The following is a 107,636-nucleotide window of genomic DNA, read 5'->3' as shown; positions in this document are numbered from 1 at the left end:
TTGTTTAGTGTCACTTGCATTTGTTTATTCATGTTTGGTCTCATGTCATTAGTTCAAAGGCGCAAGTTGATATGTTTAGCTGTGCATGGTAACCTCCCTCAATGGGATTCGTGAGATTAAGAAACAGGTCGTAAGTGTCGAGATTCGAAACCTTCAGCCTTGTGATTGTACTAATCGATTAGGCAAAGAGTCCCCACCAAGCACTTGTGCCTATCATATAGTACACGATGAGTTACGGACATCACGGCACGGTCTTTCCCTCAATGGTTATGTTCTGTTCTTTCGTTTTCTTGTAGTCGTTTTCGTGTGAACATTTTGCAGTAGCGAAGGGACCATCATGAGCGATCGGTTGTGTTGAAGATGCTATGCCATACAACAATATCTAGTTATAGATGTTGTTGGTAAACGTGGAAGATACAAAAAGATCTTTTCGAGAATCAAATTAGCTTTTCGGCAAACAATGGTGACCGTTCAAAATTGCTTAGGGTATTTGACATCGAATATTCTTCTTCTACTATATTGAATGTCTATCCTTTCCGCTTAAGGGACGAACTTATAAATTTTAGGAGAGTTGAAAATAGATTATTAACAAAAAATATATAAAAGAAAAATTAAAATATTACGATCCGCCCTCTAATTTTTGAAGATGTAAATTGGAGTACATGTATTCACACACCCCATTTTTGTTGGTTGAGATAAGTAATTATGTTTTAAAACAAATGGACAGAGATCTATGTATTGGTTTTAGACATTTATCCAAAATATCATTGAGAAAGTTTTACAGCCATGATCTCAAACCCATGCAAGTACGAAGGCTTGATACAGGCTTACTAAATAGGCTCATTATAATCTCCCAAAGAAACCTCAATAATGTTAGGTCGTAGGCCTAGAGCCCACCAAACAAACACTGTAAAAGGCACAATGTGGCATCAAGACCAACACTTGTAAACACATAATTTCAGCAAATTTTCTTTAGATATTACAGCAGGAAAAAAAATGTACTTTGATAGGATGTTAGAAAATTTATTTTTACAAACCACAGTGTAAGTAGGAAGACGTGGACAGTACTTTGTGTCCTTGGAAGACATAATGTGTATGGCGGAAAATACATGAAAGATATTATATATTTCATGCTTAAATGCAGATTACCTCCTAAACTATATCATTTATATCGAATTGTCTCTTAAAATATTTGTGAATAACACCATCCCCAACTCCTTTGTTTTCCCTTCTCTAGCTTCTTTTATTCTCTCCACAAATCTTCGAGATCGGTTCGTATTTTTGTGAAATTGATTATCAAGGAAACGGAGTTAGCTAATTGGGAACTCGATATAGCTGTCAAAGCCATTGAACCGGGTGTTGTTTTTGCTAAACAAAATCTTAGGTCCTTCTCGTTTGAATCTTGTGTGTAGAACAATGCTTGAAGGCTTCAATCTCCGTGCTTTTGGCCTTGGCAAAGAGGTTAAACCCAGAAGAATAGACTCGAGAAAGCATTTCAATGAATTCAAGTCCCCGAAATCAGCAAATCCAAAGCTGTTTTTAGCTCGAAATCTATGTTCTTCTTTCAGGGAATTCATTAGGACCAAGTATCTCAACCTTGTTTGTTCATGCAAAAATGGAGTGCTCGTTCTTCGGGAGTGCAAATGTCCGGTCACACAACTATAATAAAAAAAAAATTAAACCATTTTTTTCTTTGAACAAAAAGGGGAAATATGGTTGCACGCCTACCTTCTCGATATTCATTTGTCAATTTCTTTTTTTTCCTTAATAATTGTACGGAAATATAAAAGTAAAGGTGAGTTGAAATGGGATGTGACGTGATGTCCTAATGGCAAAACATGAGTGAAGGAACGCTTTGGCAACGCGTTAGTCAAATATAGAATTTCATGTCACAATTATAAGATTAAGAAAGCATATTATATATATTAAAGATAAGGGTAGACTAAGCATAATACATAAATTATCAGTATTGATCCTTTTTGTAATTAAACTTTTATTTTTTTTTAAAGTACACCTAAAGTTTAGTTTTTATTTCATTTTAGTATATCGTCCGTTAAAATATTTAACGTGTTTAGTATCTAAACTATCATTTTGATTCATTTTAGTATCTAAATTTTCAATTTTTTTTAAAAATTTAACGTTAAATTTGTACTAAAATGAAACAAAAAGTAAAGTTTTTAATGGTGAGATACTAAAATATAACAAAAACTAAACTCTTGGTGTGATTTTGAAAAAAATTAAAAGTTTATGTGCTAAAACAGATTAAAACCAATAGTTTAGGTATTAAACATCTAATTTAACCTAAAGATAGATTTTTTTTCATTATTAATAATACGGGTAAGAACAAGGTAAGGGTGAGCAAAATTCGACTTGACTCGAAAAATTTAATTTTTTTCAATTTCGAGTTATTCGATTCGAGTTATTTGAGTAAACTCAAATTATAAATTCGGTTTTCGAGTTCGAGTTGAGTTGTAATTTTGAATTTTTAAGTTAGAAAAACCAAAAAATTGACCCAGTACTTTGACAGTTTTACGATTTAATTCATGATTTCATTATTTCTTCAAGTTATCTTTCATTTTAAGTATATTTTTTTTATCAAATTTGAACTGCATGCTCTTAAACCATAGTAGAATACATGTGTACTTTCAATTCCTATTTTTTATAACAATTTTTTTATCTTTCAATTTTTCATAATCACCTTATTTCTTCAATTCTTCATTTATTTTAAGTCTGTTTTTTTACAAAATTTGAGCTACATGCTCCTAAACTATAATAAAATACATGTGTACTTGCAATTCCTCTTTTTTATAATAAATTTTTTATTTTTCAATTTAGTCCTTTAATTTTTCATAATCTCCTTATTCCTTCAATTTGTGATTTATTTTAAGTCATTTTTTTATCAAATTTGAATCACATGCTCATATACCACAATAGAATACATAGATAACTTTAATTGTTATTTTTTTTTACTAAAGATATACTATCTTTTTTGTTTTGTCCCTTAATTTTACATTTTACTCAATTTGGTTTTTTTATTACAATTGTTTACAAAAAAAAATTTCTTCTCATCATTTCCTTGACTTATTTATACCCTCATCAATATTTTATCCTCAAAATATTTTCTTTAAGATATTATATTATGAATATATTTCATAAGTTTATATTGTATTTGATATATTAAATAACGTTATAATAAGAAAGAATATATATATATATATATATATATATATATTATGGTTAGGTAAAGTCAAAAAAATTGGAATAAATCATTGTCATAATATTATAAATAATTATAATAAAATTAGTACAGAAACTCGAATAACTCAACTCGAATTTCTTAAACTCGACTCGAAAAAAATTCAAGTTAAGTTCGAGTTGTAAAATACGACTCTTCAACTCGAATTACTCAAAAAAATTTGACTCGACTCGATTGAATGTTTACCCCTAGTACAAGGTAATATCTGTTCAAAGATAAACCTCAACCTTTTGATATTGACGCTCACACCCCTGATATTTATGGTACTCGAACTCGGATCCTTGAGAAATAACAACAATTCTTTTATCAAGGAGGTCACTTGGTTTGTGCTTAAAGATAAATATTTAAATACGAATCGTTACTGCTTTTAACTTTATGATCAGATTTTGTAGATAGTTATTGATTTTTAACGATTTTAAATTTTTTGAATTACAAAAAATGTATTGGATAATGATCCGTGTATAAATGATCATGTTGTCATAACCATTTTTTTATAAAACAATCTAATATTATTTTTAAAAAAACAATTATGACTTTAAATTGGAAAAAATGGGTGATTTTGAATTGATTTGAATAAAATTAAAAAGAGTCGCCATCAACCTTTGGGTTAGGTAGGTCGAGTACCTAAAAACGTCTTTTAAAACAATTTTAAGAAAAATCATTTTTTAAGACAAGATTCGGTCTGCGTTACAAAAGATTCATTTAAATGGATTCGGGAGTCGATTACGTGCGGGGAAGGGTAAACACCCCCGCAACGCCCAAAATTGGTACTGTGTCGCTTACACATCGTTGTAAATGGTGGAATTTATGAGTCGAATATAAAGTTAAAATGTGATCTATTTATCGAACGTTGATTAATTTGCTTCGAATTAAATAATTAGAGAAAATTCTTTAACTCGAAAAGAAATCTCGAAATTAGCAATCCTCCATCGGGAAAGCTAACTCGACTATTTTCTCATCTATAAAGAATATTTCCCTCTTGATAAAATGTGAATCGAATATAAATAAAATTGATGTTTGCATACATCAAAATAAATTGATTAACTAAAACGTGAATTGAATACAAATGCAAACTTTGAAATTGACATTTACATAAAATAAAATAAATTACTATTTAAAATAACACACATTGCATCATTTGCACAAATTAATTAGTGAAATAAATATTTACAACAAATAAAATTAAGCATATTTAATTACATATGGCACAAATAAATACATAACATGAAAAATGTACATACATAGTGAAATAAATACAAATGAATATTACAACCCAAAATAAAATAGTCATAAAGTAAGTGTTTAATAATTACAATGATTAATATGGTAATAACAACTTAAAGGGCAAAACAGTAAAATAGAAAATTGAAATACTAAAATGCCAAAAACAGAAATGTAAGAACTTAAAATAGTAATTAGACCGAATGCAAACTAGTGACTAAAATAAAAAGATTTACAAATCTTAAAGTCAAAATCGAAAATCAGCCAATATATGACATACAAAATCAGTGACTAAAATGAAACTAACACAAACATTGTGGCCAAAGTAAAATATGATTATAATAACATTACATTTAATAATAGGACTAAAATAAAATATATATAACTGCATAATACAATGTACAAATTTATAAAAATATTAGCAGCAGAAGATCTAGTGACCAAAAGACAAACTATACGAACATGGTATACAAAATACAAAATACATAAACTGTAAGAGTGACCAAAATGTAACATGCATAAATATTAAGGCCAAATTAAAATATCAACAGAAACATAAAGGGCCGAACAGTAATTAAATAAAATAATAAACAGTGACTAAAATGAATAATCATAAATTCATGGGCCAAATTTGAATATCAAAGAAACATGCATGAAATATTAAATCAGTGGCTAAGATGTAACATTTAAAAATAATGGAACCAGAACCAAATATAAACAAAAAAATGATATAACCCAGGATAGTGACTAAAATATAAAAGTGAAAAGATAAAGGCTCAAATTGAAATAATGTAAACTTCATTCCATGGCTAAATAACACGGTTACAAAGGATCAGGGACCAAAAGCGTGGTTTACCCCTTAATATGAAAACACGGAAACCCCTTGACCCCTCTAAACGGCGTCGTTTTTGAAACTGGGATATAATCCCATTTTAGGGTTATTAACCGAACCCTAAATCACTTTCAAACCCCTCTCTCAGCCTCCTTTCCTTTCCCTTTCTCTACTCTCCCTTTTCCCTAGCCGCAACAACCAAACAGAGGCTCCCCGGCCACCGCATCGGTGGCCATGGGGAGCAAACCGACCCTCAATCCTCTTTCTTCCTCATTTCCTTTGAAAACCCAACCCTTCACCCAAAAAAAAACCGAGAACCCCTTTTAATCCAAACCTAGATTCAAGAAAAAAAGAACGTTTTACCTTCGATTCAGGGTTTTTCAAGCTCTGATGAGATTGACAAGGGATAGATCTACAAGGGTAAGACTTTTTTCTTCTCTCTATGTTATTTTTTCGAATGCTCTCTATTTTTTTTTTGGTTATCACCGAATGCCCCCTGTTCTCTTTGCTTCCTTTTATTTATGTGGGATATTTGGTGATGATGATGAAGCCTCTACATAGGTGAAATGATTTTCCAGATTTTGCTATGTTAAATCCCGAAAAATCGGGATTTAACTTATTTTAAAATGGGGTTTTAAATAGGTTACTGTAAATGATAACTTGGGACTGATTTGGGGATGTTTTGCACTGTAGATGACGCTGGTGACGTGGGAACGGCGGCTGGACCATCGGAGTGGGCCGGAACAGTGACGGCGGCGCGGCTGTCCATGTGTTGTTGCTGGCGGCGGCTGGATGATTTAGGGTTTTGAAACCCTAATTACTTGGGCCAAATCCAGGCCTGGTTTGAGTATTGGGCCTGAACCGGGTCTTGTTGGGCCTTGTTGTATTGGGCTTTGGCCTGCAAAATATGTAAAATGTAATATTAATAATATAATAATAAATAATAATAATAAAATAACGATAAAAAAAACCGGACAAAAACGGGTGTCTACAGCTGCCCCTCTTTGCACATTCTTGTGTTAACAAGAATAGGGCAAAGATGATAAGACAACACGTTTTTGTCTGGTTCTCTTCCATTTATACATAGAAATTGGATAATATTGGTTGTTGGGGACGACACTGCTCATACATGATGAAGAGTTCTGGTCGTCTAAAAGTGACAAGGTTCCTACATAATGAGGAAATCTGATCGAGGGATGACACTTCTCCTACGTGATGAAGAGTTCTTGGCCATCTTTAGGTGATAACACGGTTCCTACGTGATGAGGACGGCTGGTTATCTATGGTTGACACGGCTCCTACGTGATGAGGAGATCTGGTCTGGGGAATGGCACGGCTCATACGTGATGAAGAGTTCTGGCCATCTAAAGGTGATAACACGGTTCCTACGTGATGAGGACGGCTGGTTATCCATGGTTGACACGACTCCTACGTGATGAGGAGATCTGGTCTGGGGATGACACGGTTCCTATGTGATGAGGACTACTGGCCATCTTAGGAATAATGGTTTCAAGGGAGACCAACTCAAAGATGTGTTTCAGTAGAAACAAACTCAAAAATTGAATTTTGATAAAAATTATCTCAAGGGAGACAAAATTCGTTTCAAGAGAAACGATCTCAAAGAATTTGCTTTGTTTCAAGTGAAATAAACTCAAAGATAAGTTTTTCAAAAGCAACTGTCTCGAAAGAGACAAAATTCGTTTCAAAGGAAACAACCCAAAGATGGCATTTAAAGGGAATTGTCTCAAATGAGACAAAATTTGTTTTTAAGGGAAACGTTCTCAAAGATGTTTATTTTGTTTCAAGGGAAACAGATTCAAAGATGGTAATTTTTGTTTCCAAAGAAACAAACTCAAAGATTTTTCTCAAAGAAACTGTCTCGAGAGACATAAAATTTTGTTTCCAAAGAAAGAGATTCAATGATTTTTTTTTTTTTTTTTTTTTTTTTTGAAAAGACATTGTCATAAGAGACAAAACTTTGTTTTTCAGAAAATGGTATCTTAGTGAGACAAAATTTTGTTTCCAGAGAAATAGACTCAAAGATTTTTCTTCAAAAGAAATTGTTTTAAGGTATAAAACATTGTTTCCAGAGAAACAAACTCAAAGATGATCTTGTTTTAAGAGAAAATGTTTCAAGAGAAAATGTTTCAAGTGAAACGACTCAAAAATGGTTTTATTTTAAGTGAAACAAACTCAAAGATTTTGTATTTCTAGAGAAACTGCCTCAAGGGAGTCAAAATTTGTTTTAATAAAAACAATCTCCAAGGTGGGTAGTTTTAAAAGAAGTTGTCTCGAAATTTTTTTTTTTTTTTTTTTTTTTTTTAAAGGAAACAAACTCAAAGATTTTTTTCAAAAGAAATTGTCTTTAAGAGATAAAATTTTGTTTCAAAAGAAACAGATTCAAAGATGGATTACATCTTAAGTAAGACCAAATTTGTTTCAAATGAAACAATCTCAAAAGTTAGTTTTTAATTAGAAACTGTCTCAAGAGAGACAACATTTGTTTTTAAAGAAATAGACTCAAAGATGATTTTGTTAAGAGAAACAAACTCAAAGATTTTCAAAATGAACATATTCAAAGATTTACTTCAAGAGAAACTGTCTCAAGAAATACAAAATTCATTTTAAGAGAAACAGATTCAAAGATTTTTTTCAAAAGAAATTATCTTAAGAGAGACAAAATTTTGTTTCAAAAGAAACAAACTCAAAGATTTTTGTTTCAAAAAAAATTGTCTCAAGAGAGACAAAACTTTGTTTCAGACTCAGAGATTTTTCACGAAATCGTCTCAAGAGAGACAAAACTTTGTTTCAAAATAAATAGACTCAAAGATTTTTTTCAAAAGAAACAACTCAAAGATATTTATTCAAAAGGAACAAACTCCAAGATTTTTATTCAAAAGGAACAAACTCAAAGATTTTTTTCAAGAGAAACTGTCTCAAGAGAGACAAAAATCGTTTTAAAAGATTCAAATATTGTCGATTTTGGAAATAATCTCAAAGGTGTTTTCAAAAGTGTTTATTTTGTTTCAAATGAAACAATTTCAGGATTTGTTAAAAGGGGAAACTGTCTCGTGCGAGACAAATCAGCTTTGAAAATCTCAAGTGATATTAATTTTGCTTTAAGTACAACAACCTTGAAATTTGTATTATGAGAGAAAATGATGTCTCAAGCGAGACGAAATTTGCTTTAAGATATAGTCTCAAATGAGACAAAATTTGTTTTTAGAGAAATTGTCTCAAGCGAGACAAAGTTTGTTTTTGAGAAAACGATCTCAAAGTGAGATCAACTTTGTTTAATGTGAAACAAATTCGAAATTTGGATCTCAAAGGGAAAAGGTCTCAAGCGAGACGAAATTTGTTTTGAAAGAAACAACAATCTAAGGTGAGATTAATTTTGTTTTAAGTGAATCAAATTCAAAATTTGTATCTCAAAGGAAAAATGTCTCAAGCGAGACGCAATTTGTTTTAAAATTCTCAAAATTTATGGAAAATGTCTCAAGCGAGACATAATTTGTTTTAAAGAGAAAGTTGTCTCAAGCGAGACCAAATAAAATTTGTTTTTAAGAAAACTATCTCTAGTGAGACGACACTTTGTTTTTTTTAAAGAAAATAATCTCAATAGCTCAAAGTTTGTCTATTGATTCCTGCATGTTGAGGAAACGTCTTCAGAAGATCTGATTGTTGACTTCAGGAAGCCAAATATGTGGATTGCATTGTTCTTTCAGGTTGAAAACATCTGGTTATTTCCGAGCTCTTATTTCCTGAAAAGATCAGAATGATGCACTTTTGACTAACTATCTTGGATGTTATGATAGATGTCAATATGAAATTTATTTGATTTTTTTTTGTCCTCAAGTGAGGAGAAAAATGTCTTTAATACACATGATGATAAATGTTTGATACAAATTTTATGTATCATGTATGTATATGTATGTATGTATGTATGTATATACTTTTCTCGATCTAAAAGGAGAATGATCGCGAGAGCAGTCTTCACTCTATCATTGATTCAACTTGTCCGTATTTCCACCAATGTGTACTCTTACAAACCTTGACCTGAGACCATTTGTTTATTCCATCCAATTTTGCCCTAAAATTTAGCTTCTTTTGCCCCAGCTTCGATCTTGAGCTTCAGATAGATATTATTTGTTGAATTCCAAGATATTTCCACCAGAGAGATTATCTTGTTTGAAAATGTTTTTCTTCTTCTTGAATTTTCAAAATTTTGAAAAATATTGCCTCCTTCTAAGTTTCACAATTGAAGCCAATCATAAAACATGAATTCATTGGATATCAAAAGAATCAAATGCTCTTTTAATCATTGATAGTTACAAATCTTTGACAAATATCAAGATCGACATGTGGGTTTAGAGGTTGGCTACCTAAATTCTAAGGTGTGTTTCATCCATTGGTCCTCATGAAGGTAATGACATACCCCTTTTTCTTGATTTGGCATTTTAATCGAAGGCGAACAAAATGACACCACTAGCATAGTCACTTGCTAAACTCTTTAGAACACTTTTGTTTCAGTTCTCTGAAATCTTCAATTTGTTCAAGTTTCGTAGACTTACCTAGTCAAGGTAGTGCAGAAATATCGGTCTAAAAATGAGAATTCTGAGTGCTCGTGTGAAGTCGACTATAACAGGCGTTCCTCAACTCCCTTAGTCCATATTCACCGAAACTCCTTATTTAGTAAATTTGATTTAATTTGCCATTGTTTGGCTAGCTGAATTCAGCTTTATTGTACATATATTTTATAATTGCCTTTATCAGGCTAGCTGAAGGATTCATGTCGTCACAAAGTCTTCGACTTGACAACCACAGTGGAGCATACACCGGATTGCCAAATACCCGATCAATGTCATGGTTTGAATGTACTCTATTCATAAAGCCAGGGCTTTCGAGTTTCCTCTATTACCAATTGCTTTAGCGGAATAGCTCAGCCTTATTGTATACATATATGTTTTTGTTTGTTTGTTTACGGATTCCATTTCTTAAGCTCGCTGAGGACAACCTGTTATAGTCTCGGTGTTTGTTGAAGGTCAGAAAATCTCATCGTTAGAGTTCAATTCCCAAGCAACTGACCTAAACTAGATTCATCTACTTGACCATTCCATCTGAGAAGATTATGATCATCATTGAACGTCATAAACAGAAATAATAACCAATTAGTTTTGCAATCTCATGTGCTAGTTGCCCCATTTTATCCGCTCCTAACACATACCTGAATGCCAAACCCTTTGATTGACTCTTTATGTGAACAGAAAACTAGCTCGGTCCCTGCAAGAAAATGGTATGTATTCTGGTGTACCTCTGGATTAGGATCAAGGGGTCATTGTTTTGCAGGGTTCAATCTTGTCATTTGTCAAAGATTTACAACCTCAATTATTAAAATGCTTTTAATTAAAATGATATTCAAAGAATTCAAGATTAAAATTTGCTCATTGTCATTTTTTCAAAAGGAAGTATTTTATTTACAATGTTCGAACATCAAGTGACTTACAAAAATTTAAACATAAGAAGAACAAAAGAAAAACAAACTCAAACAAGATGTCATGCATGAGAATGCAACAAAATCTCCTGATGGGTGCCCCGACCGACTTCCGATCAGAATGCCCCATTACACATTGAACGTTAATGTCCTTGAATCGATCAGATCTTGGACCTTGCACTTTAATGCCCTACAATTCTCAGTGGTATGCCCTGAGATCCCAATATGATAGCTGCATATGGCATTAATATCATGGCCTTCAGGATATGGGTCAGTTCTTGGTTTGGATTGAACTGGAATCACCAGGTTGTTCTCAATTAGAGCTGGGAGCAATTCCTCATATGTCATCGGAATTGGATTGATGCATGTCTTTTTACGAAAAACATTATGAGACACGGTCCCCATATTAGTTAAATCCACTAGACTGACCTCAGCTCTTTCCTCAATGTCAGCATGGCTAGTACCACATATCTGGCCATTATTAATAGCTCTTTCAATCATTTCTCCACACATGACAATGTCAGAGAAACTCTTAGTGGCAACCCCTATCATGTAGTCGATATAAGGAGACTGTAATGTATCTATGAATAGAGTGATGAACTCTCTTTCAATCATTGGTGGATGTACTTGAGATGCAATATCCCTCCATCGTTGTGCGTACTGTCGAAAACTCTCATAATTCTTCATCCCCATATTCTGAAGCATTGTTCGATCGGGGGCCATATCAATCATGTGCTTGTATTGGCCCAGAAAAGCACTAGCCAAATCCCTCCAGGAGCGGACTTGAGAACGACTCAGTTGGTGGTACCACCTTGAAGCGGGTCCAATCAAACTGTCTTGAAAGCAGTGGATCAACATCTGATCATTGTTAGTATATCCAGTCATTCTTCGAATAAACATCGTGAGGTGGGCATTGGGGCAACTGGTTCCCCTGTACTTTTCAAACTCGGGCATCTTGAATTTGGGCGGGAGCACCAAGTCGGGAACTAGTACTAGTTCTGTTGCATCCATCCCGTTGTGAGAGGTTTGTCCTCTCATTCCCTGAAATGTCTCTCTGCACCACTGTTTCAAATTCTCTGGGATCTCGTTCTTGGCTCTTCTCGTCGCTTGGTGACTAGGAATCCTGTTGGACGAGATAAGTGGTTGTGAATTAGCCTGTGCCTTCACACATTCAACTGTTTCACGGGTCAAGGAAATTTTCTCTCTGCCTTTTCCTTGGTTAAGCTCAGCCATTTTTGCTACCATTTGGCCAACTATGTCCTTTTGGTTTTGCAAGATACGATCCACGGTGGTCTTTTGCATCTGCTCCATTTTAACCTCCCACTCAGCTTGCATCTTTTGTAAACTCTCTTCTAGTTCTTTCTTCAGTTGCTCGAATTTTGCATCCATTCTCAATACTGTGTGAATGCAGTTGCACAGTTAGAAGTGTTTCCTTAAAGTTTCCCGCAAGGTATGATTAATGCATGTAACAATGCTTAAATGAATGTTGTGCAAAATGTAATGATGAAAATGCAGATGCAAAAATATTGATCCCAACGACGAATATTTTAGAACAAATTTTCACCAGAGACAAAAGTTTTCACATTACAAGACAGTCCCCTTTACAGACTTGACTTCGCTTAGATGGTGAGCCTGGAATGGATCACTGCTTCATATCGAATCTTCATCCTCAATAATGATGCCCCTCAAGCGCTCTGTAATCTGACTCCGTTAATACCTCGGCGATGCTGAAGTCAGTGCATCACTCTTCGATGAATAACGTCGGAACGATCATAAATAATAATCTACTGCTGAATTAATCCCCAGTCTTCAGTCTTAAATGTTGCACGATCTTCGAGCTCACTGCTTTGTCTCGGATCTTTGTATTTGGAACTGATGCCCCTAAAACATTCTGTAACCTAACTCTGTTAATACCCCAGTGGTGCGGAAGTCAGTGTGTCGCTCCTTGATAAATAGCGATGAAATGATCGTAGATAAAAATCGACTGCTGGATCACTCATCGGATCAGTGGCTCATCATTTTATTCTCGAACGTTGCACGATCGTCTTGAGCAAGTCTCCTTCTCGTACTCTGTGCATTTCTTTTTTAGCCTTCGGTGCATGTCTGTGTACGCGACTGCTTGGTTGAAAACTTTTATCTCTTCTTGTGAAAATTTTCTCTCGAATATCCCCTTGCTGATCAACATTTTCGCATTATGTTATGATGATGCAATGTAAAGAAGAATGAAAAAAACAAAAACAACAGAAAATAAATAAGTTAGTGCACACAAAGAAAATAAAAGAAATTAGTTAGTACAGGTAACACAATCGATATAGATAAAAGTGTTATTAAAAGATGAATATAACACCTACCCATCATGATATCTACCCGAGCATGCTTTCAATAGATAACAATCCTACCCGGACATGTTATCTACCCAAAATGAATAATTTCAAAAAATTGGTCCTAACCGCATGGTATCTAGTTCGCATGCTTTTATTCAAAAGAAAACAAATTCTACGAAATTAAAACAAAAGATAAGGGTTTAGAAACACTCCTCCTTTGTGTACACCTAGTTTGGGCACCTACTGACGGACAGAGATTCGATATAACTATACCTAGGGTGGTCGTTCGACGGTTCACTATATGCTTGGTTTCGACTCTAACGGAAAAAGGGACTCGAATTGTCCTTGATGTCGGTGCCCCCTTGGGCTGCCAGACCCTCAATCCTTACCCATTACAAGTTTCAAACGGACCGAGTTCAGTTCGAGGGGATTCACTGCCTTATACCCATACGAGGAATAAATTCCTACGAAGGTATAAGGTATGTATCCCATGGGTTATTTGCTAAAACTCATACGAAGAATAAATTCTTACGAGAGTAAAGCATTCACCCCGACTAACTTGGATCGAAGCTCGTGTCTAGAGCTCATGTTATGTGAATGCACGTGATGTGTGTGAGGAGGAACGTACCTACCTTCGACCCAAAAGGAAAACAAAACAAGGAAAAAAAAATGATAAAATCTTGATAAAGCTGAAAGCCAAAAATAAAATGTTAGTATGACAAAAACGAAGCAATTAAAAATTTCACTAAACGGATCATAAGTTAACTATGTACTCAAACTTATAATTTCCACTAAGACGACAATGTGTAAGCGACCTACAGCTTGACTCTCTAAAAAAGGTCCCCAGCAGAGTCGCCAAGCTGTCATAACCATTTTTTTATAAAACAATCTAATATTATTTTTAAAAAAACAATTATGACTTTAAATTGGAAAAAATGGGTGATTTTGAATTGATTTGAATAAAATTAAAAAGAGTCGCCATCAACCTTTGGGTTAGGTAGGTCGAGTACCTAAAAACGTCTTTTAAAACAATTTTAAGAAAAATCATTTTTTAAGACAAGATTCGGTCTGCGTTACAAAAGATTCATTTAAATGGATTCGGGAGTCGGTTACGTGCGGGGAAGGGTAAACACCCCCGCAACGCCCAAAATTGGTACTGTGTCGCTTACACATCGTTGTAAATGGTGGAATTTATGAGTCGAATATAAAGTTAAAATGTGATCTATTTATCGAACGTTGATTAATTTGCTTCGAATTAAATAATTAGAGAAAATTCTTTAACTCGAAAAGAAATCTCGAAATTAGCAATCCTCCATCGGGAAAGCTAACTCGACTATTTCTCATCTATAAAGAATATTTCCCTCTTGATAAAATGTGAATCGAATATAAATAAAATTGATGTTTGCATACAACAAAATAAATTGATTAACTAAAACGTGAATTGAATACAAATGCAAACTTTGAAATTGACATTTACATAAAATAAAATAAATTACTATTTAAAATAACACACATTGCATCATTTGCACAAATTAATTAGTGAAATAAATATTTACAACAAATAAAATTAAGCATATTTAATTACATATGGCACAAATAAATACACAACATGAAAAATGTACATACATAGTGAAATAAATACAAATGAATATTACAACCCAGAATAAAATAGTCATAAAGTAAGTGTTTAATAATTACAATGATTAATATGGTAATAACAACTTAAAGGGCAAAACAGTAAAATAGAAAATTGAAATACAAAAATGCCAAAAACAGAAGGGTAAGAACTTAAAATAGTAATTAGACCGAATGCAAACTAGTGACTAAAATAAAAAGATTTACAAATCTTAAAGTCAAAATCGAAAATCAGCCAATATATATGACATACAAAATCAGTGACTAAAATGAAACTAACACAAACATTGTGGCCAAAGTAAAATATGACTATAATAACATTACATTTAATAATAGGACTAAAATAAAATATATATAACTGCATAATACAATGTACAAATTTATAAAAATATTAGCAGCAGAAGATCTAGTGACCAAAAGACAAACTATACGAACATGGTATACAAAAATACAAAATACATAAACTGTAAGAGTGACCAAAATGTAACATGCATAAATATTAAGGCCAAATTAAAAAATCAACAGAAACATAAAGGGCCGAACAGTAATTAAATAAAATAATAAACAGTGACTAAAATGAATAATCATAAATTCATGGGCCAAATTTGAATATCAAAGAAACATGCATGAAATATTAAATCAGTGGCTAAGATGTAACATTTAAAAATAATGGAACCAGAACCAAATATAAACAAAAAAATGATATAACCCAGGATAGTGACTAAAATATAAAAAGTGAAAAGATAAAGGCTCAAATTGAAATAATGTAAACTTCATTCCATGGCTAAATAACACGGTTACAAAGGATCAGGGACCAAAAGCGTGGTTTACCCCTTAATATGAAAACACGGAAACCCCTTTGACCCCTCTAAACGGCGTCGTTTTTGAAACTGGGATATAATCCCATTTTAGGGTTATTAACCGAACCCTAAATCACTTTCAAACCCCTCTCTCAGCCTCCTTTCCTTTCCCTTTCTCTACTCTCCCTTTTCCCTAGCCGCAACAACCAAACAGAGGCTCCTCGGCCACCGCATCGGTGGCCATGGGGAGCAAACCGACCCTCAATCCTCTTTCTTCCTCATTTCCTTTGAAAACCCAACCCTTCACCCAAAAAAAAAACCGAGAACCCCTTTTAATCCAAACCTAGATTCAAGAAAAAAAGAACGTTTTACCTTCGATTCAGGGTTTTTCAAGCTCTGATGAGATTGACAAGGGATAGATCTACAAGGGTAAGACTTTTTTCTTCTCTCTATGTTATTTTTTTCGAATGCTCTCTATTTTTTTTTTTGGTTATCACCGAATGCCCCCTGTTCTCTTTGCTTCCTTTTATTTATGTGGGATATTTGGTGATGATGATGAAGCCTCTACATAGGTGAAATGATTTTCCAGATTTTGCTATGTTAAATCCCGAAAAATCGGGATTTAACTTATTTTAAAATGGGGTTTTAAATAGGTTACTGTAAATGATAACTTGGGACTGATTTGGGGATGTTTTGCACTGTAGATGACGCTGGTGACGTGGGAACGGCGGCTGGACCATCGGAGTGGGCCGGAACAGTGACGGCGGCGCGGCTGTCCATGTGTTGTTGCTGGCGGCGGCTGGATGATTTAGGGTTTTGAAACCCTAATTACTTGGGCCAAATCCAGGCCTGGTTTGAGTATTGGGCCTGAACCGGGTCTTGTTGGGCCTTGTTGTATTGGGCTTTGGCCTGCAAAATATGTAAAATGTAATATTAATAATATAATAATAAATAATAATAATAAAATAACGATAAAAAAAACCGGACAAAAACGGGTGTCTACACATGTCATTCCTTATTATTTGGTATAAACTTAACTAAAAATAAGTTTATATTAGTGTAATGTAAGCCGTCCCAAATAAGTATGCGAGTTTAGGGTTATTTAACGTGCCATGCCATGCCATGTCAACTTTTTTTTTAACGAGAGCGATCGTAATGAAAGCGAGTCAAAAATTTAATAATCGTAATACAAGTTTTACACACCTGATGATCAAAGTGAACGTAACCTAAAAATTTTGACCGTTAGTGCAATTTATCATTTTTTTAGCCTATTTAACAAGTGGGTTTCTTCTATATCTAGCAATTAAAACAACCCTAAATCTAACAAATGTCGTGAAGGTTTAACGAGAGGTGGGAGTGGACATTAGGTATATGATTGTACACGTTCGGAAAAGGCAAAAATAAGTTAACAATTAATAAAGATGTTACGCCAAATGAAGAGTGCTGGGAATTGAATTCCATTTCATTTCATTCTCATGAGGTTGCTTTGCATCGACCAAAAAGGAACCTGTTAGAGAACAAGTGCCTAAAACCCATGAAAGATGGTGACTCCTCCTTTCATGATCCAACAAGGTAGTGGGCGATTAGATCCCTACAAGGATGTTGACACCATGACATGGCATCACAATGCCATTGGGGTTTGCCTTCCCACTCCCATCATGGACATTTAGTCTAATTTAAAAATTGAGATGATTGCCACGAATCAAAATATCTATGTAGTTAAAGGAATAGTTCTTATTTATAGAAGTCTCAAGTTCGAGCACCAACGACTGTAACAGAGTGATTGAGCGTTCATTGTTAAATGATTGAGAGAATTTAGATTATATGTTACTTCATAACCACCTTAGCTTAATTAAAAAAATAGAGATAATTACATTGTGTTTTAAAACTAAAATTTAATGTTAAACCTTACGTTAAATCGATAAAAAATTAATTATAGGATGCTCGTGATGGAAAGATATTGATTGTGAAGGGTGTAAGCTTTTAACCGGTTTATTTCTTCTGGTTTGAAGAGTCATGACCTATGGTTCTATAAGGATGAGAAAGATGAGAAGTTAGAGAAGAAGAATAGAAAAGATTAAGATCTTAAGAGAGAAGGAGAGAGAAACTCTTTCATTTTATGTAAGGTTTATAAATAAATCTTGAGTGCTAGTGTCGAACATATGATGATGCTAGTGTAGGTTAACAAGGTGAGAGTATACCTAGTTGTCATATAATAAATTTAGTCCATGATAAATTTGACAGCGATAAAATCACAGGATTATAACTTTTCTTGAGATATGATTTATTGAGGAGACTCATCAGAGATGCAACAATGATAATACTTTTAAGAAAAAAAATCTTTTAAAATTTAATCATTTAGTATTTCATTTGCAACTTGCCAAAGTTTAACAAGAAGATTTTTAGTTTAAGACAAGACCCAAATATCTTATATGGTTGGAAACTCAGTCCTTCAATTATTAAGAATAACTGACAAATCTTATAGAATAGATTATCATCATATAAAGATAGATTATAATAGCCAAATTTTGGTTAGTGACCAAAATGTAAATTTTGAAAGTTAAGTGGTTAAAGTATACAATTTGAAAAAATTAAGGGTTAAAGGGTAATTTTCCAAAAAGTTAGGACCAAAAGTGTAATTTTCAAAATTTAGGTGTTTTGACTCCATAAATGAATAGTTAAACCCCAAGAATGACGTTTTGGTGGGAATCAGATTTTTGGTATAAAATTTATGTTAAAAGCTATAAAGTGTTAAAATCAAGTAAAAATTTAGTAAATTGGATCGAATAGAAATTTTGAGAAAATTTGAAGGATATTAAATTAAGCTTAGAAATATTATTTTTATATTTTAAAATGATGGAAAATAATATGGACAATTGGATTTGAAAATTTATTTCCATGATCAATTTAGATCATTGGATGAAAATTGTAAGATTGAAATTCTTGGAAAATTGCATGGATAAAGTTGTTAAGTGTATAATATTTTGTTCATCTTTAACTTTGGAAGATGATAATTTACATGTGATTTGGTATGAATGTAATTATCAAGTTTTATTAATGGTAAAATTGTCATTTTCTAATTAAATGAATTTTAAATTAATTTAAGCTTAATAAATGATAAATTAACATGAAATTAACTAGAAATTTCATAAAAATAAGGCTTTCTTCAACCTCCATTTCATGCTCCTCATAACCTAGGTAAGAGAAATTTTATTTTTCATTTTTGAGTAATTTCCTTTGGATTTTGGATCGAACCATGAAATAGAAAACTATTCTATTTGAAGAGCTTTATCATTTGGTATCATTATTGCATGCTAATATTGATTGAATGTTAAGTTCCCAAATTTTAATTTTTGTGTTCATGTTAGGGTTTTGTGAATTGATGATGAATTTTAATGATTTTGAGGTCGTGGAATCATATCCAAGCTTGTTTAATGATCAAATCCACCTAGAAATGTTATATTTATTTTTGGCCTAAACCCTAAATCAGGGAAGGTTTGTGATTTGATGAAATTGAGTTAGGGGTTTGATTGCATAGGTTTTAAAATGTTGAATAGAGGTTGATTTCATGCTCGAATCAAATTGAAATCAACTGAAATCATGAAACATTACCCCCCTTAACATTCGGCCTAAGCTTTTAGAAGTGAGAAAAATTATGGAAAATTTATGCAAGGGTGGAAATGATGTAAGAATGATCATACAAGCCTTTAAAAGATATTTAGACCAATTTGTAATTTTGAAAAAGTTAGGGGACCTATTCAACAATTTTTGAAAAGTTATGGGGTTGATGTGTAATTATTCAATAGATTAATTACTATGCTAGAAATTGATGTTAGAGTGATGAATTTGGTGTTAGAATGTGAAATTTGACTATTTTGGGAAGTTGTCAAAGTTTGAGTAATAAATGGAAAATATTGAGAAAGTTAGTGACTAAAGTGGTAATAATAGAATTTTTGAGGTATTGGGTTGGAAATTAGATGCTGAAAATTTAATTAAGTTGTTTGAGACTTGTATTGAAATAAAAGGGCAAAGGACTATTTAGAATAAAATGGAAAAGTTGAGATGAATTATAAAAGAATTCATAAATAGTAGTTAAAATGGAAAGTTGAAAAAGTTTATGTGAAGTTTGGGTGAATTTAGATAAAAAGGGACTTGAATGGTCAACTTGAAAGTGTTAAAGTCAACATTTATGTTGTGACATGGAATTAGTATCGAAGAAGCATCGAAATATCTTAAGGAATTTGTTTTCTTTTGTGTGGCTATGTTAGTGAGATTCTAACATGTGGTTAGAAATGAACATGTTTTGTAAATGATGTTCATTTAGATTGTGAGCTTGAAATCAAGATCAAGCAATGTTAAAGCTAAGGAGAGCTTAAGGATTAAATGTGAATTTCTAAGGAAAGTTGCAAGTTAAGGACTTCAGGTGTGTGCATATTTAATTTGTATTTATGATATCGTGCAAATATTAGCTTGCAATGAGCCAGTGAAGAAGTTGCTATGGTAAGAAGTGACTCCTAAATGTTATGAAAATTTCAAAGTCGGTCATTGTGGTATGTATGGCAATTTTCAAAGTCGGCTATTATCCCATGATTTAGTATGTGCACTACTTTACACCAACTTGGTAGTTCATTGTAAGATGAATCCCACTCATTGTGAAGTTTTTTAATGGCATTATATTTTGTCTTCTATGTTTTCCCGTAGGAGATGGTGTACCGCAATAGATATATGGGAGTTTGCTTTGATCATAGGCATGATGGCTTGACAGATAATATCATATTCCAAGTTAGGATGGTCCTAGTTGGTCCCTCTAGCACAATACGTATGAGGACTGTCGTATATTGTTAGTTCTCATATGTTGTTTTTCATCTTCCTCTTCGATACATGAACCATCCAGTTGCATTCATTATCATGTTGGACACAGTGGAAAACATACATTTCGGTGGTGGATCGGTCAACTATGGAGTGAGCAGAATTACAAATGTTGTAATTCTTTATTTCAATCATCGCTTCTTCTTTCGATGGAAACACTATTCCGATATATAACTCACAATCATTAACTGATGAGTTAAATATATAGTCACCAACATCAGACATATCTGTAAATTCTGACCCGTACATTATATCATAGTCAACTTCATACATGTGTGTTGGAGGTTCGGTGTGTACTGTATTCGTAGGAACTTCATCTACATCATCATCATCGGAGTCCATGTTGAACTGAGGTGATTCTGGTTCAACAAATAGTCCAATCTCATAATCATCTGCACCAGGCTCACGAAGAGATTCTTCTAGTGGAGATGAGGGTTTATATGTGATACCGATATTTAGGTGTAACAAGTTGGTAGTTGAATGCCTTCCCCTTGAACTTGAAGGCATAGTGTCATACGGGTTTTCAACTTAGTGTTGTGTCTCATGCATCTCCACATTGAGGTCGAGGCATCTCGCAGTTAAATGTCTTCCCCTGGAACTTGAAGGCACCGTGTCAAATGGGTATTGAACAAATTGTTGTGTCGAGGGCATCTCCATATTAATGTCAAAGAAATTGGCAGATGAATGTCTTCCCCTTGAACTGGAAGCGATGTTGCCATACGGATTGTTCATGAAGCCACTTCGGTAGAGATTGTAACAAGTTGTTGATGAAGGCCTCCCCATTGAACTTGATGGGATGGTACCAGGATGTGGATTTCCCATTAACGAGTTAAAATCATTACACGTTACTTGAGTTGGGTTGTCAACTTGAGTAGCTTGTTGAGCTAGCCCGTAGTGGGAGCATAATGACATACCACAAACTACATATACTTCAACAAATATGGCATACATTTGTGTAACAACGTCTGAATTTTTATTCTGAGCATCAACCATCATAGGCACATCGTCATCGTTGGAGAGTTCGAATGTTGTACAAGTTAATGAAAATAGTGTAGTTGGAAATTTTTACTAAAGTGATGACAATATTCTACTACTTTCAACATGAATCTTCCTTGAAATTTTAGTGATCAACTCCTCAAGAGTGATGTTTCTCTTAAAGGATAAGGTGACAGAATAATTTGATGCGAAGATAACGTCGGTTTCATCTTCCTGAATTTCTCCATCATAGTAAACAATAGATGAAATACGCTTCATTTTGAGAGTTTGAAAGATTGAAAGTATTATATCTACAAAAACGAATAATTGTTTTTAATATACAATCATTTTTCTAATTAAATAAATAGTATACACATTAAAATATAAACTAATACTAAAAATTAAAAAATATTCACAATAATTTAAATAACCCAATTTAATATTGTTATCGTATCAACAAAATGTCTCGAGATATAATATTGCCTTCTATTTTACAACCGCAAATAGTAATAAAAAATTAGTACAATAAAATTTAGTCAAATAAATTAAATATAAAATAAATATAATATAATAAAAATAATTTTACCTTCTAAAAACTGTAATAAAATTTACTTGATAGAATGAATTTATAGAATGAAGAATGTGAATGTAATTTTGGTGTGGTTTGATATTTGGATTTGGGGTATTTATAGGGGAAGGGGAGGAGTCGTCCGAGATTTAAGGGAGCTACGATAATAATAGAACGAGCAATAATTGAGGAAAATAGTCGAATGCACACTTCATGATCCGCGTCTTTCGTCTACGTTTACAAGGCATGTATCCTAAAATGCGATTTATTATCAATTATGGGTGCTAGCTCGATAATATTTGGAGAAAGGGTGTCCCAGAGGTAATTATTTATTATTTGAGTGATTTTTGGGTAAAAACGAATACTGCTTCATTATCAATTATGTGTTAGATGGGTAATATTTGAGTGTTGACAGATAATTATTAATTATTTGGGTGATTTTTTTTTTGTTGTAAAAACGCCTGACATTTAAGTGAAGTGAGCATTTCTTTTCACTTGTGAGTGTGTTCATCAGCTGACATTAAAAATTACAGACGGGGTTCGATAAATAGTTGTTTCCTGGTAACGTAATAGTCTCTTATTCGGCAATAATGCAAACAAAATAGCTCGCAGCTAATGCTTTCGTTGTTGTAGCCAATGTGTTTGATTAAATGCCTGAAAGAAGAGTATATCACAGAATTGGTAATTCCTCAGCGCCTGCCATTATTGCACCCAGGAAGCTTGGGGTATTTGCAGTCGGATATTTTGTGAACTGCAGGGTTTTCAACTAAACTTCTGCAACTACTTTACTTCATTTATTACCAGCAAAAGCTATATATTATATAATAAATACATTAACCCATTTTCGACTTCACCCTGAAAATTACAAAAATATTTCTCAAAATATGAACTTGAAAGAAAATTAACCTAAGCAGAAAAATAGAAAAATGATGATAATAAAGGGGTAGGAAACCGGGAAAGGCAGCCAGTTCTGAGACCAACATTGACAGATAATTAAAGACAAGGGTTCCGTACTAGGGACCAGACATTGAGTTCGGATGACTCGTTGAGTCGACTCGGTTGGTCTTCAGTTGGTAATGGTGGAAGTTGCGGTGGTTTCGATGGCGGGCTTCCAAGCTGAGGTTGTTATGAGTGGGCGATTATGCCATCCCAGCATCAAACACCCGTTGTTCTCCTCGACACCGTACCCTTCCCCTCCGTTGAACAGGGCGAGGAGCATGCTGGCTTGCTTGAACGCGTTGGAACCCAGGTGAACAGGTGAGAACCCGGCGGAACCGAATCGGTTTCTCCACTGAGTCAACGACTCGTGCCTCTCGACTCTGTCCGCGCCTTCGCAGGCCACCACATTACAAATCTGTTTCCCCAGATACACCTCCGACATGACCTTGTCCTGACAACTCACCGACCCTTCCAACGAATCGAACAGCGTCGAGTAATAATGCAATGCCTCGGTGAACCGGTCTAGGAAAACCAGGCCATTATGGTTCGCTTCTTGCTCGACGATGGTAACAATTTCGGGTTTCATTTGTTTCACCACGGAGAAGACTTTGTCAATGGCACCGGGCCAAGCCAACAATTTATGTAACTCGAAAACCGAGTTAACGGCAACCGCTTCAACTTCACTCGGCCTGAGATCAAGCATTGAAGCATCCAAATCGGCCAAAGAATTAGCGACGAACCCACGATACTCGAACTCAACGTGAATCTTTTCAGCTAACTGAGCCAACTTCCAGCCAACTTCCTGCAAATGATCCGAGTTGTCGTGGCTAGGAGGCCCGATCCCAGTTAACCTAAAAGCCGGCGGACCACCGGCTCTTAACGCTAAAGCTTGCATCAAAGCAGGCCATTGCATGCCTTGGTTCATCGAAAAATCGATAACATGGACGCGTTTTTTACCTTCAAAAGCCTCGAGAATCGCTTGGTTAGCTGTGAAATGAGCGAACTTGAGATAAGGGCAAGCCTCGTAAAAGTGCATGTGAAGAACGTCTGATAAAGAGTGGTCGAGTGGATTTTGAGTATATAGTCTGTAAATCCTTCGAGCTAATGCTTCGGCGAAATACGTAGCCACTTTCCTCATAGCCCCAGCTTGAGAGATCGCTAAGAACCCAATTTGTTTCACCAAAGCTTCGGCCAGATTTAGATTGTTTTGCTGCACAGCTTCTGCACATGCCATCAAAGCATGAACGAGTCGGATTCCATTTTCTTGTGAGTCGACAAGGACAACGGGACGAACTGAATCAGTCGGAATTCCAGAGGAAACAGCAGCAGGCGGAGGAGGAGAGAAGATACCCGAGTGCGACCCGGATGTGGATTTCAAACGTTTTTCGGATTTAACGTTGTTGTTGTGGGTTGAAGACGACGACGAATCGTGAGTCTGGGGTTGAGTTTGGGTGTCTTGAGAATAAATAGCCTTACCGGGAATGGCTTTGAGATCATAATCCGAGCAGGAAGCTTCATCTAAGATATGTGGCCCACGTTTCTGATGTTTCCGATTGTTGTTCTCAATATCCAACGTAGTTAAAGTAGACGACTCAGCCGGGCCACCGACGAAAGGATCATCTAAAGTACCCATCACACCCGCCGTCGTTCCAGCAGCACCAAAAGGGTCAAAACTAGATGGAGGGTTAAATTCCGAAAGCATACTTTCGAGCCAAGTCGAAAGATCGGAAGGATTAAAATGAACAGTTTCAGAAGCAAGATGCGAAATCCCATCATCCTGAGCAATACACATAACTTCCTCCAACTGCTCAAGCTTCTGGGCCACTTCGGCCATGTCCGAAGTCTTGACCTTGTAACCCAGAACCGCCAAGAGCTCATCCATTCCGCAGTCTTGTTGGGCGGCTTCTTCCTCCCAGAGCTTCGCCTTTCCGGCCGAAGAACCACCGCAGAGGGAAGAGGATGGGTTGTGTTGCAGATGATTATTGTCTCTCTTCATGGTTGATTATTCTCTGGGTATCTATGGATTTGTGTGGCGATTGCTCAAAAACCAAAGTAAAAAGATGAATGGGCGAAGAATCTGAGCATTGGGGATTGGGGGCGTTTTGCTTGGTTTTTCACTACTACTCCTACTTCATCATCAGAGCAAAAAGATTAACAATTTAATATAAAAAACTACATTTTTAAAAAGGAATCAAATAGAAAAAAAAAACGCTGTGATGGGCGCGGCAACCAATGAACCACAGAGGCTAACTACAACAACTACAGCTCAAACGAATAAGATGGAATATACGTTTCTACCCTCACTTGTTTAAAAAAATATTTTTTGAGATGTTTTAATTTTTTAAAAAATGTTTTTTTTTTGCTAAAAATGCAGTACAACTATTGTGGGGCCTGTTCAATGTCATCCCCACTTCAATTAATTCTTTATACCTTTTATAGACAGCCTTTTTAAAGAGTGTAATTATTTTTATTTTACAGCTGAATTTCTATTTGGTTACTATGTTTTAACCACTCACCTCCCCCCCCCCCCACTGTCATTTGATCAGTAAAGTTACTGACTCTTACTAAGGGCCTCCCTACCCTATCCTCCTACGTCATATTTAAATATAAAAAAATGTTCTATTACTTTTTATTTATGATGGTCGAATGAGTTAATATCGTACAAATATTAATGGATTAAAATTAAATAAGAATTCACGTGACCTCTTATCTATAATCCTGTTTTTTAACCCAAGGACTTGGAACTGGTTTTGGTAATTAATGGGTGCTACGGCCTTATTGTTAGATTAAGGGGAAGAATCTAAGCTTTGATCAATAAAAGATAATAACTTCAATTTACAGCTTAGGACCAGTTTAGTAGCGTAAGCTTGTAATTTAATTAAAGTGTTACTATTAGAGTAAAGGTTACGAAATTAGGGAAGAGCTTAAATTTTTAAGAACTTTATTCAAGTGGGAGATGCCGTATTATGATTCATGGTTAAAATTTAGGGTACAATATACAAATGGTCCAACTATATGATACTATTTTATTAAGTTTTTTAATTATTAAAAGTTATAAAATAGTCTCTTAATTATAGGGTGTTGTTTTGTTGAGTCTATCAACTATTAAAAGTTACAAAATAATCATTTGACTTTTCATTATGTTCCAAACTCATCATTTTTTATTAAAAATTAGTAGCGGTCTGAGATATGATAGTCGTTTGAAATTTTGTAATCAGATTTTATCATATTTTAGATAGTAAACTAACATTCAACTCGGACTACTATCAATTTTTTTTAATGAAAATTACACGATTGAAATATAATAAATAGTCGAGTGATTATTTTATAACTTTTAATAGTAGAGAGACTTGATGAAGCACCATCTCATAGTCGAAAATTATTTTATAATTTATATACTTAACCCTAAAATTTAACTATTCATTATAAAAAAAACTGCTGTAAAAAAGTTAATATTTTATATGCTTCAAATAATATCATATTATTAAAAATGAACTTTTAGCATTTCAAATTTAATATTCTATTTAAAGTCAAGCTTATCTTAATAAATTTAGCTTTGATTTCAAATGATTTTATAGTTATGTGTTGAAAAAAAGATTGTGCTTCAAGTCAAATACCCTTTTTTGGTAAAATTTATAAGGCACGTAATGCACAATTACTGGGTTCGAAATGAAGGGTGTAAATCACATTTGACAAATTTAACACGTGCCTTTAATCTACTTCAAATTCGTACTCGATTATACGAGATAAATAACATATTAAGTATTTTTATTCATTAAAATATATTTCAAATATAAGAAAGAATAAGAGAGGGAACACGTGTACCCTAATTGAGGATTGAGTCAGTCTGTCATGCAAAACATGTGGTTTAAGAGTGATGTTTTAGTTCAGTGGTTAATTTAGTTGAGTGGTCGAATTAACCCATGAAGCAATCATGCGGCTGCCGTGCCATGCTACATTCAATGAAATTATTTTTTATTTTGGCGAAAACATAAAAACACGTTTTTGGTTGGTTCATGCATGATGGCCGCAACGTGAGGGGTTATGCTGCCAACTTGTCTCTTACCCGACATATAATTCGAAAAATTATGTTTTATATTTGAGTTAAATTAAGACCATATATAGTTGAGAATAGGTTTTGTTGATGGTAAAATATAGGTTAGGATGATTGAGGTAGGTTGATTTTTTCTTATTTGGACGAGAGATTTCAGCGCGATAGAGAGTAGGATGAAAATTTAACTCAAAATCGATGGATTTTGATTCGATTGAGCTTGATGAGATCGGAATTTAAAAAAAATATTAGATCTAGGTCGGGTCAGGTTTAGGTAGAGTGTGAAAAAAATTTTGTCCGACTAGGGGATAATAATGTAATTTATTTAAAATGTTTTATTTTTTTTAATTAAGTTCTTATTGTATATAGGGTCAGGACAAGACAGTTCAGATTTATACTCTAAAAATTCATGTCAAATAAGAGTCGGATAGAGGAAATATATTTTTTCGGGTCGAGTCGAGTTCAGGGGTAGGATACATATTCTTCAAGTTAGGTCGAATTTACCAAAAAACTGACCTAATTCGTCCCGTTGTCATCCCTAATAGGAAGAGTAAGTGTAATTATCTCCCTTAAAATTATTATATATTTTAAATTTTTTATATATTTTTTAAAAAAAAAATCTATTTTTGACCTTTGAAATTATAGAAGTTCATCCATTCCTAATACATAAAAAAATCACTCTAACATACATTTATGTATTTATCTCCGAATTTCAAGTCTAACATAAATTTATGTATTTATCTCCGAATTTCAAGTCTCTATTTAATTTAATATGAGAATTTGTATATTAATCTTAAATTATAATTGATTGGAGGATTAGAATCTCCAAAAAAAATTATTAATGAACAAAAATTTCCAAAAAATTGTTGTGGAATTATGTCTTGTGGAAGAGTACCTCGACTCGGTATCAAACTTTATTTATATAATGACATAATTTTACCTATAAATTATCTCCAATACTCATCCACTTGATTTGCCTTTTTTATTTACTTTATTGGTTAATAAGAAAGAGATTGGTTTTATTTAAATCTCCAACACGTGGAAGTCAAATAGCACACGGTTAACACACGTACCGGAATTGAGATATACTTATCCGAAGATAAAAATTAAATTCCCCCTTCATAAAAAGGGAAATATTAAAATAAATTGATAAATTGTAATAAGGCGTCAACGGACTCAGAGGTTCACATGAATGATCAAATATCTGTTTTATGCCTGCCCTACAGGACGGAGACTACTCGACAAAGACGGCCCCGCCGTCAGCGTCAGCCGGCCTCGCACTCCGTTTTAGTTAACGGAAAGGGGATCTACCAATCTCCGTCCCGATCTTAACGCCGTTAGATAGGTAGCCCCATTAAATAATTTATTTTCCTTCTCAGCTCTAAAAATCTGAAACACTGTAGTTTTTTCAGAGGGGAAAAGTTTAAAGGAAGGAAAAAGGGGTCTGTGAAGATAACCCTGACAATAGCACGGAACAACGTGGATCTTACACGTGTGAAAATAACGTGTTTTGGTGAGAGAATCAGTACTTGGGTATACTATTCCTGATTGGTGGGCAGACACCATTCGATGCTTACACGTGTTGAGATTCCCCGTCCGGTGAGTGGGATCCACCTCTCGAACCACCGTTTGGTGGAGGAGGAGGAGGAGGCCGTTCGCCTCATTGTCCCGGAGGAGGGTCAATCGTTCGATTCACTGACACCTGTTTCTTTTCATTTTCCATTATACTTTAGTTGGCATAAGCTTTATGTAATAAAATTATCTTAAAGCGATTGAATACTGTTAATAAAAAGAAATATAACTATTTATATATCGATCACGTATATCACCATTAAATAATATAATATTATTATATTAAAAATTAAATAAATTTAATTTTAAAATTTTATACATTATAATGATATATCATTATTTGTTTATTAATGACACATGAAATTATACAAAATTTATTTATTTAAATAATAAAAAGCCGCCTGCAAATAAAACCTAACCCATCCTCCATATATTGTTTAAACAAAATAATAATAATTGAGAAATAAAATAAACCGGGGGATTCGGGTTTTCAGCCAACTTAAAGGTCTAGGCTTCCACGATCATGCCAACTTTACTTAATCTTAATTAAAGATAAATTAATCTATATGTTAAACTAATTGTTTTTTATTAATTCGAGGTATATACAAAGTAATATTTATTTAAAGATAATTTTTAAATCTCAACCATTTAATATCGAACATTCATACTTCATACTTATAATATTCATGATACTCGAATCAAAATCTTAAAAAATAATAAATCTCTTTTATTATTGAGATCGTTCATTTCATACTTAAACTAATTGTTTAAACCTAAGTTAACATCAATAATGTATATTATAATGTCATGATCTAATGCTTAAAATATTGTAGCAGTCAATCTCGTTGCATGAGGTGTATTTTGAGTAAAATAATGGAAGACGACTGTAATACAAATTAAATTAATAGGACGATAATTAAGGTGATTTATATAGGGAGAATATATTAAAATCTTCCTAAAAGAACGTCGTTTTCAGAATAATTATATTTTTATTACGTATTTTATACGTGGTTTTAAAATTTTCATCCTATAATTTGAATACGTCTTGCACTGGCAGTATATGTAACGTACAATACATAATTTTGCATAACTTATACGAAATCTTTGACTTTTTAATGTGGTATACATTTAATGAAATCATTTATTTATTTAAGGTTCTTTTACAAAAAATGGCCATTAAGTTATTAAATCCTTTTTTTTTTGGAAATTGGATAATTTAAAACCTGGAAAACCTTAATTTAAAACTTAATTAAGAAAAATCATTTTTATCTTTTTTTTTGGGTTATAATCATTTTTATCTTTTAAGAAATCTAAGAACTCGAACACTAAAAATCATGGTCAATTCATGGGAATGATACATTTTTTCATTTGTTTTACTAAAATATACCCAAACAACATTATTAACTAAAATTACATCTTAATCTACGTTGAGTAGTTTGATATACCAAAAATGAATATTTTTGAAGAAATTTTAAGATTATTTTCGATTCGATTTTGAAGTTTATATTTGATTAAATCATTCAAATATTGATTTTTTTTCAAGGTTAAAAACTTAATTTTTACTCCTTATTTTGAAAATTAAAGTGATATATTGGAAATAATTTTCAAACAATTTTACAAAGGATTTCGAATCTCAATCGAGTCAAAAATTGATTTTAAACCCTGCAGTACCGACACTACAAGAACAATATCGATAATGTTCATACATTACCAATACTCTAGATGGGAGTATCGATATTCCCTTTGTGTTTTTGACAAAATCTGACTCCAGTATACCATTTTAGTACCGATACTCTCAGAGTATCGATACCAGTACCGATACTTTTACCAGAGTACTGATACTCCTCTTTTCCTATGATCAAAATTTTTGTAATTAATGCAGACAATATGATTACTCAAAGCCCAAGTATCGATACTCAAGGCTTCTTAGTAGCATTTACTGTGAGAAACTTTATCCCAGCAACTCTATTAACTCCTACAACAACTCAAACGGCTAGAATTCAATGAGATGATATAAAAACAAGATTTCATACCATATGTTAAGACAAAAAACCAAAAAAAAAAAGCCAAAGCAATCACATTGAGTCAAAATCAAGTCAACATTCTGTAATATTCTTTTTGCTTTCAAATAACAATATTGTACTCATTTGTATTACTTGTTTAGTGTTCTTTTTTGTTATTGAATCGTGTAAACACATTCTTAGTGAGGTTTTCTAAATTATCAAATTTGAAAATTTTTCTTTGAGAGAGTGTTCTCAATAATTTGGGATATAATTCTTAAGAGAGTTGTAAGGTTACACATTGTCCTCAAAGGTTAATGCAAATTAATGAATTTGTGAAAAATTTTCTTGTGTTCAATTTCTTTTTCTTTTCTATCAAGCTTCTACCAAAATTTTTAATTGTCAATTCATTCTTCTGGAGTATTTTCATCCTATTGACTCAACAGGGTATATGCTTGTCTATATGACATTTTTTTTGGCCAATTCACTTGAACTTAAAATGAATTCGTATATAATTTTATATAAGACGAATTATTTTATTTTATTTTATTGTTTAAAATAGTTTATGAAAGATAAATTTCACTATTCAACAAGTGATGGATGCGGTGTTAAAATATACTATTACTTCTAAAGAAAAAATCTCAAATTCATATGACAAAAATTATCATTAACTAAAATAATCCTAACAATTTACTATAAAACGAGCATAAAAATTAGGATAAACTACATGTTTAGTATCTAAACTATTAGTTTTGGTTCGTTTTAATAGCTAAACCTTTATTTTTTTTCAAAAATATACCTAAAATTTTATTTTTATTTCATTTTAGTATACCACTGTTAAAAATTTTAGTTTTTATTTCATTTTAGTTCATCCGTTCAAAATTTAATGTTAAGTTTTGGAAAAAAAAATGAAAGTTTAGATATTAAAATGGACCAAAACTAATAATTTAGGTATTAAACTTCAGGGGCGAAACTAGGAATTTATTATAGCGGGGTTAATTTTTTTTTCTTCCAAAAATTCAATTTTTTAATTGCAGTGGCCTGATAAAAATTATTTATTTTTCGAATATATATATATATATATATAATATTAATTATTACTTGAAAAAATAATTGACGGGCCTTGGCCCGCATGAACTTTCGCCTATGTTAAATGTGTTAAGTTTTTAAATGCAGGACAATAAAATGAAATGAAAACTAAACTATTAAGTATGTTTTTTAAAAAATTGAAAACTTAGGTACTGAAATGCACCAAAACTAATAGTTTAGATATTAAATACGTAATTTACCCTAAAAGTTTTTTATTTTATTTTATATAAAATAACATTGTTGAGGGAGTTTCGAGAGTCAAAGCTTGTTGATTTGTTAATAAATTCAAGGATGAAATCTATATTTATAGGTACTAAAGTGTGGTTACTAGTGATGGTGGAGCATTATGAAATAGAATACTTATGTGAGAAATGGTATACAATATGATTTAAGTGGCAGGGGGAGTTATGAACAAGTGTTAGGATATTTTTTTGAAATCTTATATTCTTATATAATTTAGATATTTTATTTTTTATCAACGATTTAAGTATCTTATTCTTTAATTTTTTTTTATGATTTATACTTCTAACATAAAATTATAAAGTCAATTTTTAATGATAAATTGATTTTTTGAAGTCAATTTTTTTAAAATTGATCTTTGTTATACTTTTGGAATCTGTCAACTTTTCGTCAGTCGAGATTTCTAAATAAATCTATCTACTTACCAGAGTTTTCAAGGAACTCATGCCCTCTAGACAGATCAATATCGTAGTCACTGAACCAACTACAATACATGAACAAGCTAATATCTCTGAAAAATTCATGTAATCTATTAGAGTGAAATCCAATATTTAAAGGTAAAATTCATTTAGTCTAGTGACATATAAATAACAACAATTACCTTATGAGACACTACCAACTATAATCATTATAAATATCTCTAAACTACAATAGAAAAAAAAAGAAAATTCTTATTATTCCCTTCTCATCCATCCATATATCTCCCCTTATGTCTTTACCTTTTCAATATATAAACATCGACCACCGATTGTAATCTTATAATTGAGATTCTCTACCTAAATCGGAAAGATTGAAGATAAATTGATTTCGCCGTCGAATTCTATTTTTCTAAGAGGAGTGTTGAAGTAAGAGTGAAACAGTGGTAGATGCACTAAGCTTTTATAATTAAGTGTATCCCATTATTTTTAAAAAATGATTAAATTTAATTTAATGTATTAAGATAAAAAAAATAAATTTCTCGTATATTCATTATTTAAAAAAATTAAAAATTAAAAATTAAAATTTCATTTTTAAATTTTTGGATCAATCGCCGAAATGAGTGAATTATAGCAAAGTTGAGGCATGAAAGTTAGGGACCCGTGCGAACAAGTGCGGGCTGTACGATGGTTCAGAGAGGTGGGCGGGAGAGTGGAAGCCACGCGTAAACATGATCCGAACCTGTCGTCCTAAACAGAGGGTGGTCCATCCTCTCTGCTCGCCATTCCTATGCATCATTTTACCCGCATACATAAAATCGAATACGTGTATCTATACAATATTTACTGCTTGTGTGAGTCAGGGTAAAGGGGCGGTTGCCTCTGTCTTCTGCTTTGCTTTTTTGTTGTTGTTTATTTATCCACCAAAATCCCCCACGTGTCTTTTTATGTGACTATTGGGAAGCATTACCTAGCTTAGGTGGATTATAACACTAAAAATATATTCGATTGAAATTATTAAAATCACTTCGAAGGCAATTTCACAAGTGGGGGGCATTAGATTTATTATTTCGTCCATCTATAAAATTCAAATTTTGAAAGTAATTATTGGGTAAATTAAGCATTTAGTATATGTATTATCCGTTTTAGTACCTAAATTATATGTTTTTAATGGTTAGGCACAAAACGAAATAAAACTAAGCGTTAGATATTATATTAAAAAAATTAAAAATTTAAATACTAAAACGGATAAAAAATGATAGTTTAAATATTTTATGCATAATTTACCCTAAATTATTATTAAATGGGGGATTGTTTGAAAGATAGAGAAGCATCCGGGAAAGTGCAAGGTAAAAAGCTGAGCTAGTAAAGGAAGTGGTGGTTTAAACTTAAGAAACAAACTGAGAAATCTGACATTAATGGCATATCTGAGCTCTGAAAATAATGAATCTGAAATTCCATTTAAAAAAAAAACAGATCTTTGCAAGTGGATGACATTATTGAAAAAAAAGCAGCATGAAACATGGTGAGGGGGCATCACATGGATTGGAAGCTCCAAAAATAACGTAAAAATGTCAGCCACTTCCGTCGACCGTCTCCGACTTGTTCCACAATCAACAGCAGCCCGCGCATACCCCCTTCATTGCATTAATGCCTACCATTCCTGCATGCCCTTTTAGGGTGTTCAATCGATTAATCCGATTAATAAGTAAATTAATCTATCGAAATTTTAATCGAATTATAAACACCCGAAATTTTAACAGAATTATAAACACCCTTATGACTTCGCAGAGATTTTAAGTTATTCGTTTCACATTGCATAAAAGTCACGTGTATAAATTTCACTTAGGCGACCTCTATCCATATATCAAATATTTTTTATGATTATAAGATAATCCTTGTTTTGAATTTTCTTAGTATATTGAGAAACATTGACAGAACCACGTGGGAGCGAAGGGGACGTTACCCACCCCAACTTTTATAGTTTGATTGCATTTTAAGCACTTAAAAATTTAAAACCATTAAAATTAAGTCTAGACCCCTCCTAAATTTTTATGTTTAATTATTTTTAGGATAAATTAAGTGTTTAGTACCTAAACTATTAGTTTTGATTTGTTTGAATATCTAAACTTTTGATTTTTTTAAAGACATACCTAAAGTTTAATTTTTGTTTCATTTTAGTACCGACCGTCAAAAACGTCAGTTTTTTTTTTCCATTTTAGTACCAACATTCAAAAACTTTAGACTTTGTTTCATTTTAGTATCACGTTCAAAATTTAGCGTTGAATTTTGAAAAAAATTGAAAGTTTAGGTACTAAAACAGATAAAAACTGATAGTTTAGGTACTAAACGAATCAAATTTTTAATGACGAGATAGTAAAATGAAATGAAAACTAAACACTAGGTGTGATTTTTTAAAAAATAAACGTTTAGGTAATAAAACGGACCAAAACTAATAGTTTAAGTATTAAATGCATAGTTTACCCCTATTTTTAAGACAAGTTAAATGAAGTTAAGTCTTGCTCCTAACTTTCCTAGTTTAATTACTTTTTAGGACATGACAGATTTGAAATTATAAGTACCGACTCTCTATATTTTGTGGTTTAATTAACTTTTAAAACCTTGTTAGTATTGAAGATAAGCAACTTGACCTCTCTCATAATTTCATTAAAGTTCCGCTCTTGTTGAGAACATGTACTCACATGACAGAAGTAATTGCTCGAAGCTGGATACCTAAAGAAAAATGATATCTCTTTTTACTATTGAAGTCATTTAATGAGTTCAATATATATATATATATATATATATATATATATATTAGATTGAAAGGTAGAAAATTTGATATTTTAAAATAAGATGCCATACTTAATTTTATGATTAAAATTGGAAGAGTTTTGTTACCTTAGATTCAACTAAATTCTCGACATTGGACATTAAAAATCTCATAAAAATAGATTAACTTATATTTTGATACATGGGTTTAATCTAAAGATTGAATTTTGATATTGTAATCTTAGGGCAAATTATTACATGAACTTGATCTTTTGGGTCCAATTAGTTAAAAAACATATGTGTTAATCGGAACCAAGAAGTCATGCTCATATTCCAATTGGTCAGGATGAAAATTCAGAGGCTCAAACATAAACAATAATAAAAAAGAGGCAAGTATCTAATTGTTAAAAATCATCGATTTAAAAAAAAATAAAATTAGAAAAATAGGATATAGTTTACTTATTTTTGAAATTAATAGAGATTTAACAAGTGAAATTGAAAACCAAGACAGTTCAAGGCTTAATTTGCATAGTTCCAAAACAAACATAGACCTAAAAGTGAATTTAACCTAAAAATTTAATAAAATATAATGAAACTTAGTAGCGTTGTGCATTCTGAACTGAATTTAGGGCCAAAGAAGAATGTGGGCCTCTATTTCCAGGTTTCATGTTGGGTTTGGCAAAATTGGCCCAATACCATAAGGCATGCTAATTATTTAGGCTAATACGACACTAGATTTTTTATTTTGAAAATTATGACATTTGCTACAGTGATTTGGAACTCGTCATATCGGTATGACGAGTTCCAATAAAATATATTTTTTATTGAAATTTGTCACTCGACGTCACAAAATATAATAAAAAATTATATTTTGTTGGAACTCGTCACTTCGATGTGACGAGTTTAAATAAAAAATATTATTTGGACAAACCCGTCAAAACAAATAAGTAAGTCCATTAACAAGTGTTTTAGTAGAGATAATACATAGACATTCATGCTAAAAGTTGTTCGATTAATCCCTCCCAACAAATAATTGTTTGATTAATGGTTCCATTCATTGAATGTAGTATCTTGATGTTGGAAGGAATTCACAGTTGGTCTAACTCATCACATCCGTATTTCATTATCCCAATAACGGCTATTAATGTTGAGTGTCTAATTTGTTATATATCGCTAATTTAAATGATCAAATCATTATTTTTGAAATAATAATTATACAAAAAGAAATTTGTTCAAACATAAGTGACCATTTATATAATTTAACCAATACTTAAATATTCCTGGGCAAAAGCCTAGTAAGTTCTATTATCCGACTAGTGGAACAATATAAAACCCCAAAATCCCAGCTTCTATTCTCACCGTTTTAGGCCAAAAATGTTAGCCTCAACAACTCTCCCGATTTGCTTCAACTTCAAGCTGCTCAATCCCCACCAAGTAATTGAAACTACTTTTCAATGGGGCCCAATGAAACATGCTCATTTCAAATGCAGGCAAAGCTCTTAAAAACCGACTTGGAAGAATTTAAAGTGATTCTTATTGGAACTTGTTAAGGATCAATATTATAAAATTCTTGTCTTAGAGGAAGGTCTGATTCCTGTGCCCATGGTTGGTTCAGCTGCTTACAAGTCTTTCAGGCCAGGATTATATTCGTGGCCATCTATGCCAGATGGTACAGAGATCGAGCAGACTTCAAAAGGTCCTTCGAGGTTTGGTGCCTCTGAATTACTCCCCGGGTTAAATGTTGGCGAGAATGCCGAGATAGAGGAAGCTAAGCAGAATGCAATAGTTGGACGGACACAACAACAATTTCTTGCTCGTATAGGGGCAATAGAGTTGGATGGCAAAAAAGAATCTCAATTTGATACCCCCACTGATAATCGACTTACTCTTCTCCCATGGATTGAAGGTGTAGCTCGATTAGTTTTGATACTTGAGCTTGATGATGAGGTTGCCATATCGAGGGCTGCCGAGTCAATTGCTGACTCATCTATCAACGAACATATGCGGATTTCATTCAAGGAAGCAGGAGCCATCAAGCATTTGATTCTGCTTTTAGATCACAATAGTTATGCTGTCAGATCAGCGGTGACTCATTCTTCGGCTCTAAATAGGGGGAAATTTACCAAGTATTTTGGTATTGGAGGAAGCTTACATTTTGTCTCTTTACTTGCTCGTATTCTCATTCGTTGTCCATATTTTCATTTTCTTTATTTTATTGATAGTTTCAGAGTTAACTAACAAAACATGTGCACGATATCTCAATTTTTTGATAGGATAGAATGTTCACTGAAGTTTCTTGTTTGCTGCAGCCCTGTTGTTTATCCGGGACTTGAAGCTGAAGGAATTTTACACCCTTAGTTTGTCCTCTGAAACAGTCGGAGACCTCTGGAAAGTTGATGGAAAAGGTAAAAGCTATGTTTGTTTTCTCATGATAGAATTTGTAATGATCCTAGTTTGATATTAGTGACATGGATTCTTGCTGCATTTGCAGACTTTAGATATACTTGCTAGGATTTTAGACCCCAGTAAAGAAATGAAGTCAAAGGTTCTTACAGCATAGTGTAAATGATAGAATACATTTTTATCTGTTGGTTTTTTGACAATTAAAACACTTTCAATTATTCAGAGTTTTCGAAACACAATCACCCCCACGCACGCACGCACTCAGAGTGATATGGACCCTGTATTTTTCTATCGACTTACCCTAGTATATTGTTGTATCTAGTTCTACAATGGACCAGTAAATGGTTCAAAAACAAGTATAGGTGCTGCAAGCAGCGTTGATGCTTCGGGTGATAGGCCCTATTTTGCAGACATGGAAGATGATGTAGAAGGTCAGGAACCAGACAAATACGCTCTCCAACTTGAAGAAGCTGCTCAAGCAGTCTCTGCAGCTTCAAGGCTACTTACGAAACTTGTCGACTCGGAACAGTTTTCCCGGAAAATAGACACTACCCTTTTCACTAAATTACTCCGCGAAATCCTAAGGTCCGCCATACCTCTTCAAAACAAAGATTGGGTTGCCGCTTGCCTTGTTAAACTGAGCTATTTATCCGGTCCTTATGTAGACTACGAGAATCCGATCAACATGGAGGTTACCCTTTATGAGGCAATACCAAGACTTGTAGAGCAGATACAATCATCTTTTTCTCCAGAAACGCAGGAAGCTGCTGCTGTTGAACTTAGCAGAATAATTTCCGAAGGGGTCGTTGATTCCACCTGAGCTGTCGCGTCTTGGGGCAGTATATTTCCACTGGTGAAGCTTATCAAAGAAGGGAGTGACAGGGCGATCGAAGTGGCCTTATCGATACTGTATAATCTTGAGTATGGACAGTGAGAACCATTCAGCAATCATAGCTGCCGGGGCAGTGCCGGCATTGAGGAAGATTGTTTTATCGCAAAGATCACATTGGACACGAGCACTTTGTCTGCTGAGGAATCTACCCGTGTGACGGCAACACGAAAACTAGATTTTCGGAGGCGTTGTACAGATACTGTAAATCATTTTTGTTATATTCAGGAACCATTTTTATGTAGTAATCATATCGCTATAATTTCTCCGGAAAGTCCATGTTTTTGTGATAAGTATTTCTTCATGATATTCTTGTATTATCCAAGGTCTCAAATTAAAAAGAAGCATAGGTGTTGAAATGGAACAATTTAGAGTATGGGGTCTATTTTCTTGAGTTATGCATAATACATGGAATGCTGATAAATTTGATCATTAACAAAACAGGGCCTCATCTCTTCTAATCTAATCTAACCTTGTCCCCTAGTTATCTTGTGAAGATATTTCTGCTTGATTTTTTCAAGTTATCATTGGACAGTCGACAAAGAGCACAGAGGAAGCCAAAGAAGCATTGCAATGGCTTGCTTATCCTGCTGCTCAATTTCCATGGCCAGAGCTGTGGTTCTTCCCGTTGCTTCTCTTACAGATAAACCCTCTCCTCAAGAAACTCAGACAAATTCGAAACCCAAAACAGCAAGAAGAAGGAGACAACGTTTGCGTCAACAAAAGCCAAACCCTCCTTCTATCGTCCAGATTGAACGCGCCATTGGTGCCGGCTCCTTCCGTGACGCTGACTCCAGGCATATCTTCTTCAACCCCAGTTCTTCCTTTCTTTGATGTCCTTCAAAGTTTCTTCCTTTAAGATTGGATTTTAGCTGGTTTGTGAGTAGTGTCTGAATCTTTGTTTGGTTAAACGTTGGTCAGTGAGTTGGAGGAGGACAGCAGGAAGACGATATTTGATGGGCTGTTGCCTGTTGGTGGTGGTAAATTTGAAGGAGAAATCGAGAAGAAGCTCCGGGAGACGGGGGAGTGGATCGGTTCCACAACTGAAGCAACCTTCCGTTCCTCCGGTATTTCATCTTAAACTCAGGCCAAAATCAGCCCTTCAAGTGCTCTTTTCAAGCCACTTCCTTGGCCAAACTGCAGAAAAGATGTGAACTTTGACTTGTAAATCCCATTTTTCTTTTGATTGCCAATTGTTTTCGTGCAGGAAAGACAATTCTGTTGGTTGTGCTTCAGTGGATCCTACCGATTTGGACCATTTCTCTGCTAGTGGCTTCTGGGGTCATCAAGCTCCCATTCACCACACCTCTCATCGACGACCTCATCATGTGAAACCACCGGCTTCAAGTCCTAGTTTCCTTTCATTATTTTGGACATCATATCAGTGTATATTTGTCGATGAGCATCGAACTTATAATATCAAATGTAAGATTTAAGAGTTCATGAAGCCTTCAAACAAACAAAAAAAGCAATTAATTTTTTGAATTTTTTTCCACTTAAGTGAACCTTGAAATCAATAAATTAAATTACCTAAACACAATTCAATGGTGGTGGAAGAAGCAATATATTCTGTTCACTGAAATACCTATTGATTTAGACAGTTCAACAATGGCAGATTATTATCTCAACTGTAAACTACAATCCATCGTAACTAATATTGCTTTTAGGCCATGCATTTACACCATCCTTTTATTTAATATGCTCAATTTCCCCCTTTAAATAACAATTTCAACATTCTAATCCCATTTAAAGGAAAACCAAATTAACATCTGCATCTATTTCCCCCCTACGATTGATGGTTGTGATTAGGTTAAGAATGAAAGAAGACCCTCCACTTAAAAATAGTTAATAACTTAAATTTAATAGTACTTTATTTAATTAATCTAAATCAAAATAATTATTAAAGAAAATATTTTTAATTAGACTTCATATGCTTTGTTGTATAAGGAATCCAAAGCCAGAAACTGAATTTCAAAAAAGTCGTCTCTTTTCTTACACAGAGAATAAGTTTGTCACAGTTAAAGGATGAAAAGTTTGCATGGAAAAAGAGCAGAGTTAAATGAAGCAGGCACATGAACCAGCAACCTGTAATAAAAATGGATCCACTCATCCACAATCTTACCTTTGAGAGTGGTCCCCAACAACTCCATTTGTAAGGTTGGTGGGACCTTTTCATTTTGTTTGTCCCAAAAAACCAGACTGTATGTACTCTATGGGTGGGGGTTTGGCTTCCATGGCTGTCTCACCTTTAACCTTCAGCTTATGATAAAAGAAAAAGTTAACCATTTCTGCTCATCATAACATCAGTATTTCTTCCTTTGTTAAATCTTAATTCGATTGATATTGTGATAAAAGGAATCCCTTTAATTTGCTCAGACTCAAAGCTCCTTTTCTATTTTCCAATGTTTATGAATTATTTTTCCTCAGTTTTCCAGTCTTCTTTGGCAGTCATTTTCCTGTTCAAACAGCCTTTTATGATTTTCTAAGTCTAAAATATAATACCCATTTTTTAAGCTTTATGATTCTCCTCTCTCTTTCTCATTGAAAGCTAACTCTCTTCCATACTATTCTCATGTTTTGCTTTGTCCCTTTTGATAACTTCTAAAATCTCTGTAAAAAACAGAGCTTCATTAATGGCTGCCAACAAATTCGCAACCATGTTGCATAAGAACACTAACAGAATCACTCTTGTTCTTGTCTATGTTTTACTAGAATGGATTCTGATCGCTCTTCTCCTTTTGAATTCCCTGTTTTCTTATCTGGTTATCAAGTTTGCTGATTACTTTGGTCTTAAAAGGCCCTGCCTTTGGTGTTCTAGGATTGATCATGTTTTTGAGCCATCAAAGCACCGGAGTTCTTATAGAGATCTTGTGTGTGACGAGCATGCCAATGAGATTTCTAAACTGGGTTTTTGCTCTAATCACCGGAGACTATCTGAATCTCGAGATATGTGCGCGGCTTGCTTGTCCTCGTCGCCGCCGGAAGTGGAAAATGGTGATGAGAATTTGAAGTGTTCTTGTTGCGCCATCGTTTTGGAGAAAAAGCGGAATCTTCCTTACGTAATTGCTGAAGCAGGAGAAAAAGTCGATGCTTCGGATGGAATCAGATCAAATTTTGTGGCTGCTGATCAAGAACATGAACAGAGGATTGAAGAAAACAAGGGCGTATGCATCACTTCAGATGGTGATGAAGAGATAAAACTGGAAAGAGATGATTTTTCATGTTTTATTTCCTGTTTTGAATGCAGCCAAGTGGCTGCTAATGGAGGCGATGTGGTTTTGGAGGAAGATCAACAAGTATCAGTTGAAGAAGGAGACTTGGTTTTGTCAATGGATGACCATGAGTTGACTCAAGTGAGTCAACTCGCTTGCACCAAAGAGGAATCTCCTGAGATTCTAGGCAAGCATCTGGAGTTCTACATAGAAGGGGATGACTGTCATTTGATTCCAGTTGAATCAATGGAGTCCAATCAGAAGGAAGAAGAAGATGGTGTTCAATCAAATGCAGCAACAATAGAAGGGGAAATCAATGTAGATGTTAATCAAGGTACTTTTTTAATCCAATTCAATATAATTTTTTTTTACATTGTTGAGTTTGTCAATTTTGTGCAATTTCTGCAGCAAATGAACCAGTTGAAGATATTGAACCCTCCAAGGATGCTGAGGAAGATAAAGTTCCCGATATACTGACTTCCGTCGACGGTTTCCACTCGTTGCAAAATAAATTGCTGTTGCTTGACAGAAGAGAGTCCGGAACCGAAGATTCGTTGGACGGAAGTGTTTTCGGTGACATTGAGACTGTTGATGTGGTACCAACTGTTGACAAGTTGAAATCGGCTTTGAAAACCAAACGGAAGGCCTTAAATGCTTTGTATAGGGAGCTCGAGGAAGAGCGGAGTGCTTCTGCAGTGGCTGCGAGCCAGACGATGGCGATGATAAATAGGCTTCAAGAAGAGAAAGCAGCAATGCAGATGGAAGCGTTGCAGTATCAGAGGATGATGGAAGAACAATCCGAGTATGACCAGGAAGCCTTGCAGATTCTCAATAAGCTTGTGGTCAAGCGGGAGAGGGAGAAGGTGGAGCTCGAAAAGCAACTCGACGTATATCGAAGGAAGGTGTTCGATTACGAGGCTAAAGGGAGAATGATAATGTCGAGAAGAAGGAAAGATGACAGCATTCGGAGTGCAAGTTCTGCGTCTTGCAGCAATGCTGAGGACAGTGATGGTGTATCGGTCGATTTAAATAATGTATCGAAGGAAGAAGATAGCTCCGAAAACCGTCAAATTCGAGAGGATGTTAACCCGAATACCCCTGCTGATGCAGTCTTGTACTTGGAGGAGTCATTGGCTAGCTTCGAGGAAGAGAGGCTATCCATTCTAGAGCAGCTCAAGGTCTTGGAAGAAAGATTGATCTCATTGAATGATGAAGAGGCTGAACAACATTTCGAGTACTTGTACGAAGAGAATGGCAATGGCTTCCACGAGACTCCCCATTTTGGCCACGGAACGGATGGTGTTACGGATGTTCATTTCGAGGGAGTGAACGGGAAACATCACCAAGACAAAACAAATCCCATGGCTACAATGGCAAAGAGCCTTCTCCCGCTTTTTGATGCCACTGATGCGGACATCAAAGATTCGATATCGAATGGACACGAAAACGGCTTCCATTCTGCAGCCTTTAGACAGTCCTTGCCTGAACTCGAGAGCAAAAAGCTCGCAATCGAGGAAGAAGTGGATCACGTTTACGAGAGACTACAAGCACTTGAGGCAGATAGAGAGTTCATAAAACATTGCATCAGCTCATCGAGGAAAGGAGATAAAGGTGTCCATCTTCTTCAAGAGATTCTACAACATCTCCGCGATTTGAGGAGTGTCGAACTTCGAGCAAGGAGTATCGAAAATGTCACCACATAGCTCGCATCATCGGAACACACTCAGAAAAACCAATCGGTAAACCATAATCCACATTTCTACTTATTCATAGTTTCACATCATAGATGCTGCCCTATTGATTTCATGTTCTTGATTATTGCAGAATGTTCAATTGGAGTTCCTTAACCACTCCAAATCTAGTACTATGAAAAGGAAGGGAACCAAAAACACCGACTCCGGCAATGAATCGACAATATCTTCAACGATCGGTAAGTCTTGAAGTGGTAGACCGGAATTCAAAAGCGTCACTTTCCCATTGCACCATTTTCATCGTCTTTTGGGGGTGGGGGGGGGGCAAATTTGAGTTAGTTGTCAATTCACTTCACGTGTGTTCATTAATGGACGGCTTTTCCCTTCGCTTTTGTAGCAGAAGAAAGCAACTATGATCTCTAATGATTACATCAAGGCATGGTTTAATGACACTTTCGGCGCAGATTAAAATGCTTAATTTTGATAATGATGGAATTAAGATGAGTTATAATGATGGAATTAAAACGCTCAATTTATTTAATTAAATTAAAATACAACGTGAGATATAATTTATGATGCTTTTACTGATATAACTTTCATTTGTTTAATGAACCGCATAAATGTGGTCTAAAATTGGTTGTAAGATCATGCATCAAACCCTCAATGTTTGAAGGTTGATTAAAATTAATCCGATAAAAAATATACAATATAAAAATCTAGTTTAATACAACATACAAATATTAATATATGGAACTTTTTTATTAAAGAAAATCCTAATGCTCTCTACTACTCTCCCCGTAAACCACATCAGCCCAGGCGAACCCGTTGACCCTGTGTTTGATGATGGCCGGTGCATTAAGAAACAACGGCGAGTTGATGAGGACTCGACGACCGACAACCTTATGGCTGTTGACGATGCAGACCATTCCCATATTGCCAATCTTGAGGCTCTTTCACGTGAGACTTCAGCAGGGGTGTCATCCATTCTTCAGCGCTCATCTAGCACTCATCGACCTTCTTACGACACCCCTGCTCCAAAGTCATGCTCTATCCAAAGCCCAAGCTCCTATAAGTCGGTGGTTATTTCCGAAAATTCGAATCCGAATGTTATGAAAAGCCATATTGCTCCTTCCCCTATTGAGCGTTTGTTGTTGCAACCAACACCCCAGACATCCTTAATGCTTCGTTTTCCCAAGGTGTACCACCATCTAGTTCTAACGTGTCAGGGATTGTCAAATTCCAGCGATCCTCTGAGGTCCAGCAGGCGAAAAACTCAGGCAACAACAATGCGGTTCTGATGCCTGACTAAGCATTGGTATTGTCCTCATTCTTGTATTTTTAATGGTTAAAATATTTACTTTCTGCGTGATAATTCGCCTGTTATAATTGGTTTTGTTGAACCAAGGATTAGTAGTTTTAAAGTCGACCTTGTAATTTCTACCATTGGATTCCCTAATTCGAATCATATTGAAGCATTGGGTTTTTAGGTGGTATATGGCTTTGCTGGTACAACATCGTTGAAGTTGAAGTTCTTCTCAATCACTTTCAGTTTGTCCACTTTAGCTTCAGATGCAAGCGTACGGGTGTTATGTCTCTGGAAACGTTAATCTATGCAAGTCCTAACCTTATTAAGCGCAAAGCTCTTTAGGATCACCTTGGTTGTATCGCAGCTTCAATCCACTGCCCGTGGATTTTGTTAGGTGATTTTAATTCCACCCTCAGTGTTCATGATCGTAAAAATTGTGCTCATTCCACGAGGCCGAATAACGCCTTCATAAGCTTCGTCTTCAATTTTGGCCTCCGTAATCTTGGTTTTCAGGGCCCCCACTTTACTTGGAATCGAGTTCACGCTTATGCGAGGCTTGATCGTTTTCTTTGCAACAACTTTTGGGATGAGTCATTCCCCTCTTCAGTGGTTAATCATTTATTGCAGGTTCAATCGAATTATCGGCCCCTACTCCTCCTCTCTAATATGGGCGCCTCTCGCGCCTCCTCTATTTTGTTTCGTTATTTCTCTGGTTAGCTACTCATGATGATTTTGATAGAAGGGTTCAGGACAATTGGAAGTCTACTTCTAGCCTCTCTAAAACAGTTTCCAATTTTACTATGGTCGCGGATCACTGTAGTAAAACGGTTTTTGGCTATATTGGTGTTAAAAAGCGTGGAATCATGGCTCGCTTAAGGGGGGGTTCAAAAAGCTTTTGAGCAGAGGCAAACGTCAACCCTCATAAATCTTGAAGCAAACCTTCAATTAGAGCTTGAATCGCTCCTTAATCAAGAAGAGTTGTTGTGGAAGCAAAGGTCCCGTACGGACTGTAATATTCATGGGGATAGGAACACTAAGTACTGCCACAAGAATACGTAGCAGCATAAGGCCAAAAATTGTATCTCTTCTTTATAGATCGCTAATGATGAGTTGTCTTAGGATGATGATGCCCTCAAAGATGAAGCCGTGCGTTTTTCCGTGAGCTTTATGCCGATCCACAACCCCAAAGCGAACCTTTTTACCGATGGGTCAATTTCCTTCCATCAGCGAAGCTGACTGTACCACTTTGAAAGCCCTTCCAGATGATGATGAAATTAAAAGCGCTCTTTTTGATATGGATGTTGGGGAAAATGAGTTATTTATCACACGAACGTAATTTTAAAATTGACATAAAATGTCAAGATTAAAACCACCAAAGGTTGCACAACGGATAAACCCGTCAAACTATTGAATATTGAAACACAATGGAAAAGAACCGAATAAAAACAATAAAGGAGAGAACACACCAAATTTACGAGGTTCGACGAGAATGTCGTCTTACTCCTCGGGCACCACACCGGATGATAACTTCACTATATTGCCAATATTACAACAAATGGAATTCTTTAGAATTCCCAAAGTGAGAGAATGAAGAATAAAAGAGGAAGATAGAACTTGTTTTGGGATGATTTCTAATGGAAATACTTAGGCCTATTTATAGTTGAGTTTTAAGAACAATATGTTCAAAGTTTGGTCACCTACCAAAGAATTTTCCAATGTGTACAAGTTAGCCACCAAATATGAAATTCACATGTTCAAAGTTTGGCCACTAACCAAGATGAAATTTCCAATAAATTGGCCACCAACCAAGATGAAATTTCCAACTTGTCAACTTAATTTCTAGACAAATTTAACAAATTTCCACCTTGGCTTGAAATTACCAAGCCTACTCAACTTCTTAAACTCCCCAAATTTGTAGTGTCTCTAATTGCGCTCACAAGCGCCACACACCCGAAGGTGTTCATACTTTCAGGATGTTAATCAAGTTCAAACAATGATTGAACTTGATTACTGTTACCACCTTGGTCATCATATCTGCAGGATTTTCTGATGTCGTAATTTTCTGAAGTAGAATCTTTCATTCTTCAAAGATCTCCCGCACAAAGTGATACATCACGTCGATATGCTTAGTCCTTGAATGATAGACTTGATTTTTCGCTAAGTGAATAGCGCTTTGACTATCACAATAGAGACTAATGTGACTTTGAACAACTCCCAAGTCTTCCATCAACCCGTTAAGCCAAATTGCTTCCTTTACAGCCTCTGAAACTGCCATGTATTCTACCTCTGTAGTAGACAAGGCCACCGTAGATTGCAATGTAGACTTCCAACTAACTGGGGCTTTAACAAGAGTAAACAAATACCCAGTAGTTGATCGACGCTTATCCAAATCACCAGCATAATCGGAATCAGCATATCTAACCACACACTGACCAAGTGCTTCATCCTGTTCAAAAACTAAACCAACATCCACGGTTTGTTGGAGATACCGTAAAATCCATTTCACAGCTTGACAATGTCCTTCTCCAGGATCATGCATGTACCTTCTCACAACTTCAACTGCTTGTGAAATGTCAGGATGCGTACACACCATTGCATACATCAAGCTCCCAACTGTATTAGCATATGGAACTTTTTCCATATACACTCGTTCTTCGTTAGTTTTAGGAGATAATTGAGAACTAAGTTTCAAATGAGAAGCCAATGGGATACTTACATGTTTGGTATTTTCATTCATGCCAAAACATTGTAATACCTTTCTCAGATACTGCTTCTGTGTTAAACAAAGCTTCCCTCTCTGTCTATCTCTGCTTATCTCCATACCAAGAATCTTCTTGGCCTCACCTAGATCTTTCATCTCAAACTCTTGATTCAACCGAGCCTTTAATTTGTCTATGTCCTTTTGACTCTTCGAAGCGATCAACATATCATCAACGTACAAGAGAAGATAAATGAAAGATACATCTTTGAGGTTTTGCAAATACACACAATGATCATATTTGCTTCTAGTGTACTTTTGCCTCCTCATAAAGCTATCAAATCGCTTGTACCACTGCCTCGGAGATTGCTTCAATCCATATAGCGATTTGTTCAGCTTACAAACCCATTTCTCACAATCACCATCTTTGTATCCTTCTGGCTGAGTCATATAGATCTCATCTTCTAAATCACCGTGCAAGAAAGACATCTTTACATCAAGTTGAGCTAGCTCCAAATTCAACTGTGCTACCAAGGCCAACAATATTATAATGGAGGAATGCTTCACAACAGGGGAAAATACTTCATTGTAGTCGATTCCCTCCTTTTGAGCGTAGCCTTTAGCTACCAACCGTGCCTTGTAGCGAACATCTTTCTTGCTATGAGATCCATCTTTGATTACAAATACCCACTTGCATCCAATGGCTCTTTTACCTTTCGATAATTGTGCCAGTTTTCAAGTGTTGTTCTTTTGGAGATATTGCATTTCTTCATCCATGACACTTTTCCACTTATCACTTTCCAAGCTTTGTATTGCTTCTTGGTAAGTGATAGGGATATCATCATCAACAACTGGAAGAGCATAGGCCATCATATCAACAAATCGAGCAGGTCTACAAATTTCTCTCATTGGCCTTGTAACTGCAAGTGGTTCTGGTGTCTCCAATGGTTCTTGGGTTTGAACCTCTTCATCTTTGATTCTTCTATTGGAGTTGAAGAATCAGCTGCATCAACTTCTAGGATCATCGTCTGCTGAAACTCCACCTGTTTTGGAGTATGCTTCACCTGCTGCGAAGTACTACTTGTCTGGACAGCTTCACTTGTTACCTTCTTTACTAGGGCAGATTCATCAAAGGTAACATCTATGCTACAAATTATCTTCTTGGTGTCTAAACACCAAAGGAAGAATCCCTTCACTCCATGGGTGATTCTCATAAAGAGAGCCTTCTTTGCTCTTGGATCAAGCTTGGATTCCTTCACATGATAATAAGCAGTGGATCCAAATACATGTAAGGAATCATAATCAGTAGCAGGTTTTCCAGACCATACCTCCAATGGTGTTTTTCCTCCTATCGCTGATGACGGCAGATGATTGATGAGATGGCCAGCATATGTCACAGCCTCAGCCCAAAATGCCTTGTCTAACCCAACATTAGACAACATACATCGAACTTTCTCCAATAGTGTTCGATTCATACGCTCTGCCACCCCATTCTGTTATGGTGTATGTCTAACAGTGAAGTGTCGAACAATACCATACTCATGGAAAACATCAAAGAATGGGTCACTTTTATATTCTCCTCCATTGTCCGTCCTAGGATGTTTGATATTTCTATCAGTCTGGTTCTCGATCATATTTTTCCATTTCAGGAAAATTTGAAGCACTTCATCTTTAGACTTTATTGGATACACCCAAACTCTTCTGGAAAAGTCATCTACAAAAGTTACAAAATAATGGTTTCCTCCCAAAGACGATGTCTTTGAAGGACCCCATACATCTGAGTGAATATAATCTACAATACCTTTTGTATTATGTATAGTGGTGCCAAACTTCACTCTCTTCTGCTTTCCCAGAACACAATGCTCGCAAAAGTTCAATTTGCAAGCCTTTGCACCTTTCAACAATCCTTTCTTTTCCAGAATTTACAAGGATTTCTCTCCAGCATGTCCCAACCGCATATGCCACAACTGGGTTGCGTCCAAATCATCACTTCCGAAAGCTGCTGCAACTGCTCCAATAATTGTACTACCTTGGTAGTAATACAAATTATTTTTCCTGATGCCCTTCATCATCACAAGTGCGCCATATGTGACTTTTAAAACTCCATCTCTCATAGTGACTACTGAGCCTTTGAATTCCAATGCTCCCAACGAGATGAGATTTTTCTTCAAACTGAGCACGTATCGGACATCCGTCAGAACTCTGGTTGATCCATCTTGATTCTTCAATCGAATTGAACCTATCCCAACAGTTTTACAGTCATTGTCATTGCCCATATAAACAACTCCTGCATTTAGTTCCACTAAATCGAAGAACCACTCCCGATTAGGGGACATATGATAGGTGCAACCAGAATCTAATATCCACTCATCGGAATGGAATGTTTTTGATGAAGCAACCAATGATATGTCAGAGTCATGTGCATCATGCTCTGTAACACACATCTGGAGCAGCTTTTCCTTTCTTCTTCAACTTCGGACAATCTTTCTTCCAATAGCCTTTCTCATGAAAAAGGGCACATTCATCTTTTCTCAGTCTAGACTTCGACTTTGATCTCCCTCTCCACTTTGGCTTTTGACTTTTCGAGCGACCTATTGCCACCATGGCCTCTGCTGCTTCGTACTTGCTCTCCTTCTTAGTTTTCTTCCTGAGTTCATAACTATACAAAGCAACAGTTACATCTTTAAGGGTAACATTATCCTTACCATGAAGTAACGTTGTCTCAAGTGCTCAAATTCATATGGAAGAGATGACAACAACATCAAAGCCAAATCTTCATCTTTGAAGGTTCATCCATGCCCAATAAGTTTTCCACTAGCTCATTGAACGCAGTGATGTGTTCATTCATACTGGTGTCTGGTTGATAATCAAATCTGAACAATCTTTTCTTCATGTGGAGACGATTCTGAGAGCTTTTCTTCAGGAATTTTTCCTCCAAATCTTTCCATATCTTACTTGCAGAAGTCTCGTTCTTGTAGCCATACTTTTGCTCCCTGAAAGACAAGATCGAATCGTGCTGCACGCCAAACGATTGATTGTTCCCTATTCTTTCTCCTCCATATATTTGGGCTTTTCTTCCTCAATGGCGATGTCTAGATCTTGTTGGAATAAAACGTCTAACACCTCGCCTTGCCACATACCAAAATGATCGGATCCATCGAACAACTCCACCTAGAAATTTGCATTTGACATTACCCTCATCACCGGTCCAAATGAAGAGCTTGATGTCTCAACTGATTCGTATTTTGGCATTTTAATTCTAACGAACAATATTCAATATCATGAACTGTATCTTTTCAGCAACGAAACCATCAGGATAACCTCAACCGAAGCTCTGATACCAATTGTTGGGGAAAACATGTTATTTCCTACGTGAACGTAGTTTTAAAATTGACCTAAAATGTCAAGATTAAAACCACCAAAGGTTACACAACGGATAAACCCGTCAAACTATTGAATATTGAAACACAATGAAAAAGAACCGAATAAAAACAATAAAGGAGAGAATACACCAAATTTACGAGGTTCGACGAGAATGTCGTCTACTCCTCGGGCACCACACCGGATGATAACTTCACTATATTGCCAATATTACAACAAATGGAATTCTTTAGAATTCCCAAAGTGAGAGAATGAAGAATACAAGAGGAAGAGAGAATTGTTTTGGGATGATTTCTAATGGAAATACTTAGGCCTATTTATAGTTGAGTTTTAAGAACAATATGTTCAAAGTTTGGTCACCTACCAAAGAATTTTCCAATGTGTACAAGTTAACCACCAAATATGAAATTCACATGTTCAAAGTTTGGCCACCAACCAAGATGAAATTTCCAACTTGTCAACTTAATTTCTAGACAAATCTAACAATGACACCTTTAAAGGCTTTTGGGCCCAATGGACTACATGTTGAATTCTACTAATAAAAATAGAACATTGTCAGACCTGATGTTTGTCGCATTGTTAAATCAATTTTTAATGGTGCTTCTATTGAGGACTCTATAAACCGCACATCTAGTGTTCCCATCCCTAAGATTGATGTCCCTCAAACAATGGCAGATTTTAGGTTAATAAACTTGTGTTCTATTCTCTACAAATTGATTACTAAGGTCATCGTCAGGAAGCTAAAGCCCATTCTTCCACGTCTAATCCACCTCACACAAACTAGTTTTGTTGTTGTAAGATCCATAACTGAGAACATCATTCTTAACTAAGAGATTGTTCACCGTATGTAGAGTAAAAATATGAAGCAATGATGGGTGACTAATAAAATTGACCTTCAAAAAACTTTTGATAAAGTGAAGTGGAGTTTTATTGTGATAACCTTGTTGCTATTGGTCTACCTATTGAACTCGTGCGCACTATTATGCAGTGTAATCTATGCAAGTTCAATGGAATGACTCACTTACTAATTGTTTCCACCCGGAGCGTGGACTTCATCAAGGGGATCCTCTTTCTCCATATCTCTTCGTCCTCATCATGGAAAGACTTGGCCATTGAATTCGAAGCTTGGTCTCTTCGGTTCACTATAAACCTTTTTTCCTCACTCATATTGGTGTTCCGTTCTCTCATATTATTTTCGCGAATGATTTTATCCTCTATCGTAAGACTGATTTATGTCAAGCCCATTTGATTGTTTCGACTCTCACGGAAATCGATTCTTCCTCTGGCCATCGTGTCAACTCCCGCAAATCTCAACTTTACTTTTCACCCAATATTGCTCCCCATATTCAATGGTTGATTTGTTCTTTTTTGGGATATTAACAGGTAGACACCCTTGACAATTACTTGGGGGTTCTGATACTTCACAAGAGGGTCTGCTATTCTGATTATGACTTTATTTTGGACAAAAAGAGAGTACGACTAAATGGTTGGGTTACTCGTACCCTTTCTATCGCGAAAATAATCACTATTGCCAAATCCATTTTAGCAACCATTCCAATCTACTTCATGCACACAACAATGCCCCCGGTACATGTTTGTAATGAAATTGATAAGATCACTCGGTAATTTATTTGGGCTCTTATTCTGTTAATAGGCGAATGTCTCTTGTCTCTTAGTCTGTTCTTTGTCAACCCCTTAACAGAGGGGGTTAGGTTTGCATCATTCTGCTGACCATAATATTACTTTTATTTGGAAACTCGGGCATTCTTTAGTCTCTAGTCTAAATGATTTCTGGATACGAGCCTTGTGGCAGAAATATAGAGTAATTGATATATGCCATATCTTTATTTCGAGATCGACTTATTCAACCCTTTGGAGGTCCTTGTCAAACACTTGGTCGTCTTTCCGTGCTCACTTGTGTTGGCTACCTGGCGATGACAATCGTATCCACACATGGACTGATGACTGGCTACCATCTCTCGGGCCTCTTTGCAATCATGATCCATATCTGATTCAGTTGCCTCCACACTATCACCTTCACCACTTGTTGGACCAAAGTGGCGATTGGGACGTGGCGAAGCCTTCATCCATGCTCCCGGGCGATGTTCTTCCTCGTATTTTGGTTGTTAAGCTCCTAGTGACGATTTCGATGCTGAACATTGTGTATGGAAACATGATTTTATGCATAGGTTCCGTGTTCGGGATGCCTATTGAAAGCTGGTTAAAGCTTTCTATTTTGCTCCTTGCTCCATCTGGAACATAATTTGGACCTTACCCATCCCGCAGCGTGTTTACACTTTCCTTTGGCTAGTTTTCAGGGATTGTATCACTTCAAACTATGAACGGTTCTACAGTGGATCAGCCTCGGATCATGTTTACTCCATTTACGGACTTCACGAAGAGACTACTCTTTACATTTTACATGATTGTCATGCAGTGAAGTCTATTTAGAGCCAGCTGTTGCCTGAGGACCTTGTTAATTCCTTTTTCACAAGCTCCCCTCGGTGATTGGATCCAAACCAATCTCGCGTACTGTGCTAAGCTTTCGGATTCATCTTTGCGTTGGGACGTTCTCTTCCCCACATTGCTTTGGCAAATTTGGAAGCGCCGAAACTCTTTTGTATTCTCTAACTCATGCCCTTCTATGGACAACATGCTCTATGTTAGCATCTCTTGCTCCTCTCATTTTGCTGCTGTTTCTCCTTCTGAGCCGTCTCCAAAGTCTCGGCATATTGTACAAATTTAATGGCAGTCCCCACCAAACCGATGGTGTTGTGCTAATACGGATGCTTCTGTCCACACTATTTTCGGTTCTAACTCGGTGGGTGATGTTGGAGTCTCGCATGATGGATCTTGGTTCTTTGGGTTTCATAAAGCTATTGGTATCTCCCACCCTCTCCAAGCTGAATTGTGGAGCATATATCTTGGTTTACTTAAAGCATGGCACCATGGTGTGGAGTTGCTGCAGGTCCAATCGAATAATTTGTAGGCAATCAACCTCCTGCAGAATAATGTTGCTACTGATGAATCACTGCCCCTTGTCCACTCCATTGCAAGACTGTGTTCTCGCAGCTGGTTTGTTGAGTTCATTTGGACACCACGCAAAGCTAATATGGTTGTTGATAGCATAGCAAAGCTCGATGTGCCCAATAACTATCGTTAAATTTTCATATATTTATCGTATGAACTATCGTTAAATCACAATATAATCGACTTTGAAGTCCTTACGTTACTAACCATCCATTTGAATATTGTGTACTAATAATCTTCACGTGAACTTATAATTTCCACACGTTCTATTAAATGACATCATTTCAGATAATACTATTATTTTATTAACGAAATTATCTCCAAAATTGACTTCCATATACATTGCAATTAAAAGGGTGTAAGATAAAAAGATTGACCTTTACGTTTTTTCCGAATGATATTTTAAAAAAAATAATTAAACTTTTAATTTTAGTATTTATCTCAAATTCTTTCATCATCACATCCTTGAATTCATTAAACATGCTTGGGTTGCTTCCGGTGAAGATCAAATCGTCCACGTAGAGGCACACGATCAAAATATCTTCATATTTGATCTTGATATATAGAACATGCTCGTAGGGACATTTGTTGAAGCCATTCTCTTGGAAGTACTTGTCGATTCGGCTATTTCATGCCCTTGGTGCTTGTTTTAGCTCGTAAAGAGCCTTCTTCAACTTCAACACTTTGTCTTCGTGCCCTTTGACTTCATAGCCTGATGGTTGCTGAATGTAAACTTCCTCTTCAAAAACTCTATTTAGGAAGGCATACTTTACATCCATCTGTTGTATCTTCCACTTGTTTTGATCTGTCAAAGAAATGATTAGTCTGATAGTCTCCAATCGAGCAACAGGAGCAAATACCTCATCATAGTCAATTCCAACCTATTGACTATAGCCTTTAACAACTAGCCTCGCCTTGTGCCTTTCAATATCTCCTTTGGTGTTTTACTTTGTTTTGTACACCCATTTGACACCTATCGCCTTATGTCCCTTGGGAAGTGGGGTAAGTTCCCATGTGTCATTCTTCTCGATGATCTTGATTTCTTCATCCATCGCATCTCTCCATTTCTTTTCTTGTACCGCTTCTTGAAAGCTCACTGGTTCACAATCGGCAAACAGACAAAATAATGTAAGATTATCTTGTCGTTCAGTTACCTCATAGAGATCTCTAAGGCTTCTTGTGCGTTGCACAACTCTTTCACTTTGACTCCCACTTGACGATGATGAAGGTGATGAGTCTCCTTGAGTGGTTGATGTTGGTGAAGTGGGTGGAGTTGCAAGCTCTTGTTGAGATTCATCTAGTTGTTCCCTCATTGTTTGCTCATCTTCTTCAAACTGAGGAAAGAAATTGAAGTCATCTGTATGAGAGTTAAAATCCCATTCTCCTTATTCGTTAAAGACCACATCTCGACTAATCACAAACTTCTTATTGTTTGGATTGTATAACTTGTAGCCCTTCGAATTAGCATCATAGCCGATGAAGATAAACCTATTGCTTTTATCATCAAGCTTCGTTCTTCTCTCGTCTGGTACGTGAACATGGGCTATACTTCGAAGGGTTCCCAAGTGGGAAATGCCAGGCTTTCTTCCACTCCATACTTCTTGCGGTGTCTTTCCCCATACACTTCTTGTTGGAGATCGGTTTGTCAAGTAGACTGCACACACTACTGCTTCCGCCCAAATTCCTTAGGTAGTTTCTTGCTTTTGAGCATGCTTCGTGCCATGTCGAGGATTGTTCTGTTTTTTCTTTCTTCCACACCATTTTACTGGGGGGATCTAGGAATTGTCATTGGTCAACGAATTTCATTTGCTTCACAAAACTCTTGAAACTCCCTGGAAGTAAATTCTCCACCTCAATCGGATCTCATGGCTTTGATCTTTCTACCGCTTTCTCTCTCCAATGTTGCTTTGAACTTCTTGAAGACTTCAAAAACTTCTGACTTCTGTTTCAAGAAATATACCAGGTTTTTCTTGAAAAATCATCAATGAAGATAAGGAAATAGTTACTGTTACCAAGAGAGCTTGGCTTGATCGGTCCACGCACATCGGTATGGATGAGCTCAAGTGGCTTCTTGGCTCTTGGCTCTAACTCCTTTGGAAAGCTTTTCTTGAATTGTTTCCCGACTAGACACCCTTCACAAAGCTGATCAGGATGGTTGATACGAGGTAGTCCCTTCACCATATCCTTCTTAGATAACAGCTCTAGACCTCTAAAATTGAGATGCCCAAATCGAAGATGCCAAAGCCATGATGCATCTTTGTAGCAAGCTTTCAGGCACTTTGCAACATCATTTTGTATGCTGATCAAGAACATTCTATTCTTTGACATCGGCACTTTAGCACTGAAGTTATTCTTATCATCTTTTATAGAAAGATTATAATTATTTATATGAATAACATAACCTTTCTCTACCAGTTGCCCTAAACTTAAGATGTTACTTTTCATATTAGGCACATAGTAGACATTTGAAATAAATTGATGTCTCCCATCTTTCAAACGGATAAGAATGTTACCTCTCCCTTTCACTGCTATTGTGGAATCATCTCCAAACGAAACATTTCCACTTACTGACTCGTCTAGCTCCACGAACATGTCTTTCATTCCACACATGTGACTGCTTGCACCACTGTTAAGATACCATAAATTTTCTTGGCCACCATCAGTTTCCTTTCGTGCTAGAAGAAAAGTTTCTTTGTCATCTGTCTTTTCCTCCACGTAATTGACATTCTCCTCAATTTTGTTGTTGGGAGCTCTACATTTTGAAGCATAATGCCCAAACTTCTGACAATTATAACATCGAACTTGAGATTTATCATGCCTTGAGTTTGGATTGATTCTTCCACAGCCTCGTGTTGAGCTTTCTCCTTTCTCATAGTTTTTGTTGGAATTGTTGTTGTTGTAATTCTAGCCTCGTCCACGACCTCTACTTGCACCTCGTCCATGACCTCGACTTCCACCTCGTCCATGACCTCTACCTCTGCCTTGGCTACGTTGGTTTCTATCATTGCGTTGGCTTTCATGCATAACCTTGAGTCACAGCTTGAGGAGTTGCTCAGTAAACTCATGCTTCTTCTTATGTTTCTCTTAGTATGCCTGCAATGATCCTTGGAGTTGCTCGATCGTCATTTCTTCCAATTCTTTAGTTTCTTCAATCGTCACAACGATGTGCTCAAATTTGGGATCCAACGAACGTATTATCTTCTCTATTATCCTCACATCTTCTAACTTTTCACCGTTTCTTTTTAATTGATTAGAAACAACTACTACTCTTGAGAAATAATCTGAAATAGACTCAGATGCTTTCATGTGTAAGGATTCGAATTCACCTCTTAATGTTTGGAGACGAACCTTCTTCACTTGCTAGGATCCTTGTAAGAGGTTTGCAGCTTCTCCCATGCTTCCTTGCTAGAGCTTGCACTTGAAATCTTTTCAAAATCGTCATCATCTAATGCTTGATAGATGAGGTAGAGAGCCTTCTTATCTCTCTTTCTTGAATCCTTCAAAGTTGTCTTTTGATCTGGTGTAAGAGTAGTAAAAAAACATCATCTACAATCTCGTTATAGCCTTTCTCTATGATATCCCACACATCTTGTGATCCAAGAAGTGCCTTCATTTTGATACTCCAATTGTCGTAGTTATTGTTGTTGAGTGTCGGAACTTGGAATGGTGTCATACCATTTGCCATATCTCTCAATATAATGAGATTTTGTAAAATCCGATTGCACAAATGAATCCGGAACGCCGAAAAACCTTGGGAGGGACTTGGACAACTCGATCAAAGGGCTCCAACTCGGTTGACTCGACTCAACTCGATTTTCTGACAGCAGTCTTCCGGCGGTGCGTGGCGGTGCGTCAGAACTCAGATTAGAAATTCTGGCAGCGTCGGATTCCTCTCGTCGAGACCTTTGATCTTTCCAACTCGCTCTGATGCCACTTTGTTGGAAATAAACACTCACACAAACAACTTTTATTGAAACTCAAGAAATATTACAAGAGCACTCTCACTCAAAACCAAGAACTACAACTCACTCTTATAAGACTTTGCTGCTTCACTCACTTAGAAGCTCTTAATTTTTCTTGATGCTTAAAACTAAAATGGGGAGGGGTATTTATACTACTCAAGAACAATCCTACACCACACAAATAAACTAATTTAAACCATTACAAATTCAACAAATACCTAACTCTCACCTAACTAAATTGATGTAAGCAATGACATCATTACTTAAATGATGTAAGAAATGACATCAATTTAGTTTGGGTTTGGGTTTAGGCTCCCATAATGGATCAAGTTTATGATCCAACATTGTGGAGCATATATCTTGGTTTACTTGAAGCATGGCACCATGGTGTGGAGTTGCTGCAGGTCCAATCGAATAATTTGTAGGCAATCAACCTCCTGCAGAATAATGTTGCTGCTGACGAGTCACTGCCCCTTGTCCACGCCATCGCACGACTGTGTTCTCGCAGCTGGTTTGTTGAGTTCATTTGGACACCACGCAAAGCTAATATGGTTGCTGATAGCATGGCAAAGCTCGATGTCCCCAATGACTACGAGATGCATAAATTTTCTGAAGCCCCTCCTTCTGTTCTTCCTTTGTTGCATCGCGATATTGCATGCTCTTCTTATGTTAAGCTCACTGTAATTGCTTAAGGCGTCTCGCCTCTTCTCAATTCAAAATATGTATATATATATATGGAAAATATACGTGATGTTAAAGCCAATCCATTTTAAGCCTAGAAGTCTTCAATGTAGCAGAAATAATTTTACCGTTCTCCATAATCATTTTATTCGGTTAATTTCACAAAAAATTCTTTTAAATAAAAAGGTCATCTAATTAAATTTTTTCATATGTTTATCGTATGAACTATCGTTAAATCACAATATAATCGACTTTGAAGTCCTTACGTTAGTAACCATCCATTTGAATATTGTGTACTAATAATGTTCACGTGAACTTATAATTTCCACACGTTCTATTAAATGACATCATTTCAGATAATACTATTATTTTATTAACGAAATTATCTCCAAAATTGACTTCCATGTACATTGAAATTAAAAGGGTGTAAGGTAAAAAGATTGACCTTTACGTTTTTTTTCCGAATGATATTTTAAAAAAATAATTAAACTTTAATTTTAGTATTTATCTCATTTATTTACAAACACGCGAAGAAATATAAAAAATCTACCTCTCTTGATTAAAATGATTTTTGTCTAAATGAAATAATATTGTTTTATAATATAAAGCGTTTTCAAGACTATAACACAATCGTTTTAAGAAAATAAATAATTCTTTAATCAAGAACGTATATGAAATTAATCAGGTTTAAATAAATACAATTATGATTGTATTTATTTGTTTATTTATTTTTAAGTGTATTGATGCTCGTTTCATTTAATGTTCATGGATATATTCGTAAAATGTCACCCTCACACACTCTTACTTTGCGTGCATAAATGACGATGACAATAGGGGTGTATTCGATTCGGTTCGATTTTTAATAAAAGTTGAACCGAACCACAATAAACGATTTTTTAAAATTAAAACCAAAATAGAATTGTATAAAAACCGAAATATGTGAAACCGAATTTTTCGGTTCAGTAATACGGTTTTTGATAAATTAAATTTTTATCAAAGACATGGAAATTTTTTATCAATTAGGAAGATGTTGTTGTAAGTGGAACAAGTGGATTCCACTTAATTCGGTTTGGTTTGGTAATGAGTTGTATTTATTTTAATTGGGCTAAATATTAGGTCATTAGGGGTAAGTGGGTAACCGGTTGGACATTAGTTTGAAGTTCAAACTTATTATTCGATTCAATATGGAATAAGTGGTTACATATAGAAAACCGAATCGAACCGAATTAAGACAATTGAATATTTAAATCAACACAAATCAAACCGTAAAAGATAAATACGAACCGAATCGAACCGTAAAGATAAATACGAACCGAATCGAACCGAACCGTTTTACTTGGTTCTGGTCGGTTTTCTCGGTTAGATGACAATGCATCCCCTTTGGCTTTTTATATTTAGGGTTAATTACATGTTTAATACTTAAGCTATTTGTTTTTATCTGTTTTAGTATTTAAATTTCCAATGTTTTTAAAATTATTTTAAAGTTTAGTTTTTGTTTTGTTTTAATACCTATTCAAAATTTAACGTCAACTTTTAAAAAAAATTAAAAGTTTAGTTATTAAACACGTTAAGTTTTTAACGGCGGGGTACTAAAATGAAATGAAAACTAAATATTAGATATGATTTTTTTAAAAAAAATTAAAATTTAGATATAAATAGACTAAAACTTGTAGTTTAAGTACTAAATAGTTTACCCTTATATTTAATATTTCCCCTAATCCTCTGAATTTTATTCAAACCACATATAATAAAACAGCAAGTGATTTCTCATTTATTTTTTCTGATATCAGAAATGCCCCAACCACCTATGATTTTTTTTTTCAAACCGACTTATTGTTACAAATATCTTTCAAAAATTAAATTGTGCAACAATGTAGATAAAAGTATATGAATAAAATTATATAGTAATTAATTAAATAATTCGATTATTATTAATCGAACTAATGTTCATATGAAAATAAAAACACTGTGAAGGAGCTAGTCAACACGTTATGTTCATAAATGTATGTACATTTCTCTGTTTTGCGCCTACACGAAAAAGTACGTACCTCAAAAATTTAATGAATTGAAGTTTCCCCGCCTATCTTGCTACCTTCCCATCTGTTAAAGCTCCAATTTTACCCAGGAACTTATTAGTTCTTATAATTCGGTTTAGAAAATTCTTTCATTTCATGGTCTATAGTTGCTCGGTTCCACAATTACCAACCTGATGAGCAAATCCAAGGAGCTCTTTCAAAATCTGGTCAAACCTTTCAAGTTCTACACAGACAAAGGTAAAATGGAAAACCCAGATTTTTTTTTTTCAATGGGAAAATTACAACAACAAAAAAAGGAAAGAAAGAAGGAAAGGGTGATGCCTTTCTACATGTGTGGTGATTTCTGGGTTTTCTTCTTTTTGGTCTATGATCAGATAGGCGGAATGGAGATGACTTGCAGAAAATAGCTCAACAAGAGCAAAAGCATTTACCTTTCCATATTTTAGTCGCTGCCACCAACAATTTCAACCATCATCACAAGCTCGGTGAAGGGGGTTTTGGACCTGTTTATAGGGTAAGATCCCGCCGCTGAAACTCTTGTTTGGTTGCCTAGAAAATACAGGGAATTTTTTTTATAACGGTTTGCCCTTTGGTTCACTGAATAGTTAAAGTTTCTCTGAAGGACAAATATTTTCTACTTTTTTTAGGTATTCAAAGTTTCAATTTTTGCATATAAGCTTGAGGATCCCATTTTGATTATAAGGTGATAGAGTTTAACTCGAATTCAAAGTGACATAAATTAATTAATATATAAAGATAAGGAAAATAGTAAATTTAATTGGCTTAAAAATAGAAAACTTTGTTAAAATAAATTTCTTCTTTCATATTAATAAAATTCTTCTAATATGCTTGTGGTTTTTCCCTTCTGGGTTTTTTTAATAAATCTTGGTATTCTTTGTTTTTCTTTTTCGAACGTGTTTATTTATTTGTCGATAATCATCGTTCTGATATTATAACACCAACTTTATCTAAAGATTAAACCATTTGCCCTTAGGGTGCGTTTAGATAGGGGTATGTGAGATTACCGGGGGAATATTTTTTTCCAGAATGTGATTCTCCCGTTTGGATTACAAAGATTCCCAACCCCCGGTAATAAGCTATTCCCAACATTAGTATTTTGGGGGATTATTACCGGGAATGTGATTCCTCCACTTCTTTAGGTATTTGTCATTCCTTGGCGTTTTGGACTAAAATGCTCTTAAACATTTTTTTCTCAAAATATCATTCTTCTGTCGTTGAATAAAAAAATTGTACGAATGTTAAATTACAAATTTATCCTTAAACTATTTTAGATTTACAAAAAAAAAGTTCATAACTAGAATTTTATATGAAGTTCAGGGGTTAAAATAAAATTAAACTCTTTCATTAAACCTATTTATCTTTTAAATTTTGTAAAAAAATTATATAAATTATTTAAATTTAAAATTTTTAAAGAAAATATATAAATTAATCATAGTAAAATTATATATTTTCACATATCTTACATTCCAATATTTTCATTTGAATATTTAGAATTCAACTTGTTAAAAAACAAATATATAATAAGGACAATTTGATAAAATATACATTCTAATAATCTTTTATTCATTTAACCAAACACTGTAATCTTACATTCTTCCTAAACGAACCAAACACAACAATGCAACATTCCTAGTAATGTGTTAGGTAATGTTACATTCCGACAATCCTATTCCCGGAGGTAATACTACATTCCATAAACCAAACGCACCCTTAATAACTCATGTCTTTCAAACCATTCAGCTGTTTCCCCTTTAGATTAGTCTCATCTCAGATGCTAATAACAACAAGAGCAATGCATACAAATTTACAATTGAAATGGCACATGAAGTTTTGGAAGTTTCACCAAGCTTTACAATCATGTTGCTCTTAAGCGGTTCTGGTTTCGAAATGCTGATTTTTCTTGTTGATTAACATGCTCCGTGAGGATTTTTTTTAACTTCACGACTGTTCCTTAAATTATAGGGGAAACTAGATGATGGAAGGGAAATTGCAGTGAAGAAACTATCTCATAGCTCAAATCAGGGTAAAAGGGAGTTTGAGAACGAGGCTAGGTTGCTAGCTCGAGTGCAGCACCGCAATGTTGTGAACCTTTTAGGTTACTGTGTTCATGGTCAGGAAAAGCTTTTGGTATATGAATACATCACCAATGAGAGTCTAGACAAGCTTCTTTTCAGTAAGTTGCCGTAATTTCTTTGCTGTTATTTTTCAAGAATTTTAGCTCTGTGTTTAGAAACTATGTGATATTGGGTTACTCGATGGGAATAAATCCTCTCATGCCAGTAAGACCAATCTTCCCATATCTGTACCCGAATTAGCGATCTCCAAGTTGGAGTCTGAAATTCTAACTTATTGGTAAGTTCTAGTATGTACCTGATTGTAATGGTTAAGTTCACTGTAACTGAAATCTAAAACCATTATGGACATGCCGAAATGTATCTTATATATCAAGATCAAAGATAGTTCTGCTGGACTCCCTTTTCTGAAACTTAGTTTCTAGAACGCGTGCTCAAAATTTAGTACCGGGCAATTTGTTGTCAAATTATTTATCATCAACAAGTCAAAGGATCTGTGTCCTGAGACACCGGTCATTTGGCATTTATGGTGATAATAATCATGACAGTGATGTTCGTTTCTCATGCAGAATCAAATAGAAAATGGGAGCTTGACTGGACGCGGAGGTACGAAATAATTTCAGGCGTGGCACGGGGCTTACTCTACCTTCATGAAGACTCGCACAAGCGCATCATTCACCGGGATATCAAAGCAGGTAATATATTACTTGATGATAAATGGATCCCAAAGATTGCCGATTTTGGCATGGCTCGTCTCTTCCCCGAGGATCAAACATGTCAACACCCGTGTAGCCGGCACCAAGTACGTCATCTAACATCTTGACAAGGTCTTTAGGGAATTTCATGATAGCCTATTCCTTCGTCCTGAAGTGTTGATTTAACAGTGTTCTATTTATCTTTGGAAACCAGTGGATATATGGCACCGGAGTACGTCATGAACGGATATCTCTCAGCAAAGGCAGACGTGTTCAGCTTCGGGGTTGTGGTTCTGGAGCTGATAAGTGGCCAGAGAAACTCATCGTTCAACTTAGATATGGATGCTCAAAGTCTACTTGATTGGGTAAGAACAAATATTTCGATTCGACCGTTCTTGAATGTTTGTCTCGTAAGACCTCTCGTGCACCAGAGTCTTATGCACCTCGTACTTCTGTTGTCAATGTGGGGTTTCAATGATCTCCGAATGGAAAATTTGCCATATTTAACCTTTACAAGTATATATATATAAAAACCCCACTTGTTTGAAATAGGAACCATTGTTCATCTAGCTCCCACCAATAAGCATAAAGAGAAGTTTTAGTTTGCAGAAGAATTCAAACTTCAACTTTATATAGAAGTCTGTTCTAAGAGAACAGACATGGTAAATGCATTTGTGGGGTCTTCTTGTTATTGCAGGCTTATAAGCTTTACAAGAAAGGGAAAAGCTTGGAGTTCATGGACCCGGTCTTGGCCTCGACCGCAGTCCTGGAACAAGTAGCTTCGTGCATCCAAATAGGGCTACTATGCACGCAAGGTGATCCGCAATTACGGCCCGACATGCGTCGGGCTGTTATTTTGCTGTCGAAGAGACCCGGTAGTCTCGAAGAGCCAACCAGACCCGGAGTTCCGGGTACCAGATACCGACGATCCCGCAGGCCTCTCAGATTCTCTTCCACTGCCGGAACGACGAGTCGTGTATCTGATTCCCCAACATCTGGATCAACCTTTAATACAAATACTGCTTCTGCTTATACATCAGCTCTTGCAAGCCCCTTGAGATCAGACCCGCATGGAAAGCGCCCAGTCCAGAGTTGAAGTTTTGCAGTGGATTAGCAATTTAGTTAGTCGAACATAATATACATATATTCTTTTTTTTCTTTTGATTGTCCTTCCGGTTTGGCTAATTCGCATAATTCGGATCATATATATATATGATTTTAGTGAGTTAATCTTTCAGCAGAGATTTTTTATATACACAATGATTAAAACTCGAGATTTGTTTGAACGGTATAAGTTATTTATTATTAAAATCAATACCATTGGTATAATATACGTATATTTAAATTTATTTATCGTAAAATATTAAAATTTTATTAGTTAAAATTTGATTTATTTACCTTAAAATGCCAACATTTTGAAGATCTTGACTTGTACGATTTGGATAACATTCGAATTCGAAAGCTAGACAGAGACGAGAGTGAGTGGTCTATTGTACGACCAAATGCTATATTCTTTTGACACAACAAACCAATAGAGTATTGACACGTGTAAAATAACAGGCTTTTCTTTTTTCAAATTGACGAAGTTGATAAACCAGACTTCTAAAACCTTCCAATCATATTTCAGCTTCTTACAACGTCACCGATCCTCGTGATCTCCTATGTAACAAATCACATCCGTTGGATGTAAACCTTTCCAGCCGTTGGATCATAGCCCCTATCCTTCTTCCTCCCACTTTCTTTTCCTTTTAAACTCTATAATCTCATCTCCGTCTCACTTCACAACAACAGTTCCTCTCTTTCCCTCGGACAAAAGAAAGAGACATTGAGCTTCAAATTTCAATGGCGGCTGCTGACGTCACTAACGGTACTCAAGGTCCCCCACAAGCTCGACAATCTTTACTTCCAGATTACACTCAGGTACTTGTGTTTTGCCCTAAAGTTTCCCTTTTTTTTGGCTGTGTCATTCTATGTTAGCTTATTTTTCGTTTTGAATTGTCTTGGCAGCTGATTTTGGAAGCCATAGACGCATTGGACGAGAAAGCCGGGTCGAATAAGACAACGATAGCGAAGCACATCGAGTCGACTCACTCCGATCTCCCAGCGGCTCACACCACTCTACTTTCCCACCACCTCAACAAGATGAAACAAAGCGGTCAAATAGTCATGTTAAAGAACAATTACATGAGACCTGACCCGAATGCTCCACCCAAGCGTGGACGCGGGCGTCCTCCTAAACCCAAGGCTCCTCTCCCACCCGGCACCGTCGTCTCTCCGCCTAGACCTCGTGGTCGTCCTCCCAAAGATCCACTTGCTCCGCCTAAACCGAAACCCACTCCTGGGACCGGAAGGCCACGCGGACGGCCCCCTAAGACGGCTAAAGCTACACCGCCCGTCGACCCTCCAACTCCTGGAGTTAAGCGAGGCCGTGGTCGACCGCCGAAAGTGTAACCCACCGGCCACCGCGAATTCTTCTTTTATCTCTTCAACTTTTTAATATTTTTAGATGGTGTTAGTTCTCTCTCGTCCACTAATTATTATTTTAGGTTTTTTCCCCAAAATTTTAATTTTTTTCGGGGGGTTTGCTTCTGTGTAGAAACTGGGGAGGCTTCAGATTTTAATGACTCGTAATTAGCATGTAAATCAGGTTCAATTATGTAGCATTCTGGTTTGTTTCTTTAAATTTTAACTTTAAAGAGAATTATGCACAGAAAAGGCAACTGTTCTGTAAGGTGGCAAGTTTCCTTTTTAGAGCACGCCTGAGATTCGTTAAAAAAGCAGAGAAGAGTTGCTTTGGTGAAATTCTTATTGGGTTTGCTGATTCTTTTGCACATGGGGTGGGAGGCAAAGGCAATACCAATAGTAGATGTTAATATCTAATTCGTCTTTGCTTAAATTCTCATTAGTGAAATTATGCCACTACTGCTTAAGTTATTTGGACTTTATAGTTTGAACCTCATATTTCACCTTATGTTCAATTTAGTCATTATCTTCACCGATATTCCAAATACTTATATTTTGCGTTTGTTTGTTTATTAGATGTACATAAAAATTTTATTTATACTTATTTATTTAATTTAATAAGTTAATATAAACGAATAGTTAACGTATAATTCTTGGAATGCAAACCTCACAACAACCAGTCAATCACCCAAAAATCGGTGGCCTTTTTCAAAAAGTGGAAAGAAAAGTGTAAAAAAGCTTTAGGATTATCACCAATGAGAAATTATGATTATGAGAAGAAAGATTTTAAATCAAAATCTTTCTTCTCATAATCATAATTTGATTTTAATTTAATAATAAAAAAGATTTTAATCGTAATATTTGATTTGATTTGATTTTATTAATTTAAGCTAAGTTTTCATAAATCAAAATTTTATTCAGTATCTTTAATTTTGAAAATTTCGATCCAAAACATTATCAACCTAAGATAAGCTTAACCGTCCAATTGGAGTAATTATATATATCCCGTTGTTTGGTCACAATTAAGAGATAATTGACAATGAAAATGAGATTTATAGAGAAATATTTCCAGAGTACATTTGGAGGTGGTACGGGCAGGCTGGAAGCAACTACATGCAATTTTTCATTAAAAATTATAAAATGGACACTCTACTATAGAATGTTACTTTTTTAAATCTTTCAATTATTAAACGTTACAAAATGGTCACACGACTGCTCATGATGTTCCAAACTTGTCATTTTTCATTAAAAAATTGACGGTTGTCTAAATTGGACCTTAACATGATGACTGTGATATGATAGTCGTTCAAGATTTTTGTATCAAATTTTATCATATCACAGACAGTAGGTTAACGTTAATCTCATAATACTATTAGTTTTTTAATGGAAAATGAAGGGTTTGGAGAATAATGAATAGTCAAATGGTCGTTTTGTAACTTTTAACAGTCGAGGGACTCAACAAATTTTCCCTATAAAACTAAAACTGAAGAGATTCTACATGTGAGTTACACTTGTTTGCTAAATTCAATCATAAATTTTCATTAAAAAGTGTCATGTGATATACTTTGATCGATCAGTGGTGGTTTGAGAGCAAAATAAACAATTCATATATACTTTAGAGATACTATTGACTAAAAAAAATTAGATACTAAATTGAAAAGACAGACAAACATTGAGGGCAAATTGTACATTAAACCTAAAAGAAAGGATAAATACGGAGGTACAAAAAGGATATTAATAGAGAAACCCAGTCCACATACGCATTCTGCTATCGAAACAGCTGGCGGAGGCTGGGACTGCTTCAATCAACATCATCCAACTCGATTAACACTAACGACCTTTTTAATGTATTCTTAATCCGACATTAATTCATGTAAATACCCAATCACATTATTTTAAATTTTTACCCAATTGTATTATTCTTAATCCGATATTCGTTTCTAAATATATTATTTACTACTCCATAATTGTACTTTTTGAAATTATAAATAAAAGTTCATTTAACTAAGCAAATGCAAAGCAAATCATCGTATTTATTATTTCATTCCCTCCTAAATACAACAATTTCAGCATTATCCACAATAAAGCCAAGTAATTAACCAACGAAACCTATATTACAATTTCAACAGGAACGGTCACTTTTATATTTACATATCTTCCAAATGTTGGCATCACCCGTCAACCCATCGACAAATTCAAAGTCCAGCATCGAACGGCACTCCGGTTCCCGGAATCCAAGCATTCCCGGCGAGAAAGTTTCCGACGGTGAATTTCCCGGCGTCTGCGGCGCCTATAACATGATATCCACCCCAATTCACTCTTCCAGCGGTGCCTGCACCGGTGCCGGTGTTCATATGCTCGGCATAGTAAACACTGCTCAAGGCGAAATTTCCACTCCACGGTAGCCAACCCTCTGCATCGATCAGTCCATCCAAGCCACTCCTCATAAACACAGTTCTTGAATATTTCTGCCATGGCCGCCCCAAGTAGCTCTTGAATGAACCCTGAACTGGTCTCAGATCAGATGATGCCGTCACGCGAGAGTTGTGGATGATTATGCCCGTATTCTCATTCGGGTCGGTTCTCGCCTGTGCTGTGACGGTGTTCATTTGGCCGCTCATCGGTCTTCGGATGTAAATGTTGCAGTTTTGTAAAACGGCGACGGCGTCGCCGAATATAAAGTCAACCGTTCCGTAAATGTCACAGTCACGGTAGAACTGACGTTGAGTATAGACGTATAAGGTGTCCTGGTAACCTTTGAAGCTGCAACGGTAAAAGACCGAGAAATCGGAGCCGGACCGGAGGGCCACTGCCTGGTGTTTTTGGGGTCCGGCGGTGTTCTCGAAAGTTATGTCACGAGCTATGAAGCCGTCGCCGGATACACCTAGAAGAAGAACTCAGTGAGTAATCCAATGATATCATATGGATAAAAAGAAGAAAATATAATTATTTTATTCATATTATGCAGTATAAAGTAGTGGTTTGGGGTAGGTGGAGAAGAAGGAGACAAAAGAATTTCCAATTAATGAATTGTAAAAGTTGAGTTACTTTTTACTATTGAATTTAGAATGGAAAAAAAAAAGACTTGCGGATATTTTGCATGAGAGTCGCAGCTTTAATAATGTTTAATAAAGTTTGTTGTTTGATGCTTACCAACAGTTGCTGTACGAAAAGTTGTGACGGTTTGAGCATTTTTGTTACCACTGATAACTGTGGCATCCATCCCATCTCCAATCAACATTATGTTTTTAGCTGACCTTGGAATCTCCACGTTTTCATTGTACACACCAGCTTTTACGTGTATGACGGTTCTCCGTCCACTGCCAACTGCTGCCACTGCCTCCGATATGGTCTTGAAGTTGCCGGAACCGTCTTTGGCCACCACGATATCAGCGTTTAACGGTGCACTGGTTTTCTGCAGGAGCTTCCGGTCTGCTCCCGAAAGCCAAGCAGGGAATTCGTGGGAAAGCAGGCGTCTGTTAGTGTTACCTACTTGTTTGGTGGTAGCAGTGGGCTTATTTATGGCCAGTGAATTGCTAATCAACTTGGAGAAGTTGCCTAGCATGGATGGTAAGGCTTGCAAATGAGAGGCCAAGTTGAAGTCAATGAAGCCATTTTGGCAGGTTTGTTGATTGGCAATTGCGGCGCTTAACCAGGTTTGAGCATCTAATGGGTTGCTACTGCTCTTTGATCGGTTAAGATGGACAATGGTGTCCTGGTAAAGCTCCGAGCAGTCATTCCAAGCTAATTTGGCTCGCTCGTCGAACGAACTCAGGTCCATGGTCGAGACGAGCCGATGAGCTTGAACCGCTTGGTCTAGGGTGACCTGGAAAGCGAGGTCACGGAACGATAACAGGGTTTGATCGAGGGCAAGAGTCGATGCAACATTAACAGCATGTCCCATGAAATGGTAGCAGACATCAGGGTAGGGTGTTTGGGTACATGATGATATTGTAGCACCATGCACAAAGTTCCCTGGCGGGAAACAAGTGAAGAAACAAGCAGAGAAAAATGCAAGGGCAACAAGCTTCTCCATGAAGACTATTATACTTTGAAAAGTTTTTAAAAGTTTGAACTGATGAGAAGAGAGGGAGGGAAGAGGGGTTTATATAGGGCTAGAAATGGGGGCATCATTTGGTGGGACAAAACAAGTATATGGAACTGTGAATGGGGTTTTAGTGTTTAACTGAAAACATCAAACACAGAATTGGTTTTAGGGTCCATGCATAAGATGTTTACGTTAAAATATAATCTTTTGCACCAAAGTATTATCGCTCTATATGTGCATGTGGTTTGGAAGTGGTTGTTGGGGGTCTTTTGCACTTTTTACAAGTCCTCTCGATGCCACGTGGATATTTTTGGACATTGTTCCGTGTGTGTATGCACAAATATTAGCAAGGTCTTGTCCTTGTTGGATTTTATTGATCTATTTTGTTTTCAATTTTTCCAACCTAAAATGTAATAGATATGGATTATCAAAGGGTTGATAAGGCTATATTTGACATGGGCAGCAATACAATCCACAAATTTAAAGCTTGTTTGTAGGACCCTACCTACAATTAGACCACCACCAATATGTTGTCCATCAAAATTATAAGTATAATATACGATTATTATAATAAAATCTTGTAAAGTGTTTAGAAGACCTTTTCATCGTAAGAATCTTTTTATAAATAAAATATGATGATTTAAAATAAAATAAATTTTAGAGATAATGCACATATTGTTTACATAAGGTGAAAATAAAACATTAGTGCCCAAGTACCCAAGACCAAAGCCTTATTAGGAAAATAGATCATTATTAATTAACTGAATAATTGTATTTTAACTCCCTAAGTTGTATTTTATTATCATTTTAATAAGTGAAACTTTTTTTTAAATTTAATTCCATGGTTTTTTCAAACATGAAGCACGTTTTAAATCTTTGATCTTTTTGACATTTTGACATAAGTTTAAAAGGTTAAGGAATCAAACCGAAGCAAAAATTTCTAAGTACTAAAGTGATAATAAGATACAATCTCATGGTTAAAATATAATTTATCTTTTAATTAAATCTATTTTTAATCAAATAATTGATCCTTTTGTGACATCCTAACCACTCTCTTTTATGATATATAGTTCGATTCTGAAAAATAATATGTATTAAAGGAAAATATAGATGTCGTTGATTATTTGAAGTAGGAATCTTACCTTACATAATTATATGTAATATTTTTGTATATTTATTCCAATTCCTTGACACGCTATTGTGGCACGCTTTTACTCCGCTCTTTTGGCACGTTCTTTATGGTTTCTTATGACTTTTGATACGTTTTATGCAAACCTCTGCGGTTGTGTTCAAGTTCGCACAAAGACCCTCACGACATTTGTTTTCTGATTGGTTTGTCGGTGGTCACGTATTGCCAGATCCCCTCTTTGGTAAAAGATTGTTTGTCGATATAATCAGAATTATATAGCAAATCAGTCTGGCAAATAATTTGGTTCGCTCACCACTCTTTTATCATTTTGTAAAATGTCTCGTTCGACAAAGACAAAAAAATTTATGAAGATTATTGAGTTCTTTTGATGTCGGACGTCATTCTCAATGGAATTTTCATTTTTTTCATATCTTTTTTTTAATATTTTTATGTATGAGATTTTTTATGATTATTGTCCTCAATTATCTTTTTGGGTGCGTTATAAATTTTGATTCATTTTAATATTTTTATTAATAAAATTTAATTTTTCGTGGTTAAAAAAAGTCTTATCCAACGTGAAATACATTTATAACATTACTTTCCTCAATTTTTTCACTAAACCTTAACTTCCAAAAAAGCTTTAAACCTTTGGTGGTCCTTTTTTATAGTCTCTAATTGACAAGTTAATAAACATTAGCCAATGCATCCGTCACTACAATTTCCAAAGCGTTGCTTTGAAGAATATTAAGCCGCCGTTTCTCTTGGCTGTGATGCAGTCTTCCTCGTTTTTATTATGAAAACACCCTTTGGTGCTTATTTTCTCCCGACGTTTTAACAGAAATTAACACTCTCGACTCTTTCCCTTTTTTCATGATGTTGAATTATTTATTTTTTTCTTCTAATTTTTGTTGTTAATCATGTGGCTAGAATCGATCTTATTTACGTGAAAATTATTAGTGAAAAAAAACCCCAAAAAAACTAAAAAGAATTTATTAATGTAGAAATAGAAAGAATAGAAGAGAAATGTGATTAAGTGTGAATATTGAATTAACTTGTAACCTTAATCGTAATATTTATTTATAAGGATAGTTATTTGATTATAAAGTAAACTCGCATATCAAAAAATATTTAGATTAGGGTTTTTCTACTCTTAATCAAAGTATAAGTTTAGAAGTATAGTTCTATAAGGATTTAATATGTGTGGCAATGACCAACATAAAATTAAGATCATACAATCTTTAATGGAATTCTTTTTTAACAAGCGAGCTATAACACGAACTATTAGAACTAAATTAAACATAATTCAAGTCGTGAAAACTCTAATTATTATCATTATAGCATGAACCGAGCGACCTCGTTGATAAATTAATTATTTTTTTTGAAGTCTAGAATTCGAATACTAAGAATACTAGGAAAATAAACGTTGAATGTAAAATGATAAACTATAATATTAAATGATTAAGTGAAAAGGACCACAAAAGCTTAGCCAGCCAAGTGTTTTATTGAGTGCGCAATCCCGTTTAATCAAGCTCTAAAACCAGCTAATTAAGTCAATTTGGCTTAATCATTATCAGTCTTGATGACGAGACTAAGCATCTTCCAAACGTGAACTTCTCAACAACCACCACCAAAGAACCCGTATTCCTTTTTCAAAAAAGTGCAAATTAGAAAAGTGTAAAAAAGCTCAAGATTATTGACCAATGAGAAATATTAAGAATTTAACTCACCAAGAAAAAATAAAATATTAATCAATGAGAGTTACGTTTATCAAGACGTTTGATTTGACGTATCATTGTGTCTACTTGATGCATGGCTGAGGAGACTTAGACATATATGAATTAATTTAAGATGTTTTTTCATTGTTTATCAACTTCTATTTACATCAATTATTTATGAATCAGTCGTGATGAATCTACAATTCATAGTGTTCATTGGATAATTTTCTACCAGTCTAAAATCATACAAACAACATTATTTATTAAAATAAATCAATTTTTAATCTTACGTACATCAAAATATGGATTTCAACATCCTATCAACAGTGTTTCTTACTAGAAACATAACTAAAAACAAAAAAAAAATATCTATTACAAAATAGCCCTAACGAATTCATTTTGAACTATGCTAGAGAATAATGTTTGAGGGTAATGAAAACCTAATTCTTAAAATCTAAAAAATCCAATCAAACTGGCACAAACCCTAACAACATTAGAAAAATTATTTGAAAACCCATTCGAAAATAAGGAAAGCCACAATGATTCAATTCATAAAAAATAAACTCACATTCGAAATAATTTGAGGACTATGGGAATAATCTATAGGAAAAAAAAAGAAAACACACCTTCTTAATAGATTGGAAGTTGTTGCTATAAGGATTTTGGAAAAAAAATTGAGGATCGTGGTAATGAAACCCTAAACCCCAATCTATTTTGGGAATAATTGGGATTAGGAAGATGAAATTATGAGAAGAAGGGAAAATGAGATTATAAATACGTGTTTTATTTTTTTTCATTAAATTCAAATAGAGTATCTATTAAATAAGATTTGTTTCGTTATTTAACAAAGTAATAAGTTTGGTCTAGTGGCAAAAGTTGTACCATTCCTCAACACTTGCCTAGGTTCGTTTCCCCTTCCAAGCAACTCTCCTTTTAAGAGTTCCTTTAAACAAACATCAATCGGATGTGTCACTCTCTGATTGATCATAAATAATTAAATATAAATAATTATTTATTTTATATTTAAAATTTTTGACATGGCAGTGCCACATCATCATGAATTCTAACATGGGCATGCCATGTTAGCATCCACGTCCATGTGTACTTGCTTGGTCATCATCAGGTATTGAATGTCAGTTGATTGACGGTTTCCATCAACTGAGGGTGATTTTTGACCCAAAATTAAACGTTGAGTGAACGAATGTGTCAAAAAAATAATAAGGGTATATTTGACAATATTATCAAATGTTTGGGTTATTTTGTTGTATTGTGCCAAAAATTAAACGTTAGGTTTACTCATTTTCATATATTTGTAAGCTTTACATATTGGTATAAATTAAAAGTGGAATAATATATTTTAAAGATCATATTCTTTTTATATGATAAGAGAGAGAATATTTTGTTACCAAGTTTTGAACACTTTCACTTACGTGCACTATTTTTAATATTATTCCAACATTCTTGAAACCAACAAGCTCTCTCTATTGAAACTTGGAAACAATAATTGCTTAATCTTTCTGGTATGATTTCATTTACTGCACTTTTTGCTTAATCTACAATTTAATTTCATAATTTTGGTGGACAATGTATTAGTAATGGTCTAATTGTAGGAGGGGTCCTTCAAACAAGCTTTAAATGTGTGGATTATATTGCTGCTCATGTCTAATACTCTCTTATCAACCCTCCAATAATCCATATCTATTGTACGTTTCTAATACTGTATGGACAAGGTATTAGTGGCGGTCTAATTGCAGGTGGGGTCCTTAAGCAAGCTTTAAATTTGTGGATTGTATTGCTGGCCATGTCTAATATAGCCTTATCAACCCTTTGATAATCCATATCTAATATTAGCATTTGATACTTGGAAAATAAATAAATAAAATAAGAATTAATATTTAATATAATACGACTCGAACCAGTCTTGCTAACATTTGTGCATTTACACATGGAACAATGTCCAAATGTAGACACGTGGCATCTAGATGACTTGTAAAAAGTGCAAAAGACCCCAACAACCACTTTCAAACCACATGCACATATACAACGATAATACTTAGGTGGGGGTGTCAAACATGGATGGATCTAGGAGTTATCGGGCCTTCATTCTTCTAAAAATTTTAAATTTTTATATAATTGAAGTTTTTATATTTTTTTATAAATAATTTATGTTTACATTATGATAATTTGTAAATTTACCTTCAACATAAAATCATATGTCGATCTCAACGCCTAAACATATGTTAATCCATGAACCACTAAGCAATTCCCAAAGATTCTGTTTTAACGTAAACATTATATGCATGGCCCCCAAAATAAATTTACTGTTTAATGTATTGAATTAAACCCTAAAACCCCATTCACACTCCCACAAATGATGCCCCCATTTCTAGCCCTATATAAACCCCTCTTTCCTCCCTCTCTTCTCATCAGTTCAAACTTTTAAAAACTTTTCAAAGTATAATAGTCTTCATGGAGAAGCTTGTTGCCCTTGCATTTTTCTCTGCTTGTTTCTTCACTTGTTTCCCGCTAGGGAACTTTGTGCATGGTGCTAGAATATCATCATGTACCCAAACACCCTACCCTGATGTCTGCAACCATTTCATGGGACATGCTGTTAATGTTGCATCGACTCTTGCCTTCGATCAAACCCGGTTATCGTTCCGTGACCTCGCTTTCCAGGTCACCCTAGATCAAGCGGTTCAAGCTCATCGGCTCGTCTCGACCATGGACTTGAGTTCGTTCGACGAGCGAGCCAAATTAGCTTGGAATACGATGATTTGCTTTGCTTAGTTAAATGAACTTTTGTTTATAATTTCAAAAAGTACAATTATGTAGTAGTAAATAATATATTTAATAATTATTTAGAAACGAATATCAAACTGAATTCTAATAAAATTCATTTAAACAAAACATATCTCCTCCTCATTAGTAATTTTTTATTTATATTTTTAAAATAATGCAATTGGGTATTTACATGAATTAATTTCGGATCAAGAATACATTAAAAAGGTCGTTAGTGTTAATCGAGTTGGATGATGTTGATTGAAGCAGTCCCAGCCACCGCCAACTGGTGCCACTGCCTCCGATATGGTCATGAAGTTGCCGGAACCGTCTTTGGCCACCACGATATCAGCGTTTAACGGTGCACTGGTTTTCTGCAGGAGCTTCTGGTCTGCACCCGAAAGCCAAGCAGGGAATTCATGGGAAAGCAGGCGTCTGTTAGTGTTACCTACTTGTTGGGTGGTAGCAGTGGGCTTATTTATGGCCAGTGAATTGCTAATCAACTTGGAGAAGTTGCCTAGCATGGATGGTAAGGCTTGCAAATGAGAGGCCAAGTTGAAGTCAATGAAGCCATTTTGGCAGGTTTGTTGATTGGTAATTGCGGCGCTTAACCAGGTTTGAGCATCTAATGGATTGCTACTGCTCTTTGATCGGTTAAGATGCACAATGGTGTCCTGGTAAAGCTCCGAGCAGTCATTCCAAGCTAATTTGACTCGCTCGTCGAACGAACTCAAGTCCATGGTCGAGACGAGCCGATGAGCTTGAACCGCTTGGTCTAGGGTGACCTGGAAAGCCAGGTCACGGAACGATAACCGGGTTTGATCGAGGGCAAGAGTCGATGCAACATTAACAGCATGTCCCATGAAATGGTTGCAGACATCAGGGTAGGGTGTTTGGGTACATGATGATATTGTAGCACCATGCACAAAGTTCCCTGGCGGGAAACAAGTGAAGAAACAAGCAGAGAAAAATGCAAGGGCAACAAGCTTCTCCATGAAGACTATTATACTTTGTAAAGTTTTTAAAAGTTTGAACTGATGAGAAGAGAGGGAGGGAAGAGGGGTTTATATAGGGCTAGAAATGGGGGGCATCATTTGGTGGGAGCGTGAATGGGGTTTTAGGGTTTAATTCAATACATTAAACAGTGAATTTATTTTGGGGGCCATGCATATAATGTTTACGTTAAAACAGAATATTTGGGAATTGCTTAGTGGTCCATGGATTAACATATGCTTTGACGTTGGGATCGATACATATTTTATGTTAAGGATAAATTTACAAATTATCAGAATGTAAACATAAATTATTTATAAAAAAATATAAAAACTTTAATTATATAAAAATTTAAATTTTTTAAAAGAATGCGTGCCCGTTAACTCCTCGATCCATCCATGTTTGACACCCCCACCTAAGTATCATCGTTCTATATGTGCATGTGGTTTGAAAGTGGTTGTTGGGGTCTTTTGCATTTTTTACAAGTCATCTAGATGCCACGTGTCTACATGCACAAATGTTAGCAAGACTGGTTCGAGTTGGATTTTATTTATTTATTTATTATGCTTTCATTTTTTTTCCGATTAGAAACGTACAATAGATATGGATTATTGGAGGGTTGATAAGAGAGTATTAGACATGAGCAGCAATATAATCCACACATTTAAAGCTTGTTTGAAGGACCCCTCCTACAGTTAGACCATTACTAATACATTGTCCACCAAAATTATGAAATTAAATTGTATTATTACTAATAATTATAAGATTAAGCAAAAAGTGCAGTAAATCAAATCACACTAGAAAGATTAAGCAATTGTTGTTTCCAAGTTTCAATAGAGAGAGCTCGTTGGTTTCAAGAATGTTGGAATAATATTAAAAATAGTGCACTTAAGTGAAAGTGTTCAAAACTTGGTAACAAAATATTCTCTCTCTTATCATATAAAAAGAATATGATCTTTAAAATATATTATTCTACTTCTAATTTACACCTATATGTAAAGCTTACAAAATATATGAAAATGACTAAACCTAACGTTCAATTTTTTGCACAAAAAAACAAAATAACTCTAACATTTGATAATATTATCAAATATACTCTTATCGTTTTTTTGACACATTCGTCCACTTAACGTTTAATTTTGAGTCAAAAAATCACTCTCGATAGATGGAAACCGCCAGTCAACTAACTGTCAACGCCTGATGCTGACCAAGCATGTACACATGGACGTGGATGCTGACATGGCATGTCCATGTTAGAGTTTATGATGACGTGACACTACGACGTCAGAATTTTTAAAAACAAAATAAATAATTATTTATATTTAATTATTTATGACCAATCATAGAGTAACACATGCCACTCTCCGATTGATGTTTGTTTAAAGGAACTCTCAAAAGGAGAATTACTTGAAAGGGGAAACGAACCTGGGCAAGTGCTAAGGAATGGTACAACTTTTGCCACTAGACCAAGCTTATTACATTGTTAAATAATGAAACAAACCTTATTTAATAGATATTATATTTAAATTTAATGAAAAAAAAATAAAACACGTGTTTATAATCTCACTTTCCCCCTTTTCATAATCTCACTTTCCTCTGGTTTTGTTGTATGCGGTTGTTTTCCAGTGTGTCCTCTTTTCATATTGTTGGTTGCCTGTGAGGGTTGTTTTAATGTTGGATTGGGGATTGTGGTAGGCCGTGAGTTTGGCCTGAATGTTGTTAGAATTTGTTTGTGGAATGTGTTCCTCACCACCCAAGGCACACTCTTTTTCCTCCAATTAGGGTTAGAGAGGTTTTTTAATGAGGTCCTTGAGGTGGTATACTTTGTTATTCTTAATACAAAGTACCCTATTTCAAAAAAAAACTTCCTATTCTCAATTATTCCCAAAATAAATTGGGGTTTAGGGTTTCATTACCATGATCCTCAATTTTTTTTCCAAAATCCTTATAGCAACAACTTCCAATCTTAAGAAGGTGTGTTTTTTTTCAATAGATTATTCCCACTGTCCTCAAATTATTTCGAATGTGAGTTTATTTTGTTAATTGAATCATTGTGGCTTTTCTTATTTTCAAATGGGTTTTCAAATAATTTTTCTAATGTTGTTAGGGTTTATGTCAGTTTGATTGGATTTTTTAGATTTTATGAATAAGTTTTTCATAACCCTTGAATATTGTTCTCTAACATAGTTCAAAATAAATTTGTTAAGGTTATTTTGTACTCATATATATATATTTGTTTTACTTATGCTTCTAGTAAGGAATACTGTTGATATGATGTTGAAATCCATATTTTGATATACGTAAAATTAAAAAATTGATTTATTTTAATAAATAATCTTGTTTGTATGATTTTAAGTGGTTAGAAATTATCTAATGAACACTATGAATTGTAGATTCATCACGACTGATTCATAAATAATTGATGTAAATAGAAGTTTATAAACAATGAAAAAACATCTTAAATTAATCCATATATGTCCAAGTCTCTTCAGTCGTGCATGCAGTAGACATAATGATACGTCAAATCAAACGTCTTGATAAACGTAACTCTCACTGATTAATATTTTAATTTTTTTTCTTGGAGGGTTAAATTCTTAATATTTCTCATTGGTCGATAATCTTGAGCTTTTTTACACTTTTCTAATTTGCACTTTTTTGAAAAAGCAAAACGGGTTCTTTGGTGGTGGTTGTTGAGAAGTTCACGTTTGGAAGATGCTTAGTCTCGTCATCAAGAATGATAATAATTAAGCCAGTTTGTCTTAATCAATTAGTTTTAGAGCTTGATTAAACGGGATTGCGCACTCAACAAAACACTTGGCTGCCTAAGCTTTTGTGGTCCTTTTCACTTAATCATTTAATATTATTGTTTACCATTTGATACGTTATTGGTATTTTTGATGTTCAAACTCAAGACCTCAAGGAATAACAATAATTTTTTTACTAATGAGGTCGCTCGGTTCATGCTAGAATGATAATAATTAGAGTTTTCATGACTTGAATTATGTTTAATTTAGTTCAAATAGTTCGTGTTATAGCTCACTTGTTAAAAAGGAATTCCATTAAAGATTGTATGATCTTAATTTTATGTTGGTCATTGTCACACATATTAAATCCTTATAGAACTATACTTCGAAACTTATACTTTATAATCAAATAACTATCTTTATAAATAAATATTATGATTAAGGTTACAAGTTAATTCAATATTCACACTTAATCACATTTCTCTTCTATTCTTTCTATTTCTACATTAATAAATTATTTTTAGTTTTTTTTTGGGTTTTTCACTAATAATTTTCACGTAAATCTCATTTTAGCTGTACGATCGATTCTAGCCACATGATTAACAACAAAAATTAGAAGAAAAAAATAAATAATTCAACATCATGAAAAAAGGGAAAGAGTCAAGAGTGTTAATTTCTGTTAAAACGTCGGGAGAAAATAAGCACCAAAGGGTGTTTTCATAATAAAAACGAGGAAGACTGCGGCAATGCATCACAGCCAAGAGAGATGGCGGCTTAATATTCTTCAAAGCAACGCTTTGGAAATTGACTTAACTAATGGTGTCGCTCGAAACCAAATTAATGTGTGCGACTAATTACATTATTAATTGCATAACATAATTGATCACTGCAAAAGCCATGCATTTGTACATCTTCGAAGATGGAAGTTATTGTCAAGCAAAAATGCATTGGCTAATGTTTATTAACATGTCAATTAGAGACTATAAAAAGGACCACCAAAGGTTTAAAGCTTTTTGGGAAGTTAAGGTTTAGTAAAAAAATTGAGGAAAGTAATGTTATAAATGTAATTCACATTGGATAAGACTTTTTTTAACCATGAAAATTAAATTTTATTAATAAAAATATTAAAATGAATTAAAATTTATAACGTACCCGAAAAAATAATTGAGGACAATAATCATAAAAAATCTCATACATAAAAATATTAAAAAAAAGATATGAAAAAAATGAAAATTCTATTGAGAATGACGTCTAACATCAAAAGAACTCAATAATATTCATAAATTTTTTTGTCTTTGTTGAACGAGAAGTTTTACGAAATGATAAAAGAGTGATGAGCGAACCAAATTATTTGGCAGACTGATTTGTTATACAATTCTGATTATATCGACAAACAATCTTTTACCAAAGAGGGGATTTGACAATACGTGACCACCGACAAACCAATCAGAAAACAAATGTCGTGAGGATCTTTGTGCGAGCATGAACACAACAGCAAAGGTTTGCATAAAACGTATCAAAAGTCATAAGAAACTATAAAGAACGTGCCGAAGGAGCGGAGTAAAAGCGTGCCACAATAGCATAGAAAAGAATATCACAAAGATAAAGATTCTTATTTAAATTAAAAAAAGTCAAGAAAGAAAAAAAAAACAAATGACATAATAAGAAAATGAACAAATTAAATAACATCATCAACGATCAACATCTAATATTAAAATTGGTGTCGCCGCCAACTAAACTTAACTTAGGCTAGAGAAGAAAAGAGTCTAATTCTATTTTTTTGGTAAAAAAAATTAAATAAAAGAGAGTGGTTAGGATGTCACAAAAGGATCAATTATTTGATTAAAAATAGATTTAAAAAAAGATAAATTATATTTTAACCATGAGATTGTATCTTATTATCACTTTAGTACTTACAAATTTTTTGCTTCGGTTTGATTCTTTAACCTTTTAAACTTATGTCAAAAAGATCAATGATTTAAAACGTGCTTCATGTTTGAAAAAAAAAACCATGGAATTAAATAAAAAAGTTTCACATATTAAAATGATAAAAAATACAACTTAGGGAGTTAAAATACTATTATTCAGTTAATTATAATGATCTATTTCCTAATGAGGCTTTGGTCTTGGGTACTTGGGCACTAATGTTCGATTTTCACCTTATGTAAACATTATGTGCATTATCTCTAAATAAATTCTTTTTAGTTTTTTTTTTGGGTTTTTTTTCACTAATAATTTTCTCTAAATAGAAATAATTCAACATCATGAAAAAAGGGAAAGAGTCAAGAGTGTTAATTTCTGTTAAAACGTCGGAGAAAATAAGCACCAAAGGGTGTTTTCATAATAAAAACGAGGAAGACTGCGGCAATGCATCACAGCCAAAAGAAATGCGGCTTAATATTCTTCAAAGCACGCTTTGGAAATTGTAGTGACGGATGCATTGGCTAATGTTTATTAACTTGTCAATTAGAGACTATAAAAAAGGACCACCAAAGGTTTAAAGCTTTTTTGGAAGTTAAGGTTAGTGAAAAAATTGAGGAAAGTAATTATAAATGTATTTCACATTGGATAAGACTTTTTTTAACCATGAAAAATAAATTTTATTAATAAAAATATTAAAATGAATCAAAATTTATAACGTACCCGAAAAATAATTGAGGGCAATAATCATAAAAAATCTCATACATAAAATATTAAAAAAAAGATATGAAAAAAATGAAAATTCCATTGAGAATGACGTCCGACATCAAAAGAACTCAATAATCTTCATAAATTTTTTGTCTTTGTCGAACGAGACATTTTACGAAATGATAAAAGAGTGGTGAGCGAACCAAATTATTTGCCAGACTGATTTGCTATATAATTCTGATTATATCGGCAAATAATCTTTTACCAAAGAGGGGATCTGGCAATACGTGACTACAGACAAACCAATCAGAAAACAAATGTCGTGAGGGTCTTTGTGCGAGCTTGAACACAACCGCAGAGGTTTGCATAAAACGTATCAAAAGTCATAAGAAACCATAAAGAACGTGCTAAAAGAGCAGAGTAAAAGCGGGTCACAAGAGCATAGAAAAGAATATCACAAGGATAAAGATTCTTATTTAAATTAAAAAAAAACTCAAGAAAGAAAAAAAAGAAAAACAAATGACATAATATGAAAAAGAACAAATTAAAATAATATCATCATCAATCAACATCTAATATTAAAATGGTTTCGCCGCCAATTAAGCTTAACTTAGGTTATAAAAGAAAGAGTCTAATTCTATTTTTTTTTGGTAAAAAAAAGTTTAGGTCACGGGTGACTCCGCAGTCCTGGGCCAGGGATACGTAAGACTCAATCGGGATTTACATAGAAATTTACATATTGTCCACCCAGAGTGACTATAGTAGGATTTGAACTTTGCCTTACAAGCTTAAATTTCTAAATCTCAACTACTTTACCAACAATAATTATCGTCTAATTGATAAAATGACTTCTTTTTTTAAATACCACATTGGATAAGATTTGAATTGGAACAAATATACAAAATATTACATATAATTATGTAAGGTAAGATTCATACTTCAAATAATCAACGACATCTATATTTTCCTTTAATACATATTGTTTTTCAGAATCTAACTATATATCATAAAAGAGAGTGGTTAGGATGTCACAAAATGATCAATTATTTGATTAAAAATATATTTAAATAAAAGATAAATTATATTTTAACCATGAGATTGTATCTTATTATCACTTAGTGCTTAGAAATTTTTTGCTTCGGTTGATTCTTTAACCTTTTAAACTTATGTCAAAATGTAAAAAAGATCAATGATTTAAAACGTGCTTCATGTTTGAGAAAACCATGGAATTAAATAAAAAAAAGTTTCACTTATTAAAATGATAATAAAATACAACTTAGGGAGTTAAAATACTATTATTCAGTTAATTAATAATGATCTATTTTCCTAATAAGGCTTTGGTCTTGGGTACTTGGGCACTAATATTTTATTTTCACCTTATGTAAACAATATGTGCATTATCTCTAAAATTTATTTTATTTTAAATCATCAGCTTTTATTTATTAAAAGATTCTTACTATGAAAATGTCTTCTAAATACTTTACAAGATTTAATTATAATAATTGTTATTATACTTATAATTTTGATGGACAACATATTAGAGGTGGTCTAATTGTAGGTAGGGTCCTACAAACAAGCTTTAAATTTGTGGATTGTATTGCTGGCCATGTCAAATATAGCCTTATCAACCCTTTGATAATCCATATCTATTACATTTTAGGTTGGAAAAATTGAAAACAAAATAGATAAAATAAAATCCAACATGGACAAGACCTTGCTAACATTTGTGCATATACACACGGAACAATGTCCAAAAGTATCCACGTGGCATCGAGAGGACTTGTAAAAAGTGCAAAAGACCCCCAACAACCACTTCCAAACCACATGCACATATAAATAATATTTGGTGCAAAAGATTCTATTTTAACGTAAACATCATACGCATGGACCCTATAACCAATTCTGTGTTTGATGTTTTGAGTTAACACTGAAACCCCATTCACAGTTCCATATACTTGTTTTGTCCCACCAAATGATGCCCCCGTTTCTAGCCCTATATAAACCCCTCTTCCCTCCCTCTCTTCTCATCAGTTCAAACTTTTAAAAACTTTACAAAGTATAATAGTCTTCATGGAGAAGCTTGTTGCCCTTGCATTTTTCTCTGCTTGTTTCCCGCTAGGGAACTTTGTGCATGGTGCTACAATATCATCATGTACCCAAACACCCTACCCTGATGTCTGCAACCATTTCATGGGACATGCTGTTAATGTTGCATCGACTCTTGCCCTCGATGAAACCCGGTTATCATTCCGTGACCTCGCTTTCCAGGTCACCCTAGACCAAGCGGTTCAAGCTCATCGGCTCGTCTCGACCATGGACTTGAGTTCGTTTGACGAGCGAGCCAAATTAGCTTGGAATGACTGCTCGGAGCTTTACCAGGACACCATTGTCCATCTTAACCGATCAAAGAGCAGTAGCAACCCATTAGATGCTCAAACCTGGTTAAGCGCCGCAATTGCCAATCAACAAACCTGCCAAAATGGCTTCATTGACTTCAACTTGGCCTCTCATTTGCAAGCCTTACCATCCATGCTAGGCAACTTCTCCAAGTTGATTAGCAATTCACTGGCCATAAATAAGCCCACTGCTACCACTAAACAAGTAGATAACACTAACAGACGCCTGCTTTCCCATGAATTCCCTGCTTGGCTTTCGGGTGCAGACCGGAAGCTCCTGCAGAAAACCAATGCACCGTTAAACGCTGATATCGTGGTGGCCAAAGACGGTTCCGGCAACTTCAAGACCATATCGGAGGCAGTGGCAGCAGTTGGCGGTGGACGGAGAACCGTCATACACGTAAAAGCTGGTGTGTACAATGAAAACGTGGAGATTCCAAGGTCAGCTAAAAACATAATGTTGGAGATGGGATGGATGCCACAGTCATCAGTGGTAACAAAAATGCTCAAACCGTCACAACTTTTCGTACAGCAACTGTTGGTAAGCCATCAAACAACAAACTTTATTAAACATTATTAAAGCTGTGACTCTCATGCAAAATATCCGTAAGTCTTGTTTTTTTTCCATTCTAAATTCAATAGTAAAAAGTAACTCAACTTTTACAATTCATTAATTGGATTCTTTTGTCTCCTCCTTCTCCAACCACCCCTAACCACTACTTATACTTCGTGATATGAATAAAATAATTATACTTTCTTCTTTTTATCCATATGATATCATTAGATGACTCACTGAGTTCTTCCTCTAGGTGTATCCGGCGACGGCTTCATAGCTCGAGACATATCCTTCGAGAACACAGCCGGACCCCAAAAACACCAGGCAGTGGCCCTCCGGTCCGGCTCCGATTTCTCAGTCTTTTACCGTTGCAGCTTCAAAGGTTACCAGGACCTTATACGTCTATACTCAACGTCAGTTCTACCGTGACTGTGACATTTACGGAACCGTTGACTTCATATTCGGCGACGCCGTCGCCGTTTTACAAAACTGCAACATTTACATCCGAAGACCGATGAGCGGCCAAATGAACACCGTCACAGCACAGGCGAGAACCGACCCGAATGAGAATACGGGCATAATCATCCACAACTCTCGCGTGACGGCATCATCTGATCTGAGACCAGTTCAGGGTTCATTCAAGAGCTACTTGGGGCGGCCATGGCAGAAATATTCAAGAACTGTGTTTATGAGGAGTGGCTTGGATGGACTGATCGATGCAGAGGGTTGGCTACCGTGGAGTGGAAATTTCGCCTTGAGCAGTGTTTACTATGCCGAGCATATGAACACCGGCACCGGTGCAGGCACCGCTGGAAGAGTGAATTGGGGTGGATATCATGTTATAGGCGCCGCAGACGCCGGGAAATTCACCGTCGGAAACTTTCTCGCCGGGAATGCTTGGATTCCGGGAACCGGAGTGCCGTTCGATGCTGGACTTTGAATTTGTCGATGGGTTGACGGGTGATGTCAACATTCGGAAAATATGTAAATATAAAAGTGACCCTTCCTGTTGAAATTGTAATATAGGTTTTGTTGGTTAATTACTTGCCTTTATTGTGGATAATGCTGAAATTTGTTGTATTTAGGAGGGAAAGAAATAATAAATACGATGATTTGCTTAGTTAAATGAACTTTTATTTATAATTTCAAAAAATATAATTATGGAGTAGTAAATAATATATTTAAAATAATGCAATTGGGTATTTACATGAGCTAATATCGGATTAAGAATACATTAAAAAGGTCGTTAGTGATTTCATATTTTTATGCTTTCGATGTCCTGAATCCGAATCCGAAGTCAGTTTCGTCAAATTCAAACCCGGTAAGCTATTTTTCACTGATTTATCACCCGATTCGATCCGTTTATCACAATTAAGCTCCGTTTCTGATATAATTTATGTTGATATGTATCTGAGGAATTATTGGAAGTTGAATTGAAGATCAAAGGCATTCGAATGGAATTTTTATGGTCGATCAGTATTGCATGGAAATCGAGGTAATACTTTACTACCTCTTTATGCTTTATGGAACATGTTTATATTGATAAATGCATGAACAAGATAATGTTGGTCACTTTGGTGGAGTTGAATAATTTATACACTCGATATGATGTGATAGAAATTCTGTAACTAATTACGGATCGAATGACTAATATAAGAAATTGAGGAATTGTTAGATTAAATTACAAGGTTGTGATTAGTGATAAAGAAATCAGCCCTGTATCTGCAACTTATAATTTATTTCATCAAAGGTTAAATGTTAAAGGTACTTGGATGAGAAATTATGAGAATACTCCGGTAGGGTAAAATTACGAAAATACCCTTATGTTATAAAAGACAAGATTTGAATATGGAAGTTAGATAAGAGGATTTTACAGACATATTGATCCGATATAATTACAGATGTGCATAAGAAATGTTAGTTTTATTTGGAAATTATGGATAACCGATTTTAATCCTATGAGAGTTTGTGAAGGATACTAGAAGTTTGTTAAGAGAACCATTTCAAGATCAGAAAGTATTCAAGAAAGCAATTAATCATAGGATCTCTAAATTATATTATTTTCGTCAAGAGCTAATATCGAAATTATCTGGTTAAGAAATTACGAAAATGCCTTAAGAGGTAGAATAGTCTGAGTTGACTCTGAATGAGAAAATACTTAGAGGATTCGTACTTAACTCGATTAAGTACGGATTTGATCGTTAAAATCCTGACTTAGTGTAGGAAAATTCCTGATGTTCCGTTTGTAAAATCTGATAAGGCACTTAACCCGGAAATATCTGAGTTATGAGTAAATACCCGAAGAACAATTTGTCGGGGGTGTTCTGTTGTCAAAATTGTTCGAAAGGACTGAAATAAATGATAAGATTGAATTTAATAGTAAGATCTGACGGAAGGAAATGATTAAAGTACACTGAATCTGTACAATGACCAAAATACCCCTGTAATGGAAATGACCCAAGAATATCACCAAGCTCAGGAATGATTGGATATCCTCGAGCTCTGAAATAAATGGAATAAAACTGAACACCAAAATTACCAAAATAACATTATGGCCTAAACTATGTAAATACCTTGGATTAATTAAGGAATCCAAATAAGCATAGGTATTGGACTACCTTTAAAAGTTATGGAACATAACTTAAGTGAGCCGATCAACCTTAATAATATGTCAGTACCTGAACGACATAGATATTACTTGAATGCATGTCCGTCTACTCAAGTTTGGCTCGATGATAAATTTTGGAAGTATTCAGCTCAGCTCAGCTCTAGATCGTATTCAGTAATAAGAATTGGACGTTTGTTCGACAAATCAACCACGAAGACCAAATTGAATGGAATAAAAGTACAACATGAATCTGAAATTCAGGAACGTTTGAATTACTCTGGAAAATCCTGAAGTAACTGTAATGGAGATGACTGCTAAATAAAATAGGTAACCTTAATGACTGAGGATTTAGTAAGTGATTTGGATAAGTCTGGAAACTCTGATGAGTTTACGTAGTGTACAATTACAATGGGTTATGAACAAATTAAGCAAGTACGTCAGCATTTCATGATATTGTGGAAGTGTGGAAATGAAATAAAGACATTGGAAGATTTATTCAACGATGATTCCGAAAATGGTCTATGGACAAGAATTGTGGTATTAAAGAGTAAATACCCTGGAAGAACAATGAATTGACCAATCGACAGGCATTAGTTCTGGGAACTATTCATCTAAGAGTTGTCTGATAATCCGATCAATCGACATAGAATATAAATGTCCTGAACCTTTATTTCTTCCTTATCAGCTCAAGTCACATTCTGAATAACTGATGATTCTGTCAATCATTGAACTCTTTTAATAGTGATTCTGAATTCCGATATTCTATCAGTATACTGAAGATCTGTATTCCTCTACTTGTTAAGATTTTCCAATATCTTTGAATACTATCTGTAAATTATGGTGTGTTCCCTACTCACATGAATGTTTTATCTGATTTTCGATTTGAATTCTGATCTGATACTTGACATGAATTCTGATCTGATATCTGACATAGATTCTGATCTGATACTTGACTTGGATTCTGATCTGATACTTGACCTGGATTTTGATATGATACTTGATATAAATTATGTTTTGATTTTTGATATATCCGTTTACGGATGGAACATATTTTATTTGGGGGTATTGTTGGAGGTTACTATATATACAGGTTCCTCGACTTTATGCTCGGGGCCTTACTTGGTGTGTTGGTGGATGTATGGTTCTGGGGAACTTACACATTATGGTGTGTTGGTGGGTGTATAGTTCTGGGAAACCTACACATTATGGTGTGTTCGGTTGGAGGGATTACTATGGTTTTTGATAAATGTTTTATGGGAGGGTGTTGTTGGAAGAAGTTATCGTTACCGTTACTGCAGGCTCCTCTGCTTTGTGCTCAGGGCCTTACTTGGTGTGTTGGTGGTGTATGGTTCTAGGGAACCTACACATTATGGTGTGTTTGGTTGGATGGATTAATATGATTTTTGAATAAAAATATGTTTTGAATTGCCACTGTTTTAAAAGAAAAGTTATGCATCTTTTCACAGGTTTTGCGGGAACACACTGGATAACCTATTCTGATCTCCTGAACTCAGTCATCCTAAATATTTCTCTGAAATGAAAGCTCATTGTCCGTTACCACCTAAAATATCAGTAGGATCTCCGCTCAGCATAAAAATCTATAAATGTTCGGAAACAATAAGGAAATATATATTTATCTGTATCTACACGTTCATCAGCATCATCTGGTAGTTCTGTATTACTGAGCTTTTCAAAGCTCACTCTATTACACACATTTTCAGGTTAAAAGAATTGTATCAGTGCAGCTATCGACATCAGTAAGGGAGTTCTTCCGGCGTTGTTGCAGAGTATGGTGCATGTGATTTGGGGGCATGTAATTGTATTTTGATTTATATACGAGTTTGGAAATCTGTTTTATTTTTAAATAGTGAAAACTGATTTTATAAGTTTACATGTTCTGATAAAAAGTTTTAAATTTTCCGCTATAATTACAGTGGGTCGCTCCGGTGACCCTAATGTGACACCCCGAATCGGATCAGGTTACCCGCATCGGTCTGTAGGGGTTACACTTTCTCTATAAATCTCATTTTCATTGTCAATTATCTCTTAATTGTGACCAAACAACGGGATATATACGTACTCCAATTGGACGGTTAAGCTTATCTTTGGAAAACTTAGCTTAAATTAATAAAATTAAATTAAATCAAACATTACGATTAAAATCTTTATTTTTTATTTTCTATCGAATTAATATAAATTCCTCTAATTGACAACGTAATCAACCTTTGCCAATATGTTGTTTCTTGGCTGTGATGCATTGGCTTATCTTCTCAAGACGTTTTAACAGAAATTAACACCTTCTTCATGATTTCAACTTTTCAACAAATACTTTTCCAAACTTCTCCACTTATGGATTTTGATAGTTACTCTTATTTTCTGATATAATTGTTTAAAATAAATTATTTCAGCTCATACATATTAATAAATTTATGGAGCATAAACTAATTTATATTTATGTTACTCCATTTGTGTTCATTTTTATATGAAATATTCATGATATATATGATGCATATTCTTCAAATATAAATATGATAAATTTCCACATTGAAAAACAAACTTGTTATATTTTTAATATGGATCGATCTAGAAGTGGGAGGGGACCGATTAAAACAAGTCTAGGAAATTATTAAGAAAATTAGAGGCTAAGACTTTATGGCATTAACTCTAATATTTTCTTTGCTTCTATAATAATAATAATAATAATAATAAAATATGTATGGCTCTTTATCCGAGTAAGTCATAAATCACTCGAATATGATCAAAATTACAAATGAATTACTAAATTTTTAAAAATGTAATATAATATTTTATGTATTTTTTAAAAATTCAACGACTATAAGACTAATCACAATTGCACTTTTAAAGAAGAATCATTCAATGACAAATTATCCATCAACATTGATAAGTATACAGATTTGACATTTATTGACTTTACAATTATTAAAGGAGTAAATTACACCATAGGTCAATTATGTTTGGGATAATGACTATTTTATATTTATTTAAATAATGATAACGAAACAATTTTATTAAGAAAAAAATGAGATTTATTTTGACAAAGGTATAATTTAATAATTATCACAGAAAATTATTAAATTTTATCAAACTAATATCAATACGATATTTGAAGATAATTTTAAATACAAAAAACTCGAATATTTTAAAAGACAATCGTCTTTGATGCAGTCTAAAATGCGTTTCTTACGTTACATATCTCTACCTAAAAGATACCAATTTTAACCTTAGAGAAAATAACCTCAGTGACCAAAAATACCTTATAATATACGATTTTAACCAATTTTTTTTGGATTTGCCAAAATGACCTACTAAATCGCAATGCGATCAATAATTCGCAACGCGATCTCCGGTATCGTAAATCAGTTTCCAGATTCGCAATGCGATTTTGGACTATCGCAATGCGAACTTGGACTATCGCAATGCGAATATGTAAATCGCAATGCGAACTTGGACTGTCGCAATGCGAACTTCGACTATCACATTGCGATTTACATATTCGCATTACGATAGTCGACTATCACATAGCGATAGTCCAAAATCGCATTGCGATAGTCCAAAATCGCAACGACTGGTGATATTGCATTTGTTTCTTAAGAATTTTCTCTAAAAAGATAGTATTCGCGCGGACGTGTCGAAGACATGTATTACCACGACCATGACCACGACCCGAGACTAGACGGACGGCGACGGCGGCGGCACGCGAGAGTCCCCCCTTGTTCTCTATCACTTAACAAGGAAGTGGGAAAGCCAAGCCTTAAATACTATTCCCAATAGTGTTTCCAATACTATGTAGGATTGAGCATTACCAACACTTGTTCCCAATACTATGTGAGATTGAGCCTTAAATAGTGATATTATTTTTGAATGTTTTGCTTAAAATTGCAATAATCGCGATTGATTGTAGATTGACATTTAATTATGACATATTTAATCGTATAATACTAATGCAAGTGGTTGTTGATTCAGTTGTTTTAAGGTGCATGGTTGTTAATTGTTTCCTGAATAATCACATTGTATTGGAAACAAGTGTTGGTAATGCTCAATCCCACATAGTATTGGAAACACTATTGTGAATTGTATTTAAGGCTTGGCTTTCCCACTTCCTTGTTGAGTGATAGAGAACAAGGGGGACTCTCGCGCCCCGTCGCCGCCATCCGTCTCGTCTCGTCTCGGGTCGGGTCGTGGTCGTGGTCGTGGTCGTGGTAATACGTGTCTTCGACACGTCCGCGCGAATATTATCTTTTTAGAGAAAATTCTTAAGAAACAAATGCAATACCACCAGTCGTTGCGATTTTTTTGGACTATCGCAATGCGAATGTAAATCGCAATGCGATAGTCGAAGTTCGCATTGCGATAGTCGACTATCGCATTGCGATTTACATATTCGCATTGCGATAGTCCAAAATCGTATTTCGAATCTGGAAACTGATTTGCGATACCGGAGATCGCGTTGCGAATTATCGATCGCACTGCGTTAGTTGGTCATTTTGGCAAATCCAAAAAAAGTTGGTTAAAATCGTATATTATAAGGTATTTTTTCGTCACTGAGGTTATTTTCTCTTATAAATATGCTATTGAATTTTAAAAAGTTATAAATCAGTCATTCTATTTGCCAATTGTAACAAATAAGTTATTCTATCATTGAATATATAATTGATCTTATTGTTAAAATTGAAAAATAAAATCACTTAATTATTACTAATAAATTAAAGATTATTAAACACTTAGCGATAAAATAATTTATTTGTTTTAGTCATTAAAATGATTCATTTTTTATTGTCTGGGGTAATTATTATATAGTATTTATTTAGAATATTTTTAACCATTTCCAATGTACATACACCTGCCTACGCAACTTCTTGAACTCAATATCTCTAAGAAAAATAATATTATTTTTGAATGTGTGTGATTAAAAGTTCAAATCAACTGTGGGTATAATTAATTTGATATATTAGAGTATTTACTTTTCTTAGATTAAAATTATGTATAATTAAATTTAAATGAATTTTTTATTAATGAATATGGTTTGGTTAGGGATGGGTAAAGGCTAAATTTTCATCATATTTGTGCCATCATTGGACACAAGAATTAATTTTGTATTGCAATATCGGCCCTAAATTACAAGTGTGGACCAATATTCTTGAAATATGAGCTCACGCTTCTCTCGGTGAAATCCACAACGAGCTAACCCATCTTCTCAACCATTTGACATTGAACGTTACACTCCTAATATTTTTAGTGCTTGAACTCGAAAATTCAAGAAATAACAACAATTCCTTAAATGTTAAAAAAGCGAATAAAATGAAATACCGATAAAATTGTCATGCGTAATGAGGAAATTTATATAATCTCGCATTAGGATTGAAATACTGTAACATTTATGTGAAAGTAGTCTGTTCTTTTCATTCTTTAACAATATAAACACTGTAATTTTATGTAAAATTAAAAGAGTTTTACTAATCTTATTCATATATATATATATATATATATATATATATTGGGAAAGCGAATCAAACTCAACACCCTAGTGGTAATGAGTTCACACATAGCCCATTAAAATACAAAAACAAATCATTTACTGAAAGTAGGAATATGTATGTTTGTGGAAAATAAGAAGTTTATTTGGGACCCAAAGACCAAAACTGGATTTAATCAGGAGAGTGAAATATAATAATAAAAAAGGATAGTAAGTGTAACTCGTGAACCCAAAGACAAAGCTCCTGGTCCTACTGCCACAGCAGAGCAAAGATCAAACGACAGCCAAGCCCTTGTTTTTTTTCCTTCTCATTCTAGGATTTTGTCCCGGATTAAATCGCGTTACATATCTAATTTTAATGAATGAATCCGATAATTTTTAAATACATAAAGACTTAAATTCGAGACCTAATTAAATAATATCTAACTTATTATCACTTGAATTAATCTCGATTACCTTTCGATTTTCAATCTTTCCAGACTACTCCCAAGTCACGGGACTCCCTCGATTCGCTGTCGCTTTAGAAAAATCCAAATGAGTCTAAGGAACCCGACATTATCTTGCTGTCGCTCTGTCATTTGCGCTTTTGAAGCTGTTCGGTAATTAATGAAGTGAAACTGGTCATAATCTTGGACAATGCCATAACTGTATCCAAAATTTTTTATGGTTATTATATATTAATCCATGAAATATTATTACAATTCATATTATTGTTGGTATAGGATACAATGACAAAATTAGCTTTTAATGTTGTCTAAACGATATTTATATTCATATATTTTTATTATTTTAATTAACGTATGTAACTGACATGATACTTTTAACATATATAATTATTAAACGATGATGCGACATGTCGCGTGCCACCTAAAGTAATTATGTGATATGTCACCTATTAAATACATGTAACAATATGTGTTTACTATTAGCCAAGTGATAATTTTTAGCAAACATAAACTATTTAGATAAATAATTAAAGTATTTAAACTAAACTACTCTAAGAAAAGAATAAATACTGAAATAATAATTTAGATCAATTCTAAAGGCTAATTTTATGATTATGCCTTGTTATAATAACTATTATTTGACTTGGTTAATTTATGCTCTATTTGTCGGGTTGGTTCTTGCAACAGAGTGAGCATTGCTGGTAACAGCTTCAGTTTGTTTTCTTGTATAAACTATTACATAATGAAATATATATATTATTATTAATTTGACTTGATTTAGCAATGATTCTCATTTAAAATTTAAGACAGTACTATAATAATGTGCTTTCGTTAATGCAATTATATAAAAATTATTCATTTATAATTTCAAATTTAATAAGAATAATTTATTCACGATCCATTTTAAAATTTACAAATTGGTTTTTTAATTACAATTTCTTTTGAATAATCACAATGGATTTCATTAATAAAAATAAAAGAAGAAATAAGAATTACAGCGCACAAGCATATAAAAAAAATGAGGCCAATAATTTAAAAAAAATCATAAAAATAAAAATATTAAATTTAAATATACGAAAAGAAATAATTTTCTATTTATAATTAGATTAAATTGATGCATGTGATGTGCATGATTATCCTAAGCAAAATCACGAGATTATGTAACATTGTCAAAGTTAATTGAATAAGAAAATAAAGGTTAAAGGAAGAACACTATAATTGCATGTGATTTGAATAATATGATACAGCATCTGCTGAAAATGGAATAAAATGATTTTTTTATTATTTTTCCGGTTTATAAGGTTTTGCTTTGATTAATCGGGATTAACACTGATAGCATATCTAATTCTAATGAAAAAAATTTATATACACAAAAACTCAAACTCAAAATTTATTTAAATAATATTAAACTATTTACGAATACCTATATGTTATCAACAAAATGATGTTTGCTCATTAGGAAAGATGGAATAATAAAAAGTAGGTAGCTGAAAGTGATTTACGAATAATAAAGTACTGATGTGGGTCCTTAAAATCTTGCACAAATAATTAAACGCGTCTTTTAAAAATTCAGCTGCCGAGAAGAAATAATTGGTGTTTTTAATTTTTTTAAATCAATGTTTTCTTGCAGGTTATAATAACAATATCAAAATGTAAAAATTCCCTAAACTGGGAGTTTAACTCGACAAACACAAACTCAGTTTCCAGCAAACAAAAACAAGAACATGCGGCTTTCGTATTCTCAGAAAAGATCGAAAAGAAAATCGTAAAATTACAAATTACAAACAAAAAAACACTTTAAAATCACTGTACAAAAAAGTTGAAATTAAGCGAAGCTTTGTGATAATAAAGTATAGTACATTTTTTCCCTTGTATTAAACAACTAATTCGTACCATTTTCCGCATAACTATTAACCAGTGCCAACGCATTGCTCGTAAACTTCTTCACGTTCCCGCCCTCGCACACCGCCGCCTTCAACGGCCCGTCGCCAACATCCTCGAACCCGTCCGTACACGTCTCCTCGTCCGTCAAGGCGGCGCTCATCCACGTCTGGACATTCCCCATTTGGAACCTGAAAGACTCGGAACCGGGGGGCCACCAGCTTCCGCATTTGGTCAAGGAGCCCGGATTTGTCCACCGCGTCACCCATGTTGGAGATGCAGTCGTGCAAGGCGGAGCTGGCTCCTGGGTCGGCGCAGTAGTCGGCTTCGCGGGAAAGGTTAGAGACGAAAGCGCCATGTGACGGGCCCTGGGAGGCTGACGCCGATAGCGGTACGTGCTAGACGAGCTGGGTCTTGTCGGATGGCGTTGGCGTAGCCGGAGAGGGAAGCGTAACAGAGGTCGGGGTATAAGGTGGCGGAGCAGCTTGTACGGATGTAGTCTGTGGCATTTGATGCGGTGGAGCTGGAGTCGTACCCGGCGGAGCTGAAGCTGGAATTGAGCGGAGATAGAAGAAGAGGATGTTAGAATGAAGGATTTCATGGCTATGGTTATTTTAACCTTTTTTTTACGAAGAAGAAGTTATTTTGGGATTCGTGTTGCTGTGCGGAAGGCTGTTGCTTTAGGGACGAGTGAGTGAGGACAGTGGTACTGCTTTTTGTAGACTCGTGAGTGGGATGTCATTTACACTCTTACCCCGTGATTATCTAGTATATTGTTAAAATATTAATTTATAAAATTTATTAATTAATCTTATTTATTTTTAATCAATTAAAAATAATGATAGAGTACATAAATAGTCCCTGATTATAGGATATTGTTTATTAAGTATATTGATTATTAAATTAAAAATAGTCTTTCATTTATAGAGTGTTGATTTAAGTTAATCGACTATTAAAAGTTACAAATGATCATTAATTATTCATCATTTTCCAAACTCATCATTTCCGTTAAAATTAACATAATGACTAGGATATGATAGTCATTTGAGATATAGGGTCAGATTTTATCATATCAAAGTCAGCAGGTTTAACACTCAGTTTAGAATGTCGATAATTTTTAAAAGAAAATGATGAGTTTTAAATATAATGAATAATCAGATGATTATTTTATAACTTTTAATAGTTGAGGGACTCAACAAAATAATACTCTATAGTCATAAGATCATTTTATAACATTTAATAGTCGATAAACTGAATAAAATAATGCAAGTGTGAAACCGCACCATTCGAAGAAAACAGTCCAAAAAGAATATCTGACTTTTAAAATAGCGTCTGCTTGGAGGCGGTGCATCCACCAAGCACTCGACATTGGGCCTAAGCATGGAGTACAAACCAATTTAGGATAAAATATTAAAAGAATATAATTATTTTATATTAGCAAATTAAAAATTAATTAATATTCAAATTTAAAAATGGATAGTAACAAAAATGCAAGTGGGTGGCTAACAAAGCACGTCCACTAATGATGGACCATAACAAAACATTGTGGCTTGCAACCTAATCGCCAAGCCAAATTGTAGATATTTAAGCAATTAAAATGCTTCTATTATATAATAATACGATGCTATAAAAGAGGCCTTTAGCTTGAAGTTAAAGGCAGAGACCATATTGTAGAAACTAATAGGTTAATAATTAAATAATTGGACTATGTTAATCTTTTTTTTGGATAATTCAATTGTAGATTAATCTAAAGAAAGCAGCAAAGTTGCTTCAACAACATAGTCAAGTAAATTCAAATCAGATTCCCCATATATTACATAGAACAAAGTTCACTCCATCAAGCCTATTAATGGAACAAACCTGTAAGCGAATCTTCACACCCCTAACGCATTCAACAATTTCCTCAATAAATTCAATCAGATTCCCCATCTATTACATAGAACAAAGTTCACTCCATCAAGCTTATTAATGGAACAACCTGTAAGTGAATCTTCACAACCCCTAACGCATTCAACAATTTCCTCAATAGATCTAAATCCCTCGAAACAACCTAAAGTTACGTTATTCCCGTGCAAAATCCAAAAACCCCACCCAAGCCAATTTGAGGATACAAGTCTTTCATTTATAGAGTGTGATTTATTAAGTAATCGACTATTAAAGTTACAAATGATCATCTAATTATTCACATTTTCCAAAACTCATCATTTCCGTTAAAAATTAACATAATGACTAGGATATGATAGTCATTTGAGATTATAGGGTCAGATTTTATCATTCAAAGTCAGCAGGTTTAACACTCAGTTAGAATGTCGATAATTTTTAAAAGAAATGATGAGTTTTAAATAATAAATCAGATGATTATTTATAACTTTTAATAGTTGAGGGACTCAACAAATAATACTCTATAGTCATAAGATCATTTTATAACATTAATAGTCGATAATGAATAAAATATAATTTATAGTCGAGGGACCATATTACTTTACCCTAAAAAACGCAAGTTAAAAGCGCTTCACTAGTAGCGATAAGGAGAAGTGGCGCATGCAAGTGTGAAACCGCACCATTCGAAGAAAAACAGTCCAAAAAGAATATCTGACTTTTAAAATAGCGTCTGCTTGGAGGCGGTGCATCCACCAAGCACTCGACATTGGGCCTAAGCATGGAGTACAAACCAATTTAGGATAAAATATTAAAAGAAATATAATTATTTTATATTAGCAAATTAAAAATTAATTAAATATTCAAATTTAAAAATGGATAGTAACAAAAACATGCAAGTGGGTGGCTAACAAAGCACGTCCACTAATGATGGACCATAACAAAACATTGTGGCTTGCAAACCTAATCGCCAAGCCAAATTGTAGATATTTAAGCCATTAAAATTCTATTATATAATAATACGATGCTATAAAAGAGGCCTTTAGCTTGAAGTTAAAGGCAGAGACCATATTGTAGAAACTATAGGTTAATAATTAAATAATTGGACATGTTAATCTTTTTTTTGGATAATTCAATTGTAGATTAATCTAAAGAAAGCAGCAAAGTTGCTTCAACAACAGTCAAGTAATTCAAATCAGATTCCCCATATATTACATAGAACAAAGTTCACTCCATCAAGCCTATTAATGGAACAACCTGTAAGCGAATCTTCACACCCCTAACGCATTCAACAATTTCCTCAATAATTCAAATCAGATTCCCCATCTATTACATAGAACAAAGTCACTCCATCAAGCTTATTAATGGAACAAACCTGTAAGTGAATCTTCACAAACCCCTAACGCATTCAACAATTTCCTCAATAGATCTAATCCCTCGAAACGACCTAAAGTTACGTTATTCCCGTGCAAAATCCAAAAACCCCACCCAAGCCAATTGAGGATACAAACTATAAGTGACTTACCTTTGAGGTTTTTCAATAGTCCATTGCAAGCACTATTCCAATCAGTAATGTTCCACTGCAGACCACAAAGCTGCAAGATCTTGGTCCAAATTTCATAGAGAACTGACATTCTATGAAAAGATGGTCCTGAGTCTCACATGAACCCACACAGATTATTTATACCATATGTTGCCACCTCCATTCTTGCAAGTCTCTTTGGTAGGAATCCTATCCAAGATGATCATCCAGCCACAATCGAGTGCTTGGGAATATGGAGGGGAAACTAAACAACCATATGCCATTGCACCTTAGGCCTCCTGCTTATTATCCTATTCCAAATCCATCGATTAGAAACCATCACCCAACTCACACCACTTCCAAACAAAACTCTAGCCTCATTTCTAATCTTCATTAGTCTCCTCAATGTCTAACTAAAATGAGACATGCTCTCAACCTGCCAATAATCAATATATTTAAAACATACATGTTGATCCAAGCCACCCAAAAAGCCTTCCCAGCAAGGATACATTTAATGAGCTGAAAATTGCACGTACGATTCCACACAATAATCCCTAAGTCTCAGGCCCTTCGATTTTTAACGAGCAAATTTGCTGCCAACTAATTCAAGCACCACCTTGGGCATGATCATCTCAACCCTTTGAGAAGAAATACACATCTTCTTGATCCTTATAATAACCCCTTAGGAAGAATAACTTTCCTGCACCAGAAGTTAGAAATGCTAAATATAACAGCTCTAATAAGCTACAGTTTGCCACCATAGCTGAAAATTTTCCTCGACCAAACACCAAGTTTCTCTCTAATTTTAAAATCAAGGGATAGTAGTCTTTCTCAGTAAACTTTCTAGTCACCACCTATATACCCAGATACCTCACAAGTAGCCTGCCATGCTTAAAACTTGTCATGCTTTGAATTTCACTATAGACATTGCTCCCAACACCACAGAAAAGAACTTCTTCTTACTAGCATTAAGATTCAGACCAGACATTTTGTAAAAAAAAATCAAAAACACTTCATACACCCATAACAAAATCAACTGAACCATGACCGAAAATAAGTAAGTCATTCGCGAAGCAAAGATGAGTAAGGGGAATCCTTCTAACTTAGAGAAATCTAAATACATTATTCTGGGCAGCAACGTTAAGAAAATTAGAAAGAACATTCATAATAAGGACAAAGAAATAAGGGGACAAGGGATCCCCTTGCCTTACACCCCTAACACCATTGGAAAAACCCACCAGAGTGCCATTAAAAGAGACTGAGAACCGAGAGATAGTAATGCAAACTTCAATACGTCTCCCTAAAAACAGAAGGTAACTTCATAGCCTCAAGGACACAAAGAATGAATCTACAATAAACTGAGTCAAATGCCTATACAAATCAACTTTAATAGTGCATCTATGATACATACACTTCCTAGAGTAACCTCTTACATGTTCTTGAGCTAAAAAAGTATTAAACAATGTTCCTCCCCTTATAAAGGTAGATTGATTTAGATTGATCATTTGAGAAAGGTAAACAACAAGTCTCGCAACCAAGATCTTGGTAATTGTTTTATAAACAACAGAGCAACAAGGAATTGCTCTGAACTCTTTTGCCAAGAAAGCCCAGGAACTTCAGGAACAAGAACTAACACAGTAACATTAAAAATAGACAACAAAGAAGATGATTGGAAAAAGAACCTCACAGAAGCAGTAAGTCCACTTTAACAGTCTCCCAAACAACTTTGAAAAACCAGACTGTGTAATCATCTGGGCCAGGGCTCTTTTCATTACCCTACATAAATAAGGCATACTTAATTTTCTGCTAAAAAATCTCCCTAACCAGGCCATCATCAACACTAACATGCAGCTCATAATGAATCAACTTCCTCAACTGCTCAACCTTAGGATAATCTACTCTATGATCTGGAGAGCCCACAAGGCCAGTAAAGAACTTAATCATTTCAGTAGACATATCCTCAAACGAATCCAAACGCTTCTGTAACACCCCCAACCCGTACCCGACCCGGATACGAATCCGAGGTGTCACATTGACTTTTTAAAACCTGTACTTGTACAAACTAGTGAATAATTTTAAAACTTTTATTAAAACAATTGACTAGATTACATAAAAGATATTCATATGATTTTAGAAAAACTAATAAGAGTATATCAAATTCAAATCTTTATTTACATGTCAACTACCATCCGTATTATAAAATACATATTATACAATGCTTTTCTGATTTGATCTTTGGAAAGGAGGAACTGACCTGTCTTGCTTAACTTTTCTCATTCTTCCTCCTCTTGGTACCTACGTGTGAAACAATCACACGCTAAGTCATTGACTTAGTGAGGTATATAAAACATATAATAGAAATCATAGTACATTTCATATATCAAAATACATACATACATATACCATCATTATCGAAATCTCTATTTATCATATGATCTTGTATTTATCATTTCTGTATATCATATAACACATTTATCATTTCACAACTAAACATACATAATATCATATAACTCATGGAACATATTCCATATCACCAAAAGCATATGCATCATATGTATTGAATTTGTTATTGTCTTTTTATTAGCCCATATACACCTGTGAGAACTTAAGGTATGTGAGTACATTGAGGTTGTGCACTAATGCTATCACCACGGCTCGTATAAATTCCCTCATGGGGCACCGAACATTTGTTTAGTATTCGTCCCGAAGGACTATTATGTCCGAAGGACCACTAGATACGTCCCGAAGGACTATATACCCTCGACTCTTGGCATGCCAACTATACCACTAGTTCTCATATCATAACATGGGCATTATCATTTATACCTTTCATATCGATTGTTCTTTCTCTTCTGTCATATACCACATGTATGTGTAACTATATATTTCATATCATATCACATGTATCACAAGTGCATATATTCACGTAGATCATTTCATATGGCTTATATCATTCCTCATTTGTTCATGTAAACTCGCACGTCATATCTTGTTCACATATGCTCATATATACATTACATAGCACATAGTATAACATATAAACTTATACAGGTATCCATATACATACTTTCATATACTTCGAATAACAATGCCCTATAACTTCTCACTGTTTTACCTAATCACTTATTTCACATTAATTATATTCTAGTTTCATATATTACTTAATTCAATTTCACATAGCTTGTTACCTATATAAATATTTTCTCATAAATTATCATCACATAGTTACCATAACATTTTCCTATAGCTTCATAAATCTTTACCATATGACTCATGTATTATATGTTCATTTCAGCTCATAAATCCTCTCCATATAACTTATTTTACATGTTCATATAATCACTTCTGTCAATGTCTCCTCATTTATATATTATTCTTATATTGTCCTATAAATCAATGTTATTTAACTTATCTCACTTTTCATCTAATCTCATAAGTTGGTTATACAAATTCCTATATATATATATATATATATATATATATATATATATATATATATATATATATATATATATATATATATATATATATCTAACTCATGTAATTTATATCCTTTCTCTTGTTATCATATAAATCATTGATATTTTACATATTCCGTGATCCTATAGTTACTTATAATAGCATGTGTCTATCTTATCTCATCATATAGTTCTTTAACTTATGTCTTAAATCACATATTTATTTTACATAACATATATAATTACATCCACTACTTAAACCAGTTCACATAACGCATCACACTAACATTTATTCACTCAATTCATGTAACAGATGCAATACATATAACATATACCCATTTTCATGTACTCATGCAAACATAAGAATCGCAATTCAAATAACATTTTAGAAGTCCCTTCTTACTATAGTAACTTCATCATTGGCTCATCGCAAGCAATGTCTATTTGATACATAAGTACAATTTAAATTGCACTCACCTTAGCCTTGCTTTGATTCGATTCTAATCCTTCGATTATTCTGGAACGAAATTACGCTCTAAATCTACATAGTAATACATTGATACTTATCAGCATACGAATTGATATATTTCAAACTATAAATCCTTAGGCTAAAAGAAAGCTATTTCCATCTCTTATTGAATGTATACATCGATGCACTACACCATGTATCGATGCATCCCTTGACGGGTGCATCGATGCACTACCCATGCATCGGTGCATAAATCCTATTCGATGTTTGTATTTTAAGAATGTGCATCGATGCACTCCTTATGCATCGATGCATCCATGGCATTCGATGTTCATTTAATTTAAATGAGTGCATCGATGCACTCCTTATGAATCGATGCACCTTCAACAAATTCTGGATTTAACCTTGATGCATCAATACACATTAAATGTGCATCGATGCACTCTACCCATCCTCTTTTTAAACCCGAAAATTCATCCATTTTTGCTTAAATCCTTCATATTTCATCCCCTTTTTCAATCTTAACTCCAGTACACACACTTAAACCAATCAGTACTCATTTATTTCATCTTAAACCTCAAAATCATATCCTTCATATGAAATTCAAGAATTACCTTAATTTCACAACATGTGTTAATTCCACTTCTAACACTTCGTATATCTTAACTAGATTGATGACAAGTCAAATTTAACTTTCAATTTTTATTATAAACTCTATTTCAAGATTTCACGTAAGAACTCTAAATCTTTAATCTTCTCTAACTCCTTCATCTTTTGATTTTAAGATAACTTAAGCTTTCCTTAAACTTAGTTATCCTCTAATGATCACAACCCATACTTAAAATCAACAAATAATCAACTAATCAGAAAATTTACCTTTGCTATGGAGACACGGGAGGAAAGGAAGAAGAAGAAGAAAATAGAGTTTTTGGAGAAATCTCTCAAGCTTATCCCATATAAATCATTATCTTATCATTTCCAATTCAAATGACCACTTTACCATCTAATTCATCTAATAATTACTAACAACTTTTAGGATTTATTTCTAAATAAATCATTGAACTAATCCATTGTTCTTCTTTAGTTACCAAATTATGAAACTTTACAATTTGATCACTAACCCGATAATGAGGATGTTACATCTTTCCATTATCATCCAACAACAACCTAATTGTATTACTCTTCCTTTTTCTTTATAGAAGAAGAATGGAAGAATTTGGTTCCCATATCACATTCTCTCAACCATTGCACCTTAGCTTTCTGAGCATAAAAGCTAGTTTATATTTTTTTTCTAATTCAGTAAATTTTGCTTGCAAACAAATCTCTTTGATCAGTATGAAACATATTAAATAATTAAGATTGCTCTAATTGACACCGTAATAATGCTTGCTGTAACACCCTTAACTCATATCCGACCCGAATACAAGTCTGAGGTGTCACATTGACTTTTCAAAACCTTGACTCTTATAGAAAATCCCGGGAATTTTTAAAACTTTCATTAAAACGAAATACTTTAATTTACATAAGACCATAAAATACAAAATCGATTAGAGTATTCGTAATTAACACTTATTACATGCCAACACTCTATACATAACCAAGTACATACTTTGTCAATTACTTCTGATCTGATCTCTTAATAGTATTGCTGTCCGTGCTACTTCTATTTCCACTTTTCCTAATTCTTGGTACCTACGTGCAAATCACTTACACGCTAAGTCATAGACTTAGTGAGGCAAAAATGAATATGCAACAATAAACTTATGAATGTTCATACTTACAATTGGATCATGACATTTCAATATGCATGTATCTATCGCACGATAATATATAATGCACATACGAAACTTACCTTCTTGTATCATTTTCACTGTAAATCGGTATTTCAATTGCATAGCCCATGTATATTATTGAGATTAGAGGTATGTGAGTGCATTGAGGTTGTGCACTAATGTTGTCACCACAGCTCGTATCTATTCCCTCATGGGGCACCGAACCTTAGTTCAATATTCATCCCGTAGGACTCCTACATCCCGAAGGACTATTATACCCTCGACTCTTGGCATGCCAATTACACCTATAATTCTCATATCGTATACTATGGGCATTATTCTTATATTTCATATGTTCATGTACTCATATCATTTCTCTTATGATCATGTATCTCATATCACTTCATATCATGTTCTCATATCACAGGTCATATCACATATCATATCACATGAACATATATATATCTTATGCATGTATCACAATAATTATCATGTATGCATGTTCACAACTACTGTATTATAAAAATCAACATAGGGATTAGACTTATCACAAGTCTTATTCCATTATAATATACATATAGTATGCACTCACCTTAGCTTTGCTTTGATTCGATTCTAATCCTTTGATCGTTCCAGAATAAGCTTACTTTTAGTATCTACATAATCGCACATGGATCTATATCAGTATTATAACTAATACTCTAATGATTCACTCTTTAGACTAAGAGAAAAGTCAATTTCATCTTTTAATGAAGGTATGCATCGATGCACTACTGATGCATCGGTGCATAAAAGGTATTCGATGTAGTATTATTGCTGGGATGCATCGATGCACTCCTTATGCATCGATGCACTGATTGCATTCGATGTTTCACTATTAATGGGATGCATCGATGCACTACTTATGCATCGATGCACGAATTGCATTCGATGTCTTTATTTAAAATAGTGCATCGATACACTACCAATGCATCGATGCACATTCAAAAAATTTCTGGATTTTAACCTTGATGCATCGATGCACCATGAATGTTCATCGATGCACTCTGCCCAGAATCCTCTTTTTGAACCCGAAAGTTCATTCATTTGGATTAAATCCTTCATGTTTAATCCCTTTTTTCATTCTTAACTCTAGTACACATCCTTAAACCAATTTATACTCATTTATTTCATCTTAAACCTTCAAATCCTATCCTTCATATAATTCAAGAATTACATTAATAAATCAACATGTTTGAATTCCATTTTTAACACTTCGTATATCTTAACTAGATTGATGACAAGTCAAATATAACTTTCAATTCTAGTTATGAACTCTATTCCAAGATTTCATTTAAGAACTTCAAATCTTAAATCTCTCCTAACTCAATCATCATTTGATGTTAATATAACTTAAGCTTTCCTTAAGCTTAGTTATCATCTAATAATCAAAACCCAATATTAAATTTAACAAGAAACTCAATAATCAGAAATCTTACCTTTGTTTTGGTTCACACGTACAAGGAAGAAAGAAGAAGAAGATAACTCTGGAAGGCTTTGGTGTTCTCTTTTTTTCATCCCACTTGTACTCATATATATCCTTATCCCTTCTTTAATTAATTTTCCTTGTAAATAGCTCTTTTGCCCTTCCATTCCTTCTTCCTTTCAATTCAATCCTACACAATCATTTACATATAAATCTTTATACTATTCATTCATTCTATTTTAATCACCAAAATCTGAAACTTTCCAATTTAGTCACTAACCCGGTATTGAGGATATTACAACTCTCCCCTCTTAAGAAAATTCATCCTCGAATTTTCATTATGCAAAGAGGTAGGGGTACTTAATCCTCATGTCCTCTTCACGTTCCCATGTTGCTTCCTTTACTTTGTGATTCCTCCACAAGACCTTAACCAATGGAATAGTCTTGTTCCTTAGTTGTTTAACTTCGTGAGCTAATATTTGAACAGGTTCTTCCTCATAAGTTAAATCTGGTCGGACTTCAATTTCTTCAGGAGTCACAATGTGAGATGGATCAGATCTATATTTCCTAAGCATTGAGACATGAAAGGCATTGTGTATCTTTTCCATTTCAGGTGGTAAAACTAACTGATATGCTACTGATCCTACCCTCTTAGTAATCTCATAAAGTCCAATAAACCGATGACTCAACTTTCCTTTACGTCCAAACCTCAATATTTTCTTCCACATAGACACTTTCAAGAACACTTTATCTCTGACTTAAAATTCAATTTCTTTTCTTTTTAAATCAACATACGATTTCTGTCTATCAGTTGCAGCTTTCAGATTATTTTGAATTACTTGAACTTTCTCTTCTGTATTCTGAATCAACTCAGGACCAATAACTTCTTGATCCTTAAGTTCATACCAGTTCAAGGGCGTACGACATCTTCTTCCGTATAGAGCTTCATAGGGAGCCATTTTGATGCTTGACTGATAACTATTGTTGTAAGCAAATTCAACAAGTGGTAAATACCTTTCCCACGATCCTTTGTATTCAATAACACAAGCTCTTAGCATATCCTCCATAATTTGAATAGTTCGCTCGGATTGACCATCAGTTTGAGGATGAAACGTTGTACTGAAGTTTAACCGAGTTCCCAGTGCTTCATGTAATGACTTCCAAAATCGTGATGTGAATCTAGGATCTCGATCAGAAATTATGGAAATAGGTACACCATGCAAACGTATAATCTCTCTAATATACAGTTCCGCATACTTATCCATGGAGAAATCAGTTCGTACCAGAATAAAATGGGATGATTTAGTCAATCTATCTACAATCACCCAGATTGAATCCTTTTTGTTCGGAGTTAAAGGCAACCCCGTGACAAAATCCATCGTTATGTTTTCCCATTTCCATTGAGGAATTGAAATCGGTTGTAATAATCCTGACGGAACTTGATGTTCAGCTTTGACTTTTTGACAAGTCAAACACTTCGATACAAATTCCGAAATGTCTTTCTTCATTCCCGGCCACTAATATCGACTCTTAAGATCCATATACATTTTGTTCCCTCCCGGATGCATTGTCAATAGACTACAATGAGCTTCCGTTAACAAATCATTCTTTAATTCATCATCATCAGGAATTACTAATCTTTCTTGATAATACAAGTTCTCATCAGACTTAATCTCATAATCCGTACCCTCTCCATTCTTTATCTGTTGTATCCTCTTTAAACACTTTTCATCTTTAACTTGCAATTATTTAATTCGATTTAGCCAAATGGGCTTGACTGTCAATTTTTCACAAATTGCACCATCTTCTCTTAACGATAATCTAGCATCAAGAGTTCGCAAAGCTGCAAACGACTTTCGACTCAAGGCATCAGCTACCACATTTGCCTTTCCAGGATGGAAATCAATCACCACATCATAATCCTTGAGAAATTACACCCATCTTCTTTGTCTTAAATTCAACGCTTTCTGAGTCATCAAATATTTTAAGCTCTTGTGATCCGTATACAAGTAGCACTTTTCACCATACAAGTAGTGACGCCAGATCTTTAAATCGAACACTAC

The 107,636-nt window shown here is 34.5% G+C and overlaps 5 protein-coding genes and 3 pseudogenes across 5 annotated transcripts; 6 read left to right on the top strand and 2 right to left on the bottom strand.

Moving 5' to 3' along the window:
• Nucleotides 1-22,800: 22,800 nt before the first annotated feature.
• Nucleotides 22,801-25,124, bottom strand: LOC120211509 (DELLA protein GAIP-like). The gene has a single exon (XM_039210033.1). The coding sequence runs from the start codon at nt 24,904-24,906 to the stop codon at nt 23,038-23,040; it is 1,869 nt and encodes a 622-aa protein (XP_039065964.1). The 5' UTR covers nt 24,907-25,124; the 3' UTR covers nt 22,801-23,037.
• Nucleotides 25,125-36,583: 11,459 nt separating this feature from the next.
• On the top strand, nt 36,584-38,588 carry LOC120211339 (annotated as a pseudogene).
• A 245-nt stretch (nt 38,589-38,833) lies between these two features.
• On the top strand, nt 38,834-39,735 carry LOC120211247 (probable NAD(P)H dehydrogenase subunit CRR3, chloroplastic). Its single transcript, XM_039209839.1, has 3 exons — nt 38,834-39,139; nt 39,264-39,409; nt 39,550-39,735. The coding sequence occupies exons 1-3, from the start codon at nt 38,916-38,918 to the stop codon at nt 39,672-39,674; spliced, it is 495 nt and encodes a 164-aa protein (XP_039065770.1). The 5' UTR covers nt 38,834-38,915; the 3' UTR covers nt 39,675-39,735.
• A 1,192-nt stretch (nt 39,736-40,927) lies between these two features.
• Nucleotides 40,928-43,508, top strand: LOC120211508 (myosin-binding protein 2-like). The gene is made up of 3 exons (XM_039210032.1): nt 40,928-41,888; nt 41,963-43,293; nt 43,379-43,508. Exons 1-2 carry the CDS (start codon nt 40,976-40,978, stop codon nt 43,255-43,257), a joined length of 2,208 nt encoding a protein of 735 aa, XP_039065963.1. The 5' UTR covers nt 40,928-40,975; the 3' UTR covers nt 43,258-43,293; nt 43,379-43,508.
• Nucleotides 43,509-60,423: 16,915 nt separating this feature from the next.
• LOC120211505 lies at nt 60,424-64,357 on the top strand (annotated as a pseudogene).
• Nucleotides 64,358-64,898: 541 nt separating this feature from the next.
• On the top strand, nt 64,899-65,766 carry LOC120211507 (HMG-Y-related protein B-like). Its single transcript, XM_039210031.1, has 2 exons — nt 64,899-65,047; nt 65,135-65,766. Exons 1-2 carry the CDS (start codon nt 64,970-64,972, stop codon nt 65,576-65,578), a joined length of 522 nt encoding a protein of 173 aa, XP_039065962.1. The 5' UTR covers nt 64,899-64,969; the 3' UTR covers nt 65,579-65,766.
• A 1,890-nt stretch (nt 65,767-67,656) lies between these two features.
• Nucleotides 67,657-69,633, bottom strand: LOC120211503 (pectinesterase-like). Its single transcript, XM_039210030.1, has 2 exons — nt 68,744-69,633; nt 67,657-68,474 (listed from the first exon to the last, which is right to left on the bottom strand). The coding sequence occupies exons 1-2, from the start codon at nt 69,624-69,626 to the stop codon at nt 67,786-67,788; spliced, it is 1,572 nt and encodes a 523-aa protein (XP_039065961.1). The 5' UTR covers nt 69,627-69,633; the 3' UTR covers nt 67,657-67,785.
• Nucleotides 69,634-74,925: 5,292 nt separating this feature from the next.
• LOC120211504 lies at nt 74,926-85,555 on the top strand (annotated as a pseudogene).
• The last annotated feature ends 22,081 nt before the right edge of the window (nt 85,556-107,636 follow it).

The sequence above is a fragment of the Hibiscus syriacus genome, unplaced genomic scaffold (genome assembly GCF_006381635.1).
Source record: "Hibiscus syriacus cultivar Baekdansim isolate YM2019G1 unplaced genomic scaffold, ASM638163v2 tig00109972_pilon, whole genome shotgun sequence".
Lineage (NCBI taxonomy): Eukaryota > Viridiplantae > Streptophyta > Magnoliopsida > Malvales > Malvaceae > Hibiscus > Hibiscus syriacus.
The sequence above is the reverse complement of the archived record's forward strand: the minus strand, read 5'-3'. Positions and strand labels throughout refer to the sequence as shown.

Bases quoted from the DNA above. Each gene is read 5' to 3' on its own strand.
- LOC120211509 (XM_039210033.1), bottom strand. From the start codon at position 24,906: ATGAAGAGAGACAATAATCATCTGCAACACAACCCATCCTCTTCCCTC.
- LOC120211247 (XM_039209839.1), top strand. From the start codon at position 38,916: ATGGCTTGCTTATCCTGCTGCTCAATTTCCATGGCCAGAGCTGTGGTT. The intron at 39,140-39,263 runs GCATATCTTCTT...AACGTTGGTCAG, and splicing joins TTCCGTGACGCTGACTCCAG to TGAGTTGGAGGAGGACAGCA. The intron at 39,410-39,549 runs GTATTTCATCTT...GTTTTCGTGCAG, and splicing joins AGCAACCTTCCGTTCCTCCG to GAAAGACAATTCTGTTGGTT.
- LOC120211508 (XM_039210032.1), top strand. From the start codon at position 40,976: ATGGCTGCCAACAAATTCGCAACCATGTTGCATAAGAACACTAACAGA. The intron at 41,889-41,962 runs GTACTTTTTTAA...CAATTTCTGCAG, and splicing joins CAATGTAGATGTTAATCAAG to CAAATGAACCAGTTGAAGAT.
- LOC120211507 (XM_039210031.1), top strand. From the start codon at position 64,970: ATGGCGGCTGCTGACGTCACTAACGGTACTCAAGGTCCCCCACAAGCT. The intron at 65,048-65,134 runs GTACTTGTGTTT...TTGTCTTGGCAG, and splicing joins TACTTCCAGATTACACTCAG to CTGATTTTGGAAGCCATAGA.
- LOC120211503 (XM_039210030.1), bottom strand. From the start codon at position 69,626: ATGGAGAAGCTTGTTGCCCTTGCATTTTTCTCTGCTTGTTTCTTCACT. The intron at 68,475-68,743 runs GTAAGCATCAAA...TTCTTCTTCTAG, and splicing joins TTTTCGTACAGCAACTGTTG to GTGTATCCGGCGACGGCTTC.